Here is a 144179-nt window from a genome sequence, read left to right as displayed (position 1 = left end):
GGCTATTTAGCGCCAAACAAAATGTTATATGTATAATCTTTTAAAAATTATGATAAGTTTCATATCGACCAGCGATATAAAAAACAAATAGTTGAAATTAAAACGGTAGGATGGTAACGGTGCAAAATAAAGCTTCCCGATCAACGGGGGATGTAAATGTATGTTAATGAAAAATGATGAAAAGGTATTAAAAAGGGACGGTATATATATTGCATAAAACTGCAGAAGGTGTGTTGTTGACCAACAGGTGTTAATTTTAAACAGCACAGCATATTATGGTCCATATTTCTGGTCACAATAACAAACTCTTAGGATACCGCTCGGGTGGCCTAGTGGTAGAGCGTCCGACTCGGATGTGGGAGGTCGAACCCAGGCCGAATCATACCAAAGACTTGTAAAGATGGTACTAACAGCTGCCTAGCTTGGCGATCATCCTTGAGAGGTTAGTGTTAGGACTGGTCGGCCTGGTGTCAGGATAATGTGACTGGGTGGGACATCATGCTACTTGTCTGCGGCATGATGCCCCAGTGCTAAACATCACTATAAACTGTCACTGCAGACATCGCAGCGATATGACTGAAATATTGTTATAGCAACGTTAAACATCTGAATCACACACACACACACACAACTCTTAGGCTTCGCAAAAGTACCTCTGCCAACCCTATGGCATGGCTAGATATCTGTTGTCCATCAGAAATTGTTTTATTAAACTTAACTCCATTTTTTAAACTATCTCTAATTAGAACAAGTATTTCTTACAAATGGTCTACTAAACATTTAGGGGCCCCGAGTGGTCTAAAGCGCTCTCCGTTACGGATCACCGCCATCTCACCTCTGTCTGCGTGGGTTCTAGTCTCGGATTCAGCCTATGTGGGTATGTGAGAAAGCTTGCCAGTAGCTTTTCATGGGTCGGTGGTTCTTTCCGGGTTCTTCCTCCACCATTAATACTAGCCGCCATGTATAGCCTATCGTGTGCTGAAAAATGGCGTTAAACCCTACAACAACTAAACATTTATTTGGTCACCACCTTCTTCCTCGCTAGCCAATGTTCCGATAACCCTCTCTACACCTTGGCATATCGAGTAGATATATATTTGTTTCGGGTCTGTACATTTCATTGGATGCGGCGACAAGCTACTGTATCGAATCAAAATTAAGTTGTTCAAATTTGTACACTGTTCCTACGCGATCGAGACAAGAGGAGCACACAGCTTGAATGGGGTGATAAATAAGCACTTTTCCAGTGCTGGTCCGTGTTGGCAGAAATACCTTTCACCAAAATAGACCTGTAATGGTTTCCCTCTGGTACATAGTCATACTTTCGATGTTAAACTTACAAATTATCCTTTTTAGGTCAATATCCATCATTGTTTTTGGCCGATGAGCAACGCACCACGCTATTGGTTAGTTGGAATTACATAATAAGGGAGGCAACCCATGAACTCCAATAGATGCCACTGGACAAAGCACCGATATAGCTGTTTGATCCGCTAAGGTGTAGATAGGTTATAGGAACCTTGGCTAGCGAAGATGCACCTTGTTGGGAAATTCTTTTTCTTTAAAAACTTTAACCCTTAGTTAAGTATGAAACTGTAGAGCACTACAATAGCAGTTTGTTAGAATAATTCATATTTTACTTAATGTATCAATGGTTGACTTCTTTACTGGCCCGAGTAAATTTGTATAAAACTTTGCAGTAGTTTATTTTGTCAGAATGTTTCAGAGTGTATGTTCAACGATGTGCAAGGGTAGTTTCCTACGCAGCCCGATGGACAACCTCGTATCCAGAATAGCATAACCAATATTTTTAAAGCATGACTAGAATGATTTCCAAAACTCAAACGATATCCAGGTTTGCTTCTCTAGCAACTGTTGATTTCATAGCAAGCATCTAAAAGGCAAGTTTTTGTCCCCGACTCTTTAGAAAAGGGGAAGGATATATATTAATCCTGTTGTTCATGGATCTCTCCTTCTGTCATGTATACAACTTTGATGATGCAACTAGTCGTGCACGTTTTAGCTTCATTGGTTATAGACCAGATACTTTCATGGAAATGTATGTTGTCCATCGTCCTTAATTCATCTGTTAGCAAAAGTTTATTACTGCAACTCCTAAACTCCCTCCATGTTTACCATGAAACTTTACACAAACATGTATCCCATTGTCTAGTCGGTCCTAAATGAATTCCACTTGGAGATCTAAAATGGTCACCAGTGACCATTTTGAAAACATTATCATTACTCTCTCAATGGAAGGCTGTATCAACGTGGTTTTACTAAAAGGTTTCTGATGATGTCTGGATGGTCCTATTGAAAATGGTACCAATCTGATATCCAACGTGGCTACCACAGCAGCCATCTTGAAAATAATGTCACTACTTTTCCAGATCCAGAGCAAAAAGTCACGTTGGCATAAGGGTTTTAACCTAGATGATTTCTTATGTGTAGTTGGTTCTAAAAGAAAACGTTGCCAATTTGATATCTAATGTGGCTACCACCCAGGCCATCTTGAAACTATTGTTATCGCTACTCTTCGTGAATGGATGGACATATCAACATTGGGATTTCAATAGTATACTTCTTATGATATTTAGCTGGTCCTCAGTGAAAATGGATCTTTTTTGATGTCCAATACGGCTGCTATGGTGGCCATATCGAAAAAAATATATATTTCCCTTTCTGAACGAAATGTAATATTGACATGAGGTTTTCACCAGAAGACTTTTTACATGAACTAGTTGGTCCAAGATGAAAATAATGTCTATATGATCTGTAATATGGCTGCCACGGTAGCCATCTTGAAAATCTTGTTGTTAATCCTTCTGAATGAAAAGTAATATCGCCATGGGGTTTTCACCAGAATATTTTTTATGATGTATAGTTGGTCCAAAATGGGTTTGATCTGATTTTCAATATGGCCACAACAGTAGTCATTTTGAAAATCATGTTTTCACAATTACTTCTGAATGAATGGTCATATCAGCATCGGGTTTTTGACTACAAGTTGGTTGCTGATCCATATTATACTATGACTGTCATAATGGCCTTCTTCGACATCTCATTATCACTACTTCTAGATGGCTGGTCTTATCGACATTCTGCTTTCACTAAAAGACCTCCGACGATGTCAGGTTGGTACAAAGTAGATATGGTGCCAGTCTGATATCCAGTCTTTGCTCCTCCAAAACAGAAAATCATATCAATATGACTTTCCACAAGAAGATTTCTTATGATGCCGTGTTGGTCCTAAATGAAAATGGTTTCAAGTTGACATCTAATATGGCCAAAATCAGGAGATAAATGTTAAAACTTGTTATCGCTGAAGAATAGCAAAGATGGTTTCTAAACTCTGGAGTTGAAAGAAAGAAATGGTCTTGTCTTGAATTCCTGGAATTCTTTATTGCCCGTAGAGCACCAGTACCTCCGAGAGACTCGTGTTGATGGTTTGCATGCTTATCTCCAAATCACTTAACTCTTTCAGCGTTTGAGTTATTGCCATTTTAATCTTTCAGCAGTGTATGACACGATCCCATTACCGCAATTAGAGTTATTATCATTTTTGTCTTCTATTTTAACGGAGTATATGACACAATTTCATTAGCATAACTAGAGTTATTATCCTTTTTGTCTTTTATTTTAATGCAGAGTATGAGATAGTCTCATTAGTGCTAGTTCCACAATTTTGATGGATTACCTTGAAACTTGGAAATTATTCTGAGTTATACCCCTTCTTATCTTTTAGCTAAGTAATGTGTAGGACACAATCTCGTTAAATCTCGTTAATGCAACTAGTAGTGTTGTATTTTATTGATTGGCATGAATCTCGATAAATGTTATGGTTTCCACTTATCAAGAATCACATTGCTCCTTCAATTTTTTGTTTTAGAGTTATTGCACTTTTTGCCTTGTAGCTTAATGCTGTGTATGATGCAATCTTGTTAGTCAAACTAATTTTTGAGTTTTAATTGACTGCCATGAAACTTGGTAAATATTATGGTTGTCATCTGAGGCTGAACATAATGTCAAATCAGTATGTTCCCATAAATTGTATTTCCATTAAAATATCATTGCTATATGATGATATGCGGGTATCCTCAGAAGATCACAAATCACCAATGAGTTATAGATCTACTGGTTTTAGATCATGGGATGGTCTTTATTCACAAGTATTAGCACAAGTTTGTTATCGCCTTTCTTAGGATGTCTAGGTGGACCATCCTACATGAAAATGGTACCTATGTGAAGTCCAATATGGCTGACTCATTGACCATATTGACAATCTTAAAATAACTCCACCCGAGCAGAAAAGGTCATGTTCACGTGGGGTTTTCACTGAAAGATTTGTATCTTTTGGATTCATCCTAGATTTAAATGGTGCTGATCTCACATCCAGTGTGTGGCTCTCTTGAATATCATTTTCTTATTACTCTTATATGAAAGTCTTTTTTCCATCGGGGTCTCTTCTGAAGAGTTGTGTAAAAAGAACTTAAGGTATTGCGAGATATTTTCCAAAAATCCTAGAATTTCTAACACAAGTCCTGATATTTAAAGTTCTGAATAAACTTAGTGGAAATCCAAATTAAATCCAACGCTGAAAGTGTTGATGTGTCTGTGTTGACCCGTGTCATACTGAACAGTCCTTTGTTGAATCCCAATAATATAATCCAAGAATATCCGTATTTGAAATTTCACTTTAAATCAATGTCTCAATGTCCAAGAATGCTATTTTGAGCACTTTGTGTTTCCGGAGAATCCCATGAATTAAATAAATTGAATACATAAATTGCAGCCCAAATTAAATACTGGACACAAGAATAATATAACTGATTCTGCTAAGATCTTAAAACACGAATAAATAATTTTTCCAGTAACAAGATTATATAGTCCTCTACCTGAAGTAAAGATCGCAATTATCATGTTCTAACAAGAACTATTACCTAATGGAAAATTTCATTCTTGAAGGGATCCAAATGTTTACAAGATAAATACTTAGTTATCACTGGAAGGTCTGTTTTAAAGTTGTAATATAAAGAACATAGTAAACACAATATCTCAGACCAAGATAAAATAGGTTTACTTCTATTAATAAAGATCCTTATATTAAGCCCCAAGTCATAGAGAAATTATTAGTTATGTATTAGTTTACAGAATTTAAAAAATCAATGATTCAGGTCGGAGAGAAAATGAACATGATTTTGGAAAAGGTAAGGTCAAAAATATAATTATCCATTTCATATAATGAAATAAAATAATATATAAAAAAACAACAACAAACAATGCAGATTAAATATACATAACACATCCATCAAATACTACTGTCTTACAAATCGTATCACTACACACACTGATGATCATTACTATATGGTTTCTCCAAAAGACCTACAATGTTTACTTTGTCCTCAGTGAAAATGGTGCCAATCTGACATCCATTATGTGCAACACAGCAGCCAGTTTGAAAATCTTGTTACTGTAGAAGAATATTATGAATAATTTCCAAGCAGGTAAAAGGAAGATGGCCTTATCTTGAATTCTTGAAAATTCTTTACGTTCAGTAGAGCGTTAGTCCTTTCGAGTTAGTCTTCTTGCTCTTATTTGTTTTTCTTTATCTTAAGCCTTCTTGAGTCCGAGTTATTTGCCTTTTATACTTACATCTGGATGCATAATATAACAAAATTTTATGAATGTAGCAACTCGGTTTTTAGCTTACCTTGCTATTAAGACCTTAGTGGGTTTATGGTATGGACCTGCGTCTGCCATGCATTGTCAGTCACCGTTTCTATCCGTTCGTCAACAATTGTTTGTTAACATTCTGGAGGCCACATTTCCGATCTGACTTCAGCCGAACTTAGAATATGATTTATGCCACCAAAATCTTGAACAAATTGGATGACAAGCGAGATCTGTGTACATGTATATTAATGAGACGATCTTGCATCTGAATGGTTGACCTTGTTACCACACTGAAAGACATTTCTGATCTATACTTGATCAGATTTGGAATATGTGCTTATATCATTAAGATCTCAGATGAGTTTGATAATGAGCAAGATAAACACTTAGTGATGGGACTCTGAAAGCCTTATTACTGATAAAATTTGGTCAAACTTAGATTGTGTGTTTATATAAAGACCTTGTATAAGTTCGACAATGTGCGAGATGCACGCATATTATTTATGTGATCTTGCATCTGATTGGCTGAGCTGGTTGACACACTGGAAGCTAAATTTCTGATTCGCTTGGAGCTAAGTTGAAAGGTGGGATGATGAGTGATATCCACCCCTATTAATAAGGAAGTCTTGCATCTGATATGCCGAACTTGTTATTATTCTGGAAGCCACATTTCTGACCCGATTTGATTTCACTTTTAACGTATGCGTATATCTTCCAGACGTATGATAGCTTTCATAACGTGCAAGATCCATGCATATTAATGAGGTGATCTTGCATCTGATTAGCTGAACTACTTGTTACTACTCCGTAAACCTAACTTTTTACCAGATTTTGATCCAGCTTCAAGTCTTCGCTTATATTATCAAGATTTCAAATGAATTAAACAAAGCACGGGATCCATACATATTAATTAGGTTCTCTTGCATGTGATTGGCTGTTTTTGTTATCACTCTAGTGGCTGCATTTCCTAGATAATTTCTATCAAACAATGTAAACAGGCTTTACTCAATCTGATGTTAAATAACTACAATTATCATTCTTGCATGTTAACGCGGTTCTTTTGCATCTGATTAGCTGAAGAAGGAAAACATAGAATACCTTTCCACTTACTCAATCAAACAGTAGTAATGGTTTAATCGAACTCTTGAAAGTAAAATGCGGCAAAAAGTACTGAAAATGGGTAGAAATGTTCCCCAATATGATTAAAACTAGATCTGCACTATCTGAAGATCTGACAGCAACCGCTAAAGAGTCATGTCCTGGTGATCCATGTTAACACCATAATCGCAAATTTTATCAGCCAATCAGATGAAGACATATTCGTGTTTGGGAAACTGAGCTTAATGATTGAAGAATTATCAATGTGTCCCGATACATTTTATTTACTTTCAAATTTCCGAAAGCTGCCAGATTGCCTCCGCGAAAGGTCTAACTAGGTCCAGAATCTCCAATATAAACTTATAATGAAGAACACCATCATACAATGGAACTGTAGAGGACTTAAAGCCAACTATCACGATATTCTTCTGCTTATAAACGAACATGATCCTGCAGTACTATGTCTTCAGGAGACATTTTTGAAAGATACGGAGAACATCACACTTAAAAACTACTCCCTGTTTAACACCTACTCACAGAATGTTGACAGGGCCTCAGGACGAGTCTCTGTTATTGTGAACAACAGAGCCCCTCATAGCTTCATCCATTTAAACACCAATTTACAAGCCATGCTGTAAGCGTCACTCTACATCGAGTGATTACATTTTGCACTATTTACTTACCACCAAACACTAACCTAGTACCAAACGAACTCGACAATCTTGTTCAACAGCTTTCCGCACCCTTTGTTTTACTCGGGGATTTTAATGCCCATAACATTTTATGGGGATCAAATCATATAAGTGACAGAGGTCACAATGTTGAAGACTTTATTTCTAGACACGATCTGTGTCTATATAACACCAAAACACCGACATATTTACACCCAGGCACGGGTACATACACATGCATCGATTTGACAATTTGTTCTCCTTCGCTGCTTTTGGACTATGAATGGAAGGTCGCTGATGACCTTCACAGCAGCGATCACTTCCCAATCTTTCTTGTAAATCTTAACTCTACAGTCGATGAAGTAATTCCACAATGGAATTTAAAGAAGGCCGACTGGGCCAAGTTTGAAACACTCTGTAAAACTAGGCTGAATGAGGATACAGTTTTCAATGTTAACGACCCCATTCAGCATTTTACATCTATTTTAACCGACATTGCAGAAGAATCTATCCCCAAGTCCTCAACAAACTGTAAAAGAACCCTAAAACCTTGGCTCACTAAGGAATGCAAGAAAGCCATACGACAACGCCGAGAACCCTTAAGAAAATTTAAGAATCATCCGACGCCCGAGAATTTAAGTAAATATCGTATTCTCCGGGCCAAAGCTCGCCGCACAATCAAAGAAAGTAAACGAGCATCATGGAAGAAATATGTTTCCTCTTTAAACTCTCGTTCCTCAATTAAGAAAGTTTGGGACACGATCCGCAAAATAAACGGAAAGAGAAAACACAATTCTTTCCGACATCTGAAACTGAACAATAACAATTTTAGCTCAAAACGTGACATAGCAAATGTTCTTGCTGATACATTCTCTAAAAATTCCTCATCATCTAATTATTCCGAAGCCTTCCAAAAATTGAAAAGTCAAAAAGAAAAGTCACGTTTAAAATTCACATCCAACAACTCGGAAAGTTACAACCAACTCTTTTCACTATCAGAACTTATGGAGGCTTTAAACAAGGCCCATGATACTTCCGCTGGGCCTGACAAAATACATTACCAGTTTTTAAAACATCTTCCAGAATCATCTTTAACATCTCTTTTGAAACTCTTCAATGATTTATGGATTACTGGTAATCTACCTAAGATATGGAAAGAAGCAACAGTAATACCAGTTCCCAAACCCGGTAAAGATAGCGAAGATCCTACCAACTATCGACCTATTGTACTCACAAGCTACATGTGCAAAACAATGGAACGAATGATCAATTCTCGGCTTGTATGGTACCTGGAAACTAACAATTTAATATCTCCTATCCAAACTGGCTTTCGTTATGAACGGAGCACCAACGATCATCTGGTTAGACTAGAAACATTCATTCGCGATGCATTTATCAAGAAAGAACATTTAGTAGCGGTTTTCTTTTATTTAGAAAAGGCCTATGACACAACATGGAAGTACGGGATACTAAAAGACCTGCACGATCTAGGTCTAAAAGGCCGTCTGCCCTCTTTCATATCTAACTTCCTCTCAGACAGAGAATTCAAGGTACGAGTGGGCTCTACTCTCTCAGATTTGCACGAGCAAGAGATGGGTGTGCCCCAGGGCAGTATTTTATCTGTGACACTTTTCAATATCAAAATTAATAACATCACCAAGTGTTTGACTCCTGGTGTGGATTGCTCACTATATGTTGATGATTTTCTCATATGTTATCGGTCAAAGCACATGCATACAATTGAAAGACAACTACAGCAAAATATCAACAAGATTCAAAATTGGGCTAGTACGAACGGCTTCAAATTCTCGAAATCAAAAACGGTATGTATGCATTACTGTCAATTACGACGACACCACGATGAACCTAAACTCACGCTGGACGGAACACCTATTCCAGTTGTTGAGGAAACAAAATTTTTGGGTATTATCTTTGACAGAAAACTGACTTTTATTCCACACCTAAAAAACTTGAAAGCCAAATGCTTAAAAGCACTTGACCTACTTAAAGTAGTAGCGCACACTGACTGGGGTGCTGATAGAAAAGTCATCCTGAAGTTATATAGAACGTTTATTCGCTCCAAACTAGACTATGGTTGCGTTGTGTATGGTTCAGCCCGAAAGTCATATCTTAAAATGCTTGATTCAATTCATCATCAGGGAATAAGACTAGCTCTGGGAGCATTTAAAACATCCCCGTGTGAAAGCCTTCTAGCTGAGGCGAACCAACCACCGTTATCGCATCGTAGAGAAATGCTTTCCGCACAGTATGCTCTCAAATTAAAATCATACCCTCTGAATCCTGCTTTTTCGGCTGTTTTTCAACCCAAATACAAAACTTTTTACGAAAATAAACCAAACGCCATACCTTCCTTTGGCATTAGAATATCATCCAGCCTTGACACTACAAATGTAGATCTTTCTAAAATTCAGAAAACGTCTATCTCCGAAACACCACCCTGGCTAATTAAACAACCAAAAGTACGTTTTACGCTACACGATGGAAAAAAATCCGAAAAAACCCCTTCTGTCTTCCACAACTCTTACTATGAACTCCTCACCGAATTTAAAAACTGCACCAGAATTTACACTGATGGATCAAAGGATGAAGAAAAGGCTGTTGCAGCCTTTGTTTGTGGAAATCACGCAACGCAAGTTCGCTTACCAAATGGAGCATCAATTTTTACAGTCGAAATCAGAGCAATAGACCTTGCTCTGCAACATATAGAAAAGAAACATATTTTAAACAGTATCATCTTCTCCGACTCGCTATCAGTACTCCAGTCACTACACAATAGAAAACTGGAGAACCCATTATTGAAAAACATACTCGTCAAAAATACCGAGCTTGAGTGTCTCCCACAATATAATATACTGTTGGTTACCTAGCCACATTGCTATTAAAGGGAACGAAAAAGCAGGTCGCGCTGCTAAAATGGCCCTTACTCAAGAACCATCTGATTTTAAAATACCGTATACTGATTTTAAACCTTGCATCAGAAAGTTCTTTCGTCAGAAGTGGCAGGCATCATGGAATGATGCATTGAATAACAAACTTCATGCAATCAAGCCAACTCTAGGAGAATGGACTCCTTCCTACAGAACCATGCGTAGGGAGGAGGTAGTCATTGCAAGAATCCGAATTGGTCATACTCATATCACCCACTCCCACAAAATAAAAGGTGAAGACCCACCAGAGTGCGTTTCTTGCAATGAACCATTCACTGTTAAGCACTTTATGATAGAGTGTTTTGACCTGCAACCTACGCGCGATCGTTATTACATTGTGCATGACATGAAAGAACTTTTTGATACTATAAACATCACTCGTATAATAGAGTTCCTGAAAGCGGTAAATATTTACTCTAAACTCTAACTTTTATGCTGTCACCTTGTGCAGTTTTATGCAATATATATATACCGTCCCTTTTTAATACCTTTTCATCATTTTTAATTAACATACAAGATTTACATCCCCCGTTGATCGGGAAGCTTTATTTTTCACCGTTACCTTCTTACCGTTTTAATTTCAACTATTTGTGCCTTAATATCGCTGGTCGATATGAGACTTATCATAATTTTTAAAAGATTATACATATAACATTTTGTTTGGCGCTAAATGGCCTTACAGTGCTGAAGCGCCGTTAAAAATAAAATCAATCAATCAATCAATCAACCGAAAGTTGCATTTCCACTGGCTAAATCAAAGGTCACTAGAACATGACTCCTTAGTGGTCGCAATCTTCACAAGTTCCGGTGTTTTCTCAAAACTGATCACTTCTATCTTGGCATTATGGGATGACGGTCTGAATGCAAAATTTACTAGCCTCCGAAATTGAAGAGCTTGCCATGTAAATCTACGCAAATCCGAAACTAAAGATTTGACAACGGACGTGCTCCAAAAAGCATGAGCAATATTACGTTTTGCAAAAACACGTGTTAGCACAATTTTACGAAGAATTTTACTTTGTATAAATTATAATAAACTTTCCATAGCAAGTCATGAAAATAAACAAAGTAGTGGTACTGTGTTTGGAACTATTTTATTACACATAATGTACAGACGTGTCCTCAGAGCTGGTTGGCGTAGGGATAATATCCAAAACTGGATAGCAAATCGCCGGATAGTAGTGGCGCTTTTTTAGCGACCATGGCGCAGAATGAAGCGGTCGCTTTCAAATCTTTAGGCAAAACAGTGGAGATCTGATTTTATTCAGATTGTAATATTCCTTAGCCTTATTAATTAATAATTCACATCACACATAGACAGATAAGTTGCCGGTTAAAACCAGTGACCCTAAATCAGGTCTAGAGTATTGATTTATGCATTTGATTGGCTAAGAGCTGACACCTATGGAATGCCTAAATATAAAATAGATAGGAAAGTTTGGAAATGAAAATGTAAAAAAAAAATTACTTTGGGATTTTCCTATTTTAACAGAAGATGATTTTTAAAACTCAGACAATCAGTTTTAGGAGACCTTGTAGTATATATGTTGGAATACTCACCTGGAGACAATAGATCTATACGTTACAAAAAAAAATGACGTATTCAAGGTTAGGAACAATTTGAAAACTAAAAGAAAGGGTGTTTACAAGCTGTTCTGGCAAAATAAGACGGATATGATGAATCCTTTAACAGCGGGAGCCAGTAGGAAATAATAAAAAAATATTAAAATAATTGCAAACGATAGTTTCGAATTAAATAGCTCGTCTGTTACATACATTCCGGACAAAAATAATGTATTACCTAAATGTTCGAAAATAATTTGGGGAACAATAGTTTTGAAAGAAACAACCTATAATATCATTGTATAATCATTGCCTTGTCAACCATTTTCCTTTTAAAGTCATTTACACTCGCATATTATCATATCGTGACGATCTTTTAAGTGCATTCTTCTAGAACCTGCTTCAGTGGCATCAATAGGGGTGTGTGGACCGCACCGGGTGACACCATCAGAGGGGATGACACCTAAATGACTGTCTATAAAACTGTTGAACTTTTGTGCAGGAAGGAGATCCATGGGGGTGACACCATGAGTTACCGCACATGACTGTCTAGTAATCTTAAGTCTTGAGGAAGATCAATGGGATCCATTAGACCATGACTGGTAGTAATCTTAAGTCTTGAGGAAGATCAAAGGGGTCCATTGGACCATGATCTGGTAGTAATCTTAAGTCTTGAGGAAGATCAATGGGGTCCATTGGACCTTGATCTGGTAGTATCTGAAAATCCAGCTTTACTCTAAAATACTTTCCGTATACGATAAACTGAATAGTTTCAATGCCAGTGTACTGAATATTAGAAACTCATAATCTTTATTTTTCCTGTCTCCCTTTAATTCAGTGTTAGTTGTATATAGCTCCCTTCTATCTCATACCCATGTCCGCTTTGAATTCAATATTAGATGTATATACCCTCCTTCTATCTCATACTCATGTACACCTTTAATTCAGTTTTAGATGTATCTAGCCCTCCATATATTTCTGATTTAACTGATCTGGCAACAGACCCTAAACTCACGCAACTTCCCCTCGTAAGACTTAAGAGTGGAGGGCCTTCTTGCATGTAGAAGACAAGGGACTGGACAGAGTTGGAATACCCTCACCTGTGGTTGCACAAGGAGATTCGGGTTGGTTTGGATCTTCCTGGGTAGATCAAGCGATAGATCTAGTAGATCGGTGGACCAGGACTTTTTAACCTAAGAGGGGCGATCACAATCATCTTTTGCAATTATGATCCCGAAACGTCTATATTATTTTTGGTATCGGGACTGTGGGAATTAGGAAAAGGCCTGCAACCACTTGCAACTGATTGACAGCACATCCAATGCCCCAACTTCTGGGTCTGGAACTGGAGAGACGAAGGCGGATAACTTATGATTCCACCTTGTTGCAAAAAGATCCATCATCGGACGTCCCCAAATAGCGCAGATCTGAGTGAAGACCGGTGGGTGCAGAGACCGTTCCATGTAAAGGACTTGACCTCTCATAAAAAGAGTGTCGGCAAAGATATTGAGTCTGCAGATAATGTGTCTGACTTGTATGTTTATATGGAGATTGTCGCACCAACGTAGAAACTGCCAACTCAGAACTCACAGTTCGGGCTATGTGGTGCCCTCCCATATGAGGAAATAGGTGTCTACTATCGAGTCGTCGAACATGATGAGGACCGTTTCTCCCTAGAGCCGATCTTTCCAGAGGTGAAAGTTTTGATGTCAGCCTTCGTTTCGAGGATGTTGATGTACAGAAGCCGCTCCCCACGTGCAGCCGACGGTAGTGAAGTCCAACAACAGGCGGACACCCAAACCGAACGGCATTGCATCGGTGCATACCGATATTTCCTCTTGGGGCTTCTACAGCGGGATTCCCCTTGTCAGCCAACATGGGTTACGAATGATTGAACCTCGTGCGTGATCAGGATGTTCTGGTCGAGAGGATTTGAAAAAGGGCGCCACTGAGTCATCAATGACCTCTGTAAGGGGCGCATAAAACGGCCGCCAAGCGGGATCAGGTCTTCCTCCGTCGCAATGAACAAATCGATGAGTTGCAAAACTCTTTTGCTGAAATGCAAATCTTGTTGGAAACAGACTCGACGATTCTGGTGTTGAGAACACGAGAAAGCCGCACATTATTCCGGTTGGTTAAGAACTCTATATCCAGATGTACAACGTTCTGGGATGGACGTAGGTCTAACTTTTCCCAGTTCACAAGAAGGCTTAGATGAGCTAGAAGATCGTTCATGTCTTGGAACAGGATAGAACTCACCATGTGTTTCTGGAGGATCTCGTCCAGGTACGCTACCGTCATTGTAGACGACGGGACCTCAACAATCTGAGTGAAAGCCTAGCTGCTGCAGTTGCGTCCAAACGGAAGAACGAGTAATTGATAGACGGTGTAAAGGTAAACTAAACGAAGAAATTTGCGGCAGACGGGGAGGATAGGGACGTGAAAGTATGCACCTGTCAGATCGAGACTGGCGGTATAATCTCCCCGCCTGACGAAGTAGCGGACTGACCTCGCCGTTTCTATCTAGAATTGGGCGAGGCTGACTCCAGTTGATGATGGGCCTCAACTAGCTGTTTGCTTTCTGAAGAAGAAACACCACTGAGTAAAACATAAGGGATTGTGGCCTTTGCACAAGTTCAGCACCTTTGTATTTTTCTTTTATGAGCGACCGGATCTCCTGTTGAAGAAAGGCACCCGCCTCCCGATTTGATGGTGTATTAGAGAAGGGGGAGAGGGGATTGTTGATGAAGGAAACCCAAAGCACCCCAATGACCTGAAAAAGCCCCCCTCCCCGCGAGGGAATTAGGAAGATCAAGTGAGGTCAAAAATTGGTTTCTTACCGCCACTGTACGACCGCATCCTAGAGATCGATGTTGGTGCATGTGTGACTGATGAGATCTCCTGTCTTGAGGCCCCTTAACAACCCTTCATACTAACGGAAACTGAGTGGTTCCAAATGCCTGTGCTGGTTGAGCGGCGAGGTGGAGGGGTAGTTCCCGAGCTGCATACATCTGAACTTCCTCTATTCTTCCTCCAAAGCAGAGGTGACCCGAACGGGATCGTCCGAAAAGGGAGGGTATGATAAGGTAGAAGCTACGAGGATTGCACCCACGCTAAACGTCATATCAAGAATAGATTGGCCGAATCCGTCAAAGAACTGGCCATAGTATGATGAGCAGCCCTGGTCACTTACCCAAGAAATCCTGGCCGACGCCTCACAAGCGTGGCTATTGCCGAGTGTCTGCAACGACATCCCAAACCAGCTCTGACGGGTATGGAGCAGATTTGTCCGCCCTAAAAAAAAACAACATACGAGAATATGTATGAACAGCTACAACATTTTTGTCAAGTGCTGAAAGATAGGTTCTGAAGGCTTCTGTCGCAGTAAGTTCGTTTCTTCTTCCTCAACGAGATCCACCGTTTATTGAGGTTGGAGGTATGGGGGGGGGGGGGCATTCTGAAGTAGCCAACACCCGAAAAAGAAATTGTCATCGACAGCGCTTTGAAAACTAACTTCAGTCCGTTCCATGGTCGGATCTGAGTTAGATGTGACTGATAGTGGATTTGAATGAGTTCGTCGCACGCAGTGTGCGTCGAGGTCTAATTGGGTCTACTTGCAGCACGAGAGAAGACATACCATGTGGTATGAAGACTCCATTCCACCCTCGTAAATCGTCACTAACTCTCCCTTGTGGACAAGCAGTGAATATACGTTAGTCCGGCACTACCAGCAATGCTGGCTAGTTTACCCGGCGAACGGTTGTCTTGGAAGCTAGCGGTATAGAAGACGGTCCGGCTATCACATGTACTGGTCGCTCCAAAGGCATGGCTGGACAGACAGATTGCTCACTGAAATCTCCGTCATAGAAAGGGCATGTCGCTGACAATACGGTCGGAGACGGGTCACTAAGATCTCCGTAAATCCTAGTTGGCTGGACCGATTCGACGAAAAGGTTCCCATGTTGAAACGACTGGACGGCTGGCGATGGTGCGGTCTTAACATGCATTTGATCCGATGGATCGGGTTTAATCGGTGTGTGGTCGGCCCGGATGCTGTCGGCATAAAAGACGATCCGGTAATCACCGGTACCGGCCGCACAATGGCCTGGCTGAACGGACAGATTTATCATTGAAATCTCCGGTATAGTAATGATAAGATGCAGAGGGCGTGCCTAGACGAACGGATCTATCACTAAGATTTCCTTAAGAACTAGTTGGCTGGACCATTTCAACGAAAAGGTCCCTATGCTGGGACGGCTGGACTGCCTATGTTGACTGTACGATGTCTCGACGGCCGGTGAGTGCTTGACGGCCTGTAACGGTAAGAAGTATTAACAGGTGGATCCAGCGGATCTGGTATTAACCCCATGCACCCGGACTTACAGGCCCGAAGGCCATACTCGAACATGTAGGGGGACTTACGCCTCGTGGGCTACCTAAAATTGGAGAATAATCCCCAATGAGTCGGTATCGCCAACAACGAACCGATGGTTGTCTTCCATTATTTATTTCGTCTTTCATTCCCTTCAATGCCGAAAGGACGACCGCTGTGAACGTGTATTTCATGCGTATAGTAAACGTTCCTTCTGAAACCAAAGAAGAGGAGAAAAAGCATAGATTAGCAAATTAGTATGTGACTAACTAGCTGCTAGCATAAACTGGCAAATAAGTATATGACTAATTAGCAAAAACGGAAGCCCACACTTCCAATGGCTACGTATTAGACGCTGATTATCAGAAACAGTGTACACCTATTGTAAATAAAACAAGAATCATGGTAGACTTCCATGCTCTGAAGCTGCATATATAATTTAAATTGACATTTTGCTGAAACGACACACACACACACACACACACACAACCCCACAAACTAAAGCCGAAACTGGGTAATGTGTTGAAATTATGAGGTCGCTAAAACACTGTCATAACTAACAGATCAATGAAAGTGTCGTATCAGAAACACATGACCATGTTATAAACATATGTACAATGCCTAGTTAATAATTAAACCATAATTCTATCAAAACAGCGTGAAATGTGAAAAAAACAAAGCATAATTATCAAACAGCACTTCAGAATTTTGCTAATAAGAGCTCCGTAACGGACGGAGTAAAGCGAACAAAATCAAAGGTATGCTAATTCGTAATGACAACGATAGCGTGGTGGGACGGTGGTCTTACAAGACGAAGTCCCGATAAGTGACAAATCACTCAAACATTCGCTGAAATTGTAAAATAATGCATACAACCTGCAGTAGATCGATAAATCTGCACAATAAATCCAAAATGAACATTCGATAGGCCCACATGAACACAAAAACGGCTGTAATCTATATAGCAGCGAAGTTAAAAATTGGCGACACTGTGGTTTCAAGGGGAGGTAATGGGCAAGAGTTATTGCCCTATATATATATATATATAGTGATATAGACAGGGAAAGACGTATATTCGTCATGTAGTAGGGCTGGATTTGCAAGGTTGCAGGCTAAGACTTCTTACGTAATGTGATTGGGGGACGTATGCGAAGGAGAAAGAGAATTACTAGGTTATGTCGATGCTGTTGATGGAGTAAAATCAAAATTAGATCTCTTTACTATACAACCTAGCGATGGAGGCTGTGCTGAGAGAAGTCCTCGAGCTGGAAGCATTATCGATAATTTCGTTGATAAATTGAAATTAGGATTGAAAAAGATTGCAAATTAACGGTGTGAGTTAGCTATAAAAAGCAACATTAGCGGCATTGCCTGGTATTATCTGCTATATAATAAGCTGTTGTCTTTTTTAAACATCAGAAGGACAAAATTTTGTAGCTGTGATATCTGATTATGTAATTTATCTTGTTGCAGTAACAGGTTTGTTCTTTATAATTAGTATCAAAGGCATGAGTGTGTGTGTGTGTGTGTGTGTGTGTGTGTGTGATTTGGATTTTTAACGTAGCTTTAACAATGTTTCGGTGATATCGCTACGATGTCTGCAGTGTGACAGTTTATAGTGATGTCTAGCGCTGGGGCATCATGCCGAAGACATGTAGCATCATGTCCGACCCAGTCACATTATCCTGACACCAGGCCGACCAGTCCTAACACTAACCTCTTAATGCTGAGCGCCAAGCGAGGCAGCTGTTAGTACCATTTTTGTAGTCTTTGATATGGCTTGGCCGGGGATCGAACCCGCGATCTCCCGCTACAGAGGCGGATGCTCTAACCACTAGGTCACCGGAGCGATCCCAAAGATATGACGTACCTTTTGTAATGATGAGATATTCAATGTGAGTTGGATTTTCAGTAGAGCTGGGTAGCACGAAAATTGTTGTATCACGCTATATCGCGGTATTTCTGAATTTACCGCCATTCGTAACATGGAATACCAGAATTACATCAGTGACCGACATTTTCTTGTTCAGATGCATGGGTCTGACACTTTTTAATAAAACAATTTTGTCCGTCAGTATCTAGAAAAATATCTTGCATGGATTTAGATCAAAATAAGAGTATTATAAAAATTACATTATTTGAAAAAAAAATATTTATCTTGGGACAGAAAACAAATATCCCAACTTAAAAGAAAGTTGCAGCAGCCTCCCCCCCCACCACCACCATCACCGAAATTATCTAATGGTAAGTGAATTCTCTCCGTGTACATTAAAAGTTGCACATTTTATAATCTAGAAACGCTAATTAAAGTGGGATGAATAAACTTACACAATCGCCGACACTCTGTAAAAGGCATTGTGCTGACATTGGAGAGATTGTTGATAGAAATAGGAATTGAAGACATTGAACTTTTGAGGCCTACAATTTACTAGGTAAACTATTGTTATAATAGAATAGGATGCCAACACCCGGGCAAAGTAAAATATTTATCAGCGAGAGTAAGTAAACATCCAGTAAACATAATGCAAGCGAGGAAATATTTAGTGGATTTCTGAAATTGGGTAATATTCAAACAGAAAAAACAAGTGCTCTAATTAAACTCCTAGGAAGATTGGCAGTCTTAAAGAGGAATGCATGTACATCACAAATTCACACGTGCTAGTAAGTAACTACAAATGATTTTTTATTTTATTTATAAATTCGGCAAAATCCGAAGTGGCCATCGTTTCAATACGCGACACTTGTCAAACAAGTGCTAAAAGGATTTTTAATATATTTACATTTGTAATATTTAACATTAATTTGTGGAAATAACTATTTTGTATTTTAAAAAAATCATTTTGACTTATTTGGTCATGAAAAATGAAAACATGCCGAAAATATAAATAAATTCAAAACAAGATTACTCAATAATTTCCGTACATTCCTTATTGACGGAAACAAATGAAGTACCGGTGCTGTGAAAAAGTACCGTTGTACGTACCTCCGGAAAAAATAACAGCGGTATACCGGTAATACCGCGCACCTCTAATTTTCAGCATTCCTGTTATCAGATAGAAGAAATATGAGCCCTGCTTGCTTATCTCCAAACTTTAGTTTTTGAACTATGGTAGTGCGAGTGACCTTTGTTTCCGCTATCTCTAGTGTACTTCTCTTGGATCGATGCAACATCATGTCATTAATAGAAGTAGATCTCGCTCGTAATTGTACTCATTCATTATCTTGATTTAAATGTCCTTTTAATAATTTTTACTAAATCGGATCAGAAAATTGTCTCTAATGTGGTAACAAGCTCAGCTAATAAGATGCAAAATCACCTCTTTGTTATGTATGGATCTCGTTCATTAATGAACTCGTACACCATCTTTATGATATACTCCGAATTTCCTCAAAATTGAATCAAATGTGGTTTCCGGAGTGGTATAAGTGGTATAAAGTGTAGCCATTCAGACTTCATTAATATGTGTTGATTTCGCTCACTAACAAACTCGTCCGAAAGTTTAATGTTATAAGCATGTGGTCCAAGTGTGAGCAAAATCGGACGAAAAATATGTCCTCCTGTAACAACCAACTGTTTATGCCTAAAGCAAGACGCACGACTGACGCAGAACTATTAACGGACAGTTAAGCTAAAACTGACAAACTCGGGAAAAGCTTATAAGCCACTTAACTATTTTCAACCACATTTGATCTGTGAATGTGAGAAAGAGAGAGAGAGAGAGAGAGAGAGAGAAAGAAAGAGAGGGAACAGAGACTCAGAAAGATTACCTCAGTATGTGTGGACAGATCTTATTTCAAGTGACAGCTGTCTAAGACCATGATGGTATTTATTAACCAAGTTTGACAAAGATCAGATTTAAATTTAGTCTTAAGAGTGGTAACAAGCATAGCGAATCAGATGCGATTTCACCTTTTTAATATGCGAAGATCTCGTATATTAAATTCATCCTCGAGAAGATAAATCAATATTCCAAGTTTCATCAATATCGAACGAGACTATGGCCTCCATAGTTGCAATACGCTCAATCAATAAGATGTAAGACCACATCATTCACATGCACTGAACTTGATCATTATCGAACTTACTCAAGACCCTGATGACATTAGTCCATATTCCATGACTGAATCAGATCAGAAATTTTACCTAAAGAGTGGTAACAAAGCTTAGTCAATCAGACGCAATATCACCCGATTTGAGGCGTTATATTCTTCCAAGATATCAGACGAGATTTACGGGCACAATTTGTCCATATTTGTTACCCCAGCTGAATGGGCAGGTAATGTAGCGATATAAACTGATCCATGTCTGTAGGTGATTTGGTTTCCGTTGAACAAAAACTTGAGGTTAATTGAGTCTGTTTATACTAAAAACTCCAATGTGGAAAAGACTCTAAATAGGTTAGATCACGCAAACGAAATTAGAGCAAACTGGATTTCACAAGAACTCTGAAGCAGGAGGACTGGGCGCGTATTGAATATGCAGCCCTTGGATTATTACTAGCCCGACGCTCTACCAACTGAACTTCTGCGGTTCCCCTGAATAGGAGAACCATTGATTTGGTGTTTAAAAGATCAAACGGACAGGTCACTTGACAGAAAATTGTGATTTGCTTTCCACATGATGAATCAAGTTTCCTGCACACAATTCAATAGAATATATTTTGTTCGAAGTAGCTCAAAATTTAATGAGAACTAAAAATCAATGATATCAAAAATTATTTTCACATATCCACAACAGCTTTATAAAGCCGTTTTATATCAAGCATGTTTGGGTGCATTACAATTACACAGAGGCAGTACCATATTAATGTGTGGGTCAAAGGTGAAGTCACTAAACCCGAATGGTGACTTTTGTTAGGAATAATTAATTTGTATAATTTGTTCAATTTTCTTAACGATTATGTTATATACATTTGTATTAGGTACTTGACCATGTCCAATATCAGGTTCACTGTGTAAATGACCGGTGACATTTATTTTGTAAACAACATAATACATAGCTAATATTTCTCTGTGAATATAGATTATATATTACGATCATTATCAAATGAGATAAATATCTTAATCTGAGTCTAGGACATTGGTATTCCCCCATGGAAAACCATGCTGTACCTGATGCTTGTCATGTTCTTTATTATAACATTTAGTAATAGACCAACTCTGAATAGTCTAGAAATGAACTTTTGATCATTCATCCTGGTTCTATTATTGTCTGAGTATTTTTATATAATGTTTACTTGAAAAATTACTCATTCTTGCCTTAACATCCTGAAGCAAAATCAGTCCTACTGTTGTTATCATTTTTATTTTATTTGGGTGGATTAATTTATTCAAATTACTATTCGCTGGAAATACAAAGTGGTCATCAATAATATTCTTGGCTAAGAACATTAATTAAGAATTATATTGAATTCAGACAAGAACATTTTGGACTATATTAATGTGATAAACCTTAAAAACTGTGCATATCGCCATAATCTAGGCCATTGGCATATTAGCATATTCGAGATTACATGCACATCAACACATTCCATATTTTTATTTAATTGGTATACCACTGAAATTCAGTTTAAACTTCATACATTTTGGACTTGTGATAGAATTATAAGGATTGTTTGGGATTTAATTCATAATACTATCCCGAAAAAAGTAAGTGCTTTTAAAATTTTCACTATATATTCTAGGGAGACCAATAACGTGTTGAATTTGACAGAACTTGCTGGTTTTGACTATTTTCTGTTGCATAGTTTAAAACCATGGAATAGTAGCTGTTGTGGGGTTTAACGCCATTTTTCAGCACACGACAGGCTATGCATGGCAGCCAGTAATAATGGTGGAGGAAGAACCCGGGAAAACCCCGAGAAGATGGTGGCAAGCTTTCTCACATACCCACATTGACCGATTCCTAGACTAGAACCCACGCAGACAGAGGTGCGATGGCAGTGATCCGTAACGGAGAGCGCTTTAGATCATTCGGCCACTCTGGGCCCCCCATGGAATCGTAACACTTTGGTTTGATAAATCGTGCATCCAATTCTAAATAAAATAAAAATTCATTGGTAATATGCACTTTAAATGATTACGCCTGACATCTCAAATTGACTTGGAGATCAAAGGTCAAGGTTTCTAGAAATGACACTCTGATTTTGCAGTTCTTCAACAGTGTAGTTGTACTGATAACACACGTGCTAGAAAACACTGGATACATACTGGGCAGAAGCCAGAAGAAAAAGCCATCCCATAAGCTCTTTTGGTTTATTACCGATAACGACCCCACCCCCCACCCCCCACCCCAAAAAAAACACGCTGATTTTCTCTCATTGTGACCTTGACCCCAAGGTCGAATGGGTGAACAAGCATGTCACATAATGAACTACCTTAGCTTCATAACGATTCTTCTCAAGTATGAACAGAATCCATTAAAACATTTTGAAAATGTACGCAAATTTAATCAAACCCTTAATGCAAATTTTGTAAACTTTATGCCAAAGTCGAAAGAGTCTAGCGGGTATAATATAATCGCTCATCTTAACTCAGGTGTAATGAAAATTCATCAAGGGATTTAGGAAACATTCAAATAAAATACAAAACTTAAAAAACTACGAATGCGACCAATGGCAAAAGAACTGCTATATCTTGTTTCATATTAATATAGGCTCAACAAAAATGACTTGTCACAATAGAGTATTTTGAATCGTGTATTCACTTGGGAAAATATACATCAAAATGACATTTCATGGTATAAATACAATGAATTAGCTGCATGAAAGGTAAATACAAATTATCTTCATATTTTATCAAGAAAACATATACAGATGGTCAATCTATTATCAAGAACACAAACTGTTTTGAATGACTATTTTTGATTTATGACTGTAGATAATAGTTAATGAAACGATAACGTTGACATTTTATTTTATTTGCAAAATTTTGAACGTTCAGCTCAAGATAAAAGAACAGAATGTATTTAACATTGGAAATTTCTAGATAACGTTACACTTTACATACCTGCCTGCAAGTCCGGTCCAACTGCAAACAAGAGACTGATTGATCTGCTGCTGCATAATGGTCTATGTTGTTTTTTGTTTCCTACTCGTTACTACAACAAACTGCATAGACCCAGATCTGTCGAAAGATTATGCAACGGTAGATCTGGGTCTATGCAGTTTGCAAACTGGATTGGATGCATATGCAAGTATATAAAGTATGTATCCTGTGGTACAGGTGAGATCATACTGTGATAAAGATACATATTATTACAATTACATAATGTATCGGGATCCATGATCATACCAACCTTATAAGACCACGTTATACCGAGGTGCCTTATACTAAGTGATAACTGTACAAATGTGAGTGTACTGAAGTAAGCTTTTCTTGACCAAACATGCACTCATTTGCCCATGAACATAGTGCACTCAACAATGAGCAGTGTTGTTGTTGTTGTTGTAGGGTTTAACGCCATTTTGCAGCACACGATAGGCTATACATGGCGGCCAGTATTAATGGTGGAGGAAGAACCCGGAAAACCCCGGAAAGAACCACCGACCCACGAGAAGCTATTGGCAAGCTTTCTCACATACCCACATTAGCCGAATCCGAGACTCGAACCCACGCAGACAGAGGTGAGATGGAGTGAGCAGTGTACACCCAGATCTACCATAACTGACGAGTCCAAGTTTATGCTTGTATAAAGATTACACTATGACTAAACACTGTAGACCCCAATTTCTGGCAACCGTATATGAAACAGCAAACCAGTGTCTACGCCGAGACCTACTGTGTACAGATTATACACAGATAAATGTGGTGCACCTTTGCAATTCTGCCTCAACACGGACCGTGTATCTTCTGTTGCCTGTGTACATGTTATACACAGGTAAATATAGTGCACCTCTGCTATTAACACATACCATATATATCTGCATATACTCCTGATTTACCTACAGACACAAATGCTGATCTGTCCATTATGCAATAGTAGACACATGTCTATGCTTTATGCAGTTGTGTACATGTTATGCATAGGTATATATAGGATACATATGTGCTGTTCTTCCTTAATACATACATCTGTATATATTTCAGATCCCAAACAAACAAATCTTCCATCGTACAATGTGGTAATATATTAGATTCAGTATCTCCTGGCTGGACCTAACAAACTGCAAAGACCAAATCTACTGGTAGCATTATGTACTGGCAGATCCGACTTTAATGTGGTTTGCATTGGGTCTGACTTGTATTTGAATGAAAAGTGAAAGGATGGAAGCAGTCAATAAACAGTCAATAAACAGCTTGGAAAAGTACAGGCATTTCTTTTGCAAATGGAAACAGTGAATGTAAAAGCATGCTGGATAATATACATGAATAAAGTTTCTGTGATGTATTGCTTTCGACAATAAACATTTTCCCAGAACAAAACTGTAGCAAAAATAGATGGTGTTTCTTAATTAAATCTTGCAACCAACTTGTTACCGCTGCTGTATCTACAAGCAATCAAAATGTATTAAAAAAGAACCATATACAGTGTGTGTGTGTATATATACATACGTGTGTGTGTGTGTGTATGTATGTATATATATATATATATATATATATATATATATATATATATATATATATATATATATATATATATCTTATTTGAAAACCCTGTTGATCATGAAATGGGCTAGACTGCATAAACTTATTTTTAAATCTAGATATTCTTTAAAACTACTGTATCACACCAAGACTGCAAAAAATAGATTTGGGTAATATTACTAGTGGATGTCATTAACTGATGTCAAACAGCACCCAAAAGTGATCATGGCAAAAAAATGAATATACATGTATTGCCCTATACTGGCTTCTTTGTTACAAAAAAAAAAAGTTTAGATCCAAAAGTTCTGTATCACAAGTTATGTATATTTAATTTGTGTTTGTATTTATAACATGCATATCATCAAGTGAATGTCTTGCATACATAATATTTTTTCTCGTTAAATTTCTTATTTGTCATCCAAAGATTATTTTGATATTTTTGATACTGTTCACATGTTCTTGGAGGCAGAACTCCCATCACAAGGTAAATGTGTTTCAAGGACAATTTTAATAACCAAGACTCCATCAATGGGACAGACACTCCATTGTCTGAATAGATTTTCCAAGAATGCAATATTAGACCAAAGTCTTCATTTTGGTTGCCGAGTGTTGATACCATCTCTAATATTCTAGAGTGATAATTCAAATTAGCCGTGGTGGCCATACTGGATGTAAGATCAGCAGCATTTTCATTTAGGACAAATGCCATTAGAAGACTTCTGGTAAAAACCCGATGTAAGTATTACCATCCATTCAGGTGTATTAGTCACAATAAGATTTTCAAATGTATCTGTATTACTGGTTGTTTGCAGGACACAGTTTTTCATGAGTAGTCTATTGGTGAAACCCTACATTGATAAGACCACATATTCTGGCTGAGTACAATTAACAAGATTTTCAATATGTCCAATATGGTGGCCATATTGGTTGTCAAATCAGCATAATTTTCCATCAGGCTCAACTACACGCCACATAAAATCTTTTCAAGATGGCTGCAAGATTTTTAAGCAAATATAAATATCTCTCCAAATACATGCAATCTTAGTTGTTTCAAGTCTTTTCTTTTCATCACCTCAACAAAAACTGGATTTTAAAAATTAATAAAAACATTCTGAGAAAAATATTCCAGCAATTACCTTTGATACACATTTTCTCTTGAAATGATTTTGTATTGTTTAAATTTCTACACAAAAGCAGTCAAAATATATAAAAGGAGGTAATCACTCTAACTAATAATTTTCTCTCGGGATTAAAACATATACAATGTCTACCCATGCCAAAAATTATCATGGAATTTGCTACATAATTTTCACAAAATATCTTTCAGGAAAATGTTTAATGTCAACATTATTTTTGTGATAAACTTCACTGAATACTTAAAAATTGCTGTTTTCCCTGAGACAGACATTGAAACTGGATTTTCCTTCATTTTACATGTAATAGTTATTGTGCATGTCTTCTGGTGCTAATACAAAAGGCATGCATTAATGAGTTTAAACAATGATGATTTATAATAAAATATTTCATTTTTGTTGTTGACACTTGGCACCTGAACAAAATCATGGTTTTAATGCAACTATATGGTACAATATTTGTGTTTACTCATGCATCTTTCTGGGCATCTTCACTAGCCAAGGTTCTGATAACCCTATTTACACCTTGGCAGGCAAACCACCACATCCAATCAAAATTAAGTTGTTCAAATTTGAATAATGTTCCTACGTGATCGAGACAAGGGGAGCACACAACTTGATGGACTGATAAATAAGCAATTTTCCAGAGCCGGTCCATGTTTACACAAATAACATTCACCTGTAATGGCTTCCCTCTGGTACATAGTCATACTTTCGATGTTAAACTTAAAAAGTATCCATATTAGGTCAATTGCCACCACTGTTTTTGGCAGATGTACAATGCACCATGATAAAGGTTAGTTGGCATTATATAATAAGGGAGGCAACACATGAAATCCAATAGATGTCGCTAGGATAAAGCACCAATATAGCTGTTCGATCAGCCAAGGCGTAGATATGGTTATCAGACCCTTGGCTTGCAAAGATGTTTTCTGGGTCTATTATAGAACTGAACATTTTGTGGGTGATTTTGCCTCCATTGGAAAAATGGGTCATGTTGTTTGCAGTTAGACCAGACTTAAAAGCAAGTACATATGGTACTTATTTCCATCTTATGACTGACTGTACATAGAGCATTTAAGACTTTTTTCCACAATCAAATTAAAATGAAACAAGTTTAAAACAAGCAAGAAATGAGCCCCAAGTTTCAATGCGAGGTCCATTCTAGAATTGAAAATGGGTGGGTGGGAAGAATTCCCCTCAACATTTGACAAAATAAAGGGATTTTCAAAAGGGGCATGATTTTTTTAAAAAACTGTTTAGTATGAATCTTATAAAAGTGCATTCAAGAATAGACCCTGCCAGATACATAGCTTGATCTAAGCTTTTCTGGGGAGAGAATGAGTGAATGATTACACTGAACAACAATAGTTCATGACAGTCATCTTCAGATTCCACATGTACATGAAATACAAATTTCTTCAAGTTAATATTCATCGCTGACAACATTTAGAAACAGTGACAACCACATACATTCTATGACATACATGTAACAACTACTGAACAAGTACAAAATTTATGGTGTACAGATAAAACTAGCTAAAATGTACATCAAATGTAGACCTATAAAATTTGTTCTGAAAACACAATGACAGAGAAGGGCATTTAACATTAAGGTTTCATATATACATATATGGTTAAAATGCACTTAAAAATACAATGTTCAAATGTACTATATTCCATATTCAGACTCTATTTGGCTATAATAGTAGCTCATCCTGGAGTATATTTCAACAATTAACTCAAAATTACTTTCCTCAAAATGGTAAACCATTGTAAAATGTTTACAATTTTGTTTCACACAACCCTTTTCAACTGATGAAAAGACAGATAACTGAAATAATATGGGTTTTAAAAAAAAAAGAGAATAAAAAATAAAACAGGTTGTTCTACTTTGATCTGCACTAAATGAAAGATTTAAAAACATGAAAGAACTTTCCAAGTATTTTGGCCCCTCAGTATAAATGATGTCAATGATGTCACAGTCCTGGATATAACATGGGTATTATGATGGGTACCATTGTCCATACAAGGTGACCTCACCTGAATCCCTGTCATCTTTTATGATTTACTGGACGAATTTTGGTTCATCAATACAAGTAGGTCATTTGGTGCCAAGATAATTGAAGAATATACCATGGTAACCAGTCTGGGCTGATCCAGTGGTAGGATTCGAACTTGAGCACTTTTGGATGCATATCGAGCACACTAAAAACTGAGCCACCATGACTCCTTCCCCATAACAGTATTATCGTGAGTGACCACTGTTTACTGTGGTTTTCAGCACATGATATGGTGGCCAGTATTTGGTGAATGAAGAGCCTGGGACAATCCTGGGCAGAACCACCAACCCATAGGAAGTTTTTGTCAAGCTTTCCCACAATGGTCAAGCCAAAACCTGAATCCACACTTACATAGGTGAGATGTGATTAATCTGTAAAAGCAAGTGCCATAGACCAATCTGCTACCCAGGTTCACAATAATTAAGAGAATCAACCATGTGTTGAAATTGGATTGAAAGATCTTAATGAAGGGGGCAGATTTAGTGAGCAGAAATGATACTTTAAAAATCCTTCCTAACTCTGATGTAAAGATTTCTCACCCCTAACCCCAATTTTTGTTGTTGTTGTTGTTGTTGTTGATATTCCCGATTCAGGAATGGTGGTAAATAAAACAAATTAAAGTGCTCATGGAACATGAATGCCTGAAAGCTTACCTAAATGCAAGCCTTAACAAAAGGTGTTACCAATGGATAGTCAGATTGACAGACTGATGAGTTTCATAACAATCCTGGCTTTTCAGTGCCAACCAAAAGTTAAGTTCTAAAAATATAAAAATGTTACAATCTATTGGAAGATAAACTCTTCCAAATAAATGCAAATAATTACTTATACAAGATTTTAAAAAAAGGTTTTGACATTAAAAGTATATAAATAACAGATACAGGTAAAAAAGTAAAATCTTTAAAATATAATGTCAAAATCTGCCATATATACCACATTCTCTTCAAAAGTCCAATATTTTTTGGTGGTACATGTATATCAAGAAACATTTTAAATGAGTTCATGTGAAACTTAAAATATAACTCTGCCTCATCAAGAATGTGTTCTACTCTCAGTAGACACTAGCAAAGTTCAAGGTTCATCCATCAGGACATATGCATGGGTGAGGCACATGGCACTGTCTTAAATATGAGCAGCACAATGCCATTTCTCTTGATGAGGGGTGCTGCTCTTCAATGACAGATCTGATATTCTAAAGTTTGTTGAGTTTTTATTCTACATATCATGCCAGGTAGAAAGAATATGCTAATTTATATTTAAAGTCACTGCGTGGAATCTTCCATACAGAAATGTATGTCTGCAGGGCAGCTTTGGCTGCTTGAACTGCCTGTTCATCATTCTTAAAACCGATGTGACTAGACAGCCAGTAGTAGAGAGGATGGTTTCCAGATCTTATGAGCAAATCACAGTTATGCAAGATTTGGGTCATTGTCAAATTTAAGGTTTTGTGAGGCTTTAGTGTGAAAATAGAATCCAACAGATGAAATTTGAAAGATGAAGGATGGATGGACTGACAAGAAATTATTACAGTCATGGTGAAGTCATACTCTATACAATATCCATTATCATCATATAAATACTTTGGTAATTACAGAACAACAAAGCTCTAGACAAAAATGTTTAATAAACTTGATATTTTACATCCTGGTCAAGTCTTCTGCAAACACAGCAAAAAAAAACTTGCACAAAAGGATAGAATCTTAATAACCAAAATATGGACTGTATTACTTAAGTCACTTGTGATACTGTGATGGATGGTCATATCACTTGTTATGCTGGTAGTACTGTAATTGATGCCCGATACATGCTATATGACTCATCATATACAGTGTTACAGTAATGTATTACAGATATGAACTGTGTTCCTCATGATGTCACAGTTCTACTGTAATGTAGGCCAGGTATGGGCTTTGTTACTTGTGATGACTTGTAGCTACAGTAACGGATGACAGATTAAAGCTATTTGTCATGTCCCAGAACAACCATAATTGATGACTAATATGGACTGTATTAAACTGCGATGAATACAATGAAGCATGGGTTTCCAACTTGAAATCCATGCAATGTATGCCCCATCTCTCTCAAAGTTTAAACTATAACACAAAACTTTATTACTTAACAGTGATGATGAAGTCACAGTTGGAAAAGTTAAACCTAAGTCTCACTATACTGTAACAATTTAGACCAAAAAAAAATGGCAGAACTCAATTAGTTGATCAATATCATATATTAGATACAATACCATAAAATGTAATGGTGTAAACATTATTTCCATCGGTTTCATCTCTCATCAACATTGCATATTTTTTACTCTCCTGACCATGTCATGCAGCCAAATGTCATAAGTCATTTATGACAATTTGTGCATGAAAAAGTCTCCAATTCATGTCACTTGCACAAATGGCAAAGTGTCTGACATGCTTAAAGTTTGCATGAGAAAAAGTCTCATTACCAAAGTGCAGACACTTTTTACAAGGTATAAATTTCAGTAAACAGTTGATGCAATCAGTGAATTACTTCCATCAACAAAACTAGATATGCCATCCATTCATCTCTAATTATCCACCATATAGTCCTCCAAATCCCAACGTAAATGTTTCAAGAGAAAGGTGCATTTTAACATCTGCATGAATATTTAAAACGCCTTAATAACAATATGTATACAGTAATCATATTCAAATAATCACATATACTGAAAGGATGGTGTGTGTGCATGTATGTATGTGTGCATGTATGTATGTATGTATGTATGTATGTATGTATATGTATGTATGTGAGGGAGAGAGAGATATTGCACATTGTCAAATTTAAAAAGTAATGTTTTTAAAAATCTTCTGATAGATTGAGATTATTCAATTTTACTACAAAAAGAACATGCTATATATGAAGGAAGTTTACGGCAAACAAAAAGAAATTTATACATTGATGTGGAATTAAAATATTGCATCTGCATATGTATATTTTATTTAAAACCGATCAGTAGTGGTTAAGTAATAGTCATAGGTCAGCAGCACTAAAAGCATGAAATCTCCAGTAATTTATTTTTCTCTATTTTTCTGACCAGGGCATAAACTGAAAACAAAAAACCTTTGTGGAAATGAATAAAAAGAACATATATAAAAGGTCTACATTTGCTAAAGCCAATTCTGCAAGCCATGACACTGGGAGGGTGAGAAGGTGGGGTGGTACCATATGTACTCTCCTACAAGTCAAGTCTAACTTCAAACTGCACAGACCCAGATCTACCATTGTATAATGCACCAGAAGATCTGGTTCTATGTCAGGAGTAATCAGTAGCATGAACAACACAAGCCCAAAGTGCATTATGCAACAGTGGATCAGTCTTTACTGTTTTCAACTGGACTTGACTTATAAGCAGATCATAAATCACAAGATCTACTGCATTTAGTGCTATGCAGGTGAAATTTAACTAAAAACTACTTGCAAACTCAAGATAAAACGTGCAGCTAAACAAAATCTGAAATTTCCACAAACCGAATTCCATGAAAAGCATGTACTATCAAGATCTGAATACTTGTCCCATAAATACAGATGGGAGGCCAAAATAAAAACTGCTTTATTTAGGGACCTTACTATCTCATATCCTCAAGTATGATGCAATAAAATCGAGTACAATATGACATATGAACCCAAGGAAATCATCATATCCAAAAGAATGCATGCAAAAATATTAAGACCATCATGGATACATAGACAACATTTTCTTTTCATGCCCTATAACCAGATATGTTTCATTATCTGGTATAAAAAAATACCCCAATATTTTAATGAGTGGCAAAAGCACAAGATAAGATATATTTTTTGTTTTTGTACCAAAAGATGAAACATGCATGGTATCAATGCATGAAAAGATACAACTCACCCTTTAACAACCCCTTCTTAAGTTCACCTTGAACCATTGTACAATGTAATAGGTTTTAAAAATAGACTGTTCCAATGAGTAACAATTGACAAAATATTTTACCATATGTAATGACCTTAAAAACAAAGAAAATCAAGCAAAACAACACACTAAGTTTCAAATGACACTGTTGAAAAGCAACATAACTTCCTATTTAAGTGAATGGTGGCAAGTCAAATATATCTGGCAAAATATAATTTTCATGCTTAAAAGGTAATACATGCTTCAACTGAACGCTTCAGATCACAAATAAGTCATTTTGACTTGCTGACAGTACAACTCCTGTAGGAGCATCCACATGGGAAATCTTGTTGTTTCACATACAAACACATACACACACACACACACACACATATATATATATATATATATATATATATATATATATATATATATATATATATCAGACATGATTTCGGTCTTCCGTAAAAAAAAACCTGAATTTTTTTTTAAGGGGGTTTGGGGGTCCTCCCCCAAAGGGGTCTCAGAGGCAGTGCCCCCGATCTGGGGGTCCAGGGGGCTGAAGTCTGCTGGCCAAAAACGCATTTTACACTTATAAAAAACTGCTCCTGGTGCAACTTATATCATAAAATAAACCAAAATAATCATCTGAAAAACTAATAAACTTACCAAAAATGTTCAACCTGACTTAAATAATTGCACAATATTTATTGTCACATGAATTTATTCTCCAATTCTATTGATGGTGAAGTTATTACATGTGCTTGTCAGTGTTCACATCATAATTAAGTCACCATCATTTGTCAATTTTTGAAGCAAATATATTAATAATATACTTCTCTCTTTTCATAACAAATCTGTAAACCAAACACCCAAGTACATCAACTATATACAAATGATCCCATACATTCACTTGTCTTTTTCTCCAATGGATACAACCTGTTGAGATGCCAGTCGAGCTCTTAAAATCCTAAGATTGAAACTCATTTCAATAACAAGAGTCGCAAGTGAGTCTAATATTATTACCAGACATACATAACAGTTGACCATTTCACTTAGCAGGCTTATTTAGTATTTCAAGAACATGATCTAGGAAAACTGTCTCTCATACTTTATATCATGCTGATTTTACCCATTTTACTACATCCAGATACATGTTAGTTCTAAAGATAAGGCATAATTATTACGCAGTGTCTAGCTCACTATCAAGGTAAATCAATTTACAAAGTTTTATAGAAATTGGACAAGAAAGTCTTTAGATCTAGGTAGGTAACAAGCTTAGTCAATCAGATGCATTAGTGTTAATCTCATCTAATAAAGAACCTGTCTATGACCATGACAAGTTTCAATGGGAGCTAACTCCCAAATCCATATCAGTCTCAAGAGGGGTTACATTCTCAACCATCAGCCACAAGGTTAACACAGTAATATGCACAGTTCTTGCTCCTGATCAGATTCATTCAAAATTTGGATGATATAAGATTACAGTATTCCACCTGGAACAGGAAAGTGACCTTATAATGGGGTGTCCTTTCTAGAGGGGGATCATACAGTGAGTAAGAGCTATATATAAATTATTAAAGGCATAACTAAGTTTTAAATATTTAATATTTTCATTTACAAATTACAGGAATGTTATGGAATCAATGTGATAAAACATTTATCAATGTTATTTAAAATGATTATGAGTAATCATCAATTGCGGCGTAAACCCACCTTGTCAATAAAATTAGGGTATAAGAATCTATCTGTAACTATCACTCTTGGTCAGATCCACACTGCAGTAGAATGCATATTGATAATGTTTCGTCCACTGTTTCAACATTAAATTTCTCAGCCGTGTTCAAATGACTCAATTTCATTTCATTTGCTTTCACTATTCCTTACAAACCAAAAATGTCGGAAGAAGTTTTGCACCTTTTGCAAAAACTAATTTCTTCATTGCCAATTTGTTGTTGTTGTTCTAGGGTTTAACGCCATTTTTCAGCACCAGATAGGCTATACATGGCAGCCAGTATAACTGGTGGAGGTAGAACCCTAGAAAACCCAGGAAAGAACCACCGACCCACAAGAAGCCACTGGCAGCACTGCCAATTTGTATTCATTACTATAAATGCTAGTATTGTCAAAGGAAGTGAGCTCGTCAGATTATCAATTGGTTTTAGTCTGACATCCTTTCAAGTACAATTCATAACCTAAGAGTGACAAGCTGTAACAGCCAACATACTGTTTTTACTTTCTGTCATTCTGACCTGAAATGACTTCTCTGCACTTTGAATTTTTTTGCCATCTTGATAATTATCAGTGGTAGTAATGGCCAGTAACCATCAGTGACAAAACCTAACACCAAAGGTTACACACAGCAGGAAGGATAATCACACTGCTTAAACCTTTTATAGCGATTAAAGTTCAGTACTTTATCAGCATACTGGAACAAGCGTTAAGGTGCTGAATTCAGAAATCAACAAATATTCACAAGATTTCTATCAAGAGACATTTATGTGGCTGCACACTAGTTCTTGTGCTAATATGCTAGCTGCATTAGAGAGATTTCTGTCCTAGTGGGGCACTTTTCACCACAAATTTGTCAGTGCTATACAGGATTCTGGCCATAAAAATATGTGGCTGATTGGGGGGCATTCAAGATTGGGACCACTGTATTTTAAAAAGTCTGAAGAAAAAAAATCATCAGGTATATAATTGCTCAATTGCTGACAAGCTCATCAGAGATAAAATTACTTGGTTGTTGACAAGCTCATCAGAGATAAAATTACTTGGTTGTTGACAAGCTCATCAGAGATAAAATTACTTGGTTGTTGAGAAGCTCATCAGAGATAAAATTACTTGGTTGTTGACAAGCTCATCAGAAATAAAGTTACTTGGTTGTTGACAAGCTCATCAGAGATAAAATTACTTGGTTGTTGATAAGCTCATCAGAGATAAAATTACTTGGTTGTTAAGCTCATCAGAGATAAAATTACTTGGTTGTTGACAAGCTCATCAGAGATAAAATTACTTGGTTGTTGACAAGCTCATCAGAGATAAAATTACTTGGTTGTTGACAAGCTCATCAGAGATAAAATTACTTGGTTGTTGAGAAGCTCATCAGAAATAAAATTACTTGGTTGTTGACAAGCTCATCAGAGATAAAATTACTTGGTTGCTGACAAGCTCATCAGAGATAAAATTACTTGGTTGCTGACAAGCTCATCAGAGATAAAATTACTTGGTTGTTGACAAGCTCATCAGAGATAAAACTATTTGGTTGTTGACAAGCTCATCCAATCAGATACAAGGTCATATAAAATAATCTACATGAATTTCATAATCATAATCAACCATGAGACAGAAGCCTGATTTCTAAGTCTGATCCATCTCGTACAAAATTATTTTTCGAGACATTAAAAAAATATCCATTTCTAATGCAAGACTACCTGTTAAATATATGAACAGGTCTCAGTCAAAATAAAAATCATCCAACATCTCAATGTTTGACTATTTACCAAGTCTGATTAAACTTGGGTTTTAAGTAGTTTCTAAGTGGTAAGAAGCCCAGCTAATCATATGCAAGAACATCTTATTAATATGCAAAGGGCTTGCACATAATGAGAATAAAACAAACTGAATCCCTTATATATCTTGTTGACGGATGCCAAAAAAGGAACAGAATATTCGCTTCATGAGTGTAATAAACCAATTAGATGAAAGATCACAACATTAATATGCAGGGACTTGTACATTCTGGAAAATGGCCAAACTCTTCATGAAAAAAGCAAATATTCCAAGTCTGATTAAAATCAGACCAGAAAAAAAGCCTCCAGAGTGGTAATAAATTAGCCAATCAGATGCAAGATCACCCCATTATTATGCATGGATCTCACTAATTATCAAAACCATCCAAGATAATTTCATGTCATATCAAATTCAGATCAGAAATATCGCTTCCTGAAAGACAACTAGTTCAACCAATCAGATGCAAGATTACTTCATTGATATCTATGCATCTCATTCATAAATGAAGCTGTCAGAGACCTTGATGATATAAGCATATTGCAAGTTTTTCTGGGTTCTTCCTCTACCATATATACCGACCAAACCCTTTAACAACCTCCTCCTAAGTTCACCTTGAACCATTTTAATAGGTTTTAAAAATAGACCATTTTACCATATGTAATGACCTTAAAAAACAAGGAAAGTCAAGCAAAACAACATACTAAGTTTCAAATGACACTGTTGAAAAGGAACATAACTTCCTATTTAAGTGAATGGTGGCAAGTCAAGTTTTTCTGGGTTCTTCCTCCACCATATATACTGGCCAAACATGTATAGCCTATCTTGTGCTGAAAAATGGTGTTAAACCCTATAACAAGTTTGAACTAAATCATATCAGAAATATGATCTGGAGGGTGGTAACAAGATCAGCTAATAAAATGCAAAATTACCTCAAAATCACCTCTTTAATATGCATAGATTGTTCTCATTAATGAACTTTTCTGAGATTGTGAAGATATAAACCCATATCCCAAGTCTGATTGAAACTGAATCAGAAATATGGACTCTAGAGTGTATCAAAAAATTGTTAATGGGCTGACAACGTGATGCATGACTAATAATAGGCCACACCTTAAACTCACCTGACATGATGGTTAGGTGAGATATAAACAACATATATGGCAATATAAAATTATGGGGCTTGCACTGCTGTCTTCAGATTTTTACTTTGAATCACTGCCAGTGTTAGTGCAATTTATTTTCCACTTTGTATAATTGTGTAATGGACTGCAAAGGAACATGCTGCAATACATAGTTAATAAAGAAATCAAACTTGTATTAATCTGAATGTGAAAAATCCCACAGGTAGAAGGAAACAATGAAATAAAATATTAGTTAATAATAATGGGTGATGACTAAAACTAAAAAGGAGTCAGATCTGAAATGGAAAATTCCATAGTGTAGCCCTTTTCTGGTACACTCGATAACCATACATGTATTTTTGCTGGCAAGATTAGACTACTTCTATGAAAATTCTAAAGGCATCCTAATATCATAATGAGAAAAGAAGCAATTTACACAAATGTGAATGAAATTCAAGAGTAATATTAAGTTGAAGAAAGTAACTACAATTTATGCCATTTTCACTGGTTGGTATCAAGATCCGTCAATTTTCATTTCAGATTTTAACACTGCATACAAATATGAAAGCAATTAGTTTTGGTTATCCTTACACAAAAAGTACCTAGATAAAACTAAAAAAATGGTACACTGGAATACGAATCATAACCAGTGTCTAAAAACTAACTGAATACAAATTGTATTGGCCAAGCTGAAGAATGGATGTTGTTGTTACTGTTTTCAGCACAATATAAGCTATGCATGGCGCCAGGATAACAAGTAGAGGAATAACCCTGGTGAACCCTGTTAAGAGCCACTAACCTATGGGAAGCTACAGGCAAGCCTTCTCACTTACCCACGTTGGTTGAGCTCGATAAATGGAAATGCTTTAGATCACTTGGCCACCCAGGGCCCCAGTAGATAAATAGATGAACAAGGGAAATGCTTTATGCTTCTGCTACATTCATGGTAAGGCATATAAAAAATACTAGGATACAAGTGTCTATAAATTTTTCAGAGGTGGTAGATTAGATCAAGTATTGAATGGTGTAGTATCAACAGCATTTAGGTCAAACAACGGTAATGGATACTAAACAGCGTGTTGTTTTCGGATGAAAATCTAGGACAATATCGTAACCTGTAATATGTAACTCTTAGTTTGTATCCTCGTAAAATTCAAGCCGGATTGTAGCAAATAAAAAAACATCAACTGATTTGACTCAAAGTTAGTTTAGCAAGATAAACTACTGCTGGGTCATGTGTTTCCTTTTGTACATACAACATTTTCCAGTACAAATAAAATAATACTGCACACAAAACGCAAACAGATGAAAATGGCAAATAGTTTGTGAATGCATAACAGTTATTTCTGAAAATAATGAAGGTGCAAAAAAATTGCTGTACTCTGAGCTCATACCCTGCAAAGCATGACAATTTTATTTAAACTTGAACAGAGGTATTAATTATTTACCTTCTTCTAATGTATTTATGCGATGCTAAATATAGCCTTGTATCCCCAGAGATACATATACAAGTTGCTAACAATACTCCCTCTGTCTCTCTTGACTCATACTTGTGTTTCCAGCCAAAGTTTGCGAAACACCAGAGATGCGTGTGTGTGTGTGTAATTTAGATTTTTAACGTAGCTTTAAACAAATTCTGTCATATCAGTTTATAGTGATGTTTAGCACTGGGGAATGAAGCAGACACGTAGCATGATGTCCCACCCAGTCACATTATCCTGACACCAGGCCGACCAGTCCTAACACTAACCTCTTAATGCTGAGCACCAAGCAAAGCAGCTGTTAGTACCATTTTTAAAAGTCTCTGGTATGACTCGGCCGGGGTTCGAACCCACCACCTCCCACATCCGAGACAGACGCTCCACCACTAGGCCACAGGAGTGGTCCACACCAGAGATGCATATAAATGTTTCATATCAAAGCTTTGCATTGGATGAAATTGCAAACATCTGGTCTTTTTAACAATATTTAACCATTGAAAATAGTCCTCACATAAAATGATGACAGTATTCTTTTAGTAGTTTTGCAGCTTATAAGTAAGAATTTCCACTGAAAACAAGGTCATTTGTGAAAGTGAAACAAAATAGCAACATTCATGTATTCAGACAATTCCAACTAAAGTTCTCAAGAATCTGAAAGTGATGACATTGCAAATTACACTGACTTTAATGATCAAATTCAAGACAAAGAATCAGATATTAGTACAATTTCAGTTTTGACACCTGACATTCTAGATTTATCTGAATCTATGGATGCAACAGGCGACTATCTAGTATCGTCAGAACATGTGCGGCCAGTAAATGTGGATGATTTGACAGTAGACTCTGGGCCAATATTTCATTTCTAAGAAAATACAAGGGCTATAAATTAGTTTTTACAATTTTTTCCCAAGGAAATATTTCAATCATTGGTAGCTGAAACAAACTTAACATAGCAGTAAGAAGTCTGGTCTGAAGTGGTCACCTACTTCGGCTGCAGAAAAGAAGACATTTTGTGGAGTACGTTTTTTTATTATAATGCAAATTCCAGAATAAATTTTGGTGTTTAAAATGTTATTTCTCATGAAATTACATAGCTTGCATGGGACAAGATTGATATATATAAAATCGACAGTGTGTGCACTAACTCAAGTAGCTGTCACTCAGATAGCCATAATGATGCTCTGGGGTTTTGCCAACAAACAGCCACTACAAGGCAGACTGCTTAGCAGGTTTTGTTGGGAAAGCACTAAGCCCTTGCAGAAGGTAAAGAGTTAAGACCAAGGTGCCAACTATAAGTTCAGCATCAGACAAAATCATAAATTAGAAAGTATTCAATACTTTTTATGCCTACCACTATTATCATCATACCCCAAATCCCATGCATACCATGCATAATAAATTTATTACATACCGACCCCAAAAGAGATACAATCAACTCTAAGTACAACGAAAGTCATTATAACTGAATGTTCATTTTACAATGAAAAATTAATAGGAATGAATGTACACACTTCTAAATCTGCCTGTTCCGTCAGAATATTAGAGCTCCAACAATAATGATTTTTGGTGTGACCAACATGCAAATTATCTATACAAACTGATCCTTACAAAGATAATGGTCCAAGGCCTGAAATCTGCTAGCAGGCATTAATCTGTATTGAAAGGAGGCTTATTATCAATCAGGATTTTTAAAAATCTAACTGTAACTTCTCAGACGAAGTGAAGTGCATACAACAAACTGGGTAATCGTATTGATATTCTGGGGTGGGATTTGGCCTAATCACACACAACTAGCAATAGTTTTTTCAGATCTTTTGTTTAAAATTAATGAAAACTATGTGGAATGGCAAGCAACTTGTTGTAAATATACCTCCACATCCCACCCATATCACATGATGGAGATACAGCTGTAACTGAAAAAGGGTTGCAACCCCATCCAAGCTTATCTGAAAAAGGGTTGTAACCCCTACAAAACTTATTTCAGCAATGATCTGTCAATACGTACATCTTTAGATGATGACCATAATATGTACATGCATCTTGAAATGATGACACCAATATGTTAGTTGGTTTCTTGTTTTGGGGCTTTAATGCCATTTGTCATTGCAAGACAGGCTTTATATGGCTGCCATATAAATGGTGGAGGAAGAGCCCAGGAAAGCCCCCATAAGATCCACCGTCCCACAAGACGCTATTGGCAGCTTTCTCACATGCCCAAATTGGCTGAGCCTGAGACTGTAACTCACATGGACAGAGATGAGATGGCACTGATTATAAAGACAACTGCTTTAGACCACTCAGCCACCCAGGGCCCCACCTCAGTATGTACATGCATCTTCAGATGATGACCATAATATGAAAAAGTTTCACAGCAATTCTAGCAAAACCTGCAAGACAAGTTGTGTTCACACTATAGTTTCTTTTTTCTACTGCATTCAGGCTGCAGGACATAAAGGGCAATAACTCAGGCAAAAACTATAAGAGCAAAGTTACTTTTTGCACATCATCAAATGATGGCCATCACATGAACCACGTTTCTTGGCTACTCTCTGAAAATTGTGGAACTAGTTGTCTTGACAAGATGATGTCATATACAACACTGGGCTCCAATTCACGAAGGGCAATAACTAATAAAACTCGGAACAGCACAGTGACTTCTCAGCATGAACATCTTTAGATGATGATCTTTCCAAGTTTCGTGGCAGTCCACTTTAACACTTGTTGCGTTCAGAAGATTCTGTCATTAAAGGAATTGAGTTTCAAGTCGAAAGGGTAAAAAGTCCCACAAAAATTGCAGGAGCAAAGCCATTTGCAGATATGTACATCTTAAGTTGATGAAAATAATATTAACCAAGTTTTGTGGCAATCCATCAAGGACAGTAGTAATAACTGTGATAAAAAGATTGTGTCACACACTGCAATAGGCCACAAGACATAAATGAAAATATCTCTAAAACAAATTGTGGGAGCAAAGTGATTTGTCATTTTGTGACAATAATATTTACCAAGTTTCATGGTAACAAAAACTGGGACTAGCTGCACAAACAAAAATGTTGTGATGGCCAGCCATACACAAGAATTACTCTTATCACCACCCACTATCACTGTGTGGGGTATAACAAACAATAATAAACACTGGTCATGTTCTGATATGACGAATGAGTAAATTTTCCAGGATAAATTACTAAGAATCGCTGTGATAAATCACTACATCTAAGTTAACAGCCACATCAAACCTCCAAGCAATAAAAGGAAACAAACCTATATTTTGACATCTTAATCAGTCTGAATATTTTTTTCAGAAACTTTAGAATATTTGAGAAAATTAGTAGACATAATAGTCTGTTATTGCATGCTATGTACTGCCTATCTCTTTATGTTACTGCATGCTATGCACTGCCTAAAAAGAAAGATAACTCAATCCAAAGAAAAGACTCAAGCGATGTAACAGTCGACTTGATATAACAAACAAAATCGTTTTCAACCAAAATGGTTTCTGTAACAAGAACTGACTGAAGAAGATGAAAGTATCTTTGTTGTGTTGACTCATCTTACTGACTTTGCATAAGGAAACTTCCACTTGAAATTTTTTGGTTTGAATGAGAAACATCATTAGTACCATGAATGGTGCATTATCATGAAGTATAAAGTCCTCTATTTAGACAACTCAAACTTTTGTACAGAAACAGTTTTATTCATTCAATCACGGTGACCCCAAAATGTTATCTTTTTTGTAAGCGGGATTTTACAATTTTAAAAAGGACCGGGGGTGGGGGTGGGGTCACAGTATGTTTCGACAAACCTGTTTATAGTAAAAAAAACTTTTCAAGGATAGAGATAAAACTTAGTTGTTTACTTTTATTACTGGCACAACTGCAGTGATCTTGTTATAACAATGGAACTGTCATATGCATTAGAACTACATGTAACAGCAAAGACATTACCACCAATTACTGAAATTGTATGCCTGTCATAATATAACTTCACAAAGTACATTTCCTAAAATGCTTTTTAATTACTAGATAATCCATCAGTATATCTCATGGCTAAATCATACAAAGTCACTTAGTGCTTGATTATGGCAGCTTACCTAAAAGCCAAACACTTACTTGATCAAACTAAGCATTAATATTAATTAATGTTGTGGATTTTCTTATAATTATGGTCAATAAACTGCAATATTTTCACATACTCTCATATTTTTAATGGAGGTGGAAAGATATTTGTGAAATTGGTCATCTTGGAGTAAACAACGAAGGAATAGTTGTCTACCCTCAATGCTTCTTGTACAATACATATCAGAAAGCAAATAGCATCACATTGCATTATGTGCCAGCAGACTTTGTTCCACACTGTCCATTATACTTATAGTTCAAACAAACAGCACAGATCCTAATCCGGTTAGGTATGTTGCTTGTTTCAAGATAAAATACATTACCTCCCAAAATTCGTACTAAGAAAAACATCATGCATGTGGACTCATAGTATGGTGCCTATCAAATGGATATCATATATACAGGTAAAACCTGTTATAACGTGATTCTGTTTATAATGCAATGGCAGCATGGCTCCCATTTTATAAGTTAAGGTGACCTCTCTTTTTAACATACTAAATACATGCTCTGGTAAAAGCTGATTATTCGTATCCTTAGCAGATTTTTAATCCCAGCACTGCATTTAATGTTGTCTTAGCTTCATTGTGCACTGTTTCTGCCATACTGGCATGTATACAATTCAAAACTAAAGTATATTTGATGTCTGATGAAACACGTTGAACAAAACAAATGATATACAATCAAGACTGATGAAATTGAAATTTCAATGCACATTTTCTGTGGGTAAGTCTTTTGAAAAATTTGTTAACACAATACCACTTACATCTTGATGCTATTCCTTGGAGCCAGAGCATTGTATTATAATGGGTTTTACCTTTACTTGCTTATAAGCCACATCCAATGACAAAGAAATAGAACCTGATCTGCCATTGCTTTATTTGCCCACAGATCAGAATCTCTGTTGTGTGTTCTACTAATTACTTCAAAACAAACCGCATAGACCAGATCCGCCAGCACATTATGCAATGGTAGATCTGGGTCTTTGCAGTTTGAGGTCGGACTCCACTCAAAAGTTAGTATATATGGTATCTGAATTTACAAAAATGCTTAGAAAGTTCCATTCTGAATTCAACTAGTTAAAATAATGCAATCATTTTTTTTATCCAAGTGGCAATTGTAATAATCTAGCAAGAGCAGTAACTGAAGTGTAATGTATTTTTTCTCATAAAATTACTTTCCACTTTAAACTGGAATGCACAAAATTTCAAAAGATGGCAATAAATACATCTCAGAAACAAAGTTCTAAGCATCACATTTTAGCTAAAATCCGAGTCATGTGTAAGTCAGATTAAAAACAAATACATCTTTAGTAGTGATACTGTCATTGTTGATTTCAAAATAAGTATCACTGGCTTTTGTAAATTTAATATGAGTTTATGAGAATTTATTAACAAGTGCATGACACGTGTTATTCTAATATGAACTATATTTTTGAGAAAATCAATTAAACGCTATTAAATTGATTACCAAACTGACAACTACACCATTTTCATGCACCTGTAATAACCAAATGATTCTCATTAATTCTATCATGAACAATGTAAATTCACTATTCCTTGTACAATACTAATTTCTGTGCATTTTTAGTAGGTACCAATGCCAAATTTAGACCCCAATGAAAAATGGTCATTCTGTACAAACAAAATGACCTATTTTCCACTCTACATGGAACCAACAGGATTCCCCAATCAACAAAATTAGGTACCTATGAAAATGCCATTTTTGCAAACAAAAAGGTTTTAAATCCATAAAGAAAAAGAAAAATTTCAGTTTGTCTAGAAAATAACATGCAATAAAAATGTCTTTCTGGAGTTAAATTCTCAGGCTGTTTCATTTAAACATACATGGTACCCAGAAAGGGCAGCTAAAAAAACCAAAACAATAAAACATCCCAGGTAGGCCAATTATTCTAAGTGTGCATATGAAAATGATGTAAAATTCTAATTGAAAATGATATAAAATTCTAATTGAAAATGATATAAAATCCTAACTGCATCTATGGACAACTACTCCACTTCAGTAGTGCCTTCCCTGGGTCACAAGAATATTTACTGGAACAGCCCTCCCTTGAGAGTTAAAATTTTCTTTGCATATAAAAACAATACTCACCATTCAACACTCCTCTTTCCTCTCTCTATTTCCATCTATACACAAAATATCAATAAATATTACCACTTATTCACAAGTAAGAACACTGTATTAGGTCAGATACTCTTTGTGATAGGTTGTTCCATATCTGGAACATAAATCCAGTCTTTCACAACAGTTTTACGTATGCTTTCTTATTACATCCATTTATCTTGATGTAATCTGTAAAACCTGTGCCTATCAGAATCTGTGATATGTGCCTTTAAACAATACCAATTTCAGGACCTTGGACTTCTTGAGGTCAATACACTTGGTAGATACATCCGGATGCACCTTACACCGTAGCTGTTCTGCCAGCAGTGAGCAAGCAATTATATCCCCTCAAAGACTTGGTCACATCTATCACAGCAAGGCATTATGGGATGATGCTGACAATGTGTTCAAATGAAATGGGCATGGTCCATCTGTCCACTGAAAATGCACCAACAATAAAAAAATATCACTTGACTGTAATCCATTTATATGTCTTTCAATCAGTGTTGGAATTATACAATACATATCAATGAGATGTTAACCATTCAGATTTTTATTCAGATGATAGGCAGAAGGGTCCCGGCATACAACTTTATTCTCTCATTCCTTCACAGGTAATTCACATTTTAATGCACTAGCACAAAAGAAAGGTTGTCATCCTTGACATGTATCTGCCTTCTCCATCATGGAGTGACAATTCTTAAATACTACAGATATATCCATACATAAACTCTGAGGAAAACGTTTTCTTTCCCCCTTCACTCTTCTGGTACTTCTTTTATTCCATATGAATGATATTGTTTATATACTGTGTTTTTATAAAATCCTTTTATAAATTTACTTGTGCCATCATCCTTTCACAACCATGTGCAAACAGGCAGAAACACCCTAGAGCGAGTAATGGCAGTAATCAATGGTAATTTATCTGTCATTTTGATCTTTTACTATATATTTTGTTACCTATCTTTAATTTACCTTTCAAAGAATTTTAATATCTTAACTTTATTCTTTTATCATGTAAGAATGGATGATTACATTTGAAATGGCTTAGCTTCCTACAGTTATTTTTTCATAAATTCTTTTTCTTTACTAATTTACTTCACTTTTAATCTGAGTTATATAGGCAGTCATTAAACCCTATACATACGCCTCTCCCTCAACAACTCGTACATAACAGGGTCCAAAAACATGGACCGCAGTGTGAAGGCACGAGTTAAAAATGGAACTCTCAAAAACTAAGACAGGGATGGACGCTGATAATGAGAAGGGTAGGGTGGTAATTGATTGAATACTTGTTTTATAGTCATGCTGAGAATACAATAGTTAGCTTTTTCTAATATAGATGTTCACATTTCTGTACAAACTGCCATTATTTTCTGATAACTTATCTCTGATGAAAGAGTGCTTAAAAAGTACCTCCAAGAAGTTTTAGCATGCATCATATGCACCTGAGAAAAATGCTTTTTGCATATGATTGTGGATACATCTAGTGTTTGTGTTGATCCAGAACAAGACAATAGGCCTTTCTGTATACAATTGTAGATACATCTAGTGTTTGTGTTGATCCAGAACAAGACAATAGGTGTTTTTGTATACAATTGTAGATACATCTAGTGTTTGTGTTGATCCTGAACACGACAATAGGCCTTTTTGTATACAATTGTGGATACATCTAGTGTTTGTGTTGATCCAGAACAAGACAATAGGCCTTTTTGTATACAATTGTAGTTACATCTGGTGTTTGTGTTGATCCACATTATTTTATGAGAAAGTCTAATTCAGTTTGCTATTGTTCTATTAGTAAAATATGGATACTGTGATTTCACTACAAATATTTGAAAATTTCTGCTAACCTTGGGAATCTCAACTTCACTACCAATTTTAGAACTTGTTTCTCCATAGTGAACCCTATATGTGAAACTAAGCTCTTCATACAATTGGATTTTTGCTTGGTTCTCATGCGTGTGCTTCATCATCTTTGTCAGTGAGTAGAATAAACCCCTGATTATTATTTGATACTTCAATGATGTTGCTTACATAATAATTAAAAGAGTGTTTTCTTGTTCAATTTAAAAGAGCTAACTCAGCACGTTATCATGACTACTAACACTTATGAAAGTAGGATTTGCATGTCTTTGAATACTAAATTCCTTTACTTGATTTGGTACAAAAAAATGTAATTAATGTGACAACACTGTGAAGTTGACTTTTAACCGATTGTAGCAATGCTACAAAAACATCAACACAGTCAGCATTAAATCAGGTTCACACAAAAATACTGTTATAGTTATTGAAAATGGTCATGTTTAAGTTCAAGATGGCATATCACACTTATATGATTACATTGTACCTGTATGAAAATATAAATCTGAAACATAAATTTTGCTTGACAAGATTTAATTGGAATTTATTTCTTACAGTACTGTCACCTGTACTCATTATTGACATCTTAAGTGATTGATATTTTAATGTATTACTATTCAAGTGAACTGGGAATTTAAAAAAAATTTTTTTAACAAAATATATCATTTCTAATTAAATATTGTTAATTTTATATGTTGATTCAAATTTCTGGGTATCAACTGCCATTTTAGACAACAAAATGAGCAACATATAAAGATTTAATGGATCAATTTTACTGATGTTCAGTAGAAATGGGCCTATTTGGGGGTATAATATTAAAAGAAAAAAATGGAATCCGCAATTGCCCTGCATGATAAGCTGGTTTACAAGTTATCTAGGCATACTAAAACTAGGGATCAGTTATATGCATGAAAACGATACTGGTATGTGCACAATAACAAACACAGCAAAATTATAATTTGTTCTCTGGATCAGATTTGTATGAACAAAATGAGTTATATTTATGTTGGTCTTAAAACAGTTTTAATAAATTATGGGCTAAATCATGCCCATGAAATAGGGGTTAAGGGTCTTTCCCAAGGACACCGAGACACCTAATCAGGCTGACCTGGGTGAGTAATGAACCTGCAACCCATTGTGTACAAGTCTGGTGATCTACCAACCGAGTATTCCATTGAGCTTATTAATATAAGTGAGCCGCTGTAACTTCAAACCTGCCTTACAGGTCCTTGATATTCAGCAATAAAGATGCCAATGGGTATCCTGATACTCGCTTGTTGATAATAACAAGGGAAATAAAATTAACCAAAGGGTACCCATTTATTTTCTATAAGTTTTCTGTCAATGTTTGTAAAGGCAGCACTGACTTTGTTTTTAAGTTGAGAACCTTTTTGATTTGAGCTGCAAATACATGCACATTTTTAGTACCAAGCAGAGGTTTGTTTCTTCCAGTAATAATTGACCTTAATCCCATAGCTTGTTTTCCAAAGTGACGACTCTTTGATTGAGCTGTGAGTGTTGTACAGTGGCAAATAACAAATGTTGGTCAGTGTGACCTGTATTTCACATTTCATAGACTTGGGTTAGAGTTTGTTTCAAGTTTCTTTAGCAAATTCTGTTCAAGAAAGAATTATTGCTGTGATGGTTCTTGACAATTTTCATGTTTAAGTTCAAGAGGACATATTGCATTTATGATGAATACAGTGTACACCCACACCCACACACTACACAGGCTAATACAGTGGGTACAAAGAAGCCTAGCTGGTCATGAGCTAAACGCAACAACTTAACCCAAGCCAGTAAAATGTGAAAGGAGGTGACAGTGACCCTTTTTGTGATAAGGGTATGGTACAAAGCAAACATACATACAATCAAATAGCTTGATGATTTTCAGAAGGACAGAGCTAGCAAAAGATTACATGAAATACAAAATGTAACCAAAGTTTGTGTAGCATGAAATATAGGACAGTTATCAAAACTGAGACGAGGTGTAGGTCAAATCACTTTGCATCCAATCAACAGGTTTCTTTAATATATATATGACAGTATCTTTATACAGGTGCAAATATTCTAGTTAGTCATTCGCTAAATGCAAAAACTTAACCAGTAAATGAGAAATATAGATCATATTGACTTTCCTTTGTGGGAAAGGTGTGGTATTAATGGAGATACATATGATTAAATAGTTTTATGATTTTATCGTGAATAGAACTTGATCTACTTAAACCACAACATTTAACCAAGGCTAGTGATGCAGGAAATATAGGTCATAGCAACCAGATTTGTGATAAGGTGTAGTACTTGTCAAGATGTATCCAATCACTAAGCTTCAAAATTCCGGAAACAACAGTGTTTATACAGTGTGTGAAAAAGACCCAAAGAGCTAAACACAAAAATTTAACCAAGAATGCACAAGGTATATGTATGTATGTGCACAATTAGCCCCTTCATCCCACCCACTACCTTCTAGTAGGAAACTTGCTCAAAACTGCTGCCTAGGTCTAAGAAAGAAAAATTATTAATATTCAGTGCTTTCAACTGTGCTGATGCTAATGGTAGTACAATAGCTTACCGCTAAATTGTAGAGGTGAGCTAAGAATTATGTGAAAACTGGATGAAAGGTTATCAAGTGAGTGTCAGAGCTAGATTCATAATTTTGAAATTAAAACTACATATGTGTCTAACCACTGTGAACCATACTGCCCTGTGTTACAAAAAACATAGCTCTTCACATGCAATTACAAAATGCCTCTGATTAGATTAGCTAGTAGTCAATTAGAATTTTCAGTAACAGATTCAGATAAATACAACAGTCTGATAATTCCTCAGTATGAAGACTCAATTGCTGATTGTGAATCATTTTTTAAAAATACTTTTTTTTCACATATTTCTCTTCCCAACCCTGGGATAACAATTGTACATTCTAATTCCTTCAATTGCTATTAAATTTATGCATTTGATGCCACATTCATTGCCATTTGATTCAGTGTGAATTGAAGTCCATTGGAGTTTTTTCAAACTAGACATCTGACAGTGTCCCCTAAAGTCATAAAAGTCTTTGCTTCTTTATAACGGCAAAGACAAACTAGATTTGTGTTTGTAAAACATCTATGCCCAAATGCAGATCCCCTCATATACATGCAAATATGGCTACCAAATTTTATTTGCTGACCTCAAGACATCTTCGCTTAATCATCCAATCAAGTTTTTCTTTGAAAGTCACAGCCTGAAATTTGAAAGCTTGAGAACATTGCAAAATGAATTGTCTAGCTTCATAATGATTCATCCAATGTATGAACAAAATTCATCAAGGGGTTATAAGTGAGAAGAAAAAAAACCCCAACCCAATCTGATCCTACAACTTGTTCAAAAATTATTGACAACTGTGACCTTGACCCCATGATCAAATGGTGCAAGTCTGTGTCACTGATTGAATTGTCTTAGCTTCACAACGATTCATTCCAAAAATAAAGAAAATCCATCAAGGAGTTTCAGGAAATATAAGCAAATGAGAAACTGCATAAAACACTTCATGACATTTTCTCTGACTGCGACCCTAGATCAATGGGACAAGTATCAAGTATACATGTCACTGAATGAAATGCCTTAGTTTCAAAACAAGTCATCCAATATACAAAGAAATGAATCCAAGGGGTTATGGAAATGTACACATGTTAAACTTCAACCAAAACCCTAATGCAGATTAGATAATACTGTGACCTTGAACCTAAGGTCATTAGGCAATCAAAGTTGTTGTTGAATGGACCATCTTAGTTTCATAATGCTTAATGCCAGGCATGATGAAAATCTATCAAAAGGTTTAGGAAATATTACAAATGAAAATAATGTAATCAAAACCTTTATACAAATTTTCAAAGACTGTGTCCCTCACCCCAAGATAAAAGTGTAAGCATGTCCCACAATGAATTTGTCTTAGTTTCATAATGTTTTATGTCAAGTATTATGATAATGCAAAATGAAGGGAGATATATAAAATGAAAAATGTTGACCAAAACCAAAACAAAGCGATTATGACTCCAATGGCATTAACAAATCCACAGTAAGAAAAATGACTGCAACGTCCCAACAGCTGAAGTCATCATAAATAACTGTAGAGGCACAAGTGGGTCAGATCATGCTAATCTGTTTACATAGCTCACAGCTGACCATATCACTAAGGAAGCTTATATAGTATCTATCATAAGAAAACAACCTATGTAAACAATCTTCGAAACCTTACAGCATGTTGATTTTACCTAGTTTACTACAGTTCAAAAATTGACAACTTCATAATAACTATAATTCACATAAATTAATATCTTGACCCCATTTATTTTTAATGTAGCTTTAACAATTTTAGTCATATCTCTAAGACGTCTGCAGTGTGGCAGTTTATAGTGATGTCACTGGGGCATCATATAGTGTTTTAGATATACAAAAACAATGTCATTATTTTGATTACTAGATCTTGCTGTGAACATCAGAACCTCTACTGCAAGTAAACAAAACTTTGTAAAGCAGAGAAACGTTTACCCCAGACTCCTAATCTTTGGTAAACCACTGTTCTTTCATGTCAAGATTTCACAATGTGATCAAATTCATTTGCAACAGTCTAGTTCCATCTGTTACCTGTATCAACCCATGTTCTGACAGCTGTGAAGACTGGAAGTGATCTTTGAGGAGGGACTGAGAGAAGCTGGTGTGAAGTCTGTAACCTTCTGCCTCATTGGCCTGGTCTCCACTTAACCGATACAAATCTGGCCACAAAAAAATGCATCAGGTTAGGAAAACCAATGTAGATATGTTACGGTTACCATGACTCCCTCAGTGTCGAGTGTGAATAACACACGAAAACTGCAATAACATGCCTTTTATAGAAGTAACTGGCTTGTGTCTTCTATTATAGTATGCAACAACACAGCCATGATAGCAGGGATAAATGTCATCAGTAGCTTACTCAAGATTATACTAGTGCTGCACATTAAGCTTGCTGGTTTGTTTTGTTTTGTGTCCCCAAATTTCTGGCCATATGTGCCCTCCAATGCACACTTTTGTCAGGAAATAACTAAAAATACACCCACAACTTTTCTTTACTGGATGTCCAGCCACATCTATGCTGGCACTAGCAATGGCCAAAGTCACTGAAAGTTTTTAAAAAAACTAATATGGCAATTAATGTCCATTTTAAAACAAAGTATCTGCCAATGAAAACATTCAAGATTTACTGTGGTCGACTGAGTTGCTAGCATTATGTATTTTTGAGGATAATGTCACTGTAAGGAAGATTTAATTTATTCTGAGGTTGAAATAATGGTATATACAGTATGTCGTTCAATTAACGATTTATTTTATTTGCAAAGAAATGTAATTAAGAAATATGTGCATTCATTATAAAAAATACTGGTACATAAGGAGTGAAATGAGAGTAAGATCCATAATGGAAAATTCCATCTAATTTCAGATTAACCAGATATTCAAGCATGTTACTGTTTTCATGAATTATTGAATCACAGGATAAAATGTTGATTGCAATAATGTCCAAGGAAAATATAACAAAGTTAAGTTTACAAAACTGTCAAAACAAATAAGATTATCTCAAAGGACTTCTAGTGCAGTGCATTTGCACAATTTTCTTTTGTCCCTTAAAAATGGTGTCCCCCCCCAAAAAAAAATTTGGAAAGTTGTTCCCTGTTCTTGGCAGTGCATGTACTGATATAACCTTTAAGCAGTTTCAAGAATTAATTTTCGTTCTTCAGTAAGAGATAAAAGTTTGCAGTGGAAAGTAACTGAGCATATAATGCTTCTAACATCTATGAACTTAAGAATTCATTAACTAAATCAAGTCCGTTTCATTGTGTTTATGAATGCATACAACAAAATGTTTACCTTTCAATAATGAAGATGCCCATAGCTGCACATGTACATCAGGAATTTTACCAGCAAGCTGCATGGCTGGGCTAACCATATTCAAAGCTTCCTGTAATGATAAATATCTAACTTATTTTATGCATTCCAAACTTTAATAGACTAAGATTTTGGCAAGAACCAACCTTGGACTGGTCACCAATTAATACAGATCATAAACACATGGGGGTTGGACCTCAGATTACACAGATATAATGAAAGCATCACTGATAGTACCAGTTTACACTGGTTGTAACCTTTTTCACATTTATCAAACTGATTGACTTGAGAAAAGATATACAGAATGAGAGAATATCAACGGGTAACGATTTCATAGCGAATTTATAAAACAATCTGAACAATTTCCAGTTTCTTCAAGCCTTGGCAAGCAAAAAACTGGACACTACTCATAAAATGAATATTAAATTATTATCCATTTGAGATTTTGTTTATTAAAGTTTATATTTTAGTGGGAAGGTGGCATTCCCAAACTAATGGGATTATGTATTAAAATACTAAATTCATACTTTTAATAATCGTTTTCCTTAAATTTACTTTTAACCACCCACACCCCATGAACATTTTGAATTAAAGAGTGATGCATAGGTACTATTCCCAGAACTGAATGATATTTCTGGTTGCAGAGAACAAAACATTTTCACCAATGACTTTCGCATTTGGATATTGTTTTCAGTTTATAAGTGAATGATTAAATTCTAAGAAAACATAATGCTGAGAAGCAAAAGCCTTGATGATTTATCTGAAAATGATTTTGAGACAATTCTTTGAATATTCCATACAAAACTGTCAGACTATGTGAAACATAGTTTTGCAGTTCCTATATGGCATTTTACTTTAAATATCAATCCAGTGTTAATTTCAGAACTGTATTAAATTTTTTTTGCAAATAAGTGCACTCTTTTCAGTAAGTTTACATGAGATGTCCTCAGATTAATCTTAAGTCAACCATAATGATTTTTCATCAATATTTTCTTTGAACATTTGTATGCACCCTATGGGGTGCCACTAAGGATACTGTAGTATCATCAATTTTTGTGGGGGACCAATTTTTGTTGTTGCCCTGAACCATGAATTTAAATCCCCAACGAAAAATGAGCCACATAGGATGATGAACCCCCCACTTTTTTAGTTTGTTTCATTCCTAGAGATTAGCACAGCTACTAGTATTTGATAAATGAAGGACAATACTGTAATCTGGTAATTAAATATTAGCTTTTACATGTGGTTTGTTTTATTTTTTATTTTAACCTTTTGAAACAAGAATTATACATCATTTTATATTGTTTCAATGCACACGTAAGGTATCTGATAGCTGTAATTTTACACTCACTGACTTAAATGGATATGTGAGGTAAGTAAAGAAAGAGAGAAAATAGAGAAAAAGCATAAGCATTCAAACAATAACAATACTGTAAATGAAAGAAAAAATAATACAAAATAATAATAAATGAAAATTAAATTGAATACTTATTCAAACTGATCCTTCATTCGAGTACATCTGTTGTTGAAACATTTAAATCCTTCTGAAGGCACATTTAATTTTATCCATGCATTTTTAATCCAAAAGAACAACAATCCTGTAAAATACTACAACTATTTCTTGAAACACTTTTATTAATGAAACACTATGTATATACACTAATTACAACAGAGTATTAAAGCTCATACTTCACAGATTTTTGGACAAAGCCATTGTGTCAACATCACATCAATCAAGTCTCATGGTACTCACAAATACTTCTCAAGTAAATAATCCCCAAATTGCTGCCTGGTAAACAAGTGCCTGCTTTGTGTAGGCAGCTTCTGACAGGTTAGGAAGTCCAGGAACCGAGAGGGGTGGGGAAGGGTGCGTGTGTCGAAGTTGAAATTTACCACTTTTAAGCCACCGTGTTAATGTGATGATCATCAGAAAGTATTGACGGTGCAACTTGATGGTCACTGGTTTAAGTAAGAGATCATTCATATGTACTTTAATAACTGACTGGCCTAGTGTTGTTGGCTACATTGGCTTCCTTTGATGTTCAGCATTCAAATGAAAACATGGTGAAAGTGATTAATCTTGACAGGTGTTTTATTTGTGCTCATAGTGATGGAAGTTTTAGTGTTGTTGGCTGCATCGGCTTCGACTGATGTTACTGACTTGGTCGAAAACACGGTGCAAGTACTGAACTTGCCAGGTCTTTGATTTGTGCTCATACGGGTGATAGTATTGTTTTAAACATTAAAGTGACTGCCGTTTGTGTCTGCATAGTTTTATTCTTTTGTATTCTTTATTTTGGGTATTTGTAGAAGTTAAACAATGAAATTAAATACCTACTAATATGCAAACTGTGACAGGCAAAACCACGAATTTAAGTATCCATGAAAATGCCTTTTTTTTTAAAAAATTGTATACAAAACCATGAAAACTGAGCCCAACAAAAATAAATGATACTACAGTACTTTTGTGTGCCAAAGATGAAAAAGGTGGGTCACTGGCAAATGTTATTCCTAGAATGAACTATGTAAACCTGCAATTGAATTGGAGATCTTTGTCTCAAAACAAGAGGTATAGTTGGGCCTGTGAGCTCTCATCTGACTTGACAGCAGTAAGATGCTTTCTGTCAACAGTTCTTTGGCTGCTGTTGATTATATCATGAAAACATTTTGTTTCAAGGTTTACTGATATCTTCTATCTTCATCCCTATTTCAAGGTTTATTGATATCTTCTATCTTCATCCCTATTTCAAGGTTTATTGATATCTTCCATCTTCATCCCTATTTGAAGGTTTATTGATATCTTCTATCTTCATCCCTATTTCAAGGTTTATTGATATCTTCTATCTTCATTTGATGTCAGATGAGCATCATTTGTCCAAGATTAAAAGACATTTATGCCAAGTTTTAACAAAAATTGTGTTGCAGTTTTCCTTTTAAAGTTGCCAAAATGTTTTTCCACTGATGGCAAATCGGCATCTGGAGTGTCTTCAAGTATGATGCTTACTGTTCACTTTGACAAAATTTTGTGTTTAATGTGAGACTAACGCCCAAGTGGGGCAGTCAGCGGGGCTCTCAACAAAAGGATCTAGATCAAATTGTTGAAAACAAAGCCATGGAAACCAAACTGAGCTGGAATCTTGTTACATAAACATTTCAAACTACGTGTTGAATGTTAATGAATGACCTGTGGTCCATACAATGCAAATGAGGGTTTTAACATACCCAGCCCTGCAACATCTGTCAGCAGCTGGGATTTCAGAGTGAAAAAATGGTTTCTTGTTAAAAAGTTGGATTAAATTTTGTGGGAGTTCTTGAGGCAAAAAGAAAGAAAAAAATAGCCCCATGATGTTTGGGGCTTTAAATTACCTTCAAAGCAATGTACTATATCAGTGACTCAACTAGACGGTCAATTATCTTGATGACAGCTGGTCCATTTAAACTAATAGAACGAAGGATGAAACTTGATAAGTGACCAATGGAGAAATAGGTGGCAGAAGCTGGAAGACCTCTTCAACAGATGCACTGAAGGTTGACTCTTCTCTGGACATCACTGGATTGCGGAAAGAAGATGATGCATGTGAGCATGATTCTTCAAACACAGAAGAGCGGTGTAATAAAGAAACTTCCAAGGGTGAAGCAGGTTGTGTGGAATTGTGAATAAGACTGGGGTTTGGCCATGTTAGCATATGGTTATTTCCAGACATTAACTGAATCATTGAGAGTCCAGGACTGGTATCAAGTGTATGGGAATTGATAGCGGAAGCAGGATGTGATAGCTGGGACTGTTGATGGACCTGTCAGGTCTGCAATAGTTTCAGGAGTCCAGTACTGAACAGCATTAGACAGTTCAACAATTCTGGTGCCATTTACAGTTTAACAATTCTGGTGCCAGTTACAGTTTAACAATTCTGGTGCCAGTTACACAAGACATCCAAGTCAGAGCCAAGGCAAGAAACAGGACCAGCTGGATGTCAAGCAAAATCTACATTCTGAAGACCAACAGTGTATACCAGGAATAGATCACTATACCTGGTCCTGGAAATTGAAGACATAGAGCTAGGCTGTGACAGTGCTAATGTGGTCAAAAAGAGTTGGCATCAGGTATCAAAGTCTGGTCCTGGCATATCTGCAGAGTCCATATGGACCACCATAACATGTTGGTACTGGATACACATGTAGTACTGTGCAGGTATATTCTTTTTACATCAATGAGGGCAACTGTGGGCCTAAGCACTGTTGGCCTGGATTTGCTGAATTCTCTTCTGAAGGAGTCAACTTTCTGTCTGCTGGGATTCAGACAAAACTGAAGTTGTTGACAGAGACAGAAGCTGCAAAGCTAATTGATCTACATCACTGATCATGTATTTCTTAGCGTTCTCTCATTCATTCAACGTAGCTGTGATGGTCACTCATATGTTCTGTCAGTCTATTTGCACTCTATGCACTTAATCCTGTCCAATGTGTTGCCACCATAACAAGAGAAAGCAGAGCAATGGCATACACAGGTGAAATCAGTCAAGAGTCACAATGATCTTACTGTGAAGGGGACACTGTAACTAAAGAAAATTTACACGCATGACTTTACAATGTTTAATAAAAGAAAAATTGCTTGACAGAATTCATAAACAAGGTCCAATAATGGGTTCAATTAAAAGTACTGCAGACCACTGGGCAGGCAATTCAGTGCCAAGAAAGTATCATATGAACAAAGTTAGACAAATGAAGTTAAAATTTTTTATATTTACAATGAAGATGGAGTGAGAAATAAAATAACTAGATTACACTCCCCTGCTATGAAAAAAACTCCAAAGAATCATTCAAATGATTGAAAAAGCAAAAGTGAATTTGGTATTTTTGAGGCCTTGAGAATCCTTCCAAGCATAAGCGGAAGCAGTAAAAAGAGATTTACAGGATCTGGCAATCATATTATTCTAGGAGACAGCACTCGCCTCAACTTTCATTTGAAATGCTGACAATTCATAGTACTTATGACGCTAAACAAATAAATGGTTAACATCTTTTTAGCTAAGGAGGGTTGGATCTGGGAGTCAGTGGACGTAATCTAAACATATTATAACCAGATAACATAATTTAAGAAAAAACACTAAAGCTTCTGTGAATGAAATAAATTACTTCCTTTTCAATTTGCAATACCATGTAATTTTGCAAATTACAGCATTTCAGACGAGATGCATTTTAGACATAAGAATTCATAGAAATTTTCACAAACTATAGAAACAGTATAAGAATCCCTAATTTATAGGATAAACTTGACACTCTGCAATTTCCCAAATTTGGTGTGCTTAAATGTTTAAGCTAAAGCATAGTTTTTGATGACTTAGATAGACTGAGCAAAAAGAAAAAGCTTAAAAAATTAAAACTGCAGTCCAAGGACTGAGCATGTTTGGTCCAGACCCTTATGCTTCAGCATGCACATATATATATATATATATATATATATATATATATATATATATATATATATATATATATATATATATATAAAACAATGAAGGGATGTCATTAATGCACACAATGATGCTATGTATATTAATGCATGCAGAGCAGTTTCAAAATTGTGATTCAAAGATATAATTAACAATTATATCAGGGTGCTCGGCATTTGTTAAACATGGTATATAACAGCAGGCACTAAGTAAATATTGAAGTAAATTCATTTCAAATTATTTTCAGTTGGTTTGACTGAATCTACATCTGACCACACAAACCTACTGAGTCCAACTTGTGCTTAGCTTTACCCAATAACTTCCATAATGATTTTTAGTCAGAAGAAAAAAATTAACTAATGTTACAGGAAGCACACGGCAGATAATGAATGAAAAGTTACCATCCACCTATCAAAAACTGACCTGGTTGTTGCCAAGTGAGAGAAAAATGTGACCTAACAGAACTAAGGAGCAGGATGTGAGACGATTCAGGTCTTCAGCATTGGCCATTTTTAATGTTTCCCTGAGATATTTCCTGTGGAAAAAGAAAAAGAATGTGATTAGGTTAGATAATACTGAAATATTTATGCTGCTAGGGTATGTCAAACAACACACTAGGCTGAAAAGAAAGCTCATACAGATATTTTCTGATTTATTCCCATTTTAAATCATGATACCTCAAGATTACATTAAAATTTCACGTAATCCAAGTAATCATGCTGATGGAGGGGACATAATCTGTTTACTCATGTTGCAATAAATGAAATACAGAAAAATTTTGTTTTTTTATTAACAAAAACTATGAAAATGTGACGAGGGGGTGTCCAGGGGGGGATCCTCCACCAGCAGTGTCTCAAGGGGTGGTGTCCCTGTGCAGAGGGTCTAGGGAGAATTTGGCCCCAGGCCAAAAAAGCATTTTCTACTCTAGAGAGAATACAAAACTGTTCCTGTTGGCCCTATTTATCATAATAGTTAGCAATGTTTTGTTATTCAATAAAAAATTACAAAAAATTACAAACTTTTCAACAATAAATAAGAATTTCATAAGTAGAGGATCTCAAATAGGTAATGATTTAACACTGAATTTATGAAATGAGTTGAATAATGTCCAGCTTTTGCGAGCCTTGGCTCACAAAAGCTGGACATTATTTAATGTTTTATAAATTTAATAGTAAATCATTACAAATTTGAGATTGTTTTATTATCAGTTTGATTTCAGTAGAAATGTTTTAGATAGAAAGAATGAATAATTTCATTTATTCTGACAGACGCTGTACTTTTCATTTTTTGTGTGCGTAAAAAAAGTCCCAAACAAAGTTGAAATAGTAAAAGTATATTATACATTTTTGTCAACAATAAAAAAAAGCATCCATCCAAATAAAGAGAACATTTTACAAAAGACACATTTTTTGTCAACAAATAATGTCCAATACTTATGATGTCACACTGTTATCATCTGAGCAATACCCATCGTTTTACTTGCTGTTATTGTTCTTGACTTGTGGGTTTTGCCATTATTTCTGTTATATTTTAATATAACAAACCCATGTAGGGGTAAATTGGCAATATTGAAATAGACGAGACCATTTTCCCCCAATTCCCTTTTGCGAGTCGAATAAAAAAATGGCAGCCAAAAATGTTCGATGAAAACAACAAATTCCAGAAGGCAGGGTTAAAAAAGTTTTCCCACAATCGCAGCTAATCAGTATTAAAGAGAATACTGCACATTAATTTCATGGGCTTATCTGGACCAATTTAGTCACACAAAATTATATGGTGACATGTTATAATATCAAAAATATTAAACTGCACACACTATAGGTAAAGTGTACTATGTGATAATGTTCTTTGTCAGATTAACTTTTCTCCAATAATATTAGTGCTTAAGTTATTACATGTGCAAACAGTGTTCACAGAATAATTCAGCCACAATAATTTCTTCATTTTTTGCAGCACATTATATGTATATTAAATCTTTATTTCATGGTAAAAGTTTTTAATTATAAACATCAACTATATCATAATGTTCACCAAAGTGCACTCCCCCACCCACTGGAAACAAACTGTTGATCCTGATGTGCTAGTCTTGCTTTTTTGGCAGTGTTGACAAGGATTTTTTTTGCTTTCCTTTTTAAAACCACTGATTATTTTAGTTCAATGTTACAAAATTTCTTTTCAATCTTAAAAAAGGGTTTTTCATTTTTCCTTTTAAACCTCATGTATCATCTACATGCAGTTCACATATTCTGACACAGGGTTGCATCTGTCCTCTCATGTCCTCTTAAAACAGTGTCACACTTTTTCTGATTCCTTCAGACCATATTTAATGTTCACTATTGACATATATATCTACATTTATTCTCCATGATTCTGAATTAATGATATCATTCATGACATGCAATTCACTAATGTTATGACCAACTTTGCTAGACAAGGGTTTCTGGGAACAATAACATCAATTCCCAACCAGTGATATGTTGTCCCCCCTTAAAGTCTGGAAGGGAATCAGTGTGGAATCTTCAACTTTCTAATCAGTATGGTCCAATTCCTCATTCAACACTTTAGAGGCCAGATTTGGCAATGGTAGTTCAAATCTTTCTGGCAAAGATCACAAAATGCCTGTCTTCTGGCATTCAGTTTTCTTACAAAGTGACCAACTACATTCCCACTGACTTTGCATTCAAACCATTCCCATTTCCACACGTTTCAAACCTTTATCCAGACTTTTTTCAACTGTTTCTCTATTGGTAATTTGAGATGCCATTCTTGGCAAGCACGCTCATTTCTGTCAATTTCTGTTATATGAAGATTCATTGGATGAGTAGAAACTTTTGACCAATCAGAATTCTTTTTACAAATTAAATAACGTACTGAACGAGTACTAATATAAGTATCATCTTTATACAGTTAAATTATTGCAAAATGGGGCTGGACTTACTATTATTTTTTTAAAAATTGAGGGCTATCGGATTCAGGCCAAGCTAAATGTGGAATTCCACTTTAAAATAGAAACTAACTATCACTGGAATTAATCAAACCCTCCTTAAAATAAATGTATGGTTCAAGATATGTTTATCAACTAGTCAATGTACTACTTCCAGTTAACTGACATAAAAATTTAAGTGGGGAAGAGAAGGAGGAACTGGAACGCTCCAACGTAATGGCAACTGTCATAGACATGAAATACCTATATATCGATCTATCATGTGTTTTTTCTGTAGGTATGAATTATCATGATTCTAGGGAGAAATGCCGTTTTTATTGGTACTTCACCTTGTTAATGTACTTCTCATGGGGTAACGGTCCTAATGTTTTCATGTTAATGTTATTTATTCCTCACATATGTGACTTGTGATACCTCAAAAGCCACAACAAAATTGCTACCCAACAGAAATTGGTGATTTCACAATAACATTATACTGTTTATATTCACTTGTTAGTCCTGTCCAACTGCAAATGTCACACAAACAGATTTTCTGTCACATAATGCAGATCAGGGTCTATGTTGTTTGTTCCAATTATTTTCCCTAACAAACTGCAGAGACAGCAGATCAGGGTCTATGTTGTTTGTTCCAATTATTTTCCCTAACAAACTGCAGAGACAGCAGATCTGGGTCTATGCAATTCATAGCTGGATTTGACTTACAACCAAGTATATTGTCAGATATGCACACATCACAGGTGTAAATGTTTTACTCAAAAATACCCATGTCCTAAACTGTACAAAAAATGGAAAAAATGATGTAATAGCCCAATAATCTTATTAGGTTATATGACTACAAATAAAAATACATAAATGTATATACCAATCAAGTTTCATTTGTCTACCTCAAGTGGTTTATGCTGAATTTTGCTCAAGTTTTTACCCAAAAGTCCAATAAAAACCAAATTCAAGACGTGTACAAATAAAATCTAATCAGATCATCTACTTATCAATACAACTACTAAATTTCATGTGTCTAAGTGAAGTGATTGTTGCTACTGTGCAGAAGATACTACTAACAAGCTTGTGTCCAAAACAGACATAGTCCAACTAGTTCAAGAATATGTAAAAACGTTTTAAAAAATAAGGTCACCATACAAGAACATTATTTGACTCTAAAAATTGTTTACATTCTGTTCTTACAAGAAAATTTAATGAATAGCCACGTGGACAACACAAAGTAAAACCACAGTCTCCCTCCTTTACGGTGGAGACAATGCTTAATGTTTTTTTCTACCACCCAAAGTTGATAATGATGTGGATATCCTTCTGGGGGTCCTGAGTGGACGAGTGGTCAAAAGCGCTCACAGTTACGGATCACTGAAATATATTACATATGTCTGTGTGGGTTAGAGTCTCAGGCTTGGCTAGTATGGGTACATGACAAAACTTACCAGTAGCTTCTTGTGAGTCGGTGGTTCGTTCCAGTGTTCTTCCTCCACCAGTTATACTTACCGCCATGTATAGCCTATCTTGTGCTGAAAAATGCCATTAAACCCTACAACAACATATCCTTCTGTAATCAGTTATGCAGAGATACAGCCAGTAATTTTTTTTGAGAGGGAGGTTTCTCACACCTACCTGCTGAAGAAGGAATCATAGTGTGTTGGGATTTTTATATTTACAACCTATCATCTATCCCTACACAAAGAGAGTGATGATAGATATTGCCTTTGTGCAGTGGCAGAAATGGAGTGCTGAAAGATACCTTGGTACCATCAGATGAAAGGAAGACCCTTCTGACATGTCACTTCTGTGTCATTTGCTGGGTTTGAGCAAGACAGGCATTGGTCTGCAGCCCAATGGATCATGCTTCAATGCAACTGAATTGTAATTTCTTTTGGAATATAAATAATGTGTAGGGCTTCCAAGCATTTTTTGTAATCAACCTACATTTTTAATGTTGAATACAGAGATTTTCACAGAATGAGTATCCTAACATTTACAACTTACCTGATACTCTTTCTTCCTTATTTTCTCACAACATTTATACCACATTTATACTGTGTACAATGCATATTTCTATACACGACTATGACCTTTTTGCACAAGTTTTCACTTCACACTGGCTGCATCTCTGTCTTCATAATTGCCACTAAAGTGTAATATCTTTCAGCATTGCAGTGTCTTGTCTAGCAAATACTCTACTTCTTCCAATATTTCTTTAGTAAATTGTACACGAATAAAGATTATGCAGAAGAACTCAGTCTCTCTCATTTACTTCACATCTTGTTCATCATATCTGACTTCTGAGTCACAATAAATGAATATTGGCTTGAATCTCAAGTTATATGTGACATTTCCAGCTCTGACTGGAATAGTTAGAATACTTACTTTGCGTCATTATATCTGGCCTGAAAGAATGCTTGAAGACCCCGCACATAGCAAGCTGAGGCTTTCAAGCTGTGAGATCTGAAAGATGAAGAAAAGATTATAATAAAACCTTTTTAACATAATAATGGTACGTCCCACTTTTTGTAGGGTTATGGCACTGCACAAAAACTTTAGCACTGTGTTGATACTAATGCAACTACTGATGAAATCAGGATCAATATCACACATCATTTAATAAAGGCTAGGGAAGAAAAATGTCATGCATGATTTTCATTTCTTGCATACCTAAGAACTATCACAAAATCCTTTTCACTAGCCATGGGTCATTCCATATTCATCCTTGGCTAGCCAAAACAGTACTTGCCCTTCACTATTTGACTGGATGTAACAAGTCAAACACAATTTTCTTTTGTGTCATGGCATGAGGACATCACAGATGTCACCATACTTTAAGAATGTAAGGTGAAGTAATAAGCACTCTGATTGGTCAACTGATTTTGCTTTCAATGGTAGTAACATCTACAAGGGAATGTTTGTCAAAAACACTGCTCTTGCTTGTCAAACATGTTATGGGTCAACATGGAATAAAGTGATCCTTAGGTTTTAAAATCATTGCCTTTAAAATTGTATTTTCTAGGATCTAACGTCTCATTGCTACAAGTAAAAGGAAATAAATGCAGAAAACAGTTCTGTGGATAGGTAAGGGACATTTGGAAAAACCTCAACTTGTTAAATATTTACATTAAATGACAAGACCATGAGTCCTGTCCATATGAAGTTAAGGTCTGTCATAGAGTTACTGCCCTAGAAAAATGGCACTGATTCAGTTTGAAAAGTTACTATTTCTTTTAAAAGGCTGAATATAGTGGCAAGCTGTGAGACCTTACCTAGACTGTAACTTGTCTGGGTTGATTAAGATAGAGGCAAGCTGTGATACCTTACCTAGATTCTAACTTGTCTGGGTCGATTCTGTCAAGAAGACTCATCAATTCCTGCTGTCTGCCTGACCGGAGGTACACTATGGCTAGGTTCATGTTTATAAACAGCGACAGTTCTTTGGATTCAGATAACTGTAAGAAAAAATTATCATTGTTGCATGAATGGCACACGATAAACCCATCCCATGTTTAATAGTCCTCTTTATTGGCACTAGCAGGGATGATCATTGAACAACTGGTCTCAATGACCTGGACTTTTGGTCAAGCTATATGATCTTGAATTCAACTTACTGTGCAGAAACCATTATTGACTTGTTTTACCACGACCGAGACCACCGAGCTTAGACCCCATAATTTCAATGCCATTTACAAAATTTAGGCTAGATGCTTACTCAACAAAAACCCATTTTTGTTTGTGATACAATAACCTTGACTTTTTTTGACCACAAAATCAATAGACCTCTTCCACATCCAAACTGCAAAATCGCCACAAACTGTGGTCATGGTCCAGGACATAAATATAAAAGTTATTATGCGACCCCCTACCAACCCCAACCTACATTTGCCTTCTTTAACAGTAATCTTGACTTCTTACCCCAGAATCAACAAGCTTCTTTTTTACCCAACATAACAGTAATCCACAGACTTTCACCAGCATTAAGAACTTAAATGTTTGTATAGAAACAATTCAGTCACAGTGATCCTGCCCTTTGACAGTTTGATTCCAAAATCAACAGGCTTCTTCCAAGCTCCCTCCTAGTGCAAGCCACTTCCTGTCACATGCCTTCAAAGTGGATACCCATCTGGCTGTTACAATCCTCCCTATAAACCATATAGTGCTTAACTCCTTTTCATCTCGAGAATCCCTGACAAGAGCAATGCAAGACAGTTTCACTGGACATGGACTGAATACTAGCGACTATAGCTGCTTGATTTTTCTGGGTAAATCCATCTCTGCATCAAGCAGCTTGTTGATCCATGATCTGTCCTATGGATGAAGGGCAATCAGAACTATTCTGCAAGACCTGCCCCTCATTAACTTCAAAATGTATTCAGTCACTAATCACTTCCTGTTTGATTTTGGACAAGTACATAATCTGGTACCTTAAACAATTCAAGATTGGGCACCACTGTGCCAGAAGGTCCATTTGCAATGTAGGCAAATAAATGGGCCCAAGGTAGAACAGGTCTGCTACTGTATTAGGCAGTACAAGTTGTTGAAGAAACTCCATATCTTTGTATTTTGGAGAAAGACGAACCTTGTTTATGTGACTTAGAAACTCCATATCTAAATAAACAAAATGTAGAGATGGCACAAGATATGATCTCTCTACATTGACTATCCACCTTAATCTGCACATGAACCATGAAAGGTAGTTCATATCATAAACCATAACTGAACTTACTGCACAATTTTTCAGTTTACTATGAATGCTGCAGTCTCTTTGAAGGAGGATGTCTTGAAATGGGATATGCATTTTTCAACATCTTGGTAAAGGCAAATGGGTTGAGAACAAGACCAAATGAAAGGGCATGGAATTGGTACACTAACACAGGGCAACAAAACTGAAGATATCTGCATGATACCATGATAGGTATAAGGAAATAAGCATCTGGCATGTAGAGATTGATTGCATATTTGTCAAACTTTGGGCAGTAATTATAAGCTGGACCAGACATCTCAAGTCTACAAAAGGTCTAAATTTTTTCCATTGGTTTTCATAAGTAGAAAAAATCTGAAATAGAAACCAAAGGAGTCTGGTTTTCAAGCAACCTCAATCATCTGCTTTACAATCAAAAGCTCTAGCTCTTCTGTCAAACATATTCTCATTTGTGGGATCACATGGGATCTTCATCATGAAGAGGGATGATAACAGTAGCAAGGGGCTCAATGAATGAGATCACAAGCTCCACAGTAATAGCAATCCCAGTCAAAATTACAAAGTCTTCACATTTGTATTTTAATGATTGATTCTTATAGAGCTCATTCAGACCTTTTCAGAACAGTTTTAGTTTCTGAAATATTTTGATTAGTTTAGAAGTTATGACTATTTGAATCTTGACAAAAATTGTCTTTTCAGTGAATTTTTGCCTTCTTTAAATGCATGTTTCATTCATTTAAGTTGCGGACCCAACACGTTTAATAAGATAAGTATTTCCATCATAACTTTTGATCTAAAAAAGATATCTCCATGAAACTTGTCAGACTTATTGCATTTTTCCTGTAGAATTCAAATATTTACAATAAATTAAACTATGTCCACTAGATTTCAATGCAGGGAAGAAAATAAGGGGTTAAAACATTTATTTTTCTTCTTCCAGACAATTCAGATACTGTACAACATATTTCTTAACAAGTCATTTAATTCAAAAGAAAACATTGGTATACATTGTAAACAGTTCATCAAATTTTCTATGATCTGAGAATGCCCACTGACGTCCAGAATTTAGACATTCTGGCATCAGTCCAGTCGCTATGACAAATTCAGGCTTAACTTCCTGAACATCGTCTCTGCTGGGCCATTTAAAAACTCCCGCTTTCCTACATGGTGCCATGAATTTAACTATTAAATTATTATTATTGTTGCTTTTAATTTCATGAACACATCCAGGGTACCAAGCATCCTGGTATGCAACGATATCATAATCATTTTCCTTAAGCTGGTCTAGAACAGGCAACCGTTGACATACTGTACTGAGTTCATCTATTTCAGTTTCATAGAGTTCATCATTGTCATTCAGATTTCGTTTTCCCTTCTTTGGTGGTGGTTCATTCATTTGGTCCAATATTTCACTATACACATGTTTCTGGTTTTCTTTATGTTTAAGACGCAAGTCTTTTCCACCATGGCGTGTACTCTTCCACAATGACTCTTTTTCTGTGGGAGTTGTACTCTCATACCACTCTTTCATTCTGAGATGGTTTCTCTTGAGTAGTTGAATGGAGGAGCGGTGGTGCAAGGAGGCATTTGGTCTATGCTTCTGACTGCTATCAAGGTCTCCAAAGTGGTGTTCACAGCAAATGTTTGATTATTTTTCTTATAAAAGTTGAAAATTTCAATCACAATTCCATTCCACAATTTTTACACAAGATTTGGAAGCTATTCTATCAGCACTTATTCCTGCTTCTTGGCAGTAAGGACCAGGAAAATCCATACTCATATTTCTACAAAGAAAATGAAAAAAAAGTTTTAGGTACAGTTACAAAAAACAGCATATTTCATCACCTAATATTGCAGAGCAGTACTTTATCATGGTACAAAACAGGTATTCACGTTTTCGTACTCTATTCGTACCATAAATCTTTGTTATTGGTTGAATTTCGTTTATTATTAACATGTTTAAACATCATTTGCATACAATAATTTGGCATTAATTTGTATTTAGATGCAAGTTTTGAAGAAAAGTAAACTAAAATAATTTGAGAGTAAAGCTGTGAAATCTACATACATGTCAACATGAGGACGATCATTTATGATAAAATTTACACTATACTTCACAAAATATTTAATAAATAAATATACAAAAGAATTACTTACCAATACAAAACATTCCAACAGTATAAATAAATCACAGCATTTGTCTTGTGATCACCGATTTTTCACATCGATGTTATGTTTATCTCGAAACAAATATGGCGCCTTTGCCCGCATGCCTTATGGAGGTCAACCTGGTGAAATGCATACTTTCGAAATTAAATGCGGGTACTTAAATATTTGTTCTGAAAAACAAATTTGGTATCAAAAAAAGATTAGAATGTGTATTTTGTAACAATATATTGAAAATTTAAATAAAACGTTCGTGAGTTGAAAAAATTTAGAGATACTTTAGGGACTATTTTCTCAGCACAGGGTCATCATACACAAATTTTCAAATCACCATCGGAAACGTCATTCATTCCCCATTCAACTGATGAACACCTCATTAATATTCATTAGGTTTTTGTGACCCATATTTGCAAATCAAACACACTGGTGTCAACACACGCGCACAAGAAATAGCACTTCACTGAGAGGCGTCAATTTTGATAACTGATTGATAATTACATGACCACATGGTTATACAATAAAAAGTACATATTAATGAAATTTACATGCTTTTGTAGATAATTTAAAGCCCTTTTAAATAAAGTTTATTTCATAAATATGTTATTATCAATATTGATTTTAATGCAAATTTAGTGCACACAGTGCAAGAAAAAGTCGATTTTCGCCCAGTTTACCGATAAGGAATAGGCACTATCCGGGGTTGCTATCAGTAATAACTTGGATGGCCTAATCATTTGTTGGAAATAGATTGAGCAAAGTCTGGTGAAACAGGAGGAATCTGGCAACCACAGAGGGTCACCATTAGGCTGGAGAGGAGGTAAGTAACTGAGGGTTGAGGGAAGGCTCCTTGGAGAAGCCCTCTTTGTTTTCTAACCCACCCACCCCCATCCTAGGGCATATGGTGCCTGTAACTTGCCTGGCCATGAAAAGGTTGCTGTTGTTGCTAAGAATTAGCCCTATGGTCATTCTGTTGCTGATTATCCCTTCTGTGGTTGCCCCCTGATAGGATCACAATGAGATAGGGGCTAGCAGAAAGCTAAGGGTTAACTCCTGTGCTGCCTTTCTCAACTCCTCAATATGACCCCCCAAAACAGAAGGAGGCTGCCAAGAGGGAGAGAACAGAGGGACATTGAATTCTGGGCCTAATAAGAAGATCATAGAGGTGCATCTATTTTTATCAAGTTAGGAGGTGATTAGGGTATTAGCTGTCATGTTATAATGACTACCTTGGCATACCAATTACCTGGCATTGGCACTTCCAGCCTTCTCAGCTATGTGAAAGATCACAAGATATGCCAGGCCAAGTAGGGAGGAAGCTGACCCATTGTGCATGATAACCCAATGCAAAAGCCCTTGGATTACTCGAGTCACAAATTTTATCTGAGACCCCAGACAATTTTTGTGATCTTTTATGATTGTGGTAACATTCTTACAGATGGATGTTCTTCAACATCCAGAGGCCCTTTGTTCATAGCAGTGACAGCCAATAGAGACTGGAATTTTTATGGTGGCAAAATTTCTGTACATTTCTTTGATTGTTGCATTTAAACAGAATCCTATAATTTCCATGGTTGGACTGGAATGCTTAGGCAATTGGTGTCACATCCCCCCATGCCAAATGGTTTGGGTATTCCACAAAAAAACCTGAAAGTTTGAAAGGGAGGTTTGTGGGTCCTCCCCCAACAGGGTCTTGATAGGCAGCATCCACGATCTGGGGGTCCAGGAGGCCGAATGCCCCCAGCCAAAAATGCATTTTACAATCATAAAACACTGCTCCTTGTGCAATTTAAGATCATAATATATAACAAAATAATCATTTGAAAAACTAACAAACTTACCAAAAAATTTCAACTTGACTTGAATAATTTCACAATATTTATTGTCACATGAATTTGTTCTCCAATAATATTGGTGCTTAAGTTATTTCATGTGCATGTCAGTGTTCACATCGTAATTAAGTCACAATAATTTCTCAATTTTTGCAGCAAAAGTATTTATTTTTTTCTTTTCATAACAAATCTGTAAAATAAACACCCAGGAACATCAACTCTATACAAATAATCCCATGCATTCACTTATCTTTTTCTACAATGGATACAACTTGTTGAAATGCCAGTTGAGCTCTTTTTGCGGCTTTGGCAAAGATTTCTTTAGCCTTCCTTTCTGACGGAATTTTTTGGCTCAACTTGCAATCGTTTCCTTTCCTTCTCAATGAGAGCCTTTTTCCTTTCAAGCTGGTGCTTGTATTGATCACATGCAGTGCGCATATTCTGACAGAGAGCTACATCTGTTCTCTCATGCAAGAAATCTTTCTTCTTATAGTAATTAACTGCACTTTTTCCAGATGCCTTCTAACCTCCAATTTTTCTGTACGCAGCTTCTTTTGTAGTTGCTGTTCCAAACGCTTCCAACTGTGATTACCATAGAGCAAAGGTCACAATTTACCAGTCCTCTAGCAGTCAGTTTTCTTATAACCTAACCAACTAAATTTCCATCAACTTTTTGCTCTATCCATTCCCATTTCCATACGTTTTTTAAAGCTTTATCTAAACTTCTTGTGTCATGGTCTCTCAACAACTCGGGATGCCATTTTTTGCAAGTACGCTTCTTCTTTCCATTGCCATCAGTTTCCATTACACGAAGATTCATTGGATAAATTTATACTTTTGACCAATCAGAATACTCTTTACAAGAGTCGTGGGCTAACTAATATATGGAATGAATACGTTACAAGAGTCGTTGCAGAATGGGACTGAAGAGACCTTTTTAAAAAAACTGGATCGTAGATGATAAAAAAAGGGACTATATCAAGAAAAATCAGATTCAAGTTGGGAGAAAAGTGGAATTCTGCTTTAAAATGGAGAAAAATCATGTCTGTACATTCTGCGTCCAGGAAAACAGCATTCTGTATGGCAGCATTGATGCTGAATCATCATCATCATGCATAAAAAAGGTCAGCTATGCTAATAAGGTTGATCAAGTCATGTCTAGCATGGAGTGTGATCTGGCAAGAAAATGCTGGTCCGGTGTGGTTGATTAGGGTGGCCCAGATGGGATGCTGGTTTGCCATGTACTGACATGACAGATACGGAAGGTGGGGTTGGTTGGCCAGTCTGCCAGGGTGGCCTGCTGGACATACGAAGTCATCACTGTAGGAACTGTTAAGCAGCATGCTGTTCACCAGTCAAGATGACAGATTTGTGACTGCCAAAACTGTATACTGATTGTGTGACATGCTGAACTGGCTGGTTGGCAGCCAGGATGGCATATGTCGAATGATATATAATTTGCTGGTCACACCTGCTGGCAAAGCCTGGATGTAATCCTTCATGCCCAGCTTTAACATTCCCAACTGCATATATGGGTGGGATATGGAGTTATGTCCAATGGGCTGCTAAAAATAAGCTTAAAATGATCCATAGTTTGCTGTAGTCTGTGTATCATACATGATTTCAATACAGCTTGTGTGAAACCTATTTGAAGTTGCTTAACCAGATCTAAATTAAAATAAAAGTAAAAAAAATAATTTATACAAAATATATTATACAAATTGTGCAGACAAGTAAATTAATTAAATCAGGACAACTTACAAATTGGATAATACACTGAAATTTAATAGCTCAATGCAAATACAGTAGTGAAAACTCAAGTGGGCAATAATGAACAGTAAAAGCAAAAGTGCATAAATATCAATACATTCACCTGAAAAAACAAATGTTATATACACCAGGTATATCAACCCTCTCATTTACTATATCACTGAAAAGAAATGTTGGATGGTCAAAACTGACTACAAATTGCAATGTCTTCTTCGGCAGTATTGTTCACAGTTGCATGCTAAAGTTTAAACTGGTAACATTCAGAATACAGGTGCCCACTTAGTGACAACATGGGCAATTATTCTGCACGAGTAACCTTTCTTCACATATATGATATATAAATGGAAAGATATTTTTTTGTCTTTCAAGGAATGATGGACTCTGAGGTACAAATAATTCCTAATTTTAACGTGGTTGACTAAAGTACATAATGGCGAAATAAACATGCATATCTGACATGCAAGGGCAACAACAATTTAAAACAATAAAAAGATTAACAATGAAAACACGTTTCAGATAAAAATTTTAAGTTCATCTTATCCCTACACCCCCACCCCCAGGGTTACAAATCAAATAAAACATCTGGATGCTTGAAAGTTCAAATGCTGTATTTACATCTGACTGCTGGCACAACAATACTTGTCTACATAAATGTGATTGAGAAATCTGTAAAGCTTGTTGCAGTAAAAGCAAAATACAAAATTCTGCAGATTCCCACCCTATTTTCTGACATGCAAAAATGTAAACAAAAAACTTAAATGTAGAGTCTTAACATTTACAATAAATAATGAACACAAGAGAATAAAGATTAAGTGAGGGCGGCAATGTGGAGCAGGTGCTCTGGCTTACCCGTAATGCTGTTTTAAACTGGGCCTCTGCTGCCTCCATACAATTCATTGACATTGCATATAAACCCTGGAAAAAGACAAAGATTTTCAAATCAACTGGGAAAAGGGGAAAATAGCAAAAGTAAAATGTATATGCAGCTACTAACTGATAAATGAGAAAGAGACCCGGTCTTGTGAATGTCAGTTTTACTTTTGAGAGTTCTATCTATCCTAACGCAGAAATATTAAAAACAGATTTAAAAGAATCAAAGGTCATAGCTTCACAAATTTTTTAACTTGCAAACTAATTTTGCTTGAGAGATAATTTGAAGGCATTCTTCCAAAAATGAAAATAAATGTTTATTGACAAATATGATAATGCCTATACACTAATTTATTATATACCTGAAAGATACAAATATAATGTTCTTCCAATTCTTCTTTTAAAAGCTCTTACATTGGCAGATAGTACATGTAAGTAAATGCTTAAATTAACCATGCTTGATTGGTGGCAAATGTTTAAATAAAACTTGGTTGGTCACAATAGCCCTTTACTTTAAAAAAATCCTAGTTCCCAACAATTGTCTTTTACCTGTAAGTTAAACCTAAATGATTTCTCAGTAGCAAAAAACCACATCTGACTCATTTTGTGATAACATAGCTACCAACCATCATAGGGATATAATGGTTTGGGAGTTTTGTTCTAAAAATAAAATCGTGAATGATAGATGGATGGATGGATGAATGGAGAAAAATAAAAATACTGAAACTGAAGAATTCCTAAAGGTAAAACATACACATTGACAACTAGTGCTGTATGTGTAGTATTACCTACATGGGGTTTAGGAAATGGTGCTAACTAATGACTGGTACCAAACGCAAGAGTCCCTCAATCAATGCTGTACTGGATGAAATTCTTTTACAAAAAATCAAGGTAAGACAATTTCATCTTTTTAACTGTGAATTGTCGACAGCATCCCTGATACTCTTCAGCAATAACAAGGTTTTCAAATAAAATGCTGTGGTGGATATACTGGATGTCAGCTTGGCAACATTTTCATGTAAGACAAAGTAGAAGTCTTTCGGTGAAAACCCCGATTCATTAAGAAAATCCATTCAGAAGTATTGACAATTTTTTTTAAAGACAGTCTTTATTGCAGCCATAATGGACATATGACTGACATCAGTTTCAATTAGTACCAACTAGGTATCATAAGAATTATATTGGTGAAAACCTCATGTCAATATAGCCATCAATATTGGAGAGGTGTGGTAATAACAAGATTTTCAAGATGGCTCCTGTCATTGCCATACTGGACATCAGATCTGTAAAATTTTCATTTGAGACCAGCTGGACATTTTCATTTGAGACCAGCTGGACATCATAAAAAGTCTTCTGGTGCAAACTCCACCGCCACATCAATGTGACTTACTGCTCAAGCAGAGTTGTTATAACAACGTTTTCAAGATGGCTACCAAAGTGGCTATAATGGTTGTCGGATGGTAATGTTTTCATTTATGCCCAGCTAATCATCATAAACCTTTTAGTGAAAACCTCATATTGATACGACAATCCATTCATAAGTAGTGATAACAAGATATTTATGATGGCTGCCTTGGTGGCCTTATTAACCATCCGGTTGGTTCCAGTTTCATTTGCACCATCCAGATATCATAAGATGTCTTACAGTGAAAACTCCATGTTGATATGATCATCCATTCTTCTGGAGTAGCGATTACAATATTTTCAAGATGGCTGCCATGGTGGCCATATTGGCCTTCAGACCAGCAACATTTTTATTCATGACTAACTAGACATCAAAGGTGGTGTTCTACAGATTCATACTTTGCAGAGCATATAATTTTTAAAGAAAAAGAATTTCCCAGGTCTTCCCCACTGGCAATCAAAAAAAGTCTATATCTTAGGTACTGTGAAAAGAACTGTTTATTTGGGAATTTTATGGCAATCGTCTATCCTCTGTGACTGACATTGATTGGATCTATAGGGTTGTGGAGGTTATGCAGCAAGTTGGAGGGGAAGTTCGTGGGCAGCCTGTCTCCTCAATTCTTCTGTCTTGCCTCCAAATAGCTGCGACAACCTGAAAGGTGTCATCCTCACCACTGGGGGGGGGGCCATGATATGGTTTAAGAGCTACTGTACATAAACAAGCATCACATCATACTAGGTCAAAATAAGAAGCAGCAGTCGTAGACTCCCATGCATGGTCATTACCCAATTTTTCAGTAAGCCAGAAAATTACTAACAATGCAAGATCTAACCCTGAAGAAGTAGCAACAATGTTTTGAAACATCATTGATTTTGAATACAAAACATTTTTGTCCACTTTATAGAAAGTAGGGGAGGTTTACTGACAGTTGCAAAATTCTTATCAACCATCAGAAGCGCCATCTGAAAAGCAGTTGTGTTGTGTACCAGTGGGAAGAAAATGCTGCTGGTAACTGACTTTCTGAGATAAAAGCATTAGAACTGCCCAGATTGCTAAATTTGCTGGAGAGGTGGTCAGTTGTTTCTTAGATTTTTTACTAACTGTTATAGAGGATAAGAAGAAGGAAAATTGCTTATATAAAAAGATGGAAAATAAATTTGGCAGGTGTGAACGTGTGTAAAGAGATCACCAAAAGAGTATGAATCTGAACACCATGTGTTGTAAATAAATATGGTAAAGTGACCACTATGTAATACTGCAATGTTTACCAAACTTTCAACATGTACATTGTATACAATAATGGAAACAATACCATTTAATCAAAATTATATAAGTCCAACTTTTCTCCCAAACACCTGTTAGGCTTCCTGAAAAGCTGACTGCTATTATAATGTGCATGCTGTATCTCACTCTCCTATCAATCTGTGCACCATGTGTTGTAAATAAATATATTGATGTGACCACTATAGCAGGTGTGACTGTGTGTAAAGGTTTTATTACCAAGAGTATCAATCTGTGCCCAATGTGTTGTAAATATATTGATGTGACCACTTTGGCAGGTGTGACTGTGTGTAAAGGTTTTATTACCAAGAGTATCAGTCTGTGCCCAATGTGTTGTAAATAAATATACTGATGTGACCACTGTGGCAGGTGTGACTGTGTGTAAAGGTTTTATTACCAAGAGCGTATGAATCTGTGCCCCATGTGTTGTAAATAAATATATTGATGTGACCACTATGGCAGGTGTGACTGTGTGTAAAGGTTTTATTACCAAGAGTGTATGAATCTGTGCCCCATGTGTTGTAAATAATCTTGGCTGAGATTGACAAACATGGCAGGCTTGAAAAATCTGAAAAATAAAGTTTTTCAAAAAATTACAATATTTTTTCTTCCATTCCACAGAAAATGTTTCTGAACATTAAAGTAATTTACACAAGATTAAAATAATTAGAGCATATAAATGGACCCTAACAACTGTACAGCACTATAATCAAGCAAAGATGGAATGGAACATTTCCAAGCAAGACTGGTATCATTGACTCCAGACCTATTTTGGTTTGTAAAGCTCCCGAGGCATTTAAGGCTTCAGTTGTATAAAACATTTAAAAACTTCTTCAGCTAATTGAAACCTTTTAATATTTCTCTTTGATTGATCAGTAAAAATACTTGTTTTGGGTAGAACTCTCAACATGCATCAGGGATTATTAGTCATACAATCTTGACTGTCTGATAATGTGTCATGCCTTTACTGAGAACATCCTGATGATTTTCTCGTATCTTTTTTAAGATTTGCCAAGTTTCCACAAATTAAATTTTATAACTAAAAGTGACATGGCACCTTCTGAAAAATATTAATATTCTAAGTACCTGTTTGATAATACAGCAAAATGTCATTCTGAGGAGAAACTTGGATAATTTGAGTGAAATTGGGGCCATAGCAGTTTATAAAACTAAAAAAATATGTAAGACATAATAGGACATCTAGACTATTTATAGTAACATTTTGTTCTTTTCCACATAGATATATGGTAATTAGACAATAAGGTTTGGTCTCATACTTTATGGCACAGCAACACAAATAGGTTATTTAGTGCTGAGGCAATTGGAGTCAGGTAGTTGACTGAAGCAAGTCTGATGGTAGGATCTGAACCTGCACTATTTCATTATTCAGACTGGCACACTAAACATTAAACCACCAAGACTCCACAATAAGGAGGTAGTCAGCATTCTGGATCGATGCAGATTGTATTATTCAAATGTATTATGAACTGAAACAACGGCAAATAATGTACACATCCATCCATTAAAATGTTACAAGATTCTGCTACCAATGACATATCAATACTGAAATTAAAAGATCCAATGCTATGTACTTTCAGTAGGGCTTTTGTCTGGGAGGCACTTTTATCAGATTAATATCCAATACAAATAAAGATTTCTGCAAAGCCTACAAATTGACATGCAATATACCACTTCTTTGCATGACTGTATACCGATTTAAGCATAACTTGATAGAGGAAACCCCATTTGTGTCAAGGCTTTTCTTTCATCATAAAACTTCAATGCTAAGCTTAATCCAAAAAAACCAATTAGCTTACTTTAGAGTTTGGACAGACATACAGTCAGATGAACTGCAAGACACGACGCCAAAGCAGGCCTGCTAACACTCAACTGGCTGACACCATCTAAACAGTGAAACGCAGCTGGCCAAGAAATTTGGGTTATTGGAATGCTTGCTGCTGAAATTTCTCCCAAAGCTATTGATTGCATATGTTATGAAGATGACTCTTTCAAAGTTTACCAAGACTGTTGTGTCTTCACTTTTTTTATTTATATGATTGCAGATCAATAGCATTTATCCAAACCCTCTCAGGACAGGGAGATGCTGAATATGCTCAGAACAAACTACTGGATGTAAAAAATGATGACGAATTGTGGTGGAAACCATCATGGCTATGTGGTTAGTGTGCAAGACTCCGGGAATGTTGGTTTCTAATCTCACCATTAGATCAGCTCAGGCCACCTACCGTGGTGATTCCTTGAGTACTTGACTGCAGCTACTTCAGCACTAAATGAGCTACTTGTGGTTGCTTCTATAGTCATAACAATACTACTACCTGTATGAACACAAATCCAACAGCTATTAAGATCAATCAACACCTGTCAAGATCAATCACTTCCATCCAACCTATGAACACTAAGCTAATTGGTAATTAAATGTGAATGGTTTCTTCCTTAAAACAGTATTCATAAAATTGCACTAGTGATTACTTTCGAACGACCATGGCATTTTTTAGTGGCTTAAGAGTGGTAAATATTCAGCTTTGATCTCTATCAGTTTGGATAACATCATCATTCCACATTTCAGGCAAACACTTGACCAGCACCTCTTGTTGAATGCAATTAGCATGTAGTCATCATTTGACGCATTCACAGCGAATCAAGTCTAAGTAAACTGAAATGAAATCATTCTTTTTGTTTGAGCCTGCTTTGTGTACAAACCAACTTCAACCACTATACTTAAAACATAAAGACTAAAAGAAAATATGTCACTGGTGGAGATCAATGTACTGTATTTGTGGACCTTTAGACCTCATAAATCAAGCCAATTCATGTTGCATGGATAATTGATACTCATAAGCAAATGATTGAATGACTGAATCTAATTGCCCATGGCTCTGACAATGATGAACTTGTTAAATTCAACAATTTCAGAATTATTGACCTCAGAAATATTTGTGTGTACCAGCAAACTTGACTGACACTAAGTTGATTCAGTGGTTTTGTTCGTACATTAGTGAATTGTCAGCTTCTGTACTCTGCTGTAGTTGGTGCATATACCCAGCATTTCATTAGTAACTCTGCCTCAATAAAATGGTTAGGTATTTCAGAACCATGGTGGATGGATAAAATGAAACATGCTTTCACAAGGAATGAAATATCATTTGAAAAAGTATTAAATACAATTTTCATATAAAAGTATCACTTATTGCTATTTCATTCTAAGTAATAGTAGTATTTGAATACTTTTTTCTTGTTTTCCTTACTTATGTCACAATATACTGATTTAAGACATTGAGTGGAAATTATGCCTAATGGATAATGTATAATGCTTTTTGTTAATAAAAAGAAAAGTTGAATAAAAAAGAAATGGCAAAGTGCTGCAAAATCTAATTAGGGCATTTACATATAATTACATATCAATACCACAAACGGTTTTTCCTTAAGTGAGGTAACAATTTGTTTTGTTTAATAGTCAAAATTTAAGAAGTTAACAAAAACTGAAAAATTTATATAATGGTGTGAATAGATCTAATATGGTTATCTACATAGTTTAAAAACCTGATGACTCTAAGTTAAAAAGCTAGAATGGATTAATGATGGATTAACAGCTGGATGGACAGAAGGGGCATAAATGAAAGAATTATGTAATTTTCATTTCTGTGATGCAATTCATGTTAGAACTGACTTAGAAATTGTAAAACTACTCACTTCTTGTATGGCAACTGTTTTGTTTCCCATGATGAGTCGACACATGATGATATGTTCAAGCAACATGAGTTGAAAGGATGATAGCAATGGATGAGCATCTAACACTGAAATGAAGGTTTGAAGATATTATTTTTTAAAACCGTAATACTTTCCCAACAGTATTATGCACTAATTACATAGAACATATTATTTATGAATATTGTTTACATCACTTGCTTGAATGTCCAAGATAACATGATCATCAGGAAACCAATTTTTGGAGAAAAATATGTTTTTGCAATAATACTTACCCAATCATAATACCTCAGGTACATGACCACAATCTCGCATATCAAGTCCTTCCAAGTTAAATTTTATCTATAAGATAACTATAAGTTATCTGTCCTCATAGGAGTCAGACAATGTTGATATCCACTTGGTTAGAGGAACTGGTGCCAAATGCCATCCATACTTCTACTGGCGTGGAATGCATACTCTGCCAGTAGACTATAACTGAAGTTAGCTTGGGAGGGTGTATCCATTTTAATATCAGGTCAATATTATCAAAGAAACATACCAGACACTGAAAGTTGCTTCCTTCAAATACATTACCCGATCACAATACCTTAGGAGAACAGACAACAAGTGGAAAGAGTTACCTCTTTGCGAAGAAGTTCCATTGCAAGTCCCCTAAAGCATCTGAGACAGCTTTATCTCTTGAGATATAACTAAGATGGAGTACTGGCTCATTTTGTCTCAATGCAACTGACCAGGAAAAATGTCACTGCAGTAAATCCTGTAGTCACAGGACTGTGTCACTGAAGCTGCTGATTGACCTGGAAAGTGAGTTTTGTTGCATTGCTGCTACAGGTCTCACCAGGACAGATCATGACCTTTGGGATGAACGATCTTGATGGTAAAATTAAGAGAGCTGTCTCCGACCCATGACTTATATAGCATCTGTCAAGGAACAATTGTGCTCAAAATGTAATGCTGGTGGCAACTGCCCTAACCTCACAAGCTGTAATGCACAATATCTTCATCTGATCTTGTTTTTTTTTCAGTTGTATATATCAATGATTCTCTACGGGCCAACTTTAGAAGAAGATGATGAAGATTCTCGAGCTATTCTCAGCATCGCACAACATTTCTTCACAACTCAAAGAAGAGGCCCAAGGCAGAGGCCACTCACATTCAACATTCTGTAGAGTTTGAGCCCTCTCTTCCAGTCTTTGTTGGTATGAACATTCATGCTGTAACCTGAAGCAGAACACTAGTTGAAGAACTAGCTATTATAGGTTTAAGCATCTCACACAGCCATTTTCTTAAACAGGAAAATCAGTTTTCTCTCTCCATTTGTGAACAAGTCAAGATCAATGGCCTGGTTTATCTTTCTAATCTGCGGAAGACACTTTTCATGAATGGTATCCTAGATATTATTGACCACAACTCCTATTCGATTAGTGTAATCCAGTTCCCTACACAAGTGAACACTAGCATTTACAGAGAGGCCCCAGCTCTCCCCTCCAAGAGTAAATCATGGAGCAAGCGACACCTTTTTGATTCTTTCAGCATTATCCCAGTAGTACATCTATGAACATGAACAGTGCAGCTTCCTAAAGCCACAAATACACATTTAGAGGGAAGCCATATTTCTAAAGCAAAAGCAAGGAAGAGATAGAGGAGCTGAAGAAAGGCAATACGTTGTCTTGGGCTACCTACCATGTATCCTTCCAAGCATGTATCCTGTCAACCCATTAACAATAACCACCATCCTTCCTCTTTTTCTTTTGAGAAGGCGAACTCACCAGCAATGATTAAGCATTCACTGCCTTTTAAGTCCTGAATCCTGACCAAGTTCCTGTTCTAAGGTGTGATTGCCTGATATTTGCAAACTCTAAAGAACATCCAGAGGAACTGCCCTGCAAATTGTTAAGACAAATTTGTCATTATATTTGGAGGGCTCCACATTTGGAAAGCTCTTTGGAATACCCTCAGGGCTTTCCTGGAGTAAAGTGGCTGGACCAATGCCCTTACAGAAGCTGGCATGGCAATGTCTGGAGATGCTGATTCATTCCTTAAAGCCACTCACATCACATGGAAAAAATACATCCACCAAGACAGTTTTGGCTCTATTGAAACTACTGCCTGATGTGTAAGTCAGCAATACAAGAGGTTCCAGTGACCAAGATCAGTACTGGAGACACGATAGAGACAAGTCCCACATTCCAGTACTGGGATATAGTGCTCCGGACAGAAATCTTGATTCTCGTCTTCATTTGTGCACACAGAATGACTTTCATCTGTGAGCAGAAGCTTTAAAATCACTAACATTCCTCTTTTTTGAACCTGACCTCTACAATTACTGTGTCTGGGTCACAACCACAAAATGCAGTCATTACCATCAGCTCTTAAGGAGGATTTCAACAATTCTGGACAAGACTACAAACAGGGTCTCATCTCTTCCAAATGATCAGGTACATGATCAAGAAATTGCAAGTTAAGGGACAGTGAGGGTGTGATAGGCCTCACAGAAGATCCGGGTGGTCTACAAAGACGGATGACTGCCAGCCATAAGCAAGCCTGGCTGCAGAGTAATTTTGAAAGTGAGAACCTCCAGAAAGAGGATCCCGAGGTCAGTTATCAGTATCAGTCCCAAAAATTGTTCAAATGCCACATCAACCTTGGTATTCCCAAGCAGTAGCAAAGACTCAGGGCAGCAGTGTGTGACATGTTAAACTAGGATGCCAGCTAACTGGAAAGACTTCAGGCCAAGAAAGAGGAATTCTTTTACCTCCTAAAAGAGGTGTCCCCCAAAGACCTGTACAATAATAATGCTGGTACGTATTCTCTATATATCTGATAAGCAATAACTCTTTATGCAAATGATTGATGGTGCAGAGATTGAGTCGAATCGGTATATGCCGGTATTTAACAATAAAATTTGCGAGTTCTAGAAAAAAAATGAGACTGTCTAAATTTGTGTACAGACAAACTGTAAAATGTGGTTTAAGTCTTCAAAGTTAACCATCTCAGCATCAAAGTCGGTCAGAAACCAACTTGTTCTTTTCATACAACTATAATACCCACACAGCTGCCAACTTTAAACAGTGGTTGACAGCAATAGAAAGAATCAGGAAAAGAGTCTGCTTATCTCTTTGATGGATTCAAGTAGTGTAATGGTATACACATTCAGTATATACAGCCTCCCTAAACTGATAAAATAGGCATATACACATACAGTATATACAGCCTCCCTAAACTGATGAACTAGGCAACTTACATATAGGCTGAAACTTCCATGGCTATCAAATTACTGAAAGATAGTACTGGAGTGCTGCTGCATCTTAACAATGGAGGAGGCCAGTTTCATCATGTGTATTTGCTGTCCAAAAAAGTATGTTTCTACTTCCGATGCTGTTTTGCACGATTAACTGTTGATGAGTGGATCAAAAATAATTAAAGCACCCCTCTTTCTGCTTCATATGTTAATCTGAACTTTTATTTCTTCTTGTTCAAAATAAACGAATAACCATGAGTCTGTTTGCAGAGGGACCAAAACTGGTTTGGATTTTGCTACTTTATATTTATGGACGACTGTCACTCTCACCAAGCCACTATAGCGAAACATTTTATGTCATCCATGTAAACACCATAACTATTTACTTCATAAATGAACTGTAAAGCAAAATTGTTAACTGTGTGTGGACTAAGCCGGGGACTGAAAGTGATGCAATGCGATTAAACTACTGCTGTGGTGTAGACTTGTGACGTTCATTATCAATGCAGCTCCTGTAAGGTCAGGAACTCATCACTTTGGAAAGGCAGCAGCTGTTGCACTACCTTAGTGGAAATGCTACTGATGGGTCTGTTTTTTTTATATACCTAGGTACAGTTATCTCCATAGGGAGCTGTCAGCCTGTGAAGGAATGTGCACATGATGAGGCAGATACCAGAATCATGGTACATTTTAGTCACTTTTGAGAAAATGGGTCCAAACAAAATTCTTGTCCACACAGTCAACACATATGTCACTGTCACTTCAATTGGCACTATGTTCAACTTGTCTTTGCATCCCAAAAAATGGACCTGTTGGTTGTGTTAGGGATTTGCAAAGGTTCTACTATTACCATACAAACACCATCTGCCTGAACCCTGGAAAAGAGAAATCTCATCCCCATCCCCATTACCAAAACTTCAGCAGATGTGGTACAGCTTCGTTCTTCAATATGGGAGTTAATGGCAAGCATGAAAATCCTAAATAAGACAACTGATGCATTTCATCCACATGAAAAGAGAACCCATTTAAGAAAGATGAAGACCTGTCTACTGATTTCTAGAATGTCTTAAGGCAGACACCAGCAACACAGCCAGTCAGTAGGGAGCAATTCTACACAAAGCGCAACAGCCTGGAAAACATTCCTCCTACGGAGATAAAGATGTTAATTGGAATATTCCATTGTTCTGCAGAATTTTGACAATTATACTGTTATTATTTTGCTTCTGTTTCTATAAATTAAACTTCTTCGTCTCTTTAGAATGCTCTCTTACAATATATTAAGTGAGTGGCATATCAGTACAGTACACAATATTCTCACACCAGAAGGATGAGGGTTGACAATAGAAGCTAAAGCTTGCATGAGCTATCAAATGTGGTTGCAAGTCTGAACTAGGTTATCAAGACTGCAAGTGTTCTAAAGCCATACTGCTATGCAATGTGTGTGTGTGATTTGGATTTTTAATGCAGCTTTAACAATTTTTCAGTCATATCGCTATGATGTCTGCAGTGTGGCAGTTTATAGTGATGTCTAGCACTGAAGCATCATGCCACAGACATGTAGCATGATGTCCCAACCCAGTCACATTATCCTGACACCAGGCCATCCAGTCCTAACACTAACCTCTTAAGGCTGAGCGCGAAGCGAGGAAGCAGTTAGTACCCTTTTTTAAGTCTTTGGTATGACTCGGCCAGGGATCGAACCCACGACCTCACGCATCCGAGGTGGACACTCTAACCACCCAGCCGCTGGAGCGGTCTAAGCCATGAAATGTACTTTGCAATTGCAATTGTCAGAAATAGTGGGCTGTTATAAATGGACCTGAGCAAATACCATGACTATACTGTTTGTAGAAATAATTCTGCTACTAGAAACCTTGATCTATCACTATTTGTTAGACCTTTTGGGAGTTATCCCATCAATAAAATGATGTGAACATATCATTATGATCCCATCTTATCATTTTTTCAACAACTTACTCAAAGACTTCATAATACAAATTAGCACAATGGGTTTGCCCACTGCAGTCTTCAAACACTTCTAATAAGCTTATGTCAGCCACTAAAGTAACAGCTTAAACTGATAAAAGGATAGTTTTACATCAGGTCCCATTATGAGTATTTACTGTTTATACAAGCTACATGTAATGGGCATATAATGAACTGTTTATCTTCTTATATTTGATGATTAATGAAAATCGTGTTTCTTAACACAAATGGTAAGGGGTTTGGGAGTTTTAAAAAGTCAGGTTTTTAGCTTGATATGCCATGTTATGGCAGGTGTCAACGTCTTGAAAATAAATTTATGCATTTCATCAGCGTGATCTAAGTTTTCTCCGCCAAATTAAATTTTTTAAAAAGCCCAATGAGCACCCCAATTAGAATGCAGGAGGAGCCCGATCTGAAAGTAGAGGGGAATTTGGCTATTGGATTTTCTTTTTAGCACTGACTCTAGTGAACAAATATAAAGTATCTGCATCACACTATCATTCAGTCAATGACTGCAAATCTATAATAGGTCAGGTATGTACCATTCAATGAACATACTAGTGACCATGGGGCAGGTATAACAAAAAGGCACCAACATGTATACTGTATGAGAAATTTGTCCTAATAAAGTTAGAAAACAGCGTGGAAGATAAATATAGATGGAATATACATCCCTGATGTCAAAAACTCCTCAAATTCACTAAGTAGTCTTGACAATAAACTAGTTAAAAAGATTTTTTCTAAGTCTCTAAAAAGAGCAGATTCCCAAGCATGAACAAAAGTATTAACTAAGTATGGAGAATTTGGCACTAATACTACTTTCCAAGGGAAGATTACTCTTGTCTGTTACCCAAATATGTGGACTGGCAACTCTTTTTTTATAGCTAATATGTGAATTGGGAGGGCTGAATTTGAGAGGTAGTGGTTGAACTCCTAGGGTTTTATGAATGTATCTGAAGAATAAAAATAGCAAATTCCATAAATTTTCAGTTATATAATAATGCAATATTGCTGATCTTTGTGACAGCTGTACAGTTACTGGGCAGAAATGGAAAGTAACCATGTTTCTGGCTCTCTCTCCAAAAGACATTACAGTATAAGTGCAGAAAATGCAAATGAAAAGGACCAAATGAGCTGGAGATCCCGCAGACTTACACCAAAAAGCCAGATGCAACAGATGCTTGGCAAGAAATCTTCGTAGAGTTCTTTGTTAACATTACTTTCAATTTTGTTAATTAAAAATGTTTAGAAAACAGTTGTTTCTCAGTTCCCCTAAATTTGGTAACAAAATCAATGGATCAATACTAATTGGCCTTTGAATACCAGGACAATTTCTGTCCAAATTAGTAAAATTCCCTTCAGCAATTTTTAATAAATAGTTGAAGCTTGTTAAATCTTTTATCTTTTTAGTAATATTAGCAACATTTCATGATTGATTGGCATCACTTAAACACCCCCATTATGCTACTATGCATTCTGTCCAATGTGGTAAAATTATGTCAAGAAGTTTTTCCAGAAAGATTCATTCAAGAATTTTCTATTTTTAGTAACAGTGGCCATATTTGATAGTAAAATGGTATCATTGGTAAGATACTTAAATTTCTTCTACGCTTTTTGTTACAGCTTAAAAGAATATCTAAATATTCAAATCAGAATACATTTTTTTTGCAAATAAAATTGTTATCCAAATATCTGATTGTTTATCTAGCAAGTGTGGTAACATTCTGCAAAAAATACAAACAGGGCAAAATGTAAACCATATAGTATAAAATCAGTTTGCAACGGAAAAACTCCCAACCTTATAAATCACCTGAAATCAAAACCCTTCTCTCAAATAATCACAAATTTAAAATTCTGAATAATCAGGCAGCTCACAACATTGCAATTTCTATTCATTACACTATTTCTATTCATTACACTATTTCTATTCACTACACTACTTCTATTCATTATATTATTTCTATTCATTATACTATTTCTATAAATTATCCTATTTCTATTCATTATACTATTTCTATTCATTATCCTATTTCTATTCATTATACTCTTGAAAAGATAACGTTGAAAACTGCAAGTTTATTAAGTACATGGTGTAGAATAGGGGTCATATCAACAAGCATTTGGTTTTAAACATTTTTGTAAATACCCCTTTATTGAAGGAAAACTGTTGATCTCCAGAAGCTGGAAATTTTGACAACCCGTTAAGTTTAGATTTCAATTTTTGGATAGCTCCTGGCATTATAACTTTGGGTTTATGGGAAGAAGAAAAAATGTAATAATGAGACTGTGATTAATTTGCAAAAGTTAAAATTACACCTTGAAAATGCATTTTTCAAAATATCTTGCACATAGCTATTACTATACCCCACCCTTTGATCATCTTACCCAAAATTTTAACTCTAATATCTTTCCACATCTGGTCCTTGATATAAGTCATTATACACTAAGAATCTGACACTATCTTTATTTTCTTATAAGTCAGTAATGGAGATGTCAGCTCCAAATCACTTACAACATATAGAAGGGGTAGGGGTAAAGAATTTCCTCTTGCAATAATAGTTGCTATTTTCTTTTTATAGTGCATTAGTACAAAGTTGTTGTAAGCAGCATACATGTTTTTTGCAGGGGTTATTTTTTTGCTTCCCTGTCTTTGTAAAAATGTCTCAACTGTTTCTTGGGAATCCCTCTTTTCCCATCAAACCAAATGGTCTCCTTCCAAACTTATGAAACTAGGTCCCTAGTAACTGGCACTGTAAAAAAGTTATACTGTTTATGGAAGCCATAAGGCCATTTCACATCCAATACAATGTACATCTTATGAAAAAGATGAGGTCAGTACCCGTGTATGAGTTTCATTTAAGACAATTATTTATAAAGTCTGAATACAAGTTTATTATGGCTTAGCAGATACTGTCAATATCCAATCTGATCACTACTTAGTCAAGTCTAAAATTCAGGTTCATCTTGAATGTTTGGCATAATATACTAGTGAAACAAATTCTGAAATCCTGGAATCACCCTATTTAAATTAAATTGGTAAAATGTCCTTGAGATTGTGATTACAAACAAATCCGTTCCCACAGAAATTGTTGATAGTCACAGTATTTAACAAGGACAAGTGATAAAGTTTCTGTCCTTCTTTACCGTCCATCTGTCTTAAACATTAAAGGAACACTCACAGATGCTCCCTGGATTTCATCATAAGAGGGGGATTCTGCCCCCCTCTCCCCTTCCCGACACAAAAAATAAGGGGGGAGTAGAAAAAATAAGAGGGGAGGAGGAAATGGCCATAGTGAAATATTTATATAACACTTCAATATCCATCTTTCTTTCGTCTTGCTCCACTCAGTAAGACCCCTACTGAAATCAAAACCTTTAAAAGATGTTGCCTCTAGTTGTATAAGCATTAATCTGTTGATTGTTTCTGAGCTTACTGTTTCTTTTCTATGTACAAATATTGTTTTGTATTGAGAACCCTGTTTCACAGTCTGTTTCTGAAGGGGCACATACAAAGCTAGCTTAGCCAGCTGTAACAAGTATCAAAACTGTTCTTCATGGTTAATTACAATTTTCACAACTCACAGGTACTGACTTTTGGATACTTCTGCTCCAAAATAAACTTTTCATTATTATAAGCCAATTCTCGATGCCTCTTTGGTACATGACACATTTTTTAATAATGCTTTGCAAGAACACAAGTTTAATCCATCAACTTCAAATGGCTTTAAAGGTTGTGCAAGGGTTGTTCCATTTAATTATACATGGTACAAAACATACATGGTACCCAGGGAAGGCAGTTTTTAAAAAATATATGTCAGGGCACTTTGATTTCATAGAGTTCATATTAAAATGATAAGAAAATTTTCAATTGAAGCTATGGGTTAGTATCCCACTTTAAAGGTGCCTTTTAATGGAACAACCCTAAACAAAAGTGGCAGACAGATGGACCAACTGACCATGATGAGCAGAAATATGAATACTTTGTCTCCCACTTTTCAGAAAATGGTTGGGGACAAACAAAAACTCTTTGAAACAAGTAAAATTTTAAAATACCTAGGAACAACTCTTCAATTACTGACAGATAAAGCAACAATTATAACTTTACATATTTCCTGATCTATTACTTGTGACAAAAGAACCTTTCACTTTTTTAAATGAAAATGTAGTTCACAAATATTGTTACTTTAAGTATGATTGAACCCAGAATCACACTAGAATCAGGCAAATGTAATCACCCCTTTATTCTGATGCATGGATCATGTTAAGACTGATGTTGCTGCTGGAAAAGTGTCCTACAACACCTATAATCTAGACCTCAAACTAATTACAGCAATTCAATGAAAAGGTGCGTCTTACTTTTTAATTTTTCTATTTGCATGAGAGCTTTGTCTGTGTATTTCTGTGCTTTGTCCATGTAGCCTGCTTGCATGGAATGCATAACAGTTACCTGAAAAGAAGAGTTACCATAAAATGTTTTAGTTTGCAGAAAAAAAAATATTTTAAAATGATGATTACAACAGTTCTAAATACTCACTGATCTAGAGTAATATCAGAATAATATCAAGTACTCATTTGGTTTGGAGATTCAGATATGAAATTTAACAAAATATTTGATAAATTTGTCTTCTTTCACATACCTTATATACTCACATACAAGTGCAATGCAAACAACAAAAAGACCCAGATCGGCCATCATATAATTTGCTGATAGAGCAGGTTCTATGATGTTTCATTGCTAATTCTTAACAAACTGCACAGACTCAGATCTGCTGGTACATTAGACAATGGCAGATCTGGGTCTGAGAAGTTTGCAGCTGGACTCATTTTGTAGGCGACTATATACAGTACACATTCCAGGTAAAACAAGCACCCATATACAGTCCAGTTTTATTCAGTTGATGCAATGCTTCCTCCAACATAAATTATGTTGACTCTTGGATAAAAGGCAAGGTTTTAATTTGACTTGCAATATACTTATCCATCATGGAAAAAAAAACAAAATAAAGCCTTAACAAGAAGGTGAGAATATTCTTTCACCTAATACCAGAACATAATTTTTCTTTCGAACACTCACACCATGACTGCATTCTACAAATTACAATAATCTTGCTGACAGGTAGCTACCAGCAAAATGTATTTATATTTGGATTTGTCTACTGTTATGTATATCTAATTTGCAATTGTTAGTTTTTTCTCCATGATTATATGTTGACCTGTCCAAAATCATGTTGACTGTGTACCTGATCAGTAACTTTTATTTTGTAAAGAAATAATACATAATTAATACTTCTCTCTGAGTGTGGATTCAGTATTAGGATCATCATCAACATAGGTCAATATTTTTATTTGTGTATGGGTCTAGGCCACTAAAATTCTCCCATGGATTATTCTGGTCTACCTGGTGGTTACCATGACCTTTATTATAATTTAGTAAGGTTTTATCTTGTTGACAACTAAGAATATGAACTTTTGACTCCCATCTGGGTTCTACTTAAGGCATCTTAGATTTTTATATGTTATTTGCTTGAGAAATTACTTATTCTTGCATTTAATATCAGGCAGAATCAATCTTATTGTTGTGTTCAGCATTTCATACAGGTGGAATTATTTATTCAAATTATCATTCACTGGAAATACAAAGTGCTGGTCTATAATATTCATGGACCGGAACATTAATTTGGAATCATAGTGATTTCAGACAAGAACATTTCCGAATAATATTGCTGTGATAACATCAAAAGACTGTTAGTACATTATCAAACTCCAGGCTATTGGCACACATTACCACATTTGAGACTACAGACACATCAATACATTCATTATTGGAACTTATTGGGAATACCACTGGAATTCGGTTGGAACTTTATACATTTGGACTTAATCTGCATTAATGTAATTTCTTTTAAATTATCACTTTGTATTCTAGGTAACTAAATTATTTGTCGAACTTTACAAAACTTGTTGGGTTTTGCTCTTTTCTATTACTTAGTTTAAAACCATAGAGTCATAATACTACTTCCCCTCCCTCAAATCTTACATTAAAAATCTGAAAATTCTTTTTGCTAGCTATTCTGATTTTTTACCACCTGTTCAAAAGCTTTAAGAAAACATTCATATTACTCAGTAAGTGAATGCATCCTCGAAGAGGGGAGAAATATTAATTAACTTTTAATTAACTTTAACTTTGCACGGTGACTATATAATGTTTATAATAATTATTCTAAATGATTCTTTTTCAATCTATTTCACATGAAAGAGGTTCAGATCTATGAACATGTTAACTCGACAGAATCTTCTTTATATCAGAAAGAAAACCTAAACTGGTAACATTTTCATTTAAAGACTTTACCAAAAAAACATAGAAGAAAGGTTTGTATAGGAATCACCAGAACACATTAGACACTGGAATGAAAATAAGTGTTTAATAATAGGCATCACATGCTTAATAGATTATTGTATTGTTCAGTAGTATTTGTCTCAAGCATTAACTTACCAAATAGACAAGGACACACATATGTTCCTTGGGTAACCACTGGAATAAATCCACTGCATTACTAGATTGTGGTTCTGCAAATGAAATAAACAATGCTGAGTCAGTATTTTTAATTAATTTCATCAATGGTATGTATTACACCTAAACTGTTCCAAACGAAGGCATGTGGATTTTTCCATCTCTCTCTGGTAGTGGGAACAAACTAAACCAGACACATGCAGCAAAGCAAATTTATCTCCACACTTTTATAAGTTATCCCTACCCACAACCCTTTTACACCTATATGTATAGCTTCCTCCACCCTATGCCAGCTCCACAACCAGCTACCTGTGAATATTGTGGGGATAATGAACAAGGGTTCAATAAAATTCTATATCTTGCCTGTAATTTCTCCTGGAATTTCACCCCATCCACCCCCATGTCACCAATATAAAAGGGGAGTAGAAGAAAAAAGATGGGGTTGGGGATTGTTATCCATCTCATTGTCTTCTTGATCAAATCTGTTTGGTCTCTTTTGAAATCAAAATTTTCTAGTTCCTCTAGTTCTAAAAGCATTAACTTTTTACCTCAGAGAGGGTATGGCTTTTTAGCCCTTCAATATACATGTACCAATGTTACCAAGTGCAGTGCGCTATAAACAGTACACCTGTTACCTATTCTACTCCATACACATGCCGGTTAAGTGTTAAACAGTGTAGTATATGTTACGTTTAACATCAATTTTAACGATTTTACATTTTTGGTACACATATATTATGAATAGAAAGATTTAAGAGTAAAATCCAATCATTATAACTATATAATTACTTTTCACGTAAGATATTTTTATGTGCTTTAAAATCTTGAGAGAACTCCAAGTCAGTGAAGCCACAAGAACAACCGTAGCTGCCATTTCTCATACTCAAAATTTACAAGTTCTTTGTCTGTGTCTATGTCACTAAATCATCTGAATTTGATAATTTCTAAAAACTAATTGCTGTCTACATCAATATCAGAGCCTTTACTTAAGTTATTGAAGCTTTCATAGTTGTGATTCTAATTATGAAAACTCGAATAAATACTGAACGAAATCTGCGGCCTCCATTCTGGAGAGTGGAGAATATGACCCAGTTACTTCAAATAACAGATTTCGACCAGGTCTTAAACAGCGACCACGTGATCTGACGTAATGGTCATTCACACCAAAGAATGTAGTATCTAATATGGGTTTTCCCCGAAGGTGGTGCTACTAAAACTCGCTCAAAATGGCTCATGTTTACAGCAGGCGTTGGAAGGCACTTCCATGAAAATGGAGTAGAGGCATCAAAAGGGGCTTCCATGTGAATCGGGTAGAGGCATCAAATGGCGCTTCCATGTGAATCAGGTAGAGGCGTCCAAAGGAACATCCATGAGAATGGAGTAGAGGTGTCCAAAGGCGCTTGCATGAGAATGGAGTAGAGGCATCCAAAGGCGCTCGCATGAGAATGGAGTAGAGACGTCCAAAGGCGCTTGCATGAGAATGGAATAGAGGCGTCCAAAGGTGCTTGCATGACGTAAAGGGTTAATCTACTGTCTTTAATCTGTTGCTTATCTGTGTATGAATAGTGTTCTGTGCTGAAAACCCCTTTCAAAGTTGGCCATCTGAAGAGGCATATGCATAGCTAGCTAAACAAGCTTCAACAAGATGGGAAACTATTCTTTATGGTTGTTTTGTAGAATTATCTGCAGTTAACAGGTGTTGTCTCAAGGATATCTCTGTTTTGAAAAGCATGTGATCCACGTCATATTAGCAGACATCCTAAAGTTCAAAATGCTTTTTTCTGATGTAAGAGAGTATTTTTGCCTGTAATTTCAGTAAATAATACATAACATACCAACATACCTCCTTGTCTGGTGTTGTGTTGTAACCATAACAGTCAAGAGAGACTGTGCATCTTAGTTTCTTTATGACGGTTTATCTAACCCAGACAGGCAGGATCAAATAGTTAATGCCATTTTTTTCCTGCAAGCACTGGGATAAAAGCTTGCTTTTCTCAATCGGATTGAGACTAGACCCAAAATAAACAGGGCTCCAAGTTGCAAGTGTGTGTGTGTGTGTGTGTGTGTGTTTGATTTGGATTTATAATGCAGCTTTAACAATTTTTCATATCGCAATGAAGCCAGCTATTCAAATGGCAAGCTTCTTTACAAGCACTTGGATTTGAAGGTGGTAGTAGGGAAAAGGTTTCAAAAGTGAATACAAATACAAAGATGATGGATCTAATGTTAAAATAACCTTCTCTCTGCTATTTGTAAATAACTGGCTAACAGAATTATCAAAGTTACAGTTTAGCTACAGAAAGATGTTTTGTACTATATGTGAATCCACTCTAGCAGGGAAAACTGACTTCTTTAGAGGGTCAAGAAAGAAATCACTCACATTACACAAAAACAGCAAGAAATACCAATACAATGGGGATTCAGTTTTACCAAGCAAATCATGTGGCAGGACAGCGGATAAAATTGTATCTGCCAATAGATAAAACGAGATGAACGGATCATGAAGGACGTGGAAATTAAATCTGTCACTGCTTTTATAATTGCAAAAGAAAAACTTCCTTTTTAAAACTTAAGCCTCTTGTCAACCAGTTTCTTCATAATTAAATGTTTGCAAACAGCGAATTTATTTTTAAGGTGGTAGCCATTCTGTGACCAATACACGAGACCTACTAGGAGCCTTTAAATGCCTCATGTGTATGCATGCTACAAAAGTGTAGTATAATTCTTCACAGATTTTGTATTTAAAAGTCACGTCAGCCTTACCTTCATCTGTGTGAATCTGTGTAATAGTCTGTAAAAACTTAAGTCTTGTCTGTCTTACCTACATCTGTGTGAATTTATATAACAGACTGCAACAGCTTTAGCGCTGTCTGTAAATTGTTTAATAGGCTGTAACTGTTTTAAGACTGTCTGTAATTTGTATAAAATGCGGAACTATATAGTTTGCTCAAACTGCTTAGGTCATGTCTGCCTTACCTACAGCTGAATTTGTATAATAGTATGTAACTGTTCAGGGCTGTCTATTATTTTGAATAATAGATTGTAACTGTTTACTTTGATGTAAATGCTTGCATCATGTCAGCCTTACCTTCATCTGCATGAATTTGTATAACAGACTGTAACTGCATATGTCTACTTTACCATCATCTGTATGATTTTGTGTAACAGACTGTAACTGCATATGTCTGCTTTACCTTCATCTGTATGAATTTGTGTAACAGACTGTAACTGCTTAAGTCTGCTTTACCTTCATCTGTATGAATTTGTGTAATAGAAACTGCTTATGTCTGCTTTACCTTCATCTGTATGAATTTGTGTAATAGAAACTGCTTATGTCTGCTTTACCTTCATCTGTATGAATTTGTATAATAGACTAACTGCTTATGTCTGCTTTACCATCATATGTATGAATCTGTGTAATAGACTGTAACTGCTTATGTCTGCCTTACCTTCATCTGTATGAATTTGTGTAATAGTCTGTATACTTTGCTGCAACTGCTTCAGGGCTGTCTTCACACTCTTCACCTAAAACGATGACAAAATGAAAATTAAATCTGAAAGCAACTGCAGTCTATCTTTCTGACCACCCATAAACAAGACAAGCATTCCCACTCATTCTGTTCAGTACCAAAGGCAGTATAAAGAACCTTTTCTGTCCCTGGTAATGAAAATAAAATAATGATAGATTTCAAGATTATTCTTGTTAAAGCTCAGTTAATATCCCAATCCATTGATTTTATGTTTGCAGATTTCTATTTCTCACACAAAAATCAACCACTGAACATTGGTTGGTATACTGGAAACTGCAGGATAAAAACTTAGTTAATGAGTAGCAGAGATACACTGGTCTCTAACAACTACAGTTTTTATTAATTTTACTATGAAGTGTTGGCATTTTGTTGCTCTTGTATAGTATTCACCTCAGTGAAAGAAATAACTCATATTAAGAAAATGAACTACATTTAAAATAATTACAACAAAATAAATACAACGGGCTTCAAATGAACTGACCAATCTTAGCTCATTACACAATTAGTTCTGCTCATGGTGTTTGAGTGGATTGCTCAGTTTCAATGGAAGGCCAGCATTGAAAGTGACAGTGTCCCCATGCCATTTTTGAGAAACAGTTGCTTCAGCTGACAAGGGAGACAACAAACCTTGCCAACTGCAGAAACTAGCTAAGAATTGTTACAACATCTAATAGATGTTGATTCCATCTGCAAACAACTTAGACCCTGATCTGCCATTGCATAATGTACCAGCCGATCAGGGTTTATGCTGTTTATTCTTCTGATTACTCTTAACAAACTGCAAAGATAAAAAAACTTCTGCTACTCTAAACAATTTTCACAAATATTTCAGATTATCGTATACATGATTTAAGTGAATGCAAAGGAGGAAGAGGAGGAAAGTGGTCATGAGAAAAAAAAACTAATTCAATGACAATTTACAGTCATATATGACAGAAACTTGCAGAGATTTACATTAAAAGCTCTCCTCAAACAACTTTACTGAAAAAATGTATCTAAAGAATGCTCAGAGAATTGGTATGTTCTGCAAGAATCAGGTACTTCTGCATTTAATACATATAATTTGTTTAATTCATGGGTAATATTAATACATATAATTTGTTAATTCATGGGTAATATTAATACATATAATTTGTTTAATTCATGGGTAATATTAATACATATACTTTGTTTAATTCATGGGTAATATTAATACATACAATTTGTTTAATTCATGGGTAATATTAATACATACAATTTGTTTAATTCATGGGTAATATTAATACATATAATTTGTTTAATTCATGGGTAATATTAATACATACAATTTGTTTAATTCATGGGTAATATTAATACATATAATTCGTTTAATTCATGGGTAATATTAATACATATAATTTGTTTAATTCATGGGTAATATTAATACTATCATGTACATAAAAAGTATTATTATGCAAAACCTGATAGTTACTCAGGTTGTTAATATATAATTTTCCCCCAATTTATCAATTTAGATAAGATTTTGAAGTAATATTACATACTATTACATACTGGATGTAACATAGTTCTTCACTTCAGTCAATAAGGTTGTTTTACTGTAGAAAATAATCCAAGTGTCTGGCAATGTATCCTCAATAGAAACTAAAACTTGGAAACTAGTGCATGGGATAGTCAAAGGTAGTCTTTTTATTAAGGTCACATGACCTCAATGAAACAAGCCACTGGCTTACAGTGCAAGGATAATGTCATTTTCAAAGATAGTCTTTTAATTAATGTCACATGACCTCAATGAAAAAAGCCACTAGACTTACAGTGCAAGGTAGTGGCAACAATTCAAAGCAAATTCTCATTCATTTTTCCTTTTTTTTAAAATTAAAAAAAAAATTACACTTAATATTTTGTAGAGACAGCATTTTAAAAACAGACTTTCAGGCATCCACTAAAGTATTTTTTTTGTCTAATAAATCTGGACACCCTATTTCATCTGAGAACTGAGGCAGTAAGATAAAGATCAGAACACATTGATTTACTAAAAAATTATAATAAAAGTTGCAAATTTTATGTTCAGACTTTGCTATCAATGTGAGGATATAAATTATATGAAAAAACTTTAGTATATTCACTACCATATGTTTTCAGTTATAAGTGCAACAACATAGGATTTAATATGCTGTCTCATGATGTGCCAGCAGATCAGGGTTGACGTTTGTTTTACTGATTATTCATAACAAACTGCACAGAGCCAGATCTACCAGCACATGATGCAATGGCAAAGTTGGGTCGTGCAGTTTGCAGTTGGACTAATGAGTACAGACAGTAGTTAATATATTACAGGGTACATACAAATCAGGAGATCTGAAATTCAATGACTTTTCAATGACCAGCTTTCACTTTTTAATGACTACTCACACTATCAAGTGTTTTACTTGTTACTAAGTTATCAAACAAAGACAAAAGCATTACAGACACCAGCCACAACTCCAGTGCAGTCACTACAGAGATGCTGCCAAGGGGGAAGGGGTACAATTGTCACTAAAATAAGGTGGGGGTAAAACAAAAAGGAGGGGAAGGGGGAAATGGCCATAGTTTAATATTTACCCAACACTTAAATATCCATCTCTCTTCCAACTCCACTCTGTTACAGTCCTATTGTAATCACAATCTTTAAAAGATGTCACCTCTAGTTGTATAAGCATTAATAAGTTTTTTTTTCCTGGACCTTAATCCGTTTCTTACCTGCGTATAAATATTGTTCCATGCTGTGATCCCCTGCTCACGGGGCATATGCACAGCTGGCTTAGCCAGCTGGAACAAGTTTGGAAACTGTTCTTTACGGCTGTTTTGTACAATTTGCCACAGTTCACAGGTACTGTCTTTTGGATACTTCTGCTCCAAAATAAGATTTTTCACTAATATATCTCTACTAAAATTTCACTCTCTCAAATCGGTGCTTTAATGACCACTAAGCCTGATTTACTATCTCCAAGAATGCTGTATTAGGATTTTAAGTCCTTCATTGCCACAGTCTGCTTGTTCAGATAAAGGTATTTTGATCAAATAAATATATTTTGAAATTTCATTTTTGATTCTTATTTATTAAATTTATCTGAACTCGTATGAGCATACTGAGCAACCCTCAAGGTATTTTTAAAGATACATTTTTTTAGGAGAATTATTAACTTTTGGGGATTTACCTGGGTCTCATTATTATATATTTACAGGTTGTCTTTAACTCATAAACTCCAAGATATTACACCAGGAGCTGATTAAAATTTAAATCTAAACATATCCTGTAGTAAACATTTCCAGAAATCAGCAGTTCTCTCATCAACAAAAGAAAATTTGAAAACATGTCAAAATTGTAAACACTTTTTATAGTACCCTAAAGTAAATAAATGTTCTGATGTCTTCAAGTGAATTAAAAAGACAGTGAAAACATGTATGCCAATGTTTTTCCAATCTAATATAATCTGGGAGTAAATCATCCCACAGTACATTAGAATACATATTGCATTAATTTCTCATAAATAAAAAACATAATCTAGGCAAACTGAAAGAATATAAATTTCTGTTAATATTCATCGCTTCATTTGCACACATTCCTGTACCTAAACATTAAGCAGTAAATCAAAATTAGAGACAATGTTTAAAAAACACTCATAAGAATACCAATGGGTTAAACGAGCTTAGAAGTCCATAGGCTGGTGCTAACAGTTGTGAAATAAACAGTCCAGAAGTTTATACCTCTTAAGCTGGTGATCAGACATACTAAAATAACATATCTGGTGTTTGAAAAGTTAGAAAGTTTGTTCTAATGGTGTACCAATATTTGGTCAAAAAGTAAACACACATTTGCATTGAAGCATATTTTTAAAACTTCAAAATGACGTCACTAATTATATGTACTACCTCAGTCATGTTGTGGCAATGCATCAACCGGTTCTGAAAACTCAATTTCATGCAATGCACATCAGCTAAAAACTGCAATTTTAACATTTTTTCAGCTCCAGTGATCTGATACACTTCAGTTTTAGAAATAAATTGCCATCGTCATTATGTTCAGCCAGTATTTGCCAAATGAAAACTTCATGTAAAAATGAACGGAGTTGGAAACAGCCATTTGGGGTTTTCTAGGTAGCCTGTATTTTAAGATGCAGTTTTAAAACTTCCTTGATGCTTGGTTCAAACTACAACAGAACGCTCTGTCCAGAACACAATGTGTCAATTAAACTTGGAAAAGTGAAAGTGTGTGTATGCATTAATGACATCATGTGAAAGGGGCATTATGTACGACATTTGATTACTTCCAGTGGATTAATGATGGAATTGCTAGAATATGATGGAAAATCAAACCGTACTTCTAATCACACAACATAAAATAACTGACTCAAAAGTACAATTTTCCAACATATTTTATTTAAGAAAAGTCACTAAAACAATGACTTTCAGAGACCTAGGTGAAATATCGATGCTTTTCAAGGTCTTGAACTGAGGTATTCATTTCTCTATGACTTTCAATGACCCTGAACGACTGTGTAGACCCTGTATTAAGAGTAGAAGCAACATCTAGGCATATTAAAGAAATTTTATTTGGGCATCATTGCTTTATATTTTTACAATATTCATTTAAATTTTTTAATAAATAATGTATAGGTCATATCAATGATCAAATTATTATTTATCTTCAAATAAACCAACAAATCTTTGAAATCATGCTTTAGTTCCTATGCCCAGACATAAACTTGGGTTAAGAAACTGTTTTTGTTTCAATATGGAAATTAAATTCTGTATTATTTGAACTGCAAATCTGGATAGTTTATAGTCTTGGTAGTTTGGTTTCATCTCACAGAAGATGTCTGTCTGCATGTGTGTATGTGTATAAATAAATATATATATATATATATATATATATATATATATATATATATATATATATATATATATATACACACACTCCATTGTCACTATTGCACTAAATATGATGCAAAAATCTGTGAGTCACTGTTCCCCTAACCTTCAACATTTGGTTTCAAAATCTTTAAATGAATTGGTCCCATTTTTGGGGAAAATATGACTATATCTTTCCATCTTCAAAATCATGCAGGCCGCTAGAGAAGTTATAAAAAGTCTTCCATTTGTACTAAATATATGTACCTGTCCAGCCATCAGAAAGTGACAGACTTGTAGAACAAGAAAGAAGACTTTGAGGGCTTCTTTCTGAACTGCCTGCCCACTGTATCGTTCTATAAGACTCCCTGCTTGTGACAGGCATTCATGGACCTCCTTAGTCTGTTTGGCTATCAGCAATAACTGAAAAGTAAAAGGAAAGAACATCTTTATCTTTGTGAAATTGATATGCAGGATAAATATTTGTGTTATTACTTGTAAGATAAACGAAACATACAATTTTTCATCTCCAAACATTGAGGATTTGACAAGATTCTTTTGACACATCCTTGATCAACTTTGTACTTTACTACAATATAAAAGGCTTGAGATAGTGAAACAAAGATTATAAAGATTACAGAAGTTGGAATCTTTGTATCACATGACAAAGCACACAAAGTTTTTTTGTTGTTGCAATAAGCCAAAAGTCCGTAACAAATAATGATTCGAATAAATCAACTCCTAAGATGTCATGCCATTTCTTTCGGTGATTTCACCACATATTGCTAGTTGACCACATATTATAAATTGGTGACACTGAAAATATGAAATGTTCTGAACTGTCACAAAAAGGGCATTATGTGGTCATTCAATGAAAATTACAATTTTACAAATATTTTTCCTTTACTTAATAGAAGCTGCAACTTGTTCCAAGCCAATTATTCAAGTCAACAATCTACTGACTCACTTGAATGAACAATTCTCCAAATACTGTTGGTACTCTCTTTTAAGTCTAGTCTAACTGCAAACAACACAGACCCTGATCTGTGCTGTCACAATGGAAGGTCACAGGTCTATGTTCTTAGTTCTATTAATTACTCCTAACAGGCAACACAGATACACGTCTGCAGTTTGTAGCTTGACTTGTAAGTGAGTAGACTGGATAACTCCAACTTCTGAACTTGTCAACTTTTGAAGACAAGACCTGCCAACCACAGCAAGACCTTTTCACTAATGCACTCAAAATATTTCTGTAAGTTAAACAACTTTATAAGACACTGTCTTGCTTCCAAGGTGAGAATAAATTAATAATAAAGAGACTGTCTGTTGATAATGTATTAAAAAAATGCAGAGATTTTTTTTCCATCTTTCTGCAAGAGTATGCCATCCCATTTCAAAATAATGTGCTTCCTTGCTATAAAATGTTGGTGGTCCAGAAATTATTTTTGTTGCAATTAATGATGGAACAATTCAGTTAAATAGGAAACATGACAATTTCTTGGAAACTTAAGCAACTATTTCCAACACTGGTCTCCACTTCCTGGTCAACGTAAACAACCTACACCAAGCAGTGATAGCCTCGTTTTGATATTTAGTGATGGATATCAGGAATGGCATCTCTTCTGACAAGTTTATTGTGAAATGGGTCTATTTTCTTCACAACCCAAAAATGTGATTTACAATAGACTTGGTCATCGGTTACTTCTCCTGCTTTAATATCCCAACTAATATTTTGGACTCCACATTGGTACAATGCTCAGCCAATCAGATGCAAGATAACCTCACTGATATGCATGGATTTGGAAATTACTGAATGGTAACAATCTTTGCCAATAAGAGGGAAGATCACTTAATTAGTATGTGTATCTAGCTCATTTAAGATCTTTATGATATACATGTATATTCTAATATGATCTTTATGATATACATATATATTCTAATATAAGGTCTTTATGATATACATATATATCCTAATATAAGGTCTTTATGATATATATTCTAATATAAGGTCTTTATGATATACATATATATTCTAATATAAGGTCTTTATGATATACATATATATTCTAATATAGGTCTTTATGATATACATATATATTCTAATATAAGGTCTTTATGATATACATATATATTCTAATATAAGGTCTTTATGATATACATATATATTCTAATATAAGGTCTTTATGATATACATATATATTCTAATATAGGTCTTTATGATATACATATATATTCTAATATAAGGCCTTTATGATATACATATATATTCTAATATAAGGCCTTTATGATATACATATATATTCTAATATAAGGTCTTTATAATATACATATATATTCTAATATAAGGCCTTTATGATATACATATATATTCTAATATAAGGCCTTTATGATATACATATATATTCTAATATAAGGTCTTTATGATATACATATATATTTTAATATAAGTTCTTTATGATATACGTATATATTCCAAGTTTCATCAAAACTGATTCAGAAATGTGGCCTCCCAATTGCCAACAAGCATAGACAGTGAGATGCATGATCATCTTATTAGTATGCATGAATCTGTCTCAATATCAAACTAATCCGAGACCTAAATGACAGAAGCATACAGTTGATCAGAAATACGGACTCCAAAAGGAGACATGAATAACCATAGCACATGCAAGATCACATCAACAACGTGTGTTGTCTCATACATTATCAAACCCATGCAAGATCTTGATGACACAAGTCAATATTTCAATTTCAATAAGAATCAGATAAGCAAATATAACTTTAAAGGTGTAACAAGCTCATCCAATCAGATTCAGTATCTCATACACAGTATGCATTGATCTCAACCATTAGGGATCTCATCCGAGATCTTAATGATATAAGCATATATTCCAAATTTCATCATAATCTGATGAGAAATTTGGCCTCTAGAGTTGTAACAAGCTCTGCTAATCAGATGCATGATTACCTCATTGGTATGCATGGATCTTGCTTGTTATCAAACTTATGCACAACCTACATGACATAAGCCTGTATTCTAAGTTTGATCGACACTGAATCAGAAGTATCATGCATTGCAGTACGCTACAAAACAAAATAACTACAACGAAAGTTGCAGAAACAAAGTGATTTGTCAATATACGTATATGCAAGTCACGACCATAATATTCGCTAAGTTTCACAGCAATCCTTCAAAAACTGCTGGTCTAGTTGCATCACAGAGATAGACAAAGAGAATACCTGTAACAAAACTTGCAAGAGCGAAGCGATTTATAACATGTGATGACCATAGATTTCAACAAGTTTCATGTCAATCCATCAAAAGTTTACTATATACACATGCATCTCTGATGGTTGGAGTGGGGTGGATATATAAAATGATACGAAAAGCGGCCCCCCCCCCACTGAATTTGCATATATATTTTTGACAGTGAAAATTATAATGCAACACTGTCACACAAACCCATCAAACTGAGTTTTAATGTAGCAGGTTGCCATGAGTGGACTTACTAGGTAATACTGGTATTATAAGTTTAAGGATAAGTCTGTGTTCCTATAAGAAACCCGTGGAAAGCAAATTGTTGTGCATATACTGATGTGTTTAGGGAGCAAAAGCAGGTCAGAGAAAGTGCAGAGTGACCCAACAAGAAAAACCTCACAGAGTGTTCTGGTCAGTGAAGGGGAAATTCTCAAGTTTGAGCAGGAAAAGCAAAGATATAGTGCTGCATTATGAAACAACAGTATTGGATTGTGTCAACATATACACATTAATTTGTGAAGAATACATAAACAGATATATTGGTGACTTATGGATGTAAAACTGTAAATTCAGGAAGCCAAATTGTTGGGCAATTCAGATCAGGATATGAGTGGGAAAACTGACACTGGTGAGTTCTAATTATAGTGTAATAGCAGAACTTTATAAAAAAAAAAAAGAGAGCTAATTAATGGGACTTTACCCAGTTTTTATTGTCATTTCACTGTTCATTTTATCATCGTCATGAAGTAGTTTTGGTGGGTATGTGTGAGTGTGTGCATTATTAGTGTTATTTGTCAATAACTGATATTATTTGTGTATTTTGCAGTTTTTTTTATCATTCTTTGAGTGATTGTCACCCATTCTAAACATTCACCCTCCCCATCTCAAGTATCTGACTGACTGACAGAGTGTAAGGGAGGGGAGTTCGTGACAAACACTAGTCAGTGGTGTTGTCTCAAGCCTGTGTTTGGAAGATGCTGCATCTTGCCTTTTTAAGAGGTATGCTGTCCTTCCTGGGGGTTTCCCTGTCTTTGATCTTCACAGATTAAAAACACAGGATATGGTAACATTCTTTATGTGTATCTAGAGCATCCATTTGGCATCATTTAGCCCCATTTTTCACTTGCAGACCTGCCAACCCCAACAAGATCATCTCAGTAAAGCAATTGATTTTTTTTTCAATGAGTTTGACGTTTTCAATAACGTATAACAAAATATCATAAATTGCTATTGTAAAGCTGGAAAACATATTCAAAAGTTCGGTATTTGAAACGTTGCAGTGATGGTAAACATTATGTTCAGCTGAAAATTTTGTAAAGTACATGTAACCTTTTTTACTAGTACAGTTGCACAAACAACTCAGTTCCAAACCCTATGCAGCTCAATGGCTTGTTGTTATCTCTGAACTTGACAGCAGTAAGGCTATGGTATTGTGGGTCTTAAGTTTGCAATCAGCAAATATGTAAATAAAAACACTAACCTTGAATATATTATATACATGTCTATTTGTTGTTCTTTGCTCTATACTAAAATGCATTTCATTTCCAGTTTAAATCTGATGACTGCTAAAAATGATCAAAAAACAGGTGCAATGTAGATTCCAGGTTATGCAAGGGGAGTTATTCTGATGGTGTGGTAATACCGAAATATATATTTGTCTTATCTTTATGTATATGTAGCACAAAGTTTAAATCAGCTAAAAAAATGGATGCTACTTCCAAGGCCCTCAATATGCCACCTGTGTCATCAAACAGAAACTTATCAGAGAGAATTAAAAAAGTGCATCTGTAACCACTCATGACGGGAAGATTAGCGCCAGAAGATTGTTGATGAGAATGAACCACCAACATGCGCATGTAAGTACATGTCAGCCTCAGAAAATTTAAACAACTTGTGGTGTTCCAATGAAAATGGATTTTAAAATCCATGCCTTTCAATTGTGAAAGCTAACAGAAAACAATAGAGCATACTCTTGACTCTTATTTGCTACTAATAGTATCATAGATTCGAACTCCTGACTCTTAACAAATATGGTAATCATGTGATCTGACTCTTGTTTAACATCACTGCCATTATCAGATGCCAAACTGTTTACATTGTCATTATCAGATGCCAAACTGGTTAATCAATTTGCTACAGTGATAGTGGTTTTAAGATACAGATTTTATTCGAGAACATGGGGTATGGCCATTATCTGGTAACTGTGATATTCATGGGTGTATTTTTTAAATAGTGTACTCGTCAGCAATCACAAGATATTCCTGAAATCAAATACTAATGCAGAACTAATAACTTATGGTCATGTAGTGTATAAAAGATAAGTACACGATAGGTAGCACTATGCAGAAAAAAAATGCAGAAAAATCCAAATACCAAAATAATACAGATCCTATGATATCATAGGATCCTACCGTAATTCTTATAATTTTTACCATTTCATATGCCAATGGCAATCCAATCTCTATTAACACTTTTAAAGAGACTTGTTCGCCCTTTTGTCTTCAACATGCATCACTTGCTGGATGCCTTTTTAAAAAAATTATATAACTTGCTGGATGCCTTTTTAAAAAAATTATATAATCAACATTTTAATCATCCAGACTGTCTGCATTAAAATATAAGTGCAGTTTAAAGCGTCTGAGGTACTGCTGTCGAGTTAGTCTGTTCCCCGACTAACTTCGCTAATTCTAATATGAAACCTGGATCCAAATCAAGCAAGGATGAACCGATTATCCAGATACTTTTGTAACAATCATTTTTCCATAGTTTTCGCTTTTCTTCCACAAGTCCTATGCTAAGGGTCATTTACGGTAAAATCGTAAGGGTTGTCAGGTCTGCACTTACAGTGCAAATAGTATATTATTTTCTTTTGTTACGTGCTCCCAGAAGACCTTATTCTGCTTAAAATGCACAACAAATCAAACAGCATTCTGCTCTGATTTGTGGTTTTGCAGATAAATTTACTGATGGACCTTGTGACAACTAGGCATAACTTGCTTAACAATTATTGCAGGCTGAAAATGGAAACAAAATCACAGTATTTTCAGCCTTCTGTTCACAACCTTCTGATTTACCCATGATTAACTTATCATTCCCTTCCTCAGCTGTCAGTTCACAACCTTCTGATTTGCCCATGATTAACTTATCATTCCCTTCCCCAGCCATCAGTTCACAACCTTCTGATTTACCCATGATTTACATACCATTCCCTTACTAAGCAGGAAAAGCAATGTTGTGTATTCTGAGTGTGCTGCTGCAGCAAAGTCCACCCCTACCCCTAGCAGGCTGATAGCTGACAGGTAATCCTTCTCCAATGCATGAATTTGCTGAAATAAAATAAAGTTTTGATTAAGAGTACATTACAAAATCCAGAAAAGTTGGCAAACCACGAAACTGTCCTGAAGTGACACATGCTCTATTGACTGAAAAGAATTTTGAAGAAATCAGGATAAAACCATTTATTAATTTCACTGTCTCAGTGTTGAAACCATTGTTAATATTCTTCAGCAATAAGATTTTCAAATTACCTGCTGTGGTGGACATACTGGATTTTTTTTAGCTGGGCACTACTTTCATTTAGGACCAACAAGTGGTGGAAATCCCATTTGACTTTCCATTTTGAAAGATTTATAATGACAAGATTTTAAAGATGGATACTGTGGTGGCTATATTCAATAACAAACTGGCGCCATTGTTATAGAGTACCAATTAGACACCAAAAGAAGTCTTTTGGTGAAAGCACAATTTAGATTTGACACGCCATCAAAGAGAAGTAGTAATAACAAGATTTTCAAGACAATCATTGTTGCAGTCATATTAAAAGTTCGATTGGCAACATTTTCATTTATAACCATGTAGACATCATGATAATTCGTTCAGGACAAATAGTGATAAGATTTTCAAGAGTGCGACTGTGACAGGTATACTAAATATCATAATGGCACCATTATGGCTGACTAGACAACATAGCTATTTAGTAACAACCATTTGGTGATACAACAATCGAGTCAGGAGTTGTGATAACAATATTTTCAAGATGGCCACTGTTGCAGCCATGTTGGACATCAGATTAACACCATTCGCATTTTGGGCCAATTGATGAAATTACCTCTTTACATTCAGGATGATTAGAAAAAACAAGATTTTCAAGATGCCACCGTGGCAGCCATTTTGGACATAACATCAGACCCCATTTCATTTAGGAGCAACTAAACATCACGAGAAGTCTTTTAGTGAAAATGCCATGCTGATATGGCCATCCATTCAGGAGAAGTAGTGATAACAAGGTTTTTAAATGGCCAGTGAGGTAGCCACATTGGATGACCACGGGCACCATCTTCATTTAGGAACAAGAAGACCATGGGCTGAATGTGTGTGTCAAAATTCAAGTTTAGAAGAGGTGATAACTTGTGCTAAGGGAGGTATGAACGACAGATCATCCTGTAAGCTCTTCTGGTCTATGACCAGTAATCCTAAAAGTTAGTCCACAAAAATTACCCTTCTTTTAGCAGGAATTTTGTAAATACTGAGGAAATAGGTCAGTGAGATATCAGCAGTGTTACATCTAGGATCCCCTTGGGAGGTGACATGGTGTCCCCTCCCCCTCAAATGTTTGGAAACGTAACATTTTAAAGGGAAAAAGAAAAATATCAGTATATGATCAGTGCTAAAGCTTTTACAGTTTTGCCACATTAACTTTGTCATTTGCATGCTACCATCATATTTTCCTTGTCTGAATATCTGGTTAACTTCATATGAGTTGCACCATGGAATTTTGTGTTCTGGATCTTGATCTAATTAAACGTTAGTGTTCACTCCTTATCAATCAGCATTTATCACTCCTTATCAATCAGCATTTATTATAAAAAACTGAGATTTGTTTTCTAAGTTACCATTTCCTGTCCTAAACAATGATTTATTTGACAAATTGTGTCTTTGCACAAATTTTGTGTCTGTTGTCATTAATTCAAACTCAAAATAAATTTTCTGTGCCATAGGCATGACTTGAACCTCAAAAATATTTTTCATTAACAGCAGATAAAGGCTTTGAATTGCATCAACTAACAAAAGCATTGAATGTTTTCATTGCCAGATATACTGTATTAAAACGGAGATTCATTGCCAACTTAAAGGTGTTATCACTTTAGAGCCTTTGGTCATTGCTCGTGTCAACACAGGCATGGATGGACATCCACTAAAGAAACCTGAAAGTGCATTTTGGGGAGAGGGGGTGCACACAGATGTCAGCATCTGAGATACATTAAACAAGGTGCAACAGTCTATTAGAGTGAAGTAAAGTAAAATTTCTGAATTTACCCAATATGCTAAGCCTTAAATGTCCTACAATAAATTTCTTCCTTAGATATAATGGATAGTTCGCATACTGCTTGGTCTTTAATAGTACTACCAACACATTATCAGCTATATCATGACAAGGACGTGGTAGACTGCTTGGTCTTTAATAGTACTACCAACACATTATCGGCTATATCACAACAAGGACATGGTAGATTGCTTGGTCTTTAATAGTACTACCAACACATTATCGGCTATATCACAACAAGGACATGGTAGATTGCTTGGTCTTTAATAGTACTACCAACACATTATTGGCTATATCATGACAAATGCATAGTAGACACACCCGGAGCATCTAAATCAAGCAGGCCTGGGCAGGTATCAATCCTTTGACCTTTGGAATACAAGTCTGGTGCTCTACCAACTCAGCCACCATAGATCACTTATTATATATTAAATTTATGAAATGTGATCATGTATCTTGTATGCCATGAGCTGCCTGAAGTGAACAGCATGCTGGGTTTTTCCCACAAGTCTCTCAACTTTCATGGTTCGTGAATTCATGTACCAGATCCTATTTAGTATATAAGGTATAGAATGTGTCTCTATACATCACTGCTGTCAGGCATTACTAGTTATTTAGTTACAATGTATGAAGATTTTCGGACCAAATAAAAATGACATATATGTGACACATTAACTTACTGCCAACTGGAACAGAAGACGACAGTGCCAAAAGGGTGACTGCTGGGAAATCTCAATTGCTCTCCTCAACAATGGCTTGGATGCTGTTGCCTGGTTCTATCAATGGAAATTAAAATTATTCCTGTTATCCCTAATTTAGCTAACTTTTTTTATATTTGGGATTATTAGCTAATTTCTACTGCATTCTTTATGTTTGAATGGCCTGCCATCATTCCCCTATACAGATATCAGCAAATGACATAAATCCCCTACTGCCATCGTACTTAATTTCAGTTCCGCCATTGCCCACAGCCACTAAATACACATTATAACTTCATTTAGTAAGTATTCTGCAAACAAAGTTCATTAGCCTTTCATTTCTTATGATTTTTGCTCAATTGCAGCCTTCAAAACAAAAGGTAATCTTGATCAATGAGAGATTTGCTTACATGGTTCTAGTGTTATAATCAAGCCTCCTAATGATTTAGAGAACCTGCCTACTAACTAGACACAAGCTTGCAAGATATATTAGTATATTCTGTGTGCATTTACAACACACTGATGATGTCCTTCTCTGTGTGCTTTTACAACACAGATGATGTCCTTGTAAAAGAAGTGTATGACAAGTATTTCATATGATTCTGTTTTACACTGCATTCAGCTTCAGAACAAAAGGGCAATAATTCAAAAGAGTACTGAGCTTTCTATATATATCCATCTTCTGGCAATTACCATATATCTGGTATAATACATTCCAAGTTTCATGGTGATCTAATGAAATCTGGGGGACAAATTATGATCACAAAATTCTTTCATACATACACACTGCATCAGGCTTCAAATCAAAATGGGCAATAACTCTATGAAAAATTTAAGAAGCACACTGATTCTGACATGCATTGCATTCAAATGCAAGTTGACAAGGGCAAAAACCTGAAACAAGAATACTCTGATTGGCACATAATATGTCTGCCATGTATTTAACAGTTTTCTTTTTCCAATGCTGGTCATCAACTATGTGTTCTCAATTGGTGCCCAAGCTAATCAAAATCAGTAAGACTTTTCTGTCAGCGAATGAAATTGATCATCTTGCACTTTTCTGGCTATGACCGCACTATTAAGTAAGCCAACTTAGGATGCACTCAGTTTAATATCATCTGCAACCATCTTATCTTTATTGTCTGAAATCATTTTAAATGCCCTATTAATGCCATCACGTCAATACTTTTGTGCCAAATACAAAAAATAAGGGTCCATGGTACAATGCCACAGCCTAAAAAGAACTAAGGTGTTATCCATTACTCCAAGTGCAAGCTACAGTATCCATCAAGTTTGGTAAATGGTGATTTTTTAAACCCTAAAATGGAGATGATGCTTCTTTATCCAAGTGTGAGCCAACATTTGGTCCAGATATGAAAGACGGGACACTAATGTTATTGTGTAGAAACTATTTTTGTGTCTCTCAGGTATCTTAACGTTGGACATTTTGACCCCAAAACTGACGGTTTTTTTCCCTTACCCGAGGAGAAAGCTATCTGCAAAGTTTTGCAAATGTAGATACTGGACAACTCGTTATTGTGCTGAAACCAATTTTCTTTTTCCAGTCACACTGACCTTAACTTCTGACCTTTTGACCCAGAATTTAAGGCGAGGATTTCTTCCTTATCCAAAGTGCAAGCAATCCACAAAGTTTGGTAAATGTAGTGTGAATAAGAACTAAAGCTACTGTGGAGAAAACAATTTCTGGAATCAGATTGACAGACAACCAAACAATATGCTCCGACTTGCAATAGGTGTATAAAATCTGTGAGCAAAGCCAATAGTCAACATGCACATCTTCAAGTGACTACCTTAATACAGGTCCAAGCCAAGAAGCAATTAGGCAAAACAGTCATCACAGTGTCAGTCATATTGTCCAAACACAATGAGAACGCTAAGCATAAACCGATTCTCTAGTCAACATATTCAACCAAACCACAACTTCACCCTTCATTTTGCCATCAAATACGTGATTATTCTGAGTATAATATCAACTACTGTGTCTTTGTTCTATTTAAAGAGCCGTGTAAGACACTGGCAAACTAAAATGTTCATACTTTGGGATAAGTTGTGTCAATTTATTATTTATGTTGCAATTGCATTTTAATCACAATATTACTTTGAAACCTTGCATGAGACTGGAGAAAGTGAACTTTCATGCATTTGCAGCCTACAAAGTGTAAATTAATATTCTATTTTGGTTTAGAGACTGATTGCTATTATAGGAAAACAGGTTTATTTTATAGAACTCCTTCACTATAAGACCCTTCATTATAACAAGTGTATACATATATATATATGTACACACCTGTGTACAAGTCCAACTGCAACCTGCACACACCAAGATCTGCCATTGCACAGTGTGCCCCCAGCAGATCCAAATGTATGCAGCTGATTAGGATTAATCAGTAAAAGAAACAACATCGGTCCTGACCTGATGCCACATTATGCAATGACAGATCAGGGTCCATAGTGATTGCAGTCAGACTATTAGCAAGTATATAAAGTATACCATACTTCATTACAAGGTGGATTTACAAGCAGTATGCCCCATGGTTTCATATGGTACATGTATTTACATTAACTTTATTTGTCACTTCATTCTCACTTTTGTGCCAAGGTGCCATGAAACACTACTACAATACATAATTTTAATTCTTTTGTTTCCCAATGATCTCCAGATTCATGGTATGTGTGTTTATAGTGATGATCAGTCACTATTACCTCAGAGGACTCAAATATCTTTAACTTTGTACAACTGACAGCTCTAGAAAAGCACACAATATTCTTGCACAATGAGAAGCTTGCTGCATCACTTGAATATTACAATCATCCATGTTGATTACTTAGTGGATATGCCTAACAGTTAGGACACAGAGTACAATGAGAAGCCTGCTGCATCACTTGAATATTACAATCATCCATGTTGATTACTTAGTGGATATGCCTAACAGTTAGGACACAGAGTACAATGAGAAGCTTGCTGCATCACTTGAATATTACAATCATTCATGTTAATTACTTAGTGGATATGCCTAAAAGTTAGGACACTAAGTACAAGATAGCCAATGCTAATGATGGCTGCTTTTGTATACCTTTATTGATTCATTGCTGATGTTTATGTGTTGTATTTAAAATTTTAATGTGAAAAAAGCAAGAACACAGCATGTAAACACTGGATAAGTACTGAATAAATATACTTTTTACTGCAACAACCTAAAACTGACAACACAATTAAAACAAAAAGAAAATGAGAAAACTATTTAAGACTGAGCCAAAGTACACAAGCTTTGGTCAATAATCAGACATGATTTTGGTCTTTCATTAAAAAAAGCTGAAAATTTTTTAAGCGGGGGTTTGGGGGTCCTCCCCCAATGGGAGCAGCACCCATGACCAGGGGGCCGAAGACTCCCCCCAATGCATTTTAAACTCATAAAAAAACTCCTGGTGCACTTATGATCATAAAATAAATCAAAATAATCATTTGAAAAAGTAATAAACTTACCAAAAATGTTCAACTTTACTTCAATAATTTCACAATATTTATAGACACACGAATTTGTTCTGTAACACTACTGATGCTGAAGTTATATCATGTGCATGTCAGTGTTCACATCGTAATTAAATCACAATAATTTGTCAAGTTTTGCAGCAAATATATAATTCTTTTCTCAAATACATCAACCATATACAAATAATATCCCATACAATCACTTGTCTTTTTCTCCAAGGGACACAACCTGTTGATATGCCAGTCGAGCTCTTTTTGAGGCAAAGATTTCTTCAGCCTTCCTTTTTGTCACCAATGACTTTCTTGGCTCAATGTGCAATCATTTTTTTCCTTCACAATGAGAGCCTTTTTCCTTTTTAATCTGGTGTTTGTATTGGCAACATGCATTACGCATATTCTGACAGTTGTTGTAGGGTTTAACGCCATTTTTCAGCACAAGATAGGCTATACATGGCGGCCATATTCTGACAGAGGGCTACATCTGTTCCCTCGTGCAAGAAATCTTTTTTCTTATAGTAATTAACTGCAATTTTTCCAGATGCCTTCTGAGCTGCAATTTTTCTGTATGCAGCTTCTTTTGTAGGTGCTGTTCCACACTCTTCCAACTGCAATTACCGTAATTCAGATCTTTCTTGCAGAGGTCACAAAATACCAGTCCTCAGTTTTCTTATAAACTGACCAACAAAATTTCAGTCAACTTTTTGCTCCAGCCATTCCCATTTCCATACATTTTTAAAACCTTTATTTAAACGTTTTGTGTCATGCTCTCTCTCAACAACTCGGGATGCCATGTTTTACAAGCATGCTGCTTCTTTCCATTGCCATCAGTTTCCATTACACAAAGATTCATTGGATGTGCTAACCAATATATGGAATGAATCATTGTGAAATCGAACCTGACAGACCGTTTTTAAACAACAGGATCGGAGATGATACAAGAAATGGACTACATCAAGAAATTTCCGATTCAAGTCAGGAGAAAAGTGGAGAAAAATCATGTCTGAATAATGCTATTTCCAAATGAACCCTTTTAAAATAAAAATAGGAGTTTTCAGAACATTGCAATTTTCTTTTACTTCTATTTATGAAATATATATACCAGAAAATGATAGATTTGTGTGTGTGTGCCTGTGTTTTGGATTTTTAAAATAGCTTTAACTATTTTGCAGTCACATCACTACAAGGTCTGCATGCCGCAGACATGTAGCATGATGTCCCACCCAGTCACATTATCCTGACACCAGGCCAACCAGTCCTAACACTAATCTCTTAATGCTGAGCACCTAGCGAGGCAGCCGTTAGTACCATTTTTATAAGTATTTGGTTGGGGTTCGAACCCATGACCTCCCGCATCCAACTATTTTGCAGTCACATCGCTACAAGGTCTGCATGCCGCAGACATGTAGCATGATGTCCCACCCAGTCACATTATCCTGACACCAGGCCAACCAGTCCTAACACTAATCTCTTAATGCTGAGCACCTAGCGAGGCAGCCGTTAGTACCATTTTTATAAGTATTTGGTTGGGGTTCGAACCCATGACCTCCCGCATCCAAGGCGGATGCTCTAACCACTAGGCCACCAGATAGATTTGTTCAGACCAGATTAAATTTTACATAAGAGAAAATTTAAATTTGAAATTTCAGATTATGTGTTAGATCAAGGTGACTGCAATCCCAATCAGCTACTAACCAGTTCAAGCTTTACACACATGTACAAAATCTTGCTTTATTCAATTTCAACTTGATTTAAATAGTCAAGTTTTCAAACTGATTTTCTTTCAAAACATTTCCATTTTTTAAAATTTATCTTAACGAAAAATTCCAAAACTATATAAACAAAATACAAATTTTATTCAAAATATACTTGGTTTTTTATGTGTGGTTCAAACTATTTCTTACAAAATCAGTGTTATAAGTGGGTATACACACATCAATTCCCACACAGCAGAAAACATAAAGACATCACATTTTAAATTCTAAATATGCTTGAATATAGTATTAGGCATGTTAAATGTGTTACATGGACATGCCATTATCATCAATGGTGTTAAGCATATGCAGCTGTGTTAGCTACCTGAACAATGGACATATCATCATCATCAGACGTGCCATTATAATCAAGAAAAGGTGCTAAGCATGTTCACTGTGTTAGCTACCACAACAATGGACATGCCATTTTAATGGTGATAAGTATATTCATGGTGTTAGCTACCTGAACATCAGACACGATGTTATCATCAAGAAAAGGGTATATGGAAACATTGGTTGTATTATACTTCTTGATCTTTGTTTCCTCAATATAAAAAAAAACAGGGTAAAACGAGCTGAAAATTTTCTTGGAGAAGCTACAAAGAACCACTTGTAATGAACCGTATAACTGAAGGATTATGAATTATTTTGCTAATGTCAACATTTTATACTGGCAGAATTTTTTTAAAAAATATATCATATATAGTTGCAAATAAGTAGGATCAAACTCCGATCTGCTGGCACATAATACACCAGTAGACATAGTTCAATGCAGCATTACAAGTAATGAGCAGAACAAATGACACAGTCCATGATCTGCTGGCACATTATTAAATGGTAGACAAGTGTCTATGATGCCTGTAGTGTCCCTGATTTATAATGGAACATATATGGTCAAATTTATTGAAATTTTAACCAATGTACATGTACTGTAGGAAAAAACAATAAAATCCTTGAATTTGTAAGAACATAAACAAAATTGACACATATGACAAAAAATAAAAAAGACCTCACAAATAAGTGACAATAATATTTTGTTTCTTCCTTTCTGTACATGTAATTTGCTGCTTTCCTGAATGTAGTGAAATGCAAAATGAAGAAATAAAGATGATTTTGTAATCAAAGTATTTTGACAAAGTTCTACAATAAACACACACACACACATATATATATATATATATATACCCAGTATATATATATATTTCTTTACCATGATGAAGATGAACATAACTGATGTTCAGATGAATTTACAAATTTATATGCATGAACATAATCACTTATATGCATTTATTTTTTAACAGATTTTTATTTTTATTTTAAATCAAGTTATATGGGTCTTAAAATATGTATGCTAAATATATAATCTCATAATCCACAGTAAAGTTATGAAATATTTTAAAACCTACCTGTTTCTCATACATCTGTGCCAAATGACTTGCAGCCTCAAATTTGACATCATCCATGTTTGTCATCTTGTGTGTGTTAAGGAAAGAATGAAGCAATCACAAGGCCATTACATCATCAGTTAAATAATACCAGGCTGTTTTATTCATTAACAGAATGTACTCCTTTAAGCAATGGAAGCCCAGGCATTATTCATCAGGTTTATATTTTTGTTGAAATGAACTGCCATAACAACTTGTAGATATGGGAGATACACAAGTTTTTAAGTTTTAATCAACTCCCATTATGCTCGTACCTTTCAAGCCAACTATTCTGTGAAGGTGGATGTGTGGGAGACAGCATGTTATGTGTGGGCCTGACAACAGTATGTGTTGGAGGGACCATAGTATGTGTGGAAGGCAGCATTTGATATCAACAACTAAACCTGTACCCCACTGATTTAGTCATTTTCCTTTCTTTGAAACAACTGCAATCTTTAAACTTGAGTCAATCAGGCCAGGCCCACTTTCAATCCACTCATCAGTCAGATACAGGACTGGGCAAATTTTATAGTCTCTTTGTTCTGGACAAGCTGACTGGAAATTTGAACATACCCTTGAAAGAAATGAGCTTGTACCAAACATGACAACACAATTTCACAATGAATATTTAAAAACTAAGGTAAAATCAAATGTGGGAGGTTTTACAGTCTACCGTGTTTCTATTTAATGTCTTTTTCTGCACATTATGCCAATCATTAAAGTTATTAACAGATGCATCTAATACATTAGTACACATGGGCTGATATAAAGATGAGGAAAAAATTGAAGGGTTTAAGTAATACCTGGTAAAATGAATTCATCTATAGTCAAAAGACCAACAGTGACAGAAAGATAGTTTCAGGGTAGTACTTCAGTCAGGTATGCACATTAGAAATGAACTCGAGTTTCTCACAGATTTTACAGCATAATACTTATGTTTCCACCAGAATGGAAGAAGTCCATGATAATTATCCTCCAAAGGAGAACACTTCAAGCTAAAACAAGGACACTTTTAACATGTACATCATTCTTAAAAGGGCACCTTATTTTATCATGAATTGCTGTTATTGTTCTTATTAATAATAATATTATTATTATAATTATTATAAAGAAAGTATTAATAGCTATTTTAAAAGAAAATGCTATAACCTGTCAGTAGCATTTAGTGTACCATTACCCATTGATTTTGGCCTGTTGAGAATGTAGTCTACTCTTAAAATGGCAACTGAGTTCCTATTTGACTTTTCACTTGGAGCAATAAACTACTGTACAGTATAACCCAGCTATAACACGATAATTGGGATCCAAAAAATTGGACTGCGTTAATAGCGGGGTCGCATTAATGCTGGGTTTTACAGTAGTTTACTGTTCTAATGGATATGATGAATAGGGTATCAACACCGTTTACTATCGTACAGTCGTTGCATACAGTTCATCCATAATGCATGTAATTTTGTCACAGATCATTGTCTGAATTCAACATCTAACATATAGCATGAACAGAGTATTAACACTGTTTACTTACCATCTGATAGTGTACCATCATGGCATGCAGTTAATCCATAATACATGTAATTCCTTTGCAAAAATGGCATACATATTTATACTATTCAATAATTTTGTCACAGATATTATGTGTTTGAATTCAATGGGAAAAATTAACAGCAAAATTAGGTTAAGAATGATGAAGCACATGTACAGTTCACTACGTTCCAGGGTCTATGAACAGTGTCTGTACAAATTTTATACAGCTAAAATTTACTCAAGCGTTTCCGTGTACCTTTATTCATTGTAAATACCCAATAATAAACACTTGTACACTTATTCGACTGCAGCAATTATAATTATCAATCAACACGTGCTTTCAGAAAGAGAAACGACTAATAATTATTCATGATTGCTGGATATTAAAGAAGCCTGTATTGTACAAGTAGTATTTTGTAGCAATTTGTGTACTGATATGGCAAAAGTATCTATGCCTAGACTCACCCCTAGTGACTGGACAGGCCATTATTTAAAACTGGATCAGACAAAATTAAAAGGAACCATATCAAGGAAAATCATATTCAGACCAGGCAAAAAGCATAATTCTAGCTTAAAACAGAAAAATATCACCAGTTAAATATTCTCAGTGTTCAATTTTGAAATGAAATAAGTTTACATAACACATGACCATTTTAGGATTTTCATGCCTTTTAACGCTTATTCAGACCCCTCATTATTTTGAATTTGTGGGCACTGACATGACAGTTGAGTAACACTTTTCAGGTCTGAATGCAAAAGGGCATATCACATTAATGACGATTACACTAAATATAACTTAAAATATAAAACTAAAATGAATTATACCTTAAAAACATTTTTTAAAACTAGTATTGATTTCTTAAAATTTAATGACATGTGCTCAGACATCTCAGTTTCATAGGCACCACATTTTTAATCCTCTATTTTTAATTCTTCTGCAACGCTTGCAACACTTGAATTTATCTGTATTCTAAAAATTAAGGCCAAGATTTTGAGACTCATTTTGTTGGCATAGGAAGACGCACTTCCACATTAATTGTTATATCTAATCACAAAATCAAGTCATGTTCTTTCATTTTCGAGAGATCATCACATTAATTTTTATGATGGCAAACATACATAATTTCTTTGGTGCCAAGGGCAAAGCTGCTGACAAGCTGTTTTAACTTCAGTTGCACTGGCTTCATCCATAATGGCGTGTGTGTGAAGATTGTCACAACAGTATCAAAATGAAGGGCAGGTGTTTAGAACCTGAAACAAAACTGATGTGGGTCATGAACTAAGGCTGAGAACTTTTTGATTTTGATCCTAAACCCAAAGTTCAGAAATTTAGGAAAAAAATAAGTCTAGTATACTGTAATGCTTAATGATCAAATGAGAAAAGGCGAATGGAATATGGTCAGTTATTTCTACTTCCAGTGTCTTGGCAAAATAATTGATCTGAATTGGAATTAAATCAATTCATGTATAAAAGAAACTGCATTACATCTATTCCTGGTTCTTCTATCTGCATAAAAAAATTACAGAATATCAAAGTAAAACCAGTGAGAAATGTTAAGGTTGTAACATTTCAAACAACACATCATTATTCTCAACAAACTTTTATTCTTTTCTTATATTCAATACTTCATAACAGTGCTCAAATAATCTGACAGCCTGATGCCTGGGGCCCCTCTAATTTTAGTTCGGACCCATCCTGTATTCAAAGCGAGGTGCCCATCAGGATTCTTGAAAAGAAAAAAATAGTTTCCCGAGGAAACTTTGATAGCGAATGAAAAGAGTTAATGTACTTTCAAGATGTTTACATACATGCCATAACACGGTGCAACCTAAATCAGATTACTACTTTCCTACATGAAATTAAAATCTGATTTTAATCAAATGGAAGCGTTGCTAAAAATACAATTTTTGGTAATTAAAGAAAAAAATTCAGTCTATGCCCCTTACATGTAGTATGTATAAACAGTAATCTGAAATGACTGGAACTGATATAAAACTATCATTCAGGCAGTTGAAATAGTGACAATTAAAGGAATTGAGGTCAGGTATAACATCAAAGTTTCACATTAATTGGCTGACAATAGCTAATAGGTTGCAGTGGGTGAACCCATTGTGCTAATATGCATAGGTAGGATCAAGAAGTGGAACAACCCATTTATAGGTAAATCAAAGAGATGCTAGATGTGTGTACAAGAACAAAAGTTATTAATATTATTGCCTTGAATTAGAACGTTTAAGCCATGTGTATTATATTTTTGAAAAGTTTCTAAACAGTGGCAATGTTTCCCTGAAGTCAGATTTTAATGCGTATATGGAATGCAAAGCATGATCATTTCAGTTATCGGAATACTGTTCAAGTGAAATTCATTTTTATTAAATTTATATTCGAAATCTTCCAATTGCAACATTGTGTGACAATACTGAAAAGGGGGAGGGGACATTTTGGGCACATGAAAACTTGAGTATGACATACCTGACAACTTTTCAAAACCGCTGTAGGAAGAATAACAAATAAAACAGCGAGATTTGGACCTAATATGGGAAGGTTACTATGCTGTCTTTTTTTAGCGCCGGTTTCAATAAATAAAGATCTTCCAGGTCCAATAAGGGTAAAAATTCTCAAAGGATGTGCCAGATGCTCCAGCAGAAACTGTTTTTTTTGGGGTGGGGGGTGGGGTGGGGACACAGTAGTCAGCCATGAAATTTTATGGATGTAGACCAAAACATGTTTAAAGGTGAAATTGGGGGAGGCAAATGTTGCCCACATACCCTTGGAGATGCCATATTATTTGCAGAAAAAATTATGCAACATTCACAGTGATCATTCATGGAACTGAAATTAACTGGTGACGATTTTATTTTTGTGAAATATTTTTATTTTTTACTATAGTAAAGTTGTAGGGGTTCAAAACAATTTGAAATTTATTTGTAAAATGTTTAATCTTAACATTCTATTTACTGACAACAAAAACTCTGCAGTGTGATATTATTTCCTCACAACACGATTCACAAGATATAAAATAGAATATAGCATTGTGGATTGCATACACTATATCTATTTATGTATGTTTTTCCTTCTTCTGAGAAAAGAAAATTGACAGACATAATGTCATAATCGAGAGATCTGTGAAAAATCAGGAGATAGGTGTGGAAATACCCCCAAAATTGGGAGGTATTTCTTGCGGCTTGAGAGTTGACAGGTATGAAATGTCCGAGCTTGTGGAATTTCAGTCAGGGCTTGTGAGTTTATTTAAATCACCAGCGTGGGGCCTATGCCTAAAAAAATTATTCTTTGAGCACTGCATAGTGAATGAACATTAGCAATCTGATAATTTTTATACTGCATTTATACTGGTGACACAAGAACATATGCATAATGTTATTCAAAATCCTATGGAGAACCCTGTATTAAAATGCTCGGAGTCGCAATCGAGTCCAATTCTAGTGATGCCAAAGGCAATCAAAATTATCAGATGATATTCCATTTCAAACAAATTTGGCAACAGTACTGTATGTATTATAATTATCTTTGACACATTTTTTAAAATATCAATAACGGTTTTTCCTTCCCGAAAGCACAACATGTCTTACAATTCTAAGTCAACCATGACAAGCATGACAAGTATAAAGGAGTTGTCTCCCCTATACCACTTAAAAACAATGAAGACTTTAAGTCGTTTATACAAACCAAGCAATGACTTACTGTTTCTCACCTATGCGGCTTGTAATATTGTTTTAAATTTAACGCAGTCTTATACAATACACACTTTTACTTTTACCAAAGCACCGAAATTTTATAGGAACTCTTTTACACTTTCAGATGATGTCCAGACTCCGTCTTCGCAAAATTCAGGACAGAGTGGCAACCTAAAGGATACGTTTGCTGAAAGCTCCCACTGGAAAAAAAAAAAGAATTGTTATTAACAGAGGTAAACTTAAAGTGTAAAATTGAGATTAATTTTTGATTATGTGAAACATTATTAAACATGGTCAAACTCACCGCTTTTTCCAAATGGGTCTTTGCAAGATCCAAGTTTTTCGTATGGGTCATCAAAATATTTCCTAATTGCAGGTGCGTCCTCGCTTCAATCTTAGGCGGCGGCTTGAAACTAAAAATGGATTGCAAGCAATGAATACACAGCCTAATGTTTGGTGGGTTCGAAATCCTAAAGCTCTCAGCAAGTCCAAGGAGTGATGCATACCAAGAATCACTACTATGAGTAGACGCCATTTTGATAACTTCCCGCTGATATCCATCCGCGAAGTGCATGTAGACTGGTTCACTCACAACGGCTTTTAAAGTAGCACGGAACATAAAATGTATGTCGCCAGTGGTTGTATATATACTGTAATAAGTATGCGTTAGTTTAAACTATCGATCCAGATGAATTACTGATATAATTCTATGTATATGATATCGTTTCTTTTAGAATGCGACGAATATTATAATTTTCATTATGATATGTTTTTATTTTCTAATTATGTTGAAAGTATTTTTGAGCCGTATCTTAAAGGCACAATAGTGCAGCTGAGGGTGAATTTTCTTGCAAAAATGTTGGGACATTTATGTATATCAACTGATTAAATACTATTTAAAAGGCATTTCTGGGGTAATATCAAGTATGTAGGGGTTCTCGTTATGAAATACGAGCTCTCTGAAATCTTCGTACGTAGAGTAACGAATCTATCGTCTCCATGTTGAAATCCCGCTCGGCAGTGATCGGCAGATCCCGAATGAATAACACACATAATTCCGGTGACCGAAATTTGCATAATTATAGGCCACATTGTAAACACTGAAGATGATGACGTAAAACACAACCACGCTACGAGACCGCCCAAAATGTCAACAACGGTGAGTACGATCTTCTGATCTCGTTCTTTTCTTCTTATCCTTTTCCTTTCTAATTTTAATTTTGAGAGGAAACAATAAAATGTCTGTAGAACTACTTTTACAGTTATATTTCAAAGTTTTTGTGGTACGAGAATAATTTAAATCGACGTGCTCTGTACAGTATTGCAAAAACCCACAGGTACTCGCTCTGTTTCTTGCCCTCTAGAATTCGTACTCCCTCACGTCCCCACCACTCAATTTTATAAATGAAAAGCAGCTGGGATATTTAAAAATGCTCAAAATTGAGTAATTTCATTAATCAATTTATAAATTCTAACCAGATTGTCACCAGTGGACCCCTAACACCCATCTTCTGACGTTTCAAACAAAGCGGAAAAGAATTTGTGTGCTTCTCCACGTTAATACTTTATATACACAAGGTTTTAAACAAGCTTTTTTTTTTTTTTAAATCTGCGACTAGAATATAGAATCCAGGTTCAAAACTCGGGGCCAGATCATAAAAAAGTACACACACAAAAGTACAGTCACTTGTCAGCTGAAGTTTGACCACAGCTTTATTCTTGCACATGTTTATTTGGTATTGTGCACACTGAGTAAATAGACACATAGACTTTGCTTTGGTACCCATTCGAGGAAAGTAGGGGCCCTTTTTAAATTTTGGATCCCCACCCTACCCAACACTCGACCTGATCCAGCCCAAAAAAATCAAATCACAACCTCTCAAAATTTCTGATCCAAAGTTAGCACTATATTCCTATAAGTTTGATAAGTAATCATGAATATATTAGTTGTCAAATTATGAAATACATTTACCTATTAAAATTCATTAGATAGACTTAAATCAGCTCACTTTCAAGCTCATTTCTAGAGCGACCTATAAGAGGAAGAGGGAGGATGAGGCATGGAGCAAGAAGTTGAAAAACCAGACGGGGGAGAGGAGGAAGACATGCTGTGCAGCCTAAAAACTGAGCTAACCAAGCTCTACAAATAGTTCAGACAAGGCAGACAAGAATGAGGGTACAGTAATTGTTTATTTATATCTTGCAAAACAAGTATTGATAGATATTGAAAAATGTTTGGTACTAAGGAGCTTGGCAAAGACTCTAATATCTATGTCAGTAGTGTTTTGCACAACTTAGAAAATGCATACTTGTATTAAAGGATTAGTTATTTTACCAAACAATGTATGTTTAAACTGCTTTACTTTTTGTTGCCACTCAACACCCCACCCCAATATGATTTGATAAAGGAAGACTATGCACAGATACCGTAGAAAATACAGAGGCCACCTCATATAATACCAAAATGGTAAAAGTATTATGGAGACAATCTCAGTGAGTACCCCATTGCATGATAAAATACATATAATTGATATGAAACTAAATACAAAAGGTTTTAACATGGGTCACTTAAATGTACAAGGTATAGTGGAAAAAATAGAACAGATTAAGTTAATGTTGTCTTCCAAAGAAAATAATATGCATATTTTAGGACTCACTGAAACCAAATTAAATGCTGGCCACAATGATAATCTATTAATCTATTTCACTGTCAAGGCTACAGTAAACCATTATGCAGGGACAGAGAGACAGCAGGGGGGGAGTCTTGTATACATTACAAGATGTAAATGCAGAAAGGCGACCTGACTTGGGGTCACATGAAATTGAGAGTATTTGGGTGGAAATTTCTCAAAATAATGCAGAATCATTCCTAGTTGGTTTCATTTATAGGTCACCTTATAGGTCACCTTCCTCCAAAGCAATTTGGAATGATAACTCTTTGAAACAAATAGAAAATGTTCATGCACAGGAGAAAGAAACATATATACTCAGCAGTGTAAATAAGGACCTACTCAATACTCAAATAAGGAGTAACTGGATGGAATTTTTTGAATCATTAGGCCTAGTCCAGCTGGTAAATGAGCCCACAAGTGTAACAGAAATATCAAGCACTCTTACTGATCACATTTATACCAACCTACCAATCAATGTGGCTTATGTTAATGTACCAAATGTTGGTCTTAGTGACCACTATCCTACTTTTTTGACAACAAAGCTTAAATGCAACAGAAATAGGAAACATACACACAAAACTATCACTTACAGATCTTTCAAAAATTGAAGTAAATAACAATTTCAAGATGACCTATATAAAGTTCCATGGAATATTATCCAAAATTTTGATGACATATGTGAAGCTCTAAAAGTGTGGACTGATTTATGAATGTAGTCTCTAAGCATGCACCACTAAAGTACATTGAGTAAAGTATGAAATCCAACCTAACTGATTTACTACTGAAATTCTAGATACGATGAAGACACGAGACCAATTGAAGGCTATGGGAAACCATGCACAATGTCAAGTATGGGGAAATAACATAACAAGTATGATTGAAAAGGCTAAAAAAAAAAACTTTTTATCAATCAATGCTTGAAAACACAAACAGCAACACAAACTCCATTTGGAAAGTCTTCAGTGAACTCATTGGGGTAACACACAAAGATCAGACAAATAAAATTCACTCACTTCTGGTAAATGACACAAAAGTCACTGATGACACTGACATTGCAAATATTTTGAGTAATTTTTTTTCACTAACGTTACCACTAAGTTAAAAGAACCAGTGATAGAAAACAACTATAATGAACTGAAAAATCCCTAAGGAGGTATGTTTCTCTATCCCACAGGTATAAAAAAACTGCTAAAAAATGTCTCAGTAAACTTAATATCAAGAAAGCTACAGGACTTGATCAGATTGGTCCACCACTCATTAAAACTTCTGCTTCAGCTATTTCAGATAGCATAACATTCATAATCAATTTAAATATTGCAACCTCATCTGTCCCCAAAATATGGAAAACTGCAAAAGTAATGCCTATGCAAAAATCTGGTTCTAAGAATGATGCTGATAACTACCAGCCAATTTCAATACAACCAGAACTTGTCAAAACTGATTGAAAAACATGTCCATGACTCGTTCATGTCATATTTAATGAAACAGTTGCTGTTACACCCTATTCAATCAGGCTTTAGATAGAAACATTCATGTGAGACTGACTTGATCTCTCTAACTGATAAATGGCTTCAACCACTTGATCAAAGTTGAATAATAGGATCTCTCTTTGTAGATTTCAGGAAAGTTTATGGGTTGGTGTACATGAAATTCTTTTAAGAAACTGAAAATCAACCAATGTGATGAAAGCACAATTAGATGGTTTACTTCAAACTTAAGTGAGAGAACACAACATGTTTATATAAATAATGTTCTGTCGGAACCTGGAACAATTAGATATGGAGTACCACAAGGTTCAATTTTAGGTCCATTACTATTGATACTATTTATTAATGGCCTACCACTTTTTACTAAGGGACTCAATTTCATCTACAGATCTCTATGCAGATGACACAACATTGTCAGACATCCAAAACACAAAGCACAAACAAAATTTAATTACAGGATGCCCTAAACAAACTGGACAACTGGTGCACATGCAATGGCATAGTGGTAAATACTGGAAGAACTAAAATATTACTTATCTCAACATGGCAAAAAAAGAACAAATCTTGATAGTGATGAACTATGTCTGACATGGAAGGATACAAATTTGCAAATGGTTTGTCATGATAGACTACTTGGTGTTTTGGTAGATAATAACCTATCATGGACTGAACATGTCAGTAAAAAAGTTAATTCAAGTTTATGGCTTTTCAGTAGGATAAGGTACAGAAACCTATTTTATAACAGTTACATAAAACCCTATTTAGACTACTGCAACACATTGTGGAGTAATTCAGATGATAAAATCATAGCAAAGCTGGCACATCTTAAAACAAGTGCATTCAGGCTATATCAGTCCAGAAAGTAAGCAAGGAAAATTTTAGCTGGTAAGTTAAAATTATTACCTATTAAAGACTGAATCCGGTTGAGAAAAGCCAGATTAATGTACATGGTATCCAATAATAGTGCTCCTGAATATTTACAATCACTATTCAAGTATAGGCTACCTGATAACACTCCACAACTGTGATCCATGTCTACCAAACAGTATAAAATTCCCAAACCAAATAAGGAATTATTCAAAACATGTTTCCAGTACTCTGGAACTTTGCTCTGGAATAGTATTCCAGTTGACATTAGAAATGCCAACTCTATTTCCTTCTTCCAAAGCAATATATACAGCGGCTTCAGAGATACACTTAAAATAGATAAATTCCTTTGTATGCGGGCCTAAAGGTAGATTAGCTAAAATCATTTCATATATAGGTATTAGTGATCTACGCTAGTGGCATACAAACATTCAATACTATTAAGGTCAACTTGCTCTTTTTTCAATTTAATTAATAAACCAACTTAAGTAATACATTTATTAGTTTTATTTTTTTAAATACAAAATGGTAATAAAAAGTCTATGCAATCTTACTTTGGAGTTCAGCAATTAGACCTGACTAGATTGCAGTTTTTTTTTAAAATTAGACATGTACAGAATTCATATAGCCATTTAAGTCTTGTGAAATAAATACTACACTTTTATTCTTCTGTTTTAAATATGATGCATGCCTCAATGTGTATTTCTAAAGCCACAAACTATATATGCAATATCATGATAAACATAAGACTTAATAATCCTGAATTGTTTTATTTATCCAGAATTAAGACTGACATGAAGGCTTGCAAGGAACTTTTTTTTTCTTCATATCTGATCTAACATTTTTGAGTAAGAATTTTAATTGCCCAGTCTGCTTGGCATTCAGTGTTTCCATCTTTGAACTGGTGATTACTGCAAATGATTTCTGTATAACAAATTTACTCGATTCAATGGCAATTTTGAAATTTCTTTTATTCTTTCAATAACTTTTATATATTCCTTGAGCATGTTATTGCCAAAGCTTAAACTTTTTATGTACAAAATGTATATCACAAAAGGTATGAATAACTTGACAGGTATATTGGCTACATTACAGAAAACCTCTTTCTGTATACAGGATATGTGTAGCACATGCCTATGAATGTACAACTTGCACTTTGTACCAATAAAATCAAAATACTGCATCAATTTACAAACAGAATTAAAACTTTGATAGTTACTCTTACAATACAACATTTACAATGAATTCCATTTCCAAGGTGGACTCTCAAAGATTGATAATTGATGTACATACATGATTGTTGTAAATGTTATTTCTTTGCAGCCACTGTGAAAGAATTTTAAAATTGTAAGCCGTCCAAAAACAGACATACATACATATGCAAATGATAAGGACTTTGTTTTAATTTACAATTGATACTCATCAAGTAGATTCTTTTCATTACCTGATTTCAATGTGGGTACCTCACTATACTAAACAAATCTAAGCTGCAATCAGCCATTCCTATTAGATCCCAATGCAGGAGTCTCTGACTTCTAGAAATGCTCCCCAAAAGCTTTGAGCTGTCCATCTTAACATAAACTATCAGTTCTAGTTGCGATGGAACTCTCAGTGTTCATGTCAAAATAAAAACCATGTGCAGTTTTGATCCACATGTATTTCACAGTGGAATTTGCTGATCGAAGATGAATAACATTTGAATAAGCGCATGTTCCTATTGTTTCTTAAAATATATTTTTTTTCATTTTAGAAATAGCATATTACAATTGGAATAATTTTTCAGATTTTTCAAGATCTAATCCTTGATGAGGCTGTACTTGCCTTGTTCAGGATGTACAGAAGAAATATTCTTGTCCTCAACGATAAAGTTGACTTGATGAGTGCCAACAATCATGCTACATATAGGCAGTTCATACTATGGCAACATGGAAGGCTGGGGTCTGGACAGAGACATGTAATTCCCTCTTGCTGTTTCTGGCAGATACATGACAAATATCCAGATGGACAATACACTGGCTTCATCCCCTCTAGGCTTGCATGAACTTAAACACTTTCTTGCATGTATGAGTTTGTATATAAATGAATACAATTGATTTTATTCATTGTTTTCTTATAAATGCACATAATATTGCATCAAACAATAATGCTTTCAGATTTTTTTTAACACCAGTCTATTTCTGCCTATAAACAATGTGGGCACGAATATCATAAATAATCAATATAAAAAGTTTTCAGCAACTGCAGATACAATATTATACATTATTTTATTTTCAACTACTGATATTTCAGGATATTATATAAAGTGTAACCTGCCTTAGCTGACCCCTCCATATATCAGAAACTGTTTCATATTTTACATAACTAAAATCGAGAGATCTCCTTCACCACACCAAAACTAGAGTTGATGGTGGTTCTTGAGGTGCCAGGTTTCTACAAATTCTCCTGGGATCATCTTCCTTTAGTTCTCTTCTCCTCTGCATACCCTGCTTTCCCTCAAGTTGACAGATGAGGGCTTTCTTTATAAGCTCCCTGATGTGGGGATGTTTTCTTTTCCTTGCAAGGGTAGATGGACCATCTGCCGCTTTTTTTGTTGTAACATTGATGCCTGTTTTAAAGAAAATTTTATTTTCTTAACATGTGTGACAAGCATCCCCATGCTAACCCATATTAACTTTTTACCCAATATTAGAGCCTCATGATCAGTTCCCAAGAAGGAGTTGCTGAGGGGTTTTTTTTTGTTCTATCCACAAAATACTATGTGAGACAGGGTGCATTTTTGCCCATTCCTTCAGAAAGCAACATGTTTTCATGAACAGGTATTAGCTAGTAATCATCATGATGACAGCATTTACCCCAAATGTCCTGAGGATATTCCATAAACCCCATATATCCTCAATAAAGTGTGTCAGTCCCCTGGGAAAGTGCTGTACATATCAATGGATCTAATTATTAGACTTGCATTGCTCAAATCAAAATAAATATCCACTAGAAATGATAACAATACTAATTACAAGATCTGTATGCATGAAAATATTAAGATTCCTTACCACAAATATAAATCTGTGCCGACTATTGCAAATACTTGTATCTAATACAAAGGTTTCATGACTTGTACATGTGAATAATACTCCATTCGTCTGATCTCCAGGCAGGGATCATAATGCACAATCAATATATAAAATTATTTCTAATGTCCTGTAGTGAAACAAACTTACACTGTCTCCCCTTCTTTGTTTCTCATTACACCTCAGCCACTATGGACATTGTGATCCAAAGCAGCTAGCTCATTCCTAATCCTGCACACAGGAGGGATGTATGAAAATCTCTTGGCACTGTACATCATGATCTGCTGTTGATAAACTTCAAGCTCAGCAGTGCTTCTGCAATTATCAAAAACATGTATCTTGTAACATGTGTTATTTGTAATCTGCTAACAGATTAATACAATTATTAAATAATCATTACTGTTGGTAATTATTGCATACATAAAATCTTTACTGGAGTGTTTATTGATTGAGTGTCATGGAATTGTTTATACCTGATGTACATGTATTATACCTGAAATTACCAAAGACTTGAGAAGGAGAGTCACTATACATGTATCATGTGCACACATCTTATGAATTCTAACTTATTCAGATCTTCAAATGGTAAATATATACAGTAATTTATTATTTAGTTGAGAATAAAAATATTTAAAGTGGTCTTCACATTTTTCTTTTAAATACCATGCAATTGTTGCAATCCTGAAATGGCATACCTGAAATTTAAGTAATACTCCACTGTTTAGGAACCTTTGGTCCAAGAGCACCTGTGCCAAGGTTTTCAGCACTTTGGCTTTCTTCTTGGCATCATCTTCATCAAGCCAAGGCTTTGTCAGCTCTTCATTCTCCAGGTAAGGTTCATGAAGACATTTATTAATGCCTTGGCCATGTGAGAGGATCTACTCATGTGTATTGGTGATGTGATTTAGGACACTCCTCAAGATACTCTGAAAGAACGCCACAATCAATACCTTTAGCACCTAAAGCTGGTCTCTTTTGTCATGGTGACCCCATATTGATAAGACAACTTGATTTATATCATAAAGCAAAAGCTACATTGTAGAACTGGCTAATAGTTAGCGTAGCAGGATTCAAATTTTCCTCAGATCGTTGTTCCTTCAATATTCCACATTACTCTGACATTTCAAATAAATTACTTTTAATAAACTACATACCTAGAAGATTTGATGATGAATATATATGGACAAAAAATACATTAAAAGAAATCAGAAGATAAGGATTATGCACTGTAATTTTGATTTCATACAAAAGTATACAATAGCAAATGTTTACATATATGTTTCAAATAAAAGGACTGAAAACACAAAAAATTGTCCATAGCTGCTAGCAGTCTTGCATGAAAACCAAAACTGGTTCATGTCTTGGGACCATTGTAATAAAGCCATATTATCCATTTGTTTGGCAACCTTGAAAAGTAGGTAGATAAAATAAAGTTAAAAATGCATGAAGAGCAATCATCAAAACAGAAACAGCTTTTCAATTCCAAAAGTTTTATAACAGTAAAGAGTGAAAACCAACAAGTCATTTAATTCCCAAGAATAAAAAATAAAATTTGAAAAGAACTTACAGTATTGTTGATTAAATCCCAAATAAGTTATATCACCAGTCCTAATGAATAAAGTTCTAATGAACTGCCAGTGGTTTCCAAAAACAAACTTCAACTGTTATCTCAGTATTTTGTTTTTAAATTAAATATGTCTTATGTGCATTCATCATGAGCTAAGTGGATAGATGGGAAGAGGGTGTTAGCAAGAACTGAATGTGGGACATAGATACATGTATAAATGGGAAACGGAATAAAGAAAGCATATGAGGCATGTAGACACAATTTCAATAAACAATCACTAGTCCTCTATTGAGTGGGAAAAAAAAACAGCTGTGATTATTGGGTTAGCCAGCACAGTATACTGGAACTTTTTTGCATAACCAAAACAATGACAGTTCAAATTATGCCTTTTTCTATGCATCAAGTGGCACAGTTGAAATACCCAACCCCACTTCTGAGAAAGCGAAATTCAAGGGTTTTTTTCAAACTCAAACTAAGGAAAGCATGAAGTGGGAACTCAACCTGCTGGCAGTTATAATAATGTCCTTTATCAGCATTGCATCTGTTACATCATTGTTTTCAGCAGAATGACAATTGTAAGACAACCCCCACCCACACACAAAAAAAATCTGCAAGAAATTTGTCATTTTTACCTTCCTGATTCAATAGCAAATACTTCAGATACTGAAGGTGTCTTCATTCTCTCAGTATGTTGCAAAAGCACTTGGCCAGGTGTTGATGTGAAGCATGAAAATGTACTGGCCATCGGTTCTGTATGCTTGGGTTCATCTTTTGCTATATTCTTTGTAACTTTATAACTTAAAATATGAATTAAATATTCATTTGAGCAGCAGAGGGGGGGAACAGACCAAAACAGTTTTACAAGTAACCCCTTCCAGGAAACTATTCCTCGATAGAGGGCTTATTTCGACGAAATAAACCCTTCTATTCAGACCATAGAACAAAAAAAATATCCCCGAAAATTCGGAGAGTCTTTCCTCGAGAAATTTTTCGAATTTCCAACGGGGATGCAATGCATTTCCGCTGGCAACTTGGTTTACTTCAATAAATCTGAAACAGTTTCCGTGGCGGGGTCGTCATTGAAAAATCCATGATCGGTCCAGCCCCCCCCCCCCCCCCCGCTGCTGTGAGAAAACATTTTTATGTTAGCGGAATTAAATCATTGACAAATAAATAATGGCAAATATTGGAGAAGCACATACGACTAGATTAGCTCGAGAACGTCTCAAAGCAATTCAGAAATTTCTTCCTGTCCGTGATAGTGTCAGACAAAAATTACAACTAAGACAGCAAGCACGGGAAGGCTTTGCAGAATCCGCGGAGGAATTATTTAAACCCGTGACCAAAGCTACTGAAAAATCCGCAGCTGTTACCAAAGAGGCTTTAATAGAGCAAAGGAAAATTTTACAGGATATTTCAGCTGGACTTAAACCCCCGCCTCCACCTGATGAGGAAGTTGTTGTGTCAGTACCTGTTGGTAAGCGAGCAACAGAGAGAATTACTAACCCCGCCGAAAGATTTACGCCGGATTATATTAAACTTCTTAAAAGTGTACCAGAAGAGAAAGTACCTGAGACAATAGTGTTAGGATTGATTCAAAGAGATGTGTCTTTAAAACCAAAACACGGTTCTATGACAGATAATAATTTTATCAATTATTCGTATCGTATACGCGAAAATAAAAAACAAATCCGCAGAGATGATACAAAGTATGATAGACTTGTAAATGCTATACGTAAACTTTATGATCCACCACCGCCACCTCAAGAAGAAAAATCACCGTTGCAACACACACAACGACAACAATATCCTTCACGGCAAAGAGCAATAGATCCTGACCTAACTCCGTTAGGTGAATACGAGGCTGCATCTGAAGGAAGTCCACGCGGCCAAAAATCCAAACAAACTAGGTCGCCGATAATTGACCTAACAACGTCTCTTGAAAGTTTGCCGCAAGACATTTTATCCCCAAGAATTGTGCCACCAACGACGACAGGAAAGGGTTTAGGATCCGGTTTTATTGCTTGTCCTAACAATATCGTCAATGACGTATCACGGTTGGAAGTTCTCATCGGAGGAAGACGTGCCGGAAACAACTCTCCGGAAATTATAAATGAAGCCGCAGATATCTGTCAGAGACTATTTCAGCGTGGCATTATGGATATCGGCATCTACCGGGGGCTCATTGATGAACTCGCGGATGGTTACTACAGCGACTAGCAAATTTAGTTAGAGAAACAATAATTAAATAAAATGATCGTGCACAATTCTCAACCTAGACACGCTAGTGTGTTACCAGTCCGCGTAGTAAACTCGCGATTACCAGTCTACAGAGCAACCTACGGAGATGGTCTCGGTGATACAGTTACTGGTTTGTTTTCAAGAATAGCCCCTAAGGTGTTACCGATTGCAAAACAATTGTCGATGAAAGCTATTGATGTTGTCAAGGATAAAGCCCTTGGATCTGTTGGTGATCTCGCCGGGAAGGCATTCGCGTCAATCAAGGATAGACTGTTACGGTTAACTCGTAGATTAAAAAAACCACCACCGGTGAAACTGGCCAGTACTGAACTTATGCCCGCGGACGTCAGTAAAGTAATAAATCAGGCTGCCAATCAAAAACTTGCAGAGCTTGTAACCCAAACACCCGAACAAATAAATACAAGCCTGATATCAGGAAGCGGATTTCGTTTTAGAAGACAATAATTTTATATAAAATGTTTAAACCTATATCTGATCCAGCGTTCGACATGGATGCACCAACACTAAAAGATGAGTCCGTGCGCGATTATCAGTATTATTCTTATGAGGCAACAGTACCTAATCAACGCGGACGAATTGAATTACGAGTCCAGGATACAAGTAGATATTTCCTGCCCGCTGAAGCATTTCTTGAAGTCACGGGTGAACTTGTAACAGATGTTGCCGCTAATACAGCATACGGAGCTAATGTTCGAGTTGGTTTTGTTAACAACGGTATCATGGCGCTGTTCAAAAGTGCTTCATACAGCATTGACGGAAGAGAAATTGAAATAATTCAGGATAATGTTGACGTTGCTACAACAATCCTGGGATTAGCGAGATACTCAGATGATTACACTAGATCAGCTGGTCCGACTATGATGTTCGCTAAGGATAATTCTGATCATCCTGAACACAGATCTGCTATTCAAGTACAAACAGCACAAGGCACTGCTATAAACCCACAACCGGCTGGATTTGCGGCCAGGCCAGGTGCTGATTTTTCAATATTAAGGCCTAGTCCAGAGTACAATTTAGGTTTTGCTACGCGTAAATTAATGTTATCAGATGAACGTAGGAGATTTTCATGCGCAATTCCACTGTCTCACATCTTTGGATTTTGCAGACATGTCAGAAAGGTTATTTTTGGAGCCAATCATACAGTTGTACTTAACCGAAAAAGTGATGACATTGACGCCATCTGGCGAGAAGACGGTGTTGCTGGCGGTAAAGTAATATTATTCAAGCTTGCTTTGTGGATGCCAGTGATGTCCCCATCGATCACTGAAGAGCAACGGTTACTCTCTTTCATGGACACAGGCGGTAAATCACTGATATCGTGGTTAACAACATCAACAGATTCCATTCAAGGTGCCGGTCTCGGGCAGTTTACGTGGCATATATCATCACAACAGGGAATATCAGCGCCGCGACATATTTTTGTTGCACTCCAGCAAAATGCGAGGTTGACTTCCCAACTACAGAGTCATATGATATTTGACAAACTTAATGTCTCTGAGGTTTCGCTGCGAATAAACGGGCATCAAGAACCATCTGAGGACATACTGATAGATTATACAAACAATCAGGTCGCGCGTGCGTATCATCGTTTGATGACATTTATGGGACGTGATCAAAATATTGATACCGGGTTGCAGATATCACAACTGGATTTTACAACGCTGTATCCGATTTATTACTTTTCGCTGGAACATTTGGATCTAACCAAACAATCTGTCGTTGATATACACTTCAAAGCTCATGTAGGTGAGTTTCCCGCCGGCCCGCCTGCTGGTTTTAGAGCTGTCGCGGTTATACTTTCCGATAAAGCAATGCTACTTGAAGGTGTTGGCGGACGAATGAGAGTTATTGACGCTCCAGTAGAAAACATGTAACAATTAGATTAGTTTCTGAAATATAATGTCATACAGTCACGTTAATGTCACCTTGACTTCCGGTCAGACAAAGAAATTGCAATCGAAGAACGCAAGCACGTGCGGGACATCAATAACACTAAAACGAGATCAGATTACTGGTGGTCCAAACAAGCTGTCGTTGACTAATACTCAGCTTAAACATTTTAATAAGGCACTAACAGCAAAAACCGGTGTCCGACTTGATTTCTCTGCTGCAGCTATCAAGGACATGACTAAAACCGGTGGAATATTTCCTCTTCTCGCAGCAATACCGGCGTTGATTGCCGCGGCAGCACCAGCCGTAGCAAAAGCCGCAGCACTCGGTGCAGTTGGAACTGCAGCTGGAATGGCACTAAAAAAGGCAACGGGAAAAGGATACAAGAAAAAAAAGGGACGCGGTCTAAGACTACCGGGAACTCCCGCATCCTGGTATCCAAAAAATCTCTAGCACGGAACCACTCTGTGTCCCCGATGAGTAATTTTGATTTACTCGATGCTGTTAAAAAATTGCGTATAAAACATTTCAGAGGAGTATTTATGCGAGATCAATTACCGACGCGGCCGAATAATCCAGAAACTGGCATTATCAATCTCGACAACAAAGACGGTCCTGGAACTCACTGGGTTGCTTACGCGATCGATCCACGTGGAATTATCTATTTTGATTCGTACGGTTTAGCACCGCCAACTGAGTTTCTCAGGTATGTCAGCAGATTTTTTAATGTTCCAGTGTGGCAGTCGACGCTACCAACACAAACATTAATTGATCCGCCCATTTGTGGGAGGGAGGTTTTAAATGTTCTTGATGCAATCTCAAGAAATCCAGCAACTCCTCCTCATAAGGTAATGTATGAATATACCGCATCGAGAAATGCTAGCATTTGAAAAACAGCAATAAGAATAATGGTGGATATTTACGGAAGACCTTTCACAGGAAGAGGTAAACCAAGCACAGATGCTGATCTCTCAAAATATGCGACCCGAGATGAAGTCGATAATCTTTTGAATCTAGCCGGAGTTGACCCAGATGAGGTTGCTGTTTTTCAGGACAAGCAAGGAAAACTAAAAACTAGCAACATCAAGTGGAATGATTTAATCCGTAATGTTCGTACAGCTGTCCCTGGTAACTTTCCCGTTTTTACTGACCGTGGTAGCATCAGGGATTCAAGTATATCGAACAAAATCATCAAAGACATCAACGATGAAATTAAAAATTGTGTGAAAAAAACCGGTGACACAATGACCGGAGAACTCAGCATGAGCGGCAACAAAATAACCGTTCTAAAAAATCCGGAAGGTCTCGAAGATGCCGCAAATAAACAATACGTCGACACGCAGTACCAACTCGTTGCTGGCCTAATCATCGACAGAGTAATAAAATCCGGCGACGTAATGACCGGCGAACTCAGCATGAGCGGCAACAAAATAACCGCGTTAGCGAATCCCGAATCCGACCAGGATGCGTCAAACAAACAATATGTGGACATCATCAACGGTAAACTAAATACGCTGCGGTCAGAGTATGATGTTCACGTGAACGGGTTTAAAAGACTCCAAAGAAACTTTCAAAAAACTAGTGAAACCGTGGATAAGTTCTTTGGGCCTCCTCCAGTCGTCGATGTAAAACTCGCTGATGTAAAGACCGACATTAACACGATCAAACAAACACAGCAGGATATCGTATCGGGTATTCCTGATATCGTTAACAAAACCAGTTTGATTAAAGTTCCCACTGGAGTTACTCCGGGGCATATCACCAACATCGTATTCACGGTATCATCGGGATTCGCAACATGGTCACGACAAAATAACACTATCAAATATACAGCAACAGCCACCGGTGTTTATAGGTTGTCTGTGTTTTCAGCCGCTAAATTTGAAATCTTCACAACATATCCTTGGAGACATTCCACCGATAAGTATTCGGGGGTTTGCACTGTAATACTAAACAGCGGAACCGAGGAAACATTTATGCTTGAAGCCGACGACGATAGTTTAACAGCAACATCCTACTGGTTTTGTTTGGAATTCGTCGCTGCAACGCCTCAATTGGTTACCGCGTAATTGAATAATGTCAACGACGCCAGATGCTCAACAATATCGATACAATCAAGTCCGTGAGTGGCAATCTGAGTTAAAAACTGTCATCGAAGTAACCAGTCAAAAGGTAAAAAAATACCGCAGACGCATAACAGTGTTAGACATTATGGTTTATTCAGTATCTGCCGTTGTTGCATCCGCGGGAGTAATACTATCAGCGGTCACTCCGGTAATTGCAGTCGCGGCCACGATCTCTGTTTGTACGACCACTACCGCGGCAGGAGTTTTCGGCATCATAGCAAAAAAAAATATCCTCGTGTGCTAACACAAAATTACACGATTACACGACAAAATTAAATACAGCCACGACCGCATATCAGAAATTATCATCGCTGATATCATCATCGTTAGACGTGCAAGGTAGCGACGCCGCGTCGATATCAGATTCTGAATTCAAACTAATGTCAGATGCGTACAATGAGTATTTGAAAACTAAACAAATAAATAATGTCAATAGAACTGCTTCAACAAATAGTCACAAACACAACACCGGTAAGGACCACAATGATCTCAGTGTCCTCGACGACACCAGAATTCGGTATTAATTTTCGAACTCCAATTCCAGTGAGTGAAATCGCGTTGGCAAAGCTCAGTGTGTATCACAGCTGGCCCAATATCAGGTCGGCATCATTTGGTGGTCTGCAGCCAAATAATTCATTCGTGTTCGGGAAAAGCAAAGCCGACTCCGGCGAACAGGGTGAACTTGACTGGAATACAATTACACTTCCCACTGGGAGTTATCAGATCGAAGAAATCAATAATGAGATACAACGCCAAATAAAACGAATCACCGGCAAGGAAGCCAAAATATCTATAACAGCTCATGAACCAACGCTGTCTGCGGTCATTGAAATCTCAACGCCAGGATACGCCGTGGATATTTATAACAGCTCAATCCGAACATTATTAGGATGGCCAAAGGCCCCCGAGGTTAAACCTCGTCCACCAAAACCTGAAAAATCGGATTTTATGACCGATAAGGAAGAACTACACGACCTCGAGTACAATTATTATTTACTCCTTGCAGATCAATTACTAGCAAGAAAAAGTACTTTAATGCCCGATACTTGGAGTATAGAAGCTCCACGTGTTAAGGGGGGGCAGGAGCTCCGTGTTTACCGTCTAGATGATATAGAATCTGAATTATTTATTCCGATCAATCTAGTACATAAACAACAGCTACAACTCCTGCGAGTATATTTCCAAGATTATATTTCTGATTTAACAAGTCCGCGTGATAATATTATCACAACCATAGAAAAACTAAACAAACTCGCATCGGCCATGGAAACTATAAATCTAAGAATAATTCAGGCTTTACTGGATCTTAAAGACTATATCGATGATAATTATAGACAGATAGCCAGAGTAGATTTTGCAATTAAATATGGTATTCAAGTGAATGATATTTCAGATTTTAAATTTCCTGGATATAACGTGCCCGAGCTGAGAAAATCAGTCTCTGATCTCATCGATCAATCTTTCGAAGATATTCTTGCCGCGTACGAACGAATAAAACCACAACCTGTTATTCTCAAGCACGACAACAGTACAGCATCCGATGGCAGACACATCTCACCCGGGATCGTAAATATCACAGATGTTATCGCGGTCAATCTTGTATGTGACGTCATCGACGGTAGCTACAGCGCATCAGATAATACTACGGCCCAACAGGGGTTTATCCTGTATACGTTCACACCAAAAGACCCCCCTGGTTTTCTGATTGTGCAAGAACCAATCAATCCGGTCTATCTGCGGTGTCATACCCCGTGGTTGTCAACGATAAATTTCAAACTCACCGACCAGAGGGGAAATTTGTTGGACCTACGTGACGAGACTGTCTCCGTGAACTTACTGGTGAAATCCTAAAATGCTCTCCGGAGTGGTTATCAAAACCGGCATAAGTTATCGTTGGAAACTCGAAGAGTTTCTCGTGCTAGCGCGCATTTAAAAAAAAACGGTTGTGTATAATGTATCAGTGTAAATACATTCACGCACGAGTTCATATTCATGATAAGCAAATTCTTCACGAGGCAATAAAAACCGCATTCGGACAGACATTCCCCGAACAGTATTTCCCCGTTAAAATAATCGTTGACGTGTATGGTGACGAAGACTTCTTGTTAACTCCGTCACAATTGACGCAGTTACAGCAAAATCATATGATCATAGTTTGGTGTCAACGAGAACAGATTATGAACTATTCTCATTGTTGTATTGATGCTGAAGCGCTTAAGCAAATCCTGAAAATCTGAAAACGCCCTTCCAAGGCAAAAAAAAAATAATACACTTTTTTTTACCCCTAGAAATGTGCTTTACATTTCCACGCTGGTGTGGTTCAGGTTCTACTTTCACCTGGTGTGAGTCACACGCGGTGGTATTTATACTTCTTCGGCGTCACAAATACTAGTATTTTCAGGCATTTCCACGTCTGGATTCTTTATATAACCTTTTAACCGTCTCACTCTGGCGCTAATTAATTTTCGAGTCTCATACTCTTGTGACAATCCAAGACGAATCTTCTCAACTGCACGGCACAGTGGAATAAATTCAGATACCTGATTTTCAGTTATCCCAGCAAGTGATCTGTAAATGCAATCTTGCAAACCCTTAATGAACCTATATCTGGCAGGGAGATTGTTCTTCCCCCCCCCCCCCGTGATAGCTCATTCAGGGATTCAAAATCTGACATAATTGTTTCAGTGTCTAGTAAAATATTAAAACCTCGCTGTTGTAATTCTTTAATTTCAACAAGTATGGTATTTATGTTTTCGTGATTCATATTATTATATATTTTCATATTTTTAAATGCATGAAAAATGCTTTACTGAGCGATGCTAGCATCGCCAAAACAAAAACACAGATAGATGATGAGCGGTTATCACTTACCGGGTACTCTTCACCGGGTTACGGTTCTTTCATGAGTCCTTTGTTAGGATTTTTTTTTTCTTGGTCTTATATTAGACCTTCGTGTTGTGATTTTTCCCTTAGGGACCTCATGTTACCGTTTATTTTTGGCCTGCGGGCGTTACAACATCCTCGGAGGAGTTATCGTTGTTTGTGTCAATGATAGGAGTTATATAACAGAATGAAATCTTCTGTTTGAGCTTCTTGGAAAATGCTGTTTTGTAGATCCCATCTGCGACATGCTGTACAGCAGGTGGACAAATACCGAAATACCTACCGGCGGCGTTTATTGACTGGAATACAATTTCTTCACCTGTAATTGCGTTTATAGATTTAATAGCTCTTCTTGCAACTGTTTTACAACACCCTGTGTTACCCAGTAGGCAGTTCTTGCTCTGAGTGACCACGCGAAGATTGTTTATAGAGTTATCAAGTATGTTACCGTTAATGTGATCAATGACAAAACCCTTAGGGATCACTCCAAAGAAACATTCGTAAATAAAACGATGACATAAATACCTCTTTCCACACGTGGCAGTAAATCTTGAATAACCACCATTATCAACTCCACCAACTGGTCGTCTTCGCGTGCAGTGTCTCACTATGCCATCTCGGTTTGCCTCATAATTTGGAATAGTTGGATGTGGGACGAATTCTTGATTCATTATACTATAAGCAAATCATTTGTCTAATTCATAATTTGTCTGAAAACTTATTTATGTAATCACGCTCCGAGAGAGCGTTATCACAGTCTGGATATTTTTTATCATAATACCGTTTTAGTTCTCGATAGCGTTTTCCACCACACGCTGAACATAATTGCGTTTTTCCTCGTACTCCAATGCCGCATCTGATACACGGTATCGGTCCTAGACTCCCCCCGCGGACCTGTTGAGCATGTTGTCCACAGTATTCGTGTCTGCATGGTTTGCTACACGGCGCTGATGAATTTAGTTTAATCCACTTGCATTGGTTCATTATATATAATATTTTTGTCTATTTAAATACTTGTCTTAATTATAATATGGAGGAATTTGAAAGACTATCCAGAATAAAACCCGTATCAGGTTCTCGATTCGATCTTGACCGGTTAACCGCTGATCCACGACGAAGAGAGTTAGCAACGGTAATTGGTGTTATCAAGAACGCCAAAGAAGAGTTTCGTCGTGATGGTGCCGCACACACGTGGTCTTCGTATAAAATTATCCCCGACGCGAGCGTTTCTCGGGAAATGCAAAGCATTTCTCGTGACCGTATCATTGATGCTACCATGAACGATACAATCGCGCGTAACATAATTGGGTATCTCGACGATAGAAGATATTTCGTACAGATAAAATTTATTGTTAGAGTCGACGACGGAAAGTGGATTATCAGAGACAAACTAGACCCTGTTCTTGATGCCAAGGGGGTTCGTGGAAAAACCGTTCTGTTAAGTAAAGACTCAAAACCGGGAGTACTTGTTGGGATTGATATACCATATTATGCCAGAGCGTATCCTGTGACCGCAGTCATTTATGGAATTTATCCGATGAAGAAACCAAGCGTTGATAAACTCAAACCGATGAAGGTGTCGCCGTTGACAGAGTCAAGGATGAATTGTGTAGCTGAGCGAGTAATGGAACATTTTAAAAATGCAATGCGAGGAAACGGCCTAACACCGCTAAGACAAACTAAAATAACAGCGTGGGCGACACGAGTAGCGGATAAAGGAGCGTCAATAAATGATGTTGCTGAGCTAGAGCGATTACTAAAATTTCCTATAACGGTTTCATCGTTAACCGGTGAGGTATTGTATGAGTGTAAATACAATTCCCGTGGAACACCAATAACTATTATCGATCATAACAGTCACGCCTGGACTGACTCGGTTAGGATATTTCCGCGAGACCGTGTTGTGAAGTATTATCCGGAAATGCAAAGCAAGGGGAATGCAAGCATGGGAACCGCTAACGGTTCCACGGGTATGTTTGATTTTATTTATCAGATAAGTAAAACCGATCCAGTGTCTGTGTGGTTATTCAGAAGTAGTGAAGATGGAGAATATGATCAGTTTGTGAGACCCGACGGGGAAATATACAGAACAACGGCGTTACAGCAGGAAATGAAAAAACTCGCGGAAAAATATCATGCGGGCAACACTGATACGTTACTGACACACTGTTTTACTGTCCCCGGTGTTGCCGCACATGTAGCCCGGGAACGAAATTCATGGAGACCAACTCCGAAAAGTTTTCTTGCGGATATCCAACAGAGCTGTGTTGAATACGGACACGGCGGTTTGTGGAATACTCGATATGATCACCGCGGTATGATATCCGTCGACATGACGGCGTGTTATCCAGGAAGTTTCCTTGGGCGTGGAGAATGCAGCGAATATTTTAAACGGTTTGGCCACGTTACAAACTCGATGACAAGAGTTGCTGTAAACGGACCATTGCCTGATTTTGACTTGACCGGATTTGCTTGTGTGTCGTCGTTTAAATTCGCTAAGGATTTACATCCTGTGTGTTATGTTTGGTTTGGCAGACATTTCGTTGAGAAGCGATGGGCACCGATAGTGTTATTGCGATACATGCTTGACAGTCGAATACTGTTGTCGCTGACGGTCAGCGAAGCGATTATATGTTATTGTCGTCAAACCGAAGTTTGGTTGCCAACTCCAACGCCGGTTACGTTAGAAGAAGTCATCGAAGATTGGTCACGAGAACATCCAGAAACTTCTATCGACGCTATCATCAAGAAAGCTCCTGAAGTACTTAAAAACAAACTCAGAAATGACGAAAGCACAGCAAAAGATCTAGGACGAAGAATAATAGGGAAATTCACTCAAGGTGGAGCGTATGATCATAAACAACATCACAGTCGATTAATCATGGACAAGACTGAATTGGATCTTGTTGTCGCTGATGCAGTCACGAACAACATGTTCTGTAACCGCGAAGATGTGTTTCTGTCAAACGGGGAAAAACTAGGGACTGTTTTTAGTTATATCGACGGAGAATCATCTCAGTACACACATTTGAGATCTTCGATGCTAGCTTATGTATCCATAAATTTGTTGTCGATGATTAATAGATTCCCTGTTGTCGCAGTGAGAGTTGCAACGGATTCATTTTATATTAATAAAAAACACTCAGCGCTGTTGGATAATGTTATATCGGATGATCCATCGTGGGGCTCGTGGAGAATAAAGAATGAAATGTTACAAGGATATTGTGAATCAGCTGACGTTGAAATTAAGGATGAGTATCGCAGCGCAGAAATGTCTTCGACGGTTTCGTTGTCTCCGCCGGTGCACGATCCTGTTACAAGACACAAAACAGTTTATCTGAACGGCCCTGGTGGTTCTGGTAAGACAACTCGGGCGATTGAATTATTTCGCGGTTCTGACTTGGTCGTGCTAACACCCACACACAGACTTGCCAGGGAGATGAGACAACGGGATGTTAACGCTTGCACGTATCACAGTTTTTTCAAATACAGCGGCGGCACGTGGACACCTGAACGAATGGGTAAGAAATATATTCCCGAGAAAATAATCTGGGATGAGATAGACACTGTGCCGTTGGATACATTAAAACAGTTTCTGGATTGGCTGCTAAAGAAAAATACCGCAGTGGTGATGTGCGGCGATCATGGTCAACCACCCCCATTTACAGGTGAATCTCCACACGAGTGGCTGAAAACTTTTGTAGATTATTATGAGGAAATAACTAACGATCACAGAGCACTCGATGAAACGCTGAAAGAGTTTAAGACACTGATCAGGCTACAAACCAATAAAGTCCAGTGTGAGATAATGCGTGAAATAATTCCAGAGACTTCGCTGAGCGACTTTTGGGAAACGTGGAAACCAGGTGATTTAATTGTGGCAAGTAGAAAGATAGTCAGGGACACACTTCAGCAGCGGTTATTTCAGTTACATCAGAAGAAATTTCCCATGTTGCCAGTGCCGTTGTGTTATAGACCAGCTGATACGCGATTGCAGAATATTGATGTTGATATTCCAGGAAAATCGGAAAAACAAAATTTAGTATTAAATGATATTGTTATCGTTGATGTTGATGCTGTCGAACAGGCACTGAAAATGAGCAAATCCCCGTGGACGCTAGGATACGCTATGACCATCCACAGTTCGCAGGGACTAACTATTTCAGATACAACAGTTTGGATTGTTGATGATCGCATCGAGTGGTCAAATTTAGTTTATTTAGCCGTGTCAAGAGTAAGAAGGATAGGTCAGTTACAAAGAATTGTATTAGATGATGTTATCAACGACAGCATCAACAGATCAATCGCTGATGATACAATAAGAAAGAAATTAGCCGGTTACAAACAGAGCGACAAAAAAAATGGTAGAGAGTTTGATCCCAAACAAAGTTTGGATGCTGAATTTGTAATACAATTACAACAACAGCAGAATAATCACTGTGCGAGTTGTAATTGTTTATTGCTGTGGCAGTATTCGAAAAACGACCCAAGACAATTTACCGTAGATAGAATAGATAGTAGCCTTGGTCATACACGTGAAAATGTGATGTTGACCTGTCTTGAGTGTAACCGACGCAGGGGGGTTGCTGCAGTTATTTAAATGATTGAATCACTTTAGTGCGAATCACTTTAGTGCGAATCACTTTAGTGATCGGGGTGGTAATTGTGTATCCGTGGGAATCACCTGAAGTTGCTCGCGTGTGAATCCACGCTGAGGAGCAGTTGAATCTAATCTGTAGATTGCGTTTCTCCCAGTTGATCTTGTTATGCTGGATATCTTATGTGTAGTAACACTCCATGTGGGATCGGTTGCTCTTTTTTTTCCTCCTTCTAGTTCGCCTGGTTCGTATAAATACCTAACGGTGACATTACCCAGCAGTGGGGACGCTAGCGTCCCTGGCTGCGTTGAAACATGTCCGCGTTCACTGACGGGGGGTATATATTTTTTTGTGATTGCATTTACAGGTCTCATGTTTGTTGTTCTGGTAATTTCATTATTCAGCGCGGCTATCACGTTTGGCAGTCTTGCAACCCATTCACGAGATCTCGTATCGTAAATGAATTCCCTCGCGTACTGGTATCCGAATAATCTCTCAGCGAGTGTTCTATTAAATCGCTCAACAATTGCCTGATCCCGATGAATTTCAGTATGCCCTCGTCGTATAACAACGTTATGCTGCTTTGTCAGTGATGATACCGCGCCCTGAAATTCTTTACCAGGATCAACTTGTAATAATCGGGGCCAGCTTAGAGGTCCTCGCTGATAAATTCGTTTAAACGCAGAGGCAACTTCAGCGGCTGTTTTAGTCGCTAACGGTTCTGCTTCTTTGTATCTACTAGCAACATCAACTACTGTTAGCGCGTATTTGTATGTTTTTCTACGGACAGTATCATGAGGCAGGAATAGTATGTCAGCCTGATGAACTTCATTGGGCACACTAACATCAAAATGTGCAAAGTTGATTTGTCGAGGTGGTGGTAAGTAGATTTGCCATATTGCTTGTTTTGACAGCCATTTTTTGGCAACCTCGCGTGTTACTGATGCCGCGTTGGCGAGTTTATTAATTGCTGAGTTACCTCTCCAGTATCCGATTGGGGAATAATAAATCGCTTGCATTGGAAATGCTTCCATTGTTATTAATTATCCAGCGCCTAATGCTAATTTAGATTTCATCGCTGATCTTACTAACCAATTAGCGAGTGACTCCTTAAATGATTTATTTTTTATGGCGTTTAGTGCATGAATTAATTTCACATCCGCGATATGCCTGTCTTGTAGATCTTTACTTCGATAAGCA

General features: G+C 36.1%; 2 protein-coding genes and 1 long non-coding RNA gene across 3 annotated transcripts; 1 reads left to right on the top strand and 2 right to left on the bottom strand.

The window, feature by feature from the left end:
- Positions 1–41484: 41484 nt before the first annotated feature.
- On the bottom strand, positions 41485–120232 carry LOC149802027 (MAU2 chromatid cohesion factor homolog). The gene is made up of 18 exons (XM_089956427.1): positions 119867–120232; positions 119745–119762; positions 114325–114390; positions 107639–107734; positions 104839–104961; positions 98644–98799; positions 93430–93505; positions 89963–90036; positions 87826–87916; positions 78225–78328; positions 75004–75081; positions 71807–71872; positions 63815–63942; positions 62873–62950; positions 57979–58090; positions 52091–52181; positions 50834–50961; positions 41485–44779 (listed from the first exon to the last, which is right to left on the bottom strand). The coding sequence occupies exons 1-18, from the start codon at positions 120179–120181 to the stop codon at positions 44711–44713; spliced, it is 1869 nt and encodes a 622-aa protein (XP_089812553.1). The 5' UTR covers positions 120182–120232; the 3' UTR covers positions 41485–44710.
- A 294-nt stretch (positions 120233–120526) lies between these two features.
- On the top strand, positions 120527–126686 carry LOC149802026 (P2X purinoceptor 7-like). The gene is made up of 3 exons (XM_089956426.1): positions 120527–120721; positions 121590–121738; positions 126372–126686. The coding sequence occupies exons 2-3, from the start codon at positions 121733–121735 to the stop codon at positions 126627–126629; spliced, it is 264 nt and encodes an 87-aa protein (XP_089812552.1). The 5' UTR covers positions 120527–120721; positions 121590–121732; the 3' UTR covers positions 126630–126686.
- Positions 126687–127482: 796 nt separating this feature from the next.
- LOC149802025 (uncharacterized) lies at positions 127483–130012 on the bottom strand. The gene is made up of 3 exons (XR_016420771.1): positions 129853–130012; positions 128958–129059; positions 127483–128579 (listed from the first exon to the last, which is right to left on the bottom strand). It is a non-coding gene; the product is annotated as an uncharacterized LOC149802025 (long non-coding RNA).
- Positions 130013–144179: the final 14167 nt, after the last annotated feature.

Source organism: Sinohyriopsis cumingii, chromosome 4, assembly GCF_028554795.1.
Source record: "Sinohyriopsis cumingii isolate HCF-2022 chromosome 4, ASM2855479v2, whole genome shotgun sequence".
Lineage (NCBI taxonomy): Eukaryota > Metazoa > Mollusca > Bivalvia > Unionida > Unionidae > Sinohyriopsis > Sinohyriopsis cumingii.
Note: the sequence above shows the minus strand (reverse complement) of the source record. Positions and strands in the feature narration are given on the sequence as shown.

Coding starts and splice junctions, on each gene's coding strand:
- LOC149802027 (XM_089956427.1), bottom strand. CDS start 120,181: ATGTTCCGTGCTACTTTAAAAGCCGTTGTGAGTGAACCAGTCTACATG. Junction 71,873..75,003: donor CACAGATTCATACACTCTTG/GTAATAAAACCT, acceptor GTCTTTTTCCAG/GGTTTATATGCAATGTCAAT. Junction 62,951..63,814: donor CCAGACAAGTTAGAATCTAG/GTAAGGTATCAC, acceptor TTCATCTTTCAG/ATCTCACAGCTTGAAAGCCT.